The sequence below is a fragment of the Epinephelus lanceolatus genome, chromosome 6 (genome assembly GCF_041903045.1).
Source record: "Epinephelus lanceolatus isolate andai-2023 chromosome 6, ASM4190304v1, whole genome shotgun sequence".
NCBI lineage: Eukaryota > Metazoa > Chordata > Actinopteri > Perciformes > Serranidae > Epinephelus > Epinephelus lanceolatus.
The window spans coordinates 12,501-119,665 of NC_135739.1; the positions used below are offsets into that span (position 1 = coordinate 12,501).

Below are 107,165 nucleotides of genomic sequence, written 5' to 3' on the forward strand. Positions count from 1 at the left end.
CTTCAGTTCTAACCCTGACCTGCTCATGAGCCCTAAACCCAACCCAAGGAGGACCCTGGCCTTTAACTGGAACCCAATTAGACTTTATTCCACTACGACCTGGACGTGACCTCTGACCCTAACCACACCCCTGACTGGCCCTCATCCTAACCAAACCCAACCGTACTCGACTTTTTAATCTGAACCCAAATTGTCTACAGTCTACCACGACCTGGACGGGACCTCTGATCCCCCGAAAAAAACACACACACGCACACACACACACACACACACCCCTGAGGGACCCTATACTGACCCAAAACAATGTCTACTCTTGTACTTAATTTGAACCCAAACTGGCCCCAGTCTACCACCACTTGGACGTGACCTCTGACTCTAAATACACCCCTGACGGACCCTAACCCCTACCAGAACAAGGTGGACTCTAGGTTTTCATTTGAACCCAAATTGGCTCTACACTACTGCCACTGGGACTTGACTTTTGACCCCAAACACGCCTTTGACTATGGGAAGGGACTCTGAGGAGGGATGATGGACTGTGCCTTTTAGTCTCATCGTCTTCGACGATGAGACTCAACTCCTTTCGTCCTAACCAAGCCCGTGCCTCTCCCTCGTCTCTCGGTTTCCCTTCCCGTCTTTATTTTGATATGTTGTGTGTTTATTTACAGAGAACCTATTGGGCTCACACCCTAACACAAGACAGGATGCTATTGGGGTATAATTGCTTATGATTGTATGGGATTATGCTGGTACGGACCCTTCCATGTTTTATTGACCTTTGTTTATGATGAGGTGGGCACTCGCCCGTGATGGTATGATGTTTATGTTTACAGTTACATATTACATGATAATGTTTGCATTTACCCACGCTAGGATGATTTTGCATTTGCATATCATAGGAGAATGTTGGCATCAGCCCAGGATATGATGTCATGTTCAATGTTCTTGTTTATTATTGAAGTTATGCCTGTACTGCTGTAGGATCTACTGTCCATGCCCATAGAAGGAGTGTTCTATATTAATGATTTATGATGCCAGAAAATTCAATTCATAATTTCGATATTAATTACAATTGGATAACATTAAAATACAATTCAAAAAATTCTAAATTAATCCAACAAAGACACAACCACAGAATTTAATTTACAATTTCATAATTTATTACAATTGGACAACACTAAAATATAATTTAAAAATTCAAAAATTAATCCAACAAAGTGACAACCACAGAATTCAATTCATAATTACAATTGGACAATATTAAAAAATATTTTTTTAAAAAAAACATTTAAAAATTAATCCAAAAAAGACACAACCACACAAAGATATGAGTAATTCATTTATTTATTATTTATTTGTTTAAAAATAACATTACCACACAGCGGATTAAGGTGTTTCCCTTTAAGACGGTGACCTATCACCTGTCACGCTACTTCCTCCTCCGCTCCATCCCACTTCCTTCTTTTGGCCTTGGACGCCAGCTCGACACGCACGCTTTAGCATAGCTCGTTAGCTTTAGCATAGCTCGTTAGCTTTAGCAACATTCGCCTGAAGAAGGTTTAATTTTACCGAAACGTAGCTATTTTTTTTGTACTTCAAGTGGGAGCAATAAACTTCAGTGAATCAGAGCCCTACTCTGGAGTCTTTTTTGCTTGATTTTTGTTGCCTCACAAGCCCCGATCTCAACCATGTGGGCCGAGCATGATGACGAGGGCTGGACCACTGTGCGTTATGGCCGCCGACGGAGACAGAACAGGTATCCAGAGCTGCTGTCCTCCAGCAGGTATGACACCGACACCCGTCCTGACACTCGGCCCAGCAACTACAGACCCTCATATGCTTCAGTGACCCGCAGACCACCCTGGCGCGACGCGCCCTCTCCTTCCGCTTCCCGTTCCAGGCCACGGGGCGACCGCCCGCAGCATTACAGGCCTCCGAGACCTTCCTACCACCAGAACCAGCGCTTCCAACGCAACCAGCGCCCTCAACCCACCTTCCAACAGAACCGGCGCTCTCAACCCACCTTCCAACAGAACCGGCGCTCTCAACCCACCTTCCAACAGAACCGGTGCTCTCAACCCACCTTCCAGCAGAACCAGCGCCCTCAACCCAACTTCCAACAGTACCAGCGCCCTCAGCTTAACTCCCGACCCCGCGGGAGAGGAGCCCCCAGCGGGCGTTGGTGGCGATCCGCCACCACGGACCAGCGCGCAGCCACCGCGCCGCGTGGTAGTGACCGCGCTCTTGCCGCTACCCAGGCTGGACCAGCGGCTTCACACTCCACCGACCCTGACTTTACCGCCAAGGTACGCATTATCCACAGACTTATTAAAGGAATGCACCATTTACAAAATGCGTCCCATGACCACCCTCCTGTCACTATTAATAAGATGACACGCACTTTGTCCACACTTATTAAGCCAGCAACACCCACTGATAAAACAATTGACTTGATCTGTGGCAATGCCAAAAATTGGGCTGTGACCACCATGCTAATTTTGAGAGACCATTACTCAGAGCTTATTGAACAGGAGACTGATAAGCTGTTCGCTCTGCCTAGCCTAGACTGGAGACAGCCCTTTGACATAGCAGCTAACTGGGCCAGACGTAACCTTGGCAGACGCCTCCTTCCTGACACAGTAGAGCGTACAGAGGCCCTACTCATAGCCAGACAGGCTGACAGGGGGGCAACAGCCCCATTACATGTTCCAGGTGATCGCACAGGTGCCTCGGCACCTACGGTGGCACAACAGCCAGTGCCTCCGCCTCCTCCACCACCGCCACCTCCCCCCCAGCGGCCACAGCCCCCGCCCCAAAATGTCCCCGAGGACCACATGGAGGCCACAGTACCTGCGGAGGCACAGGTCTGCGCCACACCTCACCACTCACCGTCCCTACTGCCTGAGGACCTGGAGGTAATGCCCCCCACACCTCCTCTTCCCCCTTCTCCTCCTCCTCCATCACCGGTGGATCCTCCTGCCACTCCCAAGGAGCAGAGGCCCAGGCGCACCTTCCGCGCCAAACCAGGTGAGAGTGCTTCCTCATCTGCCCTACAGACGACCTCACTTCCACCTGACACAGAGCGCCCGTCGCAGACGACGGGCCACCGCCCTCGACCGCCTGCATCCGCACCTCGGGCACCGGCTCTCCACAGATCCACTATCCCGCGGACAACCTCTGGGGCCTCGCAGCCGCCCGCAGCCCCCGCCTCGGACGCGGTGGCACTCATGGACCTGACCGTCGAGCAAATCGACGAGCTCCTGGGAGATTCCCCTGAGGAGACCAACCTTATGCCACGTACTTCCATGACTCCTCTGCGTAAAAACATTTTCCAGTCTCAGATTGACTTTGGCAGACCCAGTACAGGTGCCACACACACCACACTTGGACCTACAGGAACACCACTCACACCTACACGCAGGCCCACCAGACACATTAACACCACTTACAAAATCAAAAACTGGAGCCTAGCAGTGAGGGAAAAATGGCTCATTCTGGGAGACTCTAACGTCGCCAGATTCCCACCCTTTAAAGTAACGGACCTGCAGGTAGACAGCTTCCCTGGGGCCTCTTTCAGACACATACAGGGGGTCCTATCTAAAATTGACCCAGTCCCTATGGTAGAGACACTGATTCTTTCGCTGGGTCTAAACAGTAGAACCCAAAGCACACAGACATCTATAAAAGACCTGCAGAGGCTCATCAGGGTGGCTAAAGCCAAATTCCCACAAGCAGAGATCTGGCTACCTCTCATTAATTTTTCTAGAGGCCTACCCCAGCGAGAGCAAATGCATCTACATGCACTTAACAAATACATAAGGTCTAACCTCTTGTTTATTCCCGAACTCCTCAGGAGCCAATTCTCCACTGAAAGGGACGGGATCCACTGGACTCATGCTACAGCGACTAGGCTGCTTCAGCACTGGTCCCAGCAGGTAAACTGAGAATCCCCATGAACCTGCCACCTCAGGAGGGGGACAAAACTGTTATCAATTTGAGTAAAAAATTCATACTGTCCCCAGCACAGTTCTCCTTATTGAGCAAAGGCCTCACGTTTATCCCCACCAAGGGCAGCAACAAAAACCTCATACAGAACACCAGATTTGACCTCCAACAGTACCACAGGAAATTAAAGATTGCAGCCTATTTTCATGGGAGAGGAGACTCCGACCCCCCACCGTTTACCCCAAAATCTGACTGGACCCCTCCATTAGCAAAACTGCCTGATAATATTAGGAAAATTATTCAACAAGATATACAACATTTTGACACCAAATTTAAAATAATCAGAAATAAACCCAATCTTACCAAACCCGAAACAGAGGCTTTAAAGTCGTTACAAAACAATCAATTTGTAGTCATCAAACCAGCCGACAAGGGAAACGCAGTTGTGGTAATGGACCGGGACCAGTATGTGTGGGAGGGACACAGACAATTGGCCAATAAAAATTATTATACTCACATCAAAACACCCATTTATTTACAAACTATCCCCATGGTGGAAAAGACCATACAGAAATTGTATGACAAAAAATTTATTAATGCTAAGCAAAAAACATATTTAATTGGCAATGGAGAACCCAGACCTAGACGCTTCTATATGCTGCCTAAAATCCATAAGGAGCCTGAGAAATGGAGCAAACCCCATGAAATCCCTCCTGGCAGACCCATCGTATCAGACTGCAACAGTGAAACCTATTTTACAGCAGAGTATCTTGATTTTTACCTCAATCCTCTCTCTGTTAAACACCCAAGTTACATTAGAGACACTTATGATTTTATTGAAAAAATAAAACAAATTTCTGTTCCTCCAGACTCTTTTCTTTTTACCATGGACATTGACAGCCTATATACAAATATTGATATCTCACAGGGCATTCAAGCCATAAAAAACATTTTCATTAAATATCCTGATTCCAAAAGACCAGACAAGGAACTAATAGAATTATTACAAATAAACCTAACCCGGAACGATTTTGAATTCAATGGTAAATATTTCCTGCAAATCAAAGGCACAGCAATGGGCAAGAAATTCGCACCAGCCTATGCTAATATTTTTATGGCTGAATGGGAACAGGCAGCATTACAAGCCTCTCCTAAAAAACCCCTCTATTATTACAGATATCTAGATGATATCTGGGGAATCTGGAACCACCACAGAGATGATTTTGAAGTATTTTTAACTCTGCTTAATGACCACAATCCCTCCATTAAATTAAAAGCCACTATTAATTTGACCTCTGTTGATTTCCTGGACACCACCACATACAAAGGACCTAATTTCCCACAAACACACAAATTGGACACCAAGATATTTTTTTAAAAACACAGGCACACATTCCCTACTTCACAAGACTAGTTATCACCCAAAACACACTTACTCAGGGATTGTCAAATCCCAGCTCCTCAGATTTTACAGGGTCTGCACCAGAGAGGAAGATTTCAGAGCAGCCACTAAGGTGTTATTCTCCACTTTGGCCACTAGAGGGTACTCTCGCTCCTTCTTAAGAAAATCATTCAGGACTTTCAACCAGACCAAGCCTATTTGGGCCTCCTCTCCCCTCCCAATTATCACCAACTATTCCACATCTGCTGTTAGACTAATTCGGAAGGTGAAGAGTAATTTTTACCAGGGGATTGGGGATTCTCAGCTGCTCCAGAATCATAGACTTATTTCTGCATACAGAAAGAACAGAAATTTACAAGATTATTTAGTGAGAGCTAAATTAAAACCACTGGGGGACCCTAAGTCCACGAGACACGGGGAATTTTTTCAGCACCGCCTCTGGGTATGCAACACAATTAATAATAATGTTTTCAAGACACAAGGGGGAACCACCATTGGCTCCAGAAACTGTGTATATTTAATTTTTTGCACTAATTGTCACATGCAGTATGTTGGAGAGACAGGAAACACAATCAGAGTGAGATTTTACCAATATAAATACAACATCTGCAAACAACACAACACACAAATACCAGTCATACAGCATTTCATACAACATGGCTGGACTGCTTTGAGGACCACTGTCCTGGAGACCAACCCACGCTGGTCCACGTCGCAACGCAGGAGGGCAGAAAGGAAATGGATCCGCCTCCTTGACACACTCCAACCACAGGGCCTAAATGAAAAATGAACAATGGAACCGAACAATGATGTGTTCTCTCTTGATTTACTGTGTGACCTTATTGTTTCAGACCTGAGCCCAACCACGAGGCCCGCTTATGACCCTTGCCCCTTCACCTAGGCCTGCCTCCAGCCAACAACTTTACAGAGAACATGGATCCGCCTCCTGCACACCCTCCCACCACATGATCGAGATGCAACATGAAACCAAACAATTATGGTGTCTCTTTATTATTTATGTTTTATTATTTATCATGGGACTGTATAATTTCGGCCCTCACCCTAACCACAACTACAGGCCATGACCCTTGTCCCTTAACCTAGGCCTGCCTCCAGCCTTTAAGTTCAGAGGGAACATGCATCCGCCTCCTCCACACTCTCCAATCACATCTTCCACATACAAACGGAAACCGAACAATGATGCGGTTTCCCTCTTATTATGTTTTATTATGATTTGTGATGTGACTGTATGATTTCAGCCCTCACCCTAACCACAATTACGGGTCATGACCCTTGTCCCTTCACCTGGGCTTGCCTCCAGCCTTTAATTTCACAGGGAACACGTATCCGCCTCCTCCACACTTTCCAACCACGTCTTCGGGATAACAAAGGAAACCAAACAATGAGGCAATTTCCCTGTTACTGCTTACATTCTCATATATGTATATATATATATATATATATATGTATATATATTTTTTTATTATTATGATTTGTGATGTGACTGTACAATTTCAGCCCTCACCCTGACCAAAGACCCAGTCATGACCTTTGTCCCTTCATCTTGGTCTGCCTCCAGACCTCAATCACACAGAGGAAATGGAGCCACCTCCTGGACACTTTTGGAACCTAGTGACCAGATCAAGAAGGGAACCAAATAATATGGCAGTCCCTCTACTATTAATGTTTACTGTTTATTAATGTTTATTGTGTATTAAGTGACCTTGCCACTTCAGCCCTCATCCTAACCACACACCTGTTCACGACCTGCCTTACCGCTTCAGTTCTAACCCTGACCTGCTCATGAGCCCTAAACCCAACCCAAGGAGGACCCTGGCCTTTAACTGGAACCCAATTAGACTTTATTCCACTACGACCTGGACGTGACCTCTGACCCTAACCACACCCCTGACTGGCCCTCATCCTAACCAAACCCAACCGTACTCGACTTTTTAATCTGAACCCAAATTGTCTACAGTCTACCACGACCTGGACGGGACCTCTGATCCCCCGAAAAAAACACACACACGCACACACACACACACACACACCCCTGAGGGACCCTATACTGACCCAAAACAATGTCTACTCTTGTACTTAATTTGAACCCAAACTGGCCCCAGTCTACCACCACTTGGACGTGACCTCTGACTCTAAATACACCCCTGACGGACCCTAACCCCTACCAGAACAAGGTGGACTCTAGGTTTTCATTTGAACCCAAATTGGCTCTACACTACTGCCACTGGGACTTGACTTTTGACCCCAAACACGCCTTTGACTATGGGAAGGGACTCTGAGGAGGGATGATGGACTGTGCCTTTTAGTCTCATCGTCTTCGACGATGAGACTCAACTCCTTTCGTCCTAACCAAGCCCGTGCCTCTCCCTCGTCTCTCGGTTTCCCTTCCCGTCTTTATTTTGATATGTTGTGTGTTTATTTACAGAGAACCTATTGGGCTCACACCCTAACACAAGACAGGATGCTATTGGGGTATAATTGCTTATGATTGTATGGGATTATGCTGGTACGGACCCTTCCATGTTTTATTGACCTTTGTTTATGATGAGGTGGGCACTCGCCCGTGATGGTATGATGTTTATGTTTACAGTTACATATTACATGATAATGTTTGCATTTACCCACGCTAGGATGATTTTGCATTTGCATATCATAGGAGAATGTTGGCATCAGCCCAGGATATGATGTCATGTTCAATGTTCTTGTTTATTATTGAAGTTATGCCTGTACTGCTGTAGGATCTACTGTCCATGCCCATAGAAGGAGTGTTCTATATTAATGATTTATGATGCCAGAAAATTCAATTCATAATTTCGATATTAATTACAATTGGATAACATTAAAATACAATTCAAAAAATTCTAAATTAATCCAACAAAGACACAACCACAGAATTTAATTTACAATTTCATAATTTATTACAATTGGACAACACTAAAATATAATTTAAAAATTCAAAAATTAATCCAACAAAGTGACAACCACAGAATTCAATTCATAATTACAATTGGACAATATTAAAAAATATTTTTTTAAAAAAAACATTTAAAAATTAATCCAAAAAAGACACAACCACACAAAGATATGAGTAATTCATTTATTTATTATTTATTTGTTTAAAAATAACATTACCACACAGCGGATTAAGGTGTTTCCCTTTAAGACGGTGACCTATCACCTGTCACGCTACTTCCTCCTCCGCTCCATCCCACTTCCTTCTTTTGGCCTTGGACGCCAGCTCGACACGCACGCTTTAGCATAGCTCGTTAGCTTTAGCATAGCTCGTTAGCTTTAGCAACATTCGCCTGAAGAAGGTTTAATTTTACCGAAACGTAGCTATTTTTTTTGTACTTCAAGTGGGAGCAATAAACTTCAGTGAATCAGAGCCCTACTCTGGAGTCTTTTTTGCTTGATTTTTGTTGCCTCACAAGCCCCGATCTCAACCATGTGGGCCGAGCATGATGACGAGGGCTGGACCACTGTGCGTTATGGCCGCCGACGGAGACAGAACAGGTATCCAGAGCTGCTGTCCTCCAGCAGGTATGACACCGACACCCGTCCTGACACTCGGCCCAGCAACTACAGACCCTCATATGCTTCAGTGACCCGCAGACCACCCTGGCGCGACGCGCCCTCTCCTTCCGCTTCCCGTTCCAGGCCACGGGGCGACCGCCCGCAGCATTACAGGCCTCCGAGACCTTCCTACCACCAGAACCAGCGCTTCCAACGCAACCAGCGCCCTCAACCCACCTTCCAACAGAACCGGCGCTCTCAACCCACCTTCCAACAGAACCGGCGCTCTCAACCCACCTTCCAACAGAACCGGTGCTCTCAACCCACCTTCCAGCAGAACCAGCGCCCTCAACCCAACTTCCAACAGTACCAGCGCCCTCAGCTTAACTCCCGACCCCGCGGGAGAGGAGCCCCCAGCGGGCGTTGGTGGCGATCCGCCACCACGGACCAGCGCGCAGCCACCGCGCCGCGTGGTAGTGACCGCGCTCTTGCCGCTACCCAGGCTGGACCAGCGGCTTCACACTCCACCGACCCTGACTTTACCGCCAAGGTACGCATTATCCACAGACTTATTAAAGGAATGCACCATTTACAAAATGCGTCCCATGACCACCCTCCTGTCACTATTAATAAGATGACACGCACTTTGTCCACACTTATTAAGCCAGCAACACCCACTGATAAAACAATTGACTTGATCTGTGGCAATGCCAAAAATTGGGCTGTGACCACCATGCTAATTTTGAGAGACCATTACTCAGAGCTTATTGAACAGGAGACTGATAAGCTGTTCGCTCTGCCTAGCCTAGACTGGAGACAGCCCTTTGACATAGCAGCTAACTGGGCCAGACGTAACCTTGGCAGACGCCTCCTTCCTGACACAGTAGAGCGTACAGAGGCCCTACTCATAGCCAGACAGGCTGACAGGGGGGCAACAGCCCCATTACATGTTCCAGGTGATCGCACAGGTGCCTCGGCACCTACGGTGGCACAACAGCCAGTGCCTCCGCCTCCTCCACCACCGCCACCTCCCCCCCAGCGGCCACAGCCCCCGCCCCAAAATGTCCCCGAGGACCACATGGAGGCCACAGTACCTGCGGAGGCACAGGTCTGCGCCACACCTCACCACTCACCGTCCCTACTGCCTGAGGACCTGGAGGTAATGCCCCCCACACCTCCTCTTCCCCCTTCTCCTCCTCCTCCATCACCGGTGGATCCTCCTGCCACTCCCAAGGAGCAGAGGCCCAGGCGCACCTTCCGCGCCAAACCAGGTGAGAGTGCTTCCTCATCTGCCCTACAGACGACCTCACTTCCACCTGACACAGAGCGCCCGTCGCAGACGACGGGCCACCGCCCTCGACCGCCTGCATCCGCACCTCGGGCACCGGCTCTCCACAGATCCACTATCCCGCGGACAACCTCTGGGGCCTCGCAGCCGCCCGCAGCCCCCGCCTCGGACGCGGTGGCACTCATGGACCTGACCGTCGAGCAAATCGACGAGCTCCTGGGAGATTCCCCTGAGGAGACCAACCTTATGCCACGTACTTCCATGACTCCTCTGCGTAAAAACATTTTCCAGTCTCAGATTGACTTTGGCAGACCCAGTACAGGTGCCACACACACCACACTTGGACCTACAGGAACACCACTCACACCTACACGCAGGCCCACCAGACACATTAACACCACTTACAAAATCAAAAACTGGAGCCTAGCAGTGAGGGAAAAATGGCTCATTCTGGGAGACTCTAACGTCGCCAGATTCCCACCCTTTAAAGTAACGGACCTGCAGGTAGACAGCTTCCCTGGGGCCTCTTTCAGACACATACAGGGGGTCCTATCTAAAATTGACCCAGTCCCTATGGTAGAGACACTGATTCTTTCGCTGGGTCTAAACAGTAGAACCCAAAGCACACAGACATCTATAAAAGACCTGCAGAGGCTCATCAGGGTGGCTAAAGCCAAATTCCCACAAGCAGAGATCTGGCTACCTCTCATTAATTTTTCTAGAGGCCTACCCCAGCGAGAGCAAATGCATCTACATGCACTTAACAAATACATAAGGTCTAACCTCTTGTTTATTCCCGAACTCCTCAGGAGCCAATTCTCCACTGAAAGGGACGGGATCCACTGGACTCATGCTACAGCGACTAGGCTGCTTCAGCACTGGTCCCAGCAGGTAAACTGAGAATCCCCATGAACCTGCCACCTCAGGAGGGGGACAAAACTGTTATCAATTTGAGTAAAAAATTCATACTGTCCCCAGCACAGTTCTCCTTATTGAGCAAAGGCCTCACGTTTATCCCCACCAAGGGCAGCAACAAAAACCTCATACAGAACACCAGATTTGACCTCCAACAGTACCACAGGAAATTAAAGATTGCAGCCTATTTTCATGGGAGAGGAGACTCCGACCCCCCACCGTTTACCCCAAAATCTGACTGGACCCCTCCATTAGCAAAACTGCCTGATAATATTAGGAAAATTATTCAACAAGATATACAACATTTTGACACCAAATTTAAAATAATCAGAAATAAACCCAATCTTACCAAACCCGAAACAGAGGCTTTAAAGTCGTTACAAAACAATCAATTTGTAGTCATCAAACCAGCCGACAAGGGAAACGCAGTTGTGGTAATGGACCGGGACCAGTATGTGTGGGAGGGACACAGACAATTGGCCAATAAAAATTATTATACTCACATCAAAACACCCATTTATTTACAAACTATCCCCATGGTGGAAAAGACCATACAGAAATTGTATGACAAAAAATTTATTAATGCTAAGCAAAAAACATATTTAATTGGCAATGGAGAACCCAGACCTAGACGCTTCTATATGCTGCCTAAAATCCATAAGGAGCCTGAGAAATGGAGCAAACCCCATGAAATCCCTCCTGGCAGACCCATCGTATCAGACTGCAACAGTGAAACCTATTTTACAGCAGAGTATCTTGATTTTTACCTCAATCCTCTCTCTGTTAAACACCCAAGTTACATTAGAGACACTTATGATTTTATTGAAAAAATAAAACAAATTTCTGTTCCTCCAGACTCTTTTCTTTTTACCATGGACATTGACAGCCTATATACAAATATTGATATCTCACAGGGCATTCAAGCCATAAAAAACATTTTCATTAAATATCCTGATTCCAAAAGACCAGACAAGGAACTAATAGAATTATTACAAATAAACCTAACCCGGAACGATTTTGAATTCAATGGTAAATATTTCCTGCAAATCAAAGGCACAGCAATGGGCAAGAAATTCGCACCAGCCTATGCTAATATTTTTATGGCTGAATGGGAACAGGCAGCATTACAAGCCTCTCCTAAAAAACCCCTCTATTATTACAGATATCTAGATGATATCTGGGGAATCTGGAACCACCACAGAGATGATTTTGAAGTATTTTTAACTCTGCTTAATGACCACAATCCCTCCATTAAATTAAAAGCCACTATTAATTTGACCTCTGTTGATTTCCTGGACACCACCACATACAAAGGACCTAATTTCCCACAAACACACAAATTGGACACCAAGATATTTTTTAAAAACACAGGCACACATTCCCTACTTCACAAGACTAGTTATCACCCAAAACACACTTACTCAGGGATTGTCAAATCCCAGCTCCTCAGATTTTACAGGGTCTGCACCAGAGAGGAAGATTTCAGAGCAGCCACTAAGGTGTTATTCTCCACTTTGGCCACTAGAGGGTACTCTCGCTCCTTCTTAAGAAAATCATTCAGGACTTTCAACCAGACCAAGCCTATTTGGGCCTCCTCTCCCCTCCCAATTATCACCAACTATTCCACATCTGCTGTTAGACTAATTCGGAAGGTGAAGAGTAATTTTTACCAGGGGATTGGGGATTCTCAGCTGCTCCAGAATCATAGACTTATTTCTGCATACAGAAAGAACAGAAATTTACAAGATTATTTAGTGAGAGCTAAATTAAAACCACTGGGGGACCCTAAGTCCACGAGACACGGGGAATTTTTTCAGCACCGCCTCTGGGTATGCAACACAATTAATAATAATGTTTTCAAGACACAAGGGGGAACCACCATTGGCTCCAGAAACTGTGTATATTTAATTTTTTGCACTAATTGTCACATGCAGTATGTTGGAGAGACAGGAAACACAATCAGAGTGAGATTTTACCAATATAAATACAACATCTGCAAACAACACAACACACAAATACCAGTCATACAGCATTTCATACAACATGGCTGGACTGCTTTGAGGACCACTGTCCTGGAGACCAACCCACGCTGGTCCACGTCGCAACGCAGGAGGGCAGAAAGGAAATGGATCCGCCTCCTTGACACACTCCAACCACAGGGCCTAAATGAAAAATGAACAATGGAACCGAACAATGATGTGTTCTCTCTTGATTTACTGTGTGACCTTATTGTTTCAGACCTGAGCCCAACCACGAGGCCCGCTTATGACCCTTGCCCCTTCACCTAGGCCTGCCTCCAGCCAACAACTTTACAGAGAACATGGATCCGCCTCCTGCACACCCTCCCACCACATGATCGAGATGCAACATGAAACCAAACAATTATGGTGTCTCTTTATTATTTATGTTTTATTATTTATCATGGGACTGTATAATTTCGGCCCTCACCCTAACCACAACTACAGGCCATGACCCTTGTCCCTTAACCTAGGCCTGCCTCCAGCCTTTAAGTTCAGAGGGAACATGCATCCGCCTCCTCCACACTCTCCAATCACATCTTCCACATACAAACGGAAACCGAACAATGATGCGGTTTCCCTCTTATTATGTTTTATTATGATTTGTGATGTGACTGTATGATTTCAGCCCTCACCCTAACCACAATTACGGGTCATGACCCTTGTCCCTTCACCTGGGCTTGCCTCCAGCCTTTAATTTCACAGGGAACACGTATCCGCCTCCTCCACACTTTCCAACCACGTCTTCGGGATAACAAAGGAAACCAAACAATGAGGCAATTTCCCTGTTACTGCTTACATTCTCATATATGTATATATATATATATATATATATGTATATATATTTTTTTATTATTATGATTTGTGATGTGACTGTACAATTTCAGCCCTCACCCTGACCAAAGACCCAGTCATGACCTTTGTCCCTTCATCTTGGTCTGCCTCCAGACCTCAATCACACAGAGGAAATGGAGCCACCTCCTGGACACTTTTGGAACCTAGTGACCAGATCAAGAAGGGAACCAAATAATATGGCAGTCCCTCTACTATTAATGTTTACTGTTTATTAATGTTTATTGTGTATTAAGTGACCTTGCCACTTCAGCCCTCATCCTAACCACACACCTGTTCACGACCTGCCTTACCGCTTCAGTTCTAACCCTGACCTGCTCATGAGCCCTAAACCCAACCCAAGGAGGACCCTGGCCTTTAACTGGAACCCAATTAGACTTTATTCCACTACGACCTGGACGTGACCTCTGACCCTAACCACACCCCTGACTGGCCCTCATCCTAACCAAACCCAACCGTACTCGACTTTTTAATCTGAACCCAAATTGTCTACAGTCTACCACGACCTGGACGGGACCTCTGATCCCCCGAAAAAAACACACACACGCACACACACACACACACACACCCCTGAGGGACCCTATACTGACCCAAAACAATGTCTACTCTTGTACTTAATTTGAACCCAAACTGGCCCCAGTCTACCACCACTTGGACGTGACCTCTGACTCTAAATACACCCCTGACGGACCCTAACCCCTACCAGAACAAGGTGGACTCTAGGTTTTCATTTGAACCCAAATTGGCTCTACACTACTGCCACTGGGACTTGACTTTTGACCCCAAACACGCCTTTGACTATGGGAAGGGACTCTGAGGAGGGATGATGGACTGTGCCTTTTAGTCTCATCGTCTTCGACGATGAGACTCAACTCCTTTCGTCCTAACCAAGCCCGTGCCTCTCCCTCGTCTCTCGGTTTCCCTTCCCGTCTTTATTTTGATATGTTGTGTGTTTATTTACAGAGAACCTATTGGGCTCACACCCTAACACAAGACAGGATGCTATTGGGGTATAATTGCTTATGATTGTATGGGATTATGCTGGTACGGACCCTTCCATGTTTTATTGACCTTTGTTTATGATGAGGTGGGCACTCGCCCGTGATGGTATGATGTTTATGTTTACAGTTACATATTACATGATAATGTTTGCATTTACCCACGCTAGGATGATTTTGCATTTGCATATCATAGGAGAATGTTGGCATCAGCCCAGGATATGATGTCATGTTCAATGTTCTTGTTTATTATTGAAGTTATGCCTGTACTGCTGTAGGATCTACTGTCCATGCCCATAGAAGGAGTGTTCTATATTAATGATTTATGATGCCAGAAAATTCAATTCATAATTTCGATATTAATTACAATTGGATAACATTAAAATACAATTCAAAAAATTCTAAATTAATCCAACAAAGACACAACCACAGAATTTAATTTACAATTTCATAATTTATTACAATTGGACAACACTAAAATATAATTTAAAAATTCAAAAATTAATCCAACAAAGTGACAACCACAGAATTCAATTCATAATTACAATTGGACAATATTAAAAAATATTTTTTTAAAAAAAACATTTAAAAATTAATCCAAAAAAGACACAACCACACAAAGATATGAGTAATTCATTTATTTATTATTTATTTGTTTAAAAATAACATTACCACACAGCGGATTAAGGTGTTTCCCTTTAAGACGGTGACCTATCACCTGTCACGCTACTTCCTCCTCCGCTCCATCCCACTTCCTTCTTTTGGCCTTGGACGCCAGCTCGACACGCACGCTTTAGCATAGCTCGTTAGCTTTAGCATAGCTCGTTAGCTTTAGCAACATTCGCCTGAAGAAGGTTTAATTTTACCGAAACGTAGCTATTTTTTTTGTACTTCAAGTGGGAGCAATAAACTTCAGTGAATCAGAGCCCTACTCTGGAGTCTTTTTTGCTTGATTTTTGTTGCCTCACAAGCCCCGATCTCAACCATGTGGGCCGAGCATGATGACGAGGGCTGGACCACTGTGCGTTATGGCCGCCGACGGAGACAGAACAGGTATCCAGAGCTGCTGTCCTCCAGCAGGTATGACACCGACACCCGTCCTGACACTCGGCCCAGCAACTACAGACCCTCATATGCTTCAGTGACCCGCAGACCACCCTGGCGCGACGCGCCCTCTCCTTCCGCTTCCCGTTCCAGGCCACGGGGCGACCGCCCGCAGCATTACAGGCCTCCGAGACCTTCCTACCACCAGAACCAGCGCTTCCAACGCAACCAGCGCCCTCAACCCACCTTCCAACAGAACCGGCGCTCTCAACCCACCTTCCAACAGAACCGGCGCTCTCAACCCACCTTCCAACAGAACCGGTGCTCTCAACCCACCTTCCAGCAGAACCAGCGCCCTCAACCCAACTTCCAACAGTACCAGCGCCCTCAGCTTAACTCCCGACCCCGCGGGAGAGGAGCCCCCAGCGGGCGTTGGTGGCGATCCGCCACCACGGACCAGCGCGCAGCCACCGCGCCGCGTGGTAGTGACCGCGCTCTTGCCGCTACCCAGGCTGGACCAGCGGCTTCACACTCCACCGACCCTGACTTTACCGCCAAGGTACGCATTATCCACAGACTTATTAAAGGAATGCACCATTTACAAAATGCGTCCCATGACCACCCTCCTGTCACTATTAATAAGATGACACGCACTTTGTCCACACTTATTAAGCCAGCAACACCCACTGATAAAACAATTGACTTGATCTGTGGCAATGCCAAAAATTGGGCTGTGACCACCATGCTAATTTTGAGAGACCATTACTCAGAGCTTATTGAACAGGAGACTGATAAGCTGTTCGCTCTGCCTAGCCTAGACTGGAGACAGCCCTTTGACATAGCAGCTAACTGGGCCAGACGTAACCTTGGCAGACGCCTCCTTCCTGACACAGTAGAGCGTACAGAGGCCCTACTCATAGCCAGACAGGCTGACAGGGGGGCAACAGCCCCATTACATGTTCCAGGTGATCGCACAGGTGCCTCGGCACCTACGGTGGCACAACAGCCAGTGCCTCCGCCTCCTCCACCACCGCCACCTCCCCCCCAGCGGCCACAGCCCCCGCCCCAAAATGTCCCCGAGGACCACATGGAGGCCACAGTACCTGCGGAGGCACAGGTCTGCGCCACACCTCACCACTCACCGTCCCTACTGCCTGAGGACCTGGAGGTAATGCCCCCCACACCTCCTCTTCCCCCTTCTCCTCCTCCTCCATCACCGGTGGATCCTCCTGCCACTCCCAAGGAGCAGAGGCCCAGGCGCACCTTCCGCGCCAAACCAGGTGAGAGTGCTTCCTCATCTGCCCTACAGACGACCTCACTTCCACCTGACACAGAGCGCCCGTCGCAGACGACGGGCCACCGCCCTCGACCGCCTGCATCCGCACCTCGGGCACCGGCTCTCCACAGATCCACTATCCCGCGGACAACCTCTGGGGCCTCGCAGCCGCCCGCAGCCCCCGCCTCGGACGCGGTGGCACTCATGGACCTGACCGTCGAGCAAATCGACGAGCTCCTGGGAGATTCCCCTGAGGAGACCAACCTTATGCCACGTACTTCCATGACTCCTCTGCGTAAAAACATTTTCCAGTCTCAGATTGACTTTGGCAGACCCAGTACAGGTGCCACACACACCACACTTGGACCTACAGGAACACCACTCACACCTACACGCAGGCCCACCAGACACATTAACACCACTTACAAAATCAAAAACTGGAGCCTAGCAGTGAGGGAAAAATGGCTCATTCTGGGAGACTCTAACGTCGCCAGATTCCCACCCTTTAAAGTAACGGACCTGCAGGTAGACAGCTTCCCTGGGGCCTCTTTCAGACACATACAGGGGGTCCTATCTAAAATTGACCCAGTCCCTATGGTAGAGACACTGATTCTTTCGCTGGGTCTAAACAGTAGAACCCAAAGCACACAGACATCTATAAAAGACCTGCAGAGGCTCATCAGGGTGGCTAAAGCCAAATTCCCACAAGCAGAGATCTGGCTACCTCTCATTAATTTTTCTAGAGGCCTACCCCAGCGAGAGCAAATGCATCTACATGCACTTAACAAATACATAAGGTCTAACCTCTTGTTTATTCCCGAACTCCTCAGGAGCCAATTCTCCACTGAAAGGGACGGGATCCACTGGACTCATGCTACAGCGACTAGGCTGCTTCAGCACTGGTCCCAGCAGGTAAACTGAGAATCCCCATGAACCTGCCACCTCAGGAGGGGGACAAAACTGTTATCAATTTGAGTAAAAAATTCATACTGTCCCCAGCACAGTTCTCCTTATTGAGCAAAGGCCTCACGTTTATCCCCACCAAGGGCAGCAACAAAAACCTCATACAGAACACCAGATTTGACCTCCAACAGTACCACAGGAAATTAAAGATTGCAGCCTATTTTCATGGGAGAGGAGACTCCGACCCCCCACCGTTTACCCCAAAATCTGACTGGACCCCTCCATTAGCAAAACTGCCTGATAATATTAGGAAAATTATTCAACAAGATATACAACATTTTGACACCAAATTTAAAATAATCAGAAATAAACCCAATCTTACCAAACCCGAAACAGAGGCTTTAAAGTCGTTACAAAACAATCAATTTGTAGTCATCAAACCAGCCGACAAGGGAAACGCAGTTGTGGTAATGGACCGGGACCAGTATGTGTGGGAGGGACACAGACAATTGGCCAATAAAAATTATTATACTCACATCAAAACACCCATTTATTTACAAACTATCCCCATGGTGGAAAAGACCATACAGAAATTGTATGACAAAAAATTTATTAATGCTAAGCAAAAAACATATTTAATTGGCAATGGAGAACCCAGACCTAGACGCTTCTATATGCTGCCTAAAATCCATAAGGAGCCTGAGAAATGGAGCAAACCCCATGAAATCCCTCCTGGCAGACCCATCGTATCAGACTGCAACAGTGAAACCTATTTTACAGCAGAGTATCTTGATTTTTACCTCAATCCTCTCTCTGTTAAACACCCAAGTTACATTAGAGACACTTATGATTTTATTGAAAAAATAAAACAAATTTCTGTTCCTCCAGACTCTTTTCTTTTTACCATGGACATTGACAGCCTATATACAAATATTGATATCTCACAGGGCATTCAAGCCATAAAAAACATTTTCATTAAATATCCTGATTCCAAAAGACCAGACAAGGAACTAATAGAATTATTACAAATAAACCTAACCCGGAACGATTTTGAATTCAATGGTAAATATTTCCTGCAAATCAAAGGCACAGCAATGGGCAAGAAATTCGCACCAGCCTATGCTAATATTTTTATGGCTGAATGGGAACAGGCAGCATTACAAGCCTCTCCTAAAAAACCCCTCTATTATTACAGATATCTAGATGATATCTGGGGAATCTGGAACCACCACAGAGATGATTTTGAAGTATTTTTAACTCTGCTTAATGACCACAATCCCTCCATTAAATTAAAAGCCACTATTAATTTGACCTCTGTTGATTTCCTGGACACCACCACATACAAAGGACCTAATTTCCCACAAACACACAAATTGGACACCAAGATATTTTTTTAAAAACACAGGCACACATTCCCTACTTCACAAGACTAGTTATCACCCAAAACACACTTACTCAGGGATTGTCAAATCCCAGCTCCTCAGATTTTACAGGGTCTGCACCAGAGAGGAAGATTTCAGAGCAGCCACTAAGGTGTTATTCTCCACTTTGGCCACTAGAGGGTACTCTCGCTCCTTCTTAAGAAAATCATTCAGGACTTTCAACCAGACCAAGCCTATTTGGGCCTCCTCTCCCCTCCCAATTATCACCAACTATTCCACATCTGCTGTTAGACTAATTCGGAAGGTGAAGAGTAATTTTTACCAGGGGATTGGGGATTCTCAGCTGCTCCAGAATCATAGACTTATTTCTGCATACAGAAAGAACAGAAATTTACAAGATTATTTAGTGAGAGCTAAATTAAAACCACTGGGGGACCCTAAGTCCACGAGACACGGGGAATTTTTTCAGCACCGCCTCTGGGTATGCAACACAATTAATAATAATGTTTTCAAGACACAAGGGGGAACCACCATTGGCTCCAGAAACTGTGTATATTTAATTTTTTGCACTAATTGTCACATGCAGTATGTTGGAGAGACAGGAAACACAATCAGAGTGAGATTTTACCAATATAAATACAACATCTGCAAACAACACAACACACAAATACCAGTCATACAGCATTTCATACAACATGGCTGGACTGCTTTGAGGACCACTGTCCTGGAGACCAACCCACGCTGGTCCACGTCGCAACGCAGGAGGGCAGAAAGGAAATGGATCCGCCTCCTTGACACACTCCAACCACAGGGCCTAAATGAAAAATGAACAATGGAACCGAACAATGATGTGTTCTCTCTTGATTTACTGTGTGACCTTATTGTTTCAGACCTGAGCCCAACCACGAGGCCCGCTTATGACCCTTGCCCCTTCACCTAGGCCTGCCTCCAGCCAACAACTTTACAGAGAACATGGATCCGCCTCCTGCACACCCTCCCACCACATGATCGAGATGCAACATGAAACCAAACAATTATGGTGTCTCTTTATTATTTATGTTTTATTATTTATCATGGGACTGTATAATTTCGGCCCTCACCCTAACCACAACTACAGGCCATGACCCTTGTCCCTTAACCTAGGCCTGCCTCCAGCCTTTAAGTTCAGAGGGAACATGCATCCGCCTCCTCCACACTCTCCAATCACATCTTCCACATACAAACGGAAACCGAACAATGATGCGGTTTCCCTCTTATTATGTTTTATTATGATTTGTGATGTGACTGTATGATTTCAGCCCTCACCCTAACCACAATTACGGGTCATGACCCTTGTCCCTTCACCTGGGCTTGCCTCCAGCCTTTAATTTCACAGGGAACACGTATCCGCCTCCTCCACACTTTCCAACCACGTCTTCGGGATAACAAAGGAAACCAAACAATGAGGCAATTTCCCTGTTACTGCTTACATTCTCATATATGTATATATATATATATATATATATGTATATATATTTTTTTATTATTATGATTTGTGATGTGACTGTACAATTTCAGCCCTCACCCTGACCAAAGACCCAGTCATGACCTTTGTCCCTTCATCTTGGTCTGCCTCCAGACCTCAATCACACAGAGGAAATGGAGCCACCTCCTGGACACTTTTGGAACCTAGTGACCAGATCAAGAAGGGAACCAAATAATATGGCAGTCCCTCTACTATTAATGTTTACTGTTTATTAATGTTTATTGTGTATTAAGTGACCTTGCCACTTCAGCCCTCATCCTAACCACACACCTGTTCACGACCTGCCTTACCGCTTCAGTTCTAACCCTGACCTGCTCATGAGCCCTAAACCCAACCCAAGGAGGACCCTGGCCTTTAACTGGAACCCAATTAGACTTTATTCCACTACGACCTGGACGTGACCTCTGACCCTAACCACACCCCTGACTGGCCCTCATCCTAACCAAACCCAACCGTACTCGACTTTTTAATCTGAACCCAAATTGTCTACAGTCTACCACGACCTGGACGGGACCTCTGATCCCCCGAAAAAAACACACACACGCACACACACACACACACACACCCCTGAGGGACCCTATACTGACCCAAAACAATGTCTACTCTTGTACTTAATTTGAACCCAAACTGGCCCCAGTCTACCACCACTTGGACGTGACCTCTGACTCTAAATACACCCCTGACGGACCCTAACCCCTACCAGAACAAGGTGGACTCTAGGTTTTCATTTGAACCCAAATTGGCTCTACACTACTGCCACTGGGACTTGACTTTTGACCCCAAACACGCCTTTGACTATGGGAAGGGACTCTGAGGAGGGATGATGGACTGTGCCTTTTAGTCTCATCGTCTTCGACGATGAGACTCAACTCCTTTCGTCCTAACCAAGCCCGTGCCTCTCCCTCGTCTCTCGGTTTCCCTTCCCGTCTTTATTTTGATATGTTGTGTGTTTATTTACAGAGAACCTATTGGGCTCACACCCTAACACAAGACAGGATGCTATTGGGGTATAATTGCTTATGATTGTATGGGATTATGCTGGTACGGACCCTTCCATGTTTTATTGACCTTTGTTTATGATGAGGTGGGCACTCGCCCGTGATGGTATGATGTTTATGTTTACAGTTACATATTACATGATAATGTTTGCATTTACCCACGCTAGGATGATTTTGCATTTGCATATCATAGGAGAATGTTGGCATCAGCCCAGGATATGATGTCATGTTCAATGTTCTTGTTTATTATTGAAGTTATGCCTGTACTGCTGTAGGATCTACTGTCCATGCCCATAGAAGGAGTGTTCTATATTAATGATTTATGATGCCAGAAAATTCAATTCATAATTTCGATATTAATTACAATTGGATAACATTAAAATACAATTCAAAAAATTCTAAATTAATCCAACAAAGACACAACCACAGAATTTAATTTACAATTTCATAATTTATTACAATTGGACAACACTAAAATATAATTTAAAAATTCAAAAATTAATCCAACAAAGTGACAACCACAGAATTCAATTCATAATTACAATTGGACAATATTAAAAAATATTTTTTTAAAAAAAACATTTAAAAATTAATCCAAAAAAGACACAACCACACAAAGATATGAGTAATTCATTTATTTATTATTTATTTGTTTAAAAATAACATTACCACACAGCGGATTAAGGTGTTTCCCTTTAAGACGGTGACCTATCACCTGTCACGCTACTTCCTCCTCCGCTCCATCCCACTTCCTTCTTTTGGCCTTGGACGCCAGCTCGACACGCACGCTTTAGCATAGCTCGTTAGCTTTAGCATAGCTCGTTAGCTTTAGCAACATTCGCCTGAAGAAGGTTTAATTTTACCGAAACGTAGCTATTTTTTTTGTACTTCAAGTGGGAGCAATAAACTTCAGTGAATCAGAGCCCTACTCTGGAGTCTTTTTTGCTTGATTTTTGTTGCCTCACAAGCCCCGATCTCAACCATGTGGGCCGAGCATGATGACGAGGGCTGGACCACTGTGCGTTATGGCCGCCGACGGAGACAGAACAGGTATCCAGAGCTGCTGTCCTCCAGCAGGTATGACACCGACACCCGTCCTGACACTCGGCCCAGCAACTACAGACCCTCATATGCTTCAGTGACCCGCAGACCACCCTGGCGCGACGCGCCCTCTCCTTCCGCTTCCCGTTCCAGGCCACGGGGCGACCGCCCGCAGCATTACAGGCCTCCGAGACCTTCCTACCACCAGAACCAGCGCTTCCAACGCAACCAGCGCCCTCAACCCACCTTCCAACAGAACCGGCGCTCTCAACCCACCTTCCAACAGAACCGGCGCTCTCAACCCACCTTCCAACAGAACCGGTGCTCTCAACCCACCTTCCAGCAGAACCAGCGCCCTCAACCCAACTTCCAACAGTACCAGCGCCCTCAGCTTAACTCCCGACCCCGCGGGAGAGGAGCCCCCAGCGGGCGTTGGTGGCGATCCGCCACCACGGACCAGCGCGCAGCCACCGCGCCGCGTGGTAGTGACCGCGCTCTTGCCGCTACCCAGGCTGGACCAGCGGCTTCACACTCCACCGACCCTGACTTTACCGCCAAGGTACGCATTATCCACAGACTTATTAAAGGAATGCACCATTTACAAAATGCGTCCCATGACCACCCTCCTGTCACTATTAATAAGATGACACGCACTTTGTCCACACTTATTAAGCCAGCAACACCCACTGATAAAACAATTGACTTGATCTGTGGCAATGCCAAAAATTGGGCTGTGACCACCATGCTAATTTTGAGAGACCATTACTCAGAGCTTATTGAACAGGAGACTGATAAGCTGTTCGCTCTGCCTAGCCTAGACTGGAGACAGCCCTTTGACATAGCAGCTAACTGGGCCAGACGTAACCTTGGCAGACGCCTCCTTCCTGACACAGTAGAGCGTACAGAGGCCCTACTCATAGCCAGACAGGCTGACAGGGGGGCAACAGCCCCATTACATGTTCCAGGTGATCGCACAGGTGCCTCGGCACCTACGGTGGCACAACAGCCAGTGCCTCCGCCTCCTCCACCACCGCCACCTCCCCCCCAGCGGCCACAGCCCCCGCCCCAAAATGTCCCCGAGGACCACATGGAGGCCACAGTACCTGCGGAGGCACAGGTCTGCGCCACACCTCACCACTCACCGTCCCTACTGCCTGAGGACCTGGAGGTAATGCCCCCCACACCTCCTCTTCCCCCTTCTCCTCCTCCTCCATCACCGGTGGATCCTCCTGCCACTCCCAAGGAGCAGAGGCCCAGGCGCACCTTCCGCGCCAAACCAGGTGAGAGTGCTTCCTCATCTGCCCTACAGACGACCTCACTTCCACCTGACACAGAGCGCCCGTCGCAGACGACGGGCCACCGCCCTCGACCGCCTGCATCCGCACCTCGGGCACCGGCTCTCCACAGATCCACTATCCCGCGGACAACCTCTGGGGCCTCGCAGCCGCCCGCAGCCCCCGCCTCGGACGCGGTGGCACTCATGGACCTGACCGTCGAGCAAATCGACGAGCTCCTGGGAGATTCCCCTGAGGAGACCAACCTTATGCCACGTACTTCCATGACTCCTCTGCGTAAAAACATTTTCCAGTCTCAGATTGACTTTGGCAGACCCAGTACAGGTGCCACACACACCACACTTGGACCTACAGGAACACCACTCACACCTACACGCAGGCCCACCAGACACATTAACACCACTTACAAAATCAAAAACTGGAGCCTAGCAGTGAGGGAAAAATGGCTCATTCTGGGAGACTCTAACGTCGCCAGATTCCCACCCTTTAAAGTAACGGACCTGCAGGTAGACAGCTTCCCTGGGGCCTCTTTCAGACACATACAGGGGGTCCTATCTAAAATTGACCCAGTCCCTATGGTAGAGACACTGATTCTTTCGCTGGGTCTAAACAGTAGAACCCAAAGCACACAGACATCTATAAAAGACCTGCAGAGGCTCATCAGGGTGGCTAAAGCCAAATTCCCACAAGCAGAGATCTGGCTACCTCTCATTAATTTTTCTAGAGGCCTACCCCAGCGAGAGCAAATGCATCTACATGCACTTAACAAATACATAAGGTCTAACCTCTTGTTTATTCCCGAACTCCTCAGGAGCCAATTCTCCACTGAAAGGGACGGGATCCACTGGACTCATGCTACAGCGACTAGGCTGCTTCAGCACTGGTCCCAGCAGGTAAACTGAGAATCCCCATGAACCTGCCACCTCAGGAGGGGGACAAAACTGTTATCAATTTGAGTAAAAAATTCATACTGTCCCCAGCACAGTTCTCCTTATTGAGCAAAGGCCTCACGTTTATCCCCACCAAGGGCAGCAACAAAAACCTCATACAGAACACCAGATTTGACCTCCAACAGTACCACAGGAAATTAAAGATTGCAGCCTATTTTCATGGGAGAGGAGACTCCGACCCCCCACCGTTTACCCCAAAATCTGACTGGACCCCTCCATTAGCAAAACTGCCTGATAATATTAGGAAAATTATTCAACAAGATATACAACATTTTGACACCAAATTTAAAATAATCAGAAATAAACCCAATCTTACCAAACCCGAAACAGAGGCTTTAAAGTCGTTACAAAACAATCAATTTGTAGTCATCAAACCAGCCGACAAGGGAAACGCAGTTGTGGTAATGGACCGGGACCAGTATGTGTGGGAGGGACACAGACAATTGGCCAATAAAAATTATTATACTCACATCAAAACACCCATTTATTTACAAACTATCCCCATGGTGGAAAAGACCATACAGAAATTGTATGACAAAAAATTTATTAATGCTAAGCAAAAAACATATTTAATTGGCAATGGAGAACCCAGACCTAGACGCTTCTATATGCTGCCTAAAATCCATAAGGAGCCTGAGAAATGGAGCAAACCCCATGAAATCCCTCCTGGCAGACCCATCGTATCAGACTGCAACAGTGAAACCTATTTTACAGCAGAGTATCTTGATTTTTACCTCAATCCTCTCTCTGTTAAACACCCAAGTTACATTAGAGACACTTATGATTTTATTGAAAAAATAAAACAAATTTCTGTTCCTCCAGACTCTTTTCTTTTTACCATGGACATTGACAGCCTATATACAAATATTGATATCTCACAGGGCATTCAAGCCATAAAAAACATTTTCATTAAATATCCTGATTCCAAAAGACCAGACAAGGAACTAATAGAATTATTACAAATAAACCTAACCCGGAACGATTTTGAATTCAATGGTAAATATTTCCTGCAAATCAAAGGCACAGCAATGGGCAAGAAATTCGCACCAGCCTATGCTAATATTTTTATGGCTGAATGGGAACAGGCAGCATTACAAGCCTCTCCTAAAAAACCCCTCTATTATTACAGATATCTAGATGATATCTGGGGAATCTGGAACCACCACAGAGATGATTTTGAAGTATTTTTAACTCTGCTTAATGACCACAATCCCTCCATTAAATTAAAAGCCACTATTAATTTGACCTCTGTTGATTTCCTGGACACCACCACATACAAAGGACCTAATTTCCCACAAACACACAAATTGGACACCAAGATATTTTTTTAAAAACACAGGCACACATTCCCTACTTCACAAGACTAGTTATCACCCAAAACACACTTACTCAGGGATTGTCAAATCCCAGCTCCTCAGATTTTACAGGGTCTGCACCAGAGAGGAAGATTTCAGAGCAGCCACTAAGGTGTTATTCTCCACTTTGGCCACTAGAGGGTACTCTCGCTCCTTCTTAAGAAAATCATTCAGGACTTTCAACCAGACCAAGCCTATTTGGGCCTCCTCTCCCCTCCCAATTATCACCAACTATTCCACATCTGCTGTTAGACTAATTCGGAAGGTGAAGAGTAATTTTTACCAGGGGATTGGGGATTCTCAGCTGCTCCAGAATCATAGACTTATTTCTGCATACAGAAAGAACAGAAATTTACAAGATTATTTAGTGAGAGCTAAATTAAAACCACTGGGGGACCCTAAGTCCACGAGACACGGGGAATTTTTTCAGCACCGCCTCTGGGTATGCAACACAATTAATAATAATGTTTTCAAGACACAAGGGGGAACCACCATTGGCTCCAGAAACTGTGTATATTTAATTTTTTGCACTAATTGTCACATGCAGTATGTTGGAGAGACAGGAAACACAATCAGAGTGAGATTTTACCAATATAAATACAACATCTGCAAACAACACAACACACAAATACCAGTCATACAGCATTTCATACAACATGGCTGGACTGCTTTGAGGACCACTGTCCTGGAGACCAACCCACGCTGGTCCACGTCGCAACGCAGGAGGGCAGAAAGGAAATGGATCCGCCTCCTTGACACACTCCAACCACAGGGCCTAAATGAAAAATGAACAATGGAACCGAACAATGATGTGTTCTCTCTTGATTTACTGTGTGACCTTATTGTTTCAGACCTGAGCCCAACCACGAGGCCCGCTTATGACCCTTGCCCCTTCACCTAGGCCTGCCTCCAGCCAACAACTTTACAGAGAACATGGATCCGCCTCCTGCACACCCTCCCACCACATGATCGAGATGCAACATGAAACCAAACAATTATGGTGTCTCTTTATTATTTATGTTTTATTATTTATCATGGGACTGTATAATTTCGGCCCTCACCCTAACCACAACTACAGGCCATGACCCTTGTCCCTTAACCTAGGCCTGCCTCCAGCCTTTAAGTTCAGAGGGAACATGCATCCGCCTCCTCCACACTCTCCAATCACATCTTCCACATACAAACGGAAACCGAACAATGATGCGGTTTCCCTCTTATTATGTTTTATTATGATTTGTGATGTGACTGTATGATTTCAGCCCTCACCCTAACCACAATTACGGGTCATGACCCTTGTCCCTTCACCTGGGCTTGCCTCCAGCCTTTAATTTCACAGGGAACACGTATCCGCCTCCTCCACACTTTCCAACCACGTCTTCGGGATAACAAAGGAAACCAAACAATGAGGCAATTTCCCTGTTACTGCTTACATTCTCATATATGTATATATATATATATATATATATGTATATATATTTTTTTATTATTATGATTTGTGATGTGACTGTACAATTTCAGCCCTCACCCTGACCAAAGACCCAGTCATGACCTTTGTCCCTTCATCTTGGTCTGCCTCCAGACCTCAATCACACAGAGGAAATGGAGCCACCTCCTGGACACTTTTGGAACCTAGTGACCAGATCAAGAAGGGAACCAAATAATATGGCAGTCCCTCTACTATTAATGTTTACTGTTTATTAATGTTTATTGTGTATTAAGTGACCTTGCCACTTCAGCCCTCATCCTAACCACACACCTGTTCACGACCTGCCTTACCGCTTCAGTTCTAACCCTGACCTGCTCATGAGCCCTAAACCCAACCCAAGGAGGACCCTGGCCTTTAACTGGAACCCAATTAGACTTTATTCCACTACGACCTGGACGTGACCTCTGACCCTAACCACACCCCTGACTGGCCCTCATCCTAACCAAACCCAACCGTACTCGACTTTTTAATCTGAACCCAAATTGTCTACAGTCTACCACGACCTGGACGGGACCTCTGATCCCCCGAAAAAAACACACACACGCACACACACACACACACACACCCCTGAGGGACCCTATACTGACCCAAAACAATGTCTACTCTTGTACTTAATTTGAACCCAAACTGGCCCCAGTCTACCACCACTTGGACGTGACCTCTGACTCTAAATACACCCCTGACGGACCCTAACCCCTACCAGAACAAGGTGGACTCTAGGTTTTCATTTGAACCCAAATTGGCTCTACACTACTGCCACTGGGACTTGACTTTTGACCCCAAACACGCCTTTGACTATGGGAAGGGACTCTGAGGAGGGATGATGGACTGTGCCTTTTAGTCTCATCGTCTTCGACGATGAGACTCAACTCCTTTCGTCCTAACCAAGCCCGTGCCTCTCCCTCGTCTCTCGGTTTCCCTTCCCGTCTTTATTTTGATATGTTGTGTGTTTATTTACAGAGAACCTATTGGGCTCACACCCTAACACAAGACAGGATGCTATTGGGGTATAATTGCTTATGATTGTATGGGATTATGCTGGTACGGACCCTTCCATGTTTTATTGACCTTTGTTTATGATGAGGTGGGCACTCGCCCGTGATGGTATGATGTTTATGTTTACAGTTACATATTACATGATAATGTTTGCATTTACCCACGCTAGGATGATTTTGCATTTGCATATCATAGGAGAATGTTGGCATCAGCCCAGGATATGATGTCATGTTCAATGTTCTTGTTTATTATTGAAGTTATGCCTGTACTGCTGTAGGATCTACTGTCCATGCCCATAGAAGGAGTGTTCTATATTAATGATTTATGATGCCAGAAAATTCAATTCATAATTTCGATATTAATTACAATTGGATAACATTAAAATACAATTCAAAAAATTCTAAATTAATCCAACAAAGACACAACCACAGAATTTAATTTACAATTTCATAATTTATTACAATTGGACAACACTAAAATATAATTTAAAAATTCAAAAATTAATCCAACAAAGTGACAACCACAGAATTCAATTCATAATTACAATTGGACAATATTAAAAAATATTTTTTTAAAAAAAACATTTAAAAATTAATCCAAAAAAGACACAACCACACAAAGATATGAGTAATTCATTTATTTATTATTTATTTGTTTAAAAATAACATTACCACACAGCGGATTAAGGTGTTTCCCTTTAAGACGGTGACCTATCACCTGTCACGCTACTTCCTCCTCCGCTCCATCCCACTTCCTTCTTTTGGCCTTGGACGCCAGCTCGACACGCACGCTTTAGCATAGCTCGTTAGCTTTAGCATAGCTCGTTAGCTTTAGCAACATTCGCCTGAAGAAGGTTTAATTTTACCGAAACGTAGCTATTTTTTTTGTACTTCAAGTGGGAGCAATAAACTTCAGTGAATCAGAGCCCTACTCTGGAGTCTTTTTTGCTTGATTTTTGTTGCCTCACAAGCCCCGATCTCAACCATGTGGGCCGAGCATGATGACGAGGGCTGGACCACTGTGCGTTATGGCCGCCGACGGAGACAGAACAGGTATCCAGAGCTGCTGTCCTCCAGCAGGTATGACACCGACACCCGTCCTGACACTCGGCCCAGCAACTACAGACCCTCATATGCTTCAGTGACCCGCAGACCACCCTGGCGCGACGCGCCCTCTCCTTCCGCTTCCCGTTCCAGGCCACGGGGCGACCGCCCGCAGCATTACAGGCCTCCGAGACCTTCCTACCACCAGAACCAGCGCTTCCAACGCAACCAGCGCCCTCAACCCACCTTCCAACAGAACCGGCGCTCTCAACCCACCTTCCAACAGAACCGGCGCTCTCAACCCACCTTCCAACAGAACCGGTGCTCTCAACCCACCTTCCAGCAGAACCAGCGCCCTCAACCCAACTTCCAACAGTACCAGCGCCCTCAGCTTAACTCCCGACCCCGCGGGAGAGGAGCCCCCAGCGGGCGTTGGTGGCGATCCGCCACCACGGACCAGCGCGCAGCCACCGCGCCGCGTGGTAGTGACCGCGCTCTTGCCGCTACCCAGGCTGGACCAGCGGCTTCACACTCCACCGACCCTGACTTTACCGCCAAGGTACGCATTATCCACAGACTTATTAAAGGAATGCACCATTTACAAAATGCGTCCCATGACCACCCTCCTGTCACTATTAATAAGATGACACGCACTTTGTCCACACTTATTAAGCCAGCAACACCCACTGATAAAACAATTGACTTGATCTGTGGCAATGCCAAAAATTGGGCTGTGACCACCATGCTAATTTTGAGAGACCATTACTCAGAGCTTATTGAACAGGAGACTGATAAGCTGTTCGCTCTGCCTAGCCTAGACTGGAGACAGCCCTTTGACATAGCAGCTAACTGGGCCAGACGTAACCTTGGCAGACGCCTCCTTCCTGACACAGTAGAGCGTACAGAGGCCCTACTCATAGCCAGACAGGCTGACAGGGGGGCAACAGCCCCATTACATGTTCCAGGTGATCGCACAGGTGCCTCGGCACCTACGGTGGCACAACAGCCAGTGCCTCCGCCTCCTCCACCACCGCCACCTCCCCCCCAGCGGCCACAGCCCCCGCCCCAAAATGTCCCCGAGGACCACATGGAGGCCACAGTACCTGCGGAGGCACAGGTCTGCGCCACACCTCACCACTCACCGTCCCTACTGCCTGAGGACCTGGAGGTAATGCCCCCCACACCTCCTCTTCCCCCTTCTCCTCCTCCTCCATCACCGGTGGATCCTCCTGCCACTCCCAAGGAGCAGAGGCCCAGGCGCACCTTCCGCGCCAAACCAGGTGAGAGTGCTTCCTCATCTGCCCTACAGACGACCTCACTTCCACCTGACACAGAGCGCCCGTCGCAGACGACGGGCCACCGCCCTCGACCGCCTGCATCCGCACCTCGGGCACCGGCTCTCCACAGATCCACTATCCCGCGGACAACCTCTGGGGCCTCGCAGCCGCCCGCAGCCCCCGCCTCGGACGCGGTGGCACTCATGGACCTGACCGTCGAGCAAATCGACGAGCTCCTGGGAGATTCCCCTGAGGAGACCAACCTTATGCCACGTACTTCCATGACTCCTCTGCGTAAAAACATTTTCCAGTCTCAGATTGACTTTGGCAGACCCAGTACAGGTGCCACACACACCACACTTGGACCTACAGGAACACCACTCACACCTACACGCAGGCCCACCAGACACATTAACACCACTTACAAAATCAAAAACTGGAGCCTAGCAGTGAGGGAAAAATGGCTCATTCTGGGAGACTCTAACGTCGCCAGATTCCCACCCTTTAAAGTAACGGACCTGCAGGTAGACAGCTTCCCTGGGGCCTCTTTCAGACACATACAGGGGGTCCTATCTAAAATTGACCCAGTCCCTATGGTAGAGACACTGATTCTTTCGCTGGGTCTAAACAGTAGAACCCAAAGCACACAGACATCTATAAAAGACCTGCAGAGGCTCATCAGGGTGGCTAAAGCCAAATTCCCACAAGCAGAGATCTGGCTACCTCTCATTAATTTTTCTAGAGGCCTACCCCAGCGAGAGCAAATGCATCTACATGCACTTAACAAATACATAAGGTCTAACCTCTTGTTTATTCCCGAACTCCTCAGGAGCCAATTCTCCACTGAAAGGGACGGGATCCACTGGACTCATGCTACAGCGACTAGGCTGCTTCAGCACTGGTCCCAGCAGGTAAACTGAGAATCCCCATGAACCTGCCACCTCAGGAGGGGGACAAAACTGTTATCAATTTGAGTAAAAAATTCATACTGTCCCCAGCACAGTTCTCCTTATTGAGCAAAGGCCTCACGTTTATCCCCACCAAGGGCAGCAACAAAAACCTCATACAGAACACCAGATTTGACCTCCAACAGTACCACAGGAAATTAAAGATTGCAGCCTATTTTCATGGGAGAGGAGACTCCGACCCCCCACCGTTTACCCCAAAATCTGACTGGACCCCTCCATTAGCAAAACTGCCTGATAATATTAGGAAAATTATTCAACAAGATATACAACATTTTGACACCAAATTTAAAATAATCAGAAATAAACCCAATCTTACCAAACCCGAAACAGAGGCTTTAAAGTCGTTACAAAACAATCAATTTGTAGTCATCAAACCAGCCGACAAGGGAAACGCAGTTGTGGTAATGGACCGGGACCAGTATGTGTGGGAGGGACACAGACAATTGGCCAATAAAAATTATTATACTCACATCAAAACACCCATTTATTTACAAACTATCCCCATGGTGGAAAAGACCATACAGAAATTGTATGACAAAAAATTTATTAATGCTAAGCAAAAAACATATTTAATTGGCAATGGAGAACCCAGACCTAGACGCTTCTATATGCTGCCTAAAATCCATAAGGAGCCTGAGAAATGGAGCAAACCCCATGAAATCCCTCCTGGCAGACCCATCGTATCAGACTGCAACAGTGAAACCTATTTTACAGCAGAGTATCTTGATTTTTACCTCAATCCTCTCTCTGTTAAACACCCAAGTTACATTAGAGACACTTATGATTTTATTGAAAAAATAAAACAAATTTCTGTTCCTCCAGACTCTTTTCTTTTTACCATGGACATTGACAGCCTATATACAAATATTGATATCTCACAGGGCATTCAAGCCATAAAAAACATTTTCATTAAATATCCTGATTCCAAAAGACCAGACAAGGAACTAATAGAATTATTACAAATAAACCTAACCCGGAACGATTTTGAATTCAATGGTAAATATTTCCTGCAAATCAAAGGCACAGCAATGGGCAAGAAATTCGCACCAGCCTATGCTAATATTTTTATGGCTGAATGGGAACAGGCAGCATTACAAGCCTCTCCTAAAAAACCCCTCTATTATTACAGATATCTAGATGATATCTGGGGAATCTGGAACCACCACAGAGATGATTTTGAAGTATTTTTAACTCTGCTTAATGACCACAATCCCTCCATTAAATTAAAAGCCACTATTAATTTGACCTCTGTTGATTTCCTGGACACCACCACATACAAAGGACCTAATTTCCCACAAACACACAAATTGGACACCAAGATATTTTTTAAAAACACAGGCACACATTCCCTACTTCACAAGACTAGTTATCACCCAAAACACACTTACTCAGGGATTGTCAAATCCCAGCTCCTCAGATTTTACAGGGTCTGCACCAGAGAGGAAGATTTCAGAGCAGCCACTAAGGTGTTATTCTCCACTTTGGCCACTAGAGGGTACTCTCGCTCCTTCTTAAGAAAATCATTCAGGACTTTCAACCAGACCAAGCCTATTTGGGCCTCCTCTCCCCTCCCAATTATCACCAACTATTCCACATCTGCTGTTAGACTAATTCGGAAGGTGAAGAGTAATTTTTACCAGGGGATTGGGGATTCTCAGCTGCTCCAGAATCATAGACTTATTTCTGCATACAGAAAGAACAGAAATTTACAAGATTATTTAGTGAGAGCTAAATTAAAACCACTGGGGGACCCTAAGTCCACGAGACACGGGGAATTTTTTCAGCACCGCCTCTGGGTATGCAACACAATTAATAATAATGTTTTCAAGACACAAGGGGGAACCACCATTGGCTCCAGAAACTGTGTATATTTAATTTTTTGCACTAATTGTCACATGCAGTATGTTGGAGAGACAGGAAACACAATCAGAGTGAGATTTTACCAATATAAATACAACATCTGCAAACAACACAACACACAAATACCAGTCATACAGCATTTCATACAACATGGCTGGACTGCTTTGAGGACCACTGTCCTGGAGACCAACCCACGCTGGTCCACGTCGCAACGCAGGAGGGCAGAAAGGAAATGGATCCGCCTCCTTGACACACTCCAACCACAGGGCCTAAATGAAAAATGAACAATGGAACCGAACAATGATGTGTTCTCTCTTGATTTACTGTGTGACCTTATTGTTTCAGACCTGAGCCCAACCACGAGGCCCGCTTATGACCCTTGCCCCTTCACCTAGGCCTGCCTCCAGCCAACAACTTTACAGAGAACATGGATCCGCCTCCTGCACACCCTCCCACCACATGATCGAGATGCAACATGAAACCAAACAATTATGGTGTCTCTTTATTATTTATGTTTTATTATTTATCATGGGACTGTATAATTTCGGCCCTCACCCTAACCACAACTACAGGCCATGACCCTTGTCCCTTAACCTAGGCCTGCCTCCAGCCTTTAAGTTCAGAGGGAACATGCATCCGCCTCCTCCACACTCTCCAATCACATCTTCCACATACAAACGGAAACCGAACAATGATGCGGTTTCCCTCTTATTATGTTTTATTATGATTTGTGATGTGACTGTATGATTTCAGCCCTCACCCTAACCACAATTACGGGTCATGACCCTTGTCCCTTCACCTGGGCTTGCCTCCAGCCTTTAATTTCACAGGGAACACGTATCCGCCTCCTCCACACTTTCCAACCACGTCTTCGGGATAACAAAGGAAACCAAACAATGAGGCAATTTCCCTGTTACTGCTTACATTCTCATATATGTATATATATATATATATATATATGTATATATATTTTTTTATTATTATGATTTGTGATGTGACTGTACAATTTCAGCCCTCACCCTGACCAAAGACCCAGTCATGACCTTTGTCCCTTCATCTTGGTCTGCCTCCAGACCTCAATCACACAGAGGAAATGGAGCCACCTCCTGGACACTTTTGGAACCTAGTGACCAGATCAAGAAGGGAACCAAATAATATGGCAGTCCCTCTACTATTAATGTTTACTGTTTATTAATGTTTATTGTGTATTAAGTGACCTTGCCACTTCAGCCCTCATCCTAACCACACACCTGTTCACGACCTGCCTTACCGCTTCAGTTCTAACCCTGACCTGCTCATGAGCCCTAAACCCAACCCAAGGAGGACCCTGGCCTTTAACTGGAACCCAATTAGACTTTATTCCACTACGACCTGGACGTGACCTCTGACCCTAACCACACCCCTGACTGGCCCTCATCCTAACCAAACCCAACCGTACTCGACTTTTTAATCTGAACCCAAATTGTCTACAGTCTACCACGACCTGGACGGGACCTCTGATCCCCCGAAAAAAACACACACACGCACACACACACACACACACACCCCTGAGGGACCCTATACTGACCCAAAACAATGTCTACTCTTGTACTTAATTTGAACCCAAACTGGCCCCAGTCTACCACCACTTGGACGTGACCTCTGACTCTAAATACACCCCTGACGGACCCTAACCCCTACCAGAACAAGGTGGACTCTAGGTTTTCATTTGAACCCAAATTGGCTCTACACTACTGCCACTGGGACTTGACTTTTGACCCCAAACACGCCTTTGACTATGGGAAGGGACTCTGAGGAGGGATGATGGACTGTGCCTTTTAGTCTCATCGTCTTCGACGATGAGACTCAACTCCTTTCGTCCTAACCACACCCCTGACTGGCCCTCATCCTAACCAAACCCAACCCTACTCGACTTTTTAATCTGAACCCAAATTGTCTACAGTCTACCACGACCTGGACGGGACCTCTGATCCCCCGAAAAAAACACACACACGCACACACACACACACACACCCCTGAGGGACCCTATACTGACCCAAAACAATGTCTACTCTTGTACTTAATTTGAACCCAAACTGGCCCCAGTCTACCACCACTTGGACGTGACCTCTGACTCTAAATACACCCCTGACGGACCCTAACCCCTACCAGAACAAGGTGGACTCTAGTTTTTCATTTGAACCCAAATTGGCTCTACACTACTGCCACTGGGACTTGACTTTTGACCCCAAACACGCCTTTGACTATGGGAAGGGACTCTGAGGAGGGATGATGGACTGTGCCTTTTAGTCTCATCGTCTTCGACGATGAGACTCAACTCCTTTCGTCCTAGCCCTTAAAATTGACCTTCATTCTTATCACAGACAAATTAAACTAATTGATCACTTTCAACAGAAAGACATGGAACACCTACCTTTCACAGATCCATCTACATGGGAACCGTCCTGGGACGGCCTCACTGCAGCAACCCGGGACCTGATCCGGCAGGACCACCAGGTGCTGGCCCAGTGGGCGGGGGGGACGGACCGCACAGATAATCTCTCGCTCTCTGAAAAACAAGCCATTCTCGAATTAAAATCCAACACACAAATTATCATTAAACTGGCAGACAAGGGATCTAAAATTGTCATCATGGACACACAACAATACAAATTAGAGGCTAACAGACAACTTAATAATTTCAGATATTACAAACCCATACAAAATAGCCTAAAACAACAATCACAATTAGAAATCAAAAAAATAGTACAATCACTATACACAAACGGTTACATCAAAGCAAAACAGAGAGATTACCTGTGCGGTCCTACGGATCCCCGTGACAGACAATTCTATCTCCTCCCCAAAATCCACAAGGAGCCCGGCGCCTGGACGGTCCCCCATCAGGTCCCTCCGGGGAGGCCAATCGTCTCAGATTGCCACAGTTGCACATACAACGTATCAAAATACATAGACACTCACCTGGGACCTCTCTCCAACAGGCACCCTAGTTACCTAAAAGATACCTATGACTTCTTGCATAAAATCAAACAGCTGCAAATACCCTCTCAGGCCCACCTCTTTACAATTGACATAGACAGCCTTTACACCATCATCAACACAGAGATGGGCCTGACAGCGGTACACAATGTTATGAACAGATACCCGGATGGCTCGAGACCCGACAAAGAAATAATTCAACTACTCACTATTTGTTTCAATAATAATGATTTTGTCTTCAATGACAACTTGTATTTACAGGTCCAGGGGACGGCCATGGGCCACCGATACGCACCCGCGTATGCAAATATTTACATGAGGGAGTGGGAGCGGGAGGCACTGGCAAAATGTCGCTTACAACCCACCTTCTATTTACGCTTCCTGGACGACATTATCGGTGTATGGCCACACGGACTAGACACATTCCAAGAATTCATCGATACACTCAATAGTCATCACCCGTCAATTAAAGTTAAAAATGAAACAAGCACAACACACACAAGCTTTCTGGACACAACAATATATTTCAAACACACCGACAGTACAACCACACAGTTACTTTCAAAAGTCTATTTCAAACCGACGGACACACACGCACTTCTGCACAAAACCAGCTATCACCCGAAACACACATACAGAGGTATAATTAAATCACAAATCATACGCTTTCACAGAATTTGTTCAGACAAGATTCACTTACAACAGGCCATAACAACACTTTTTCAGAGCTTAAAACAAAGAGGATACAGCACCCGCTTCCTCAGGTCCGTTAAGAATTCCACGCTGGCTGCCCTCGCTCCCACTCGCTCCAACGCCGTCCCCCTGGACCTAATCAATAACCAATCACAAACAGGTGCGCACCGGGGGGAGAGCAGCCCCGTTGCAGAATCCGAAGGAGACCCCACAGCATCACAGATAACCCCCCGTCTCCTCCCACTTGTGACCACCTTCTCCCAGAAATTCACTTCTTTACAACTCAGCTTGAAAAACAACTTTCTCACTACGCAACAGTCACACACTCCGTTTGCCAATTACAGAACCATTGCAGCACACAGCAAAAATAAGAGTCTTAAAGATCTGCTAATCCGCTCACTTTTTTCCAGCAGGGGAGGAGGGGAACGGGACCACATGCAGTGGGATCACTTCCATCCGTCCATTTCCATCACTAACATTTACTCCGCAGCCACCTACCCGATCAGAGGGCGCTTCACCCTAAACACATCCAACACAATATATTTCATTCAATGTACACAATGTCATAAAATCTACATAGGAGAAACAGGCAACAGCATCCGGACCAGGCTTCACCAACATCTGTACAGCATTAGGAAAGGCGAATCTGAGACCCCCCTGGTACAACACTTTCAAATTCACTCAATTTCACATCTTACCATCTCAGGTGTGGAGAGCAACCCAAACTGGTCCGCTGGGCAGAGGAGAAGAGCAGAGGGGGCCTGGATCAGAAAAATAAACAGCAGACAACCTCTGGGTCTTAATGAACGACTTTTTACCCACAACTAACTATATTCTCTTCCTCCCTCCCCCCCTCCCTTTCACAGCAAACTTCCAGACAGAAATACAACAATAAAGACTCAACAAACGAACATCTAATTTGCATGTTTTTTGTTATACATAAGGTTCATCACACACTGGTTTTACTACATACCTGTACAACTTAGAAATATATCCAGAGCTGCACCCGTTTTCCGCTGGTCACTGCCAATAGTCTTCAAACCTGCAATATTTTAAACCAAGGACATTAATCTCTCAACTTGTGTCATTTTTTGAGGTGTTGTTGAAGGGCATGGTTGTGTATGTTATGTTATTTTATGATTTGTTCTTTTACAATAACTCTTACGGGGTGGTATAGGTTCTTTTAATTATCACTTATTTAAATAGATTAAAATAATGCACCTTTACTAATTTAAAAAAAAAAAAAAAAAAAAAAAAAACAATTTTGGGTATGTATAGTCTATTATCATTAAATAAATTAATAGTATAAATTATATCATAAAAAACAAAAAATATAAAAATAAACAACTATAAAATAAAAACAAAAACAACAAAAAAAAAATCTCTTGTTCTTTTAAAAAAATGTAAATAACCACAGAAAGAGAACAGAAAAACAAATAACTTTATTTATTTCTCGTTTTGGGAAAGCAAGATGAGTAACGGTGGATGATACACCCCCAGGCCAGTGCACCAAAATCCCAGTGAGCCAAACAAATAACAATAACTCATTTTCCTAACCCCCTAACCCTTTACTAAATCAGAAGAAAAAACCTGTTGTCTTTCTGCTGTGCACACATACCAAGACATTCCTATTGAGATTCTTACAAATTTTAAATACCTGGGCATCATTTTACATGATAGCTTGTCTTTTAAACCACACATTGAAAATTTGGTCAAGACACTAAAGGTAAGACTGGGTCTCTATTTTCGAAATAAATCGTGTTTTTCTTTTATCTCTAAAAAGAAGCTTGTTGCTGCAACTTTTCTGCCGTTGCTAGACTATGGTGATGTATTGTATATGGGGAGTGTACCTATGTTCCCCCGGTTCTATGTTCCCCAGGTCCTATGTTCCCCACTTTGTATGGAACCCCAAAAGGGTCCTATGTTCCCCGCGTTGTATGGGACCAGGGAACATAGAACCCTTTCTAATAATAAGGGTTCTATGTTCCCCACTTTTCCCCAAAAGGACCCGGGGAACATAGGCCCTTTTTTTTTAAAAAGGGTCCTATGTTCCCCGATCCCATAGCCTACAAAGCTTTTGCGGTCTCTTATTTTTAAAATTTTATTTATAATATTTATTTATTTATCCATCCTGGAGAAGGGGAGAAACATGACCCACCGATAACTTCTTCACTTCTGTAAAGCTCGCCACCACCTCACAGGCAAGAAAGACCAGCCTGGTCAGCACACTGGGGAAAACGACGCAGGACCTGCCACCGGGTGCAGCCACCCTCCGCTAAAGAGTCAGCGGAGCTGTTCAGCACAAAAGTGCTGAAATCGAGTGACGTCACTCTTACCGTTTACCAGTGTAAGCCCAGCAAGAATGTGTGCAGGCGGCAAATTGATATGAATCTGGTTCAGGACGTCTTTGTCCATTTGTGGATAAATATGGAGTGGAAATTAGTTCGTATATTAACAGAGTTATAAAACAGATTCAAGTGTCACACGGCTTTACAAATATGCTGAAAATAGTGTATACATATTTCTGGCTTTGTGTGTGCCTGACAGTTTTATCATATCAATGACTCTACACAGTTTTCCCACTAGCCTAGAATGGAAAAGAATCATAAAGGGGCCGCTGCCACCTGCCAAATATGCCTGGGGTTGGAGAGCTCAGGGTCGGAAGTAAACACACGTTTTTATAGATATTTTCTGTTGCGCAGTGTTATTGATAAGGCGCGATGAGTCCCACCGTGTGGATATGATGCTGTGTATGCTCATCAGTGGTTGTAGACTGTCACTCACCCCCCTCAGCCTCAGTTTTTCTTGATTATGCTTATGGACATACTGTGCAAGATATCTTCGTGTAGCTTTGTTAGTGTCAGCTATATTTGAATTTTTGATAGTTTGAGACATCATCAGGCTGTGGTCGTTTGAGCCCAGGTCAGGGCAGGCTGTTGATAAGTGTTGATATGGAGCTCCCGTCACTGTCTATGGTGCTGAAAGGCTGGTTTGCAAAGTGAGCATTAAATCAGCGAACACATAGACCTACAGTATGTCGCACAATTCAGCATTTATGGAAATTATGGTGGAAAAAATAAGCCCTAAATGATATTAGGACCCGTTAAGGAAAAGCGGGGAACACAAAACCCTTTTTCTTAAAAAGGATTCTATGTTCCCCGGTCCCATACAAAGCAGGGAACATATTTCCTTTTGGGGAAAGCGGGGAACATAGGACCCTTTTTTTTTTTCAAAGGGTCCTATGTTCCCCGATCAGGGAACATAGAACCCGGGGAATATAGGGATGACCCCACTGTGGGAATCACACACCCGTCACTGTACTCTGTATGCTAAGGTAGGTTGGCTGTCCTTGTCTGCTCGTAGGCTTCTCCACTGGTACATCTTCATCTATAAAGCAATCATTGGACTTCTACCTTCATACCTCTGTACATACCTCACTTTCACACAATCCATCTCACAGCTTGCGATCCCAAGACTGTCTATCTGCCTCAGTTCCCAGAGCTTGCACAGAGTTTGGGAAGAGGGCATTCATGTACTCTGCTCCCTCTGCCTGGAACAGTCTTCAAAAGACTCTGAAGCTTCAGAGCTTCATTTCAATTAATGATTTTAAAACTCAAGTCACAGACTTTTTAATGGCTGAGATGGGAGTATGCAAATGCTTTGCTGCATAATGGCACACCAAGCAAGAAAGAGCAGGAGATGGAGACACTATCGCTAACTATTAAGCTAATGTAGCTACCAAGGCTAATAACGTGCAAACAACAGCTAAGAGATTAGCAAGAAAGTCTTAAAAGGAAGAGAGCTATAAGTGCTTAAACAGAACTAGTGGGAGTTAAGACTTGAAGTAGATGTTAAAGCAACTGAAGTGAGAAAGCAGAAAGCAGGCTAGCAGAATTCACCAGAGCAGCACAGAGACGCTGTCACAGAAACACCGGAAATTACACAACTCGCTTACCGCAGTACGTCAGCATGTCAGCAGATAAATGAATCTGTGCTACATTAATATGAACAGATCTGATCTGATGAGCTGTGCTGCTCTCAAACAGCTGACCACACCGACTGTACATTATACTGCCGGGTAATCCTCTGAAAAAAGTTCACCTCAAAACAAAAGAGTGATGCTTTGACCTGCAGGATATTCTGATGTCTTTACTGTGGCCGCTCTCACCGCCATTCGCCCAAAAATACCCCTATTGAAACAAACTTAGTGAGAGCAGTTATCGTGCGTGTGTGTGTCTGTGTGTGTGTGTGTGTGGACAGCAGTTAAATGAACCTCAGCGTAATATTGACAGAATGAAGTCAGTAGAAACAAAACCTTTACCAGTCTGTTTGATATCTGTGTGTTTGATGTTGAGTTTGTGCCCAGTGTGTTTGGGCTCCATCACTTTACAGCTGAATAAATTATATTCAAATATATGAACACTGTGTAATGTTTCTGTATTTTCTGTATATAGACACATTAACACATCACATTACATAACATCACTTCACATTAATACTAGGGCTCATTTATGCTCAGCGTTAAATACAGATCCGGATACGGACAGAGCCTTCTGTCCGTGCTCTGCGTTCATTTCGTCCATATTTCTGCACGTTTCCATAAAGCTTACGGATATGGGCCAAATGGAGCAGTACCACCGAGAACCGTGGGGGCAGTGTTGCTGTCACTACCCGATACCTAACTCTAGTCAGACACGAAGAAATAACAATTCAGTTTCTCTCATCGGCAGTACTAGAGAAAAGAATTCTCCGTCCTCCAGTCGCGATGTATTTAACGGCCTCACCTACCACCGCCTCCTACAACGCTGCCTCTGTTTTTGTCTTTTATGCAAGAGGTGCATTATCAATATCTCCTCCACAGTCACCATGTTTGTTTTTTAGATATTTTTTGCCTTTAATTGATAGAATGGTGGAGTGTGTGGGGGGGGGGGGGGGGGGAGAGAGAGACAGAGAGACATGCAGCAGGGGGCCACAGGCTGGGGTCGAGCCTGGGCAGCAGCGGCAACAGCCTTGTACATGGGGTGCCTGCTCTACCACTAAGCCACCGACACCCTGCCATGTTTGTTTTTGAGTTTCTTGTTGTCATAAACTTTTGCCGCTGGGCTGCCTCCTGGTGGATATATTGGTTAACATCCATGCCAACGTAAAGGGCACATGGAAGTATGTGGGCAGTGACGATAACATTGTTTGAAACGGACGTGTACATTTTCGTACGTAAAGGGAGCATAAATGAGCCTTAACACACTCTGCAGTCTGATCCCATCACACCTCACGATCTTTAGCTGCAGCTGACGTGTTAGTTGTTGTTTTTTCATTTTGCAGTCATTAAAATCTCCAACTCAGCTGGGATGAAACAAGCGGCTTTTTGCTTTCGGCCCCTTAATATCACGTTATCTGCACTCTACTGATGATGTCTTTTGGTCCTCGCCGTGACTGCGCCTCTCTCAGGCTGAACATACTCAGAGTTGATTGAACTGATTCTGATCAGCTGTTCTGTTTCCCACCTCAGGCTCAGTCAACTCGGACATCAGGAACAGGCTCTGAGTTTGTTGAGCCTGCTTCCTGAAATCAGGCCCTGGTTTGATTATTTGTCATCAGGACGTTTGGTGTCGTGACACAGCAGACTCAATTTATTTATTTATTTAACCCAGGGGTAGGCAACCTGTGGCTCCGAGGCCAAATGTGGCTCTTTAGCCCCTGTCCAGTGGCTCCTTGAGCCTTTGAGAAAAGAAGTCTATGGAAATTCATTCTATGAATCCAAATGTTGCTGAACCTCGATAGCAGTGGCTGGTTAGCTATGGATGCCAAATCCAAAAAAGTAAATTGAATAAAATAGAGAATGTAGTAGTGCGTGGACAGATTTGTTTGCTCTCACTGCCAGCTCTGTAAAATTTAAGTACCAGATAACTATTAATAGTGCCCTGCACAGTGGCCACCTTGTGGTAAAACATATGAATGAATGCTTATTTAGACCATAACTATACGCTAATTTAGACTTAATAGGCTATTTACCTTGATTATAAGGCTCACACATGTTTTGCAGCTCCACAGATTTTTTCAAATTATTCTTTCTCAGAAATTGCTCTTTTAATGGCAAAGGTTGCAGACCCCTGATTTAACCTTTGTTTTACCAGGCAGATTTGCTCAAGATCAAATGATCTCTTTTGCGAGCAAGGCCTGGCCAAAGTGGCAGCATTAAAGAACAAAACATAATAACACACATAAAGAAGAAAGCAGACATGAGAAAAAGTGAAAAAAAAGAGTCCTATGGAGGGGTTATGCACTACAAATACAGTCCGGTGGGGGAAGGAGAGGGCTGGATGGGGGCAGACAAGGTGGCAACAGGGGATTCTGAGGAGGAAAAGTTCATGTTAAACATAAGAGTGCACCACAATACACACTAAAAGAATACTTATGTGATGATGATAAAATACTATGCAGTAAAACATTTACACACTCCAAAATTTCCCATTATAAAGCCTGTAAGCAGAGTTTTAAAATCATTAATGGTGATAAGTTCCTGCAATTTTAGTGATTTTTGAAGACTGTTGCAGGCAGAGGGAGCAGAGTACATGAATGCCCTCTTCCCAAGCTCAGTACGAGTTCTGGGGACAGAGGCAGATAGAACACCCAGAGAGCGTGAAAGTGAAGTAGGTGCAGAGGTATGAGGGGAGTAGTCCAGTAATTGCTTTATAGACAAAGGTGTACCAGTGGAGAAGCCTGCGAGCAGACAAGGACAGCCAGCCTACTCAAGATGTCAACTGATTAAAATGATGCTGGGGTGTCGGTGGCTTAGTGGTAGAGCAGGCGCCCCATGTACAAGGCTGTTGCTGCAGTGGCCTGGGTTCGAATCCAGCTTGTGGCTCTTTAGTGCATGTCATCCCCTCTCTCTCTGCCCCTTTTCATACTTACCTGTCCTGTGCATTAAAGGCAAAAATGCCCCAAAAAAATGCCACTTCTTTAATTTTCTCTGTGGACTTTAAAAGAAATGAAAACAAAATACACAACAAAAAAATTTGACATGAGCAGATTTATTACTGACATCATCATAACAAAGCTGCTGAATACAGAGAAGAGGGATCACTACACGTAAGAACGGGTCAGTCTCAGTACGTTAGGTGGTTCTCACCTGGAAGCCATTTGTAAAAATATAAAAATAAAGAAATAAAATGTTTGTTCAAAAAGAACAAAGTGAATTTGACCTGGAGCAAAAAGTGCCATCGGTCACCTGACACTCAACGAAAACATTAACTTTGTGTTTCTGCATCATCTGAACTTTGAAGAAAAATTAATTATGTATTGAAATTATTTTATGATGAGCAGGTGTTACTTTCTGTCTGCGGGGACGAATTCAGTACGTCAACACATTAAAAAACAAACAAAAGAGCGACTGTTTCACTTTAATGTTAAAAAAAATGCTCTGAATCAACAGATCGACTCGTCTGACTCTCGTCTGTTCAAACTCAAACTACCAGCATCATTTCTACATATTAGGAACTGAGGTTACACCAGTAACCACTCCTCACAACACGTGATGTCATAGAGCCTGAAAGAAACTGAGCATGCTGGGAGAAAAACTATTTCACATTGACACTAAAACTCTACGTACGACTTCTTCTTCTTCTCTAACTCGTCGTCTCTCTACTTGTGTCCCTTGCTGGTCTTGAAGGACACCTGCAGGACTTTGTCTCCCAGTCGGTACCCGTTCAGGCTGTGGATCGCCATGGCAGCCTCCTCGTAGTTGGTCATGGTGACGAAGCCGAAGCCTTTGCACTTGTTGGTGTTGAAGTCTCGGATCACCTTCACATTGACAACGGCACCAAACGGCCCGAACATCTGCCACAGGATGGCCTCGTCTGCGTCCTGACCCAGGTTATAGATGAAGATGCACCAACCAGCGGACGAGTTCCCTGTGACTCCACCCCCTCCGCCCATGTGGTCGACACTCATTGGAGAAAACCTAGGACAACAGAGGCAAACAGATAAGTAATCTGATTACTTTGATTTTAATAGTCATCTGCTTTCTGACGTCGGACAATACCAGCAGGTGAGCGTACCTGAACCTCTGCGCCTGGTGATGGACGGGTCCTCCAAAGCGCCGTGATTGGCCGTGGTACATCTGTGACATCATCTGAGAGTTCCTGGCCTGGTTGGGGTTGGCAGCGAACTTGACTGTGATTGGCTCAGAGCTGCCCGGGGGTGTGTGACCATTCAGGTGTTTAACGGCGTCTTCGGCCTCAGACCTCTTATCAAAGCGGATGAAGGCCACGCCCCGTGATAGACCTGGACAGCCAATAAGATTAAAGGTGAGGTGTCTCAGCAATGAAGGGCTGCAACTGATCACATGATGATTACTGAGCACATGCGTTACCGGATGCCTGGTCCACCAGCACTCTGGAGTTGATGATGTGTCCGAAGCGAGTGAACATGTCCTCCAGGTCTTGCTGACTCAGCGTCCTCGGCAGACCGCTGATGTACAAGTTAGCGTCTTTGATCATGTCTGAACTCGGCCGCGCAAACGAAACCTGCAGGGAGGAGACAGGAAGTGTCTCAGTCTGTCATCTTCACAAACAGGAAGAATTCACATCAATAAAAAACATCAGCAGTGAACAAAATGAAATACAGTTCCATCAAGTCGTTAAAAAAAAAAATCCACAGATATTTTAAATGTTTTAAATATTCAATTAAAAAAAAACACAAAACAAAACAAAACAAGAAACATTTATCCAGATTTGTCCCAAATGAAATATCAACAAAAACACAAAATAAAAGCACCAAAAAGGTTCAGATCATTTGGCATTTTGTCAAAATAAAAGCATAAATCTATTTTAAAAAAAACATTTCGGCACTTTGTCACACTGAGCTGAAGAAACTCACAGATTCAGTGTCAACATGTGTCGATATTAAAAAAAGAATTAAAACAACATGACAGCAGTGTTTGAAAAATACCTTCATGAGGAGAGAGCGCCCTCTACTGTCCAGGGAACATAACACATCTATCAGTTGAGACAGGAAAATCAAAGAGCACCTGTTGCACATTACCTTGATAGTTTTAGACTGTAGCCTCAGGCCATTGAGGGTACTGATAGCCCTCTCTGCATCACTAGGGTTAACAAAGTTAACAAAGCCGTAACCTAAACTGTGGCCTAGAGAAACACAAAGGAAAACAACAACAAAATAAAAGAAGAAAACTGTCTGTTGTTACAGCCGCCACACACTCTGAAGATACACAGCTCAGGAAATACACACAGGAAACAAAAACACTCAACAGGAAGTTCTTCTCAACCAGACCAGAAAAATCAAAACCAACCACAGTGCGACGACGTCATTGAAACTGACCAATCACAGCGCAACGACATCATTTAAACTGACCAATCACAGTGCGACGACGTCATTTAAACTGACCAACCTTAGCGCGGCGATGTCATTTAAACTGACCAACCTTAGCGCGGCGATGTCATTTAAACTGCACAATTACAACGTGACGACGTAATTTAAACTGACCAATCACAGCGTGACGTAATTTAAACTGACCAATCACAGCACGACGACGTCATTTAAACTGACCAATCACATCGCGACGTCATTTAAACTGACCAACCACAGCACGATGACGTCATTTAAACTGACCAACCACAGCACAACGACGTCATTTAAACTGACCAACCACAGCGCGACGGCGTCATTTAAACTGACCAATCACATTGCGACGTCATTTAAACTGACCAACCACAGCGTGACGACGTCATTTAACCTGACCAATCACATTGCGACGTCATTTAAACTGACCAACCACAGCGTGACGACGTCATTTAAACTGACCAATCACATAGCGACAACGTCATCAAAACTGACCAGTCACAGCGCAGTGACGTCGTTCAAAGTGACCAGTCGGAGTACAGCGACGTCGACCAGTCATGGCGCAACGGCATCAACTAGTGACCAGTCACACACACACACAATCATACACTGATAGCCGTACAGGGTGCCGCCTGCAGACGTGTGATTGGCTGGTCTTGTTCGTCCCGAATACCCAAATCAGATTCCCTGATAATCCGCTCGAAGTTTATAACAGCAGAACAAAATCAATGACGCATGACGTCACAGGTTCGATGCTTCAAGAAGAATCACATCCCTGCTTCCAACACACCAACGGTACAGCTGTCATATGTGACGGAGCCGGGAATCGAACCACTGATCTTCTCATCAGTGTACGAGCGGTTCAACCTGCTGAGCCACTGCCGCTCTATGAACCATCAAACAGGAAGTGATCACTGAGTAAAATCTGAGAAGAGAAGCAGTCGACAGTTTTCTGGTCTCGTTCAGAAGAAAACGTTCAGAACATTAATTATTAAAGATTTACAGACATTTTCAAAGCCTGAAAAATAAAAACAAAAACAGGTGAAAAGATTATTAAATTAGCACATTATGAAATTATTAAACATTCTTAGATTCAAACATGAAAAACAAACAGTTGATCGAATCTTAAATATCAGATTTATAGAAATGATATTAATTCACTGGTAAACAGGCACATTTGTTTTTATCATGTCAAAAATAATAATATGAACTGTAAACACAAATATTGATCCATATCTATCAGCACTGATTGAATCAGTTACCATCAGATACCTGTTAAACAGAGTGAGGTCATTAAATCTGGTGTGAAAAATAAAAAATATTACAACAGTGCAGAAAAGAAAATATTTAGATACAGTTCAGATTTAAAAAAAAAAAAAAAAAATCACAGAATCGTCCTTTAAATAAAAAAAAAATCAAAACAAAAAACAGAATAATCAAAAACTCAGATCAGCTGATTCTTAATAAAAAAAAAACACTGAGAAAGGACGAAACACATCAGAGAACACAGGAAGCACTGCAACTGTCCTCCTGAGACCCCCCTTCACCTAACACCCCCCCCCCCCCCCCAAACAACCCTAACTAACCGTAACCCTACTAACTACTGCTGCTACAATAAACTACTGTTTCTACTGCTGCATCAAAGGACTACTACAAACTGAACTTGTGTTTAGTAAAAAAAAAACATTAAAACTGTCACCGTACTTCTACTCACCACTGTAGTACTGAGACCTGCTGCTCTGTAGTACTGTAGTACTCAGACCTGCTGCTCTCTAGTACTGTAGGATATGTATTTGTAGCAGCTCAATTACATGAACAAAATCAGCGTTCACCTGCTGTCTCTCTGTTTTATAATATGAACTCCGAATACCACAGAGTAGTCAGACGTGTAACGTCGTACTTGTGAGTGTACATTTGAAGCAGTCGTAGCTTGGAGCGTTAAGTCCTGCTGTGATGCAGGTTTGGTGTTGCGGTACAGTGTAAGCAGTACGACTGTGGGAGGAGTTACCTGCCACTTTGTCCCTGATGAGTTTTGCGGACTCGACGTCGCCGACGCTGCTGAACAGACTGCGCAGTTCATCCTGACTCATGCTCTGCGGCAGGTAGTTCACAATCAGGTTCGTTCTGGCGTCTTCGTCCTCCATCATCTGCTCGCTGTATCCGTTATCGTACAGCTCCTGAGACACATACACACTCACCTTTATTACATCATCAACACGTCTGCAACACCTGTGAACTCAAACTAACCACACAATCATGACCATCAGCCAATCAGAGCACAGCAGTCACCTTTCCAGCTGCTCCTTTAGAGGCGTGCTGACCGTCTCTCACATCACTCTGAGACGTCTGTACCTCACACACCTGAAACAAAACACAGAGGTGTTACACACAATACCCCTCACACCTACAGGAAGTACATGGTACCTGGGGGGTACTCCATCAACGTAGCTAAGAATATCCAGACTAAGGTGTAATCTTGAAGTTTGACTTAACACCACCTCCCAATCTGGCACCAAACCCCTTCCATCAAGTGAAATCAGCTGGCTCCAACTGACGCTAATTCAAGCCTCCCCTGTTAAGCCTCAACTCGTGCATGCACTCAGGGAAAATAAAAAGGCCACACCAGGGTTTTCCCTGGGTTTTTTCGAGACCAAGGTGGCAAAGGCCTGTGGCGGGGGGCATCTTGACAGCTGTACTTTTAGATCCGGTCCCCCTTCTATTAAATATGAAAGGAGGCCCCCACATGCTTGAGATTTACACTGCTGACTTGTATAATCACAATAGAACAGACATGTCCTGTGATTTTCATCCTTCTATAATTATATTTACCTTTTACAGCAGGCACATCCTGACAGCTGAGAATATTACTGTCAGGTATTGTCTCCCCTTTATTAAATATGAAAGAAGGTTGAAAATCACAGGACATGTCTGTTCTTATGATACAAGTCAGCAGTCCTGAAATGTGTGTTTCTCTTCTATAATACACATTCTACATCTCGGAGGCGACATCTTTCCACATACGGGCATCCTAATCCTTCGCCTTTCTAACGGGGCAGAGCTCCGTGGGAAACAGTAGGAGAGACACAGCCCGAGGGGGAACCAGGATCTGACACAACACCGCAGGGAGAAGCAGGTTCATGAAGCTGTGCACGGGACGAAAAAACAACCTTGTCACACCGAATGCGCGCCGCTACGGCGTCGCTTTGGGTTGTGAGCGCGCATGACGTGTCTACATTGAAAGTAATGGGTTTGTGCGCGCAAAAGACATTACATCTGAACGCCCCCATGAACACACACACACTTCAACCAAGGCGGCGGCCAAAATCACCCAGGGGACCCACCTTTGTCTGAGATAAGCAGGGAAAACCCTGCACACTAGTCGAGTGTCGAAATGTTGCAGAATGTCAAAAAGCAAAGGAAAGGAGCAAGCGGAGGCTTTTTCTGCGGCGGCGCAAACATTCCTTATGGAAGTGTAAGAGGACTATAAGGACACGAGTAGGAACAAAGGCAATAAGGCAGCGATTAATAAAGCAAGGGAGGTGCCATGGCAGAATACTGCCGACAGGCTAAATGCAGGTTTTTTTGGGGGAGTTTTTCCTTATCCATACCAGTCATTTAGAACTGAAGAAGCTTCTTGGATGAGAGGCTAAATGTCTTCAAGAAACGCAAGCAAGTCCAGCGGCCTATGATATTAGCACTTACGAAAGCCTCAGAGGCTTTACATCGTACAACATCCCTCTGTCCTTTGGAAACTCGCAGCGGATAAGGAAAAAACCCCCAAAAAACTCTACTGTGATATTGGGCTTTCGGGCTGGCTCAGGCTTGCCCTGTACCAGCCCCTAGTTAGGCTGACTTAGGCCTAGTCTGCCGGAGGACCTCCTATAATACACCGGTCTCTCTCTCTCTCTCTCTCTCTCTCATTCTGGATGTCACTAACTCGGCTTCTTCTCCGGAGCCTTTGTGCTCCGCTGTCTCTCAGGTTAAGTGGTTGTGCTGCTGCCGTGATCCTGCCAGATGCCTCCTGCTGCTGCTGCCATCATTAGTCATTAGTCATACTTCTACTGTTATTATACACATATGATTATTGTCACACATGTATACTGCCAAATATTAATACATACTTTCAACATATTGTACCACAGTAGCCAGAACTATAATTACAATATTATTACTTTCATTAATGTTGTTGTAAGCTACTGTCATTACCAGCTGTCCTGCATCTCTCTCTCTCTCTCTGTCTCTCTCTCTGTCTCATTGTGTCATACGGATTACTGTTAATTTATCATGTTGATCTGTTCTGTACGACATCTATTGCACATCTGTCCGTCCTGGAAGAGGGATCCCTCCTCAGTTGCTCTTCCTGAGGTTTCTACCGTTTTTTTCCCGTTAAAGGGTTTTTTTGGGGAGTTTTTCCTTATCCGCTGTGAGGGTCATAAGGACAGAGGGATGTTGTATGCTGTAAAGCCCTGTGAGGCAAATTGTGATTTGTGATATTGGGCTTTATACATTGACTGATTGATTGATAAATGATTGGTACGAAGCTGCAGTCTTTAAACTCTGTGTGGGTGGGAACCCTTGCAGAGTCGTAGGGGTCACGTGAGCTCTTAGTTTCAGAGTCGTTAAGGTCACGATGTGAGTCGTTGACCCACCTGGCCACCGTGTGAGTCATTAGGGTCAGGTGGGACCTGGGGTGAATGGGTGTGAAGTCATCTGGGGAGGGATCCCAAGACTTTTTGCCTTAAATTGACAGGACAGTTAAGTGTGAAAGGGGGGGGACCAGGTGGGGCTCCACAGGTGTTGTAATAAGTAATCTGATCAGGAAGTGAGTGATTGACTTACCTTCAGGTACCTGATGTGTCCTCGTCTTAGTGCCATGGAGACGACTCAGGTGTTTCACTGCATCAGTCAGAACAGGTGAGAACAACCAGGTGAGACAACATGAAACAAAACTTCTGTTTGACTATGAGGTGAAAGACGCCATCAAGGTTAGAGTGAGCACATGACATCCAGAACACACCTGCTGACCACTTAACACCACACCTCTACACCACCTACACCTTTATAACACCACCTACTAGGGCTGTAGTCATACAAAGAAAATCTCGGTCGAAATCAAAATTGCATTGTTAAAAATGTGAAAATACAGTATGGCCTACCAACTGAGCTTGTGTGCATGACAGGCTTGAGCACATCCGTCTGAGGCTGTGGATCAATGCCAAGTTTTACCACTTAATCACTATTCCCTCTAACTTGTAGCTGTTTTTCGTTATCTTTTGAATTTAATATGAATTATGGAACCGTTTTTGTCAGCGTTTGTTTCCCCCGTTTTGTACAATAAATTATTGTTTAAAGTTTCAAGAAGTTTCTTTTAGAGTGCGTGACACGAGTGTGTTTTGAAAACGACCGCGTACTGTCACCTGCTCAACGCATCAGTTCAAGTCATCAAAACTTTTACATGGTATACATTAGCCAAGTGACGAGCAAAGACTTCCTCTGCTCATATGAAGCCAGGATAAATCCTGAAGTATAAATCCCTGAAGGATATATCAGACAGAAGACTTAAAATGCTATTTTAGTGGAGGCTTTACTGTCTTCACAATTTATTGTTTCTTATCTGTGAAATACAAGTAAATATAAGCTTAGTTTCCACTGAGGGAAATGGTGTCAGCTTACAGAGACAGACAGGAGGTCTGCGTCACCGCGACGCTGAGCGAGTCCAACTTTCTGTCAACAACAGGGGTGTTTTGAAAACACCCCCACTTTCACAGGTAACTTAGCCTTTATAACTCCACCTACACCTTTACACCTTATAACTCCGACACCTTTATAACGCCACCTACACCTTTATAACGCCACCGACACCTTTATAATGCCACCGACACCTTTATAACTCCACCTACACCTTTATAACGCCGACACCTTTATAACACCACCTACACCTTTATAACTCTACCGACACCTTTATAACTCCACCGACACCTTTATAACACCACCTACACTTTTATAACTCCACCGACACCTTTATAACACCATCTACACCTTTAACTCCACCTACACCTTTATAACACCACCTACACCTTTATTACTCCACCCAGGCCTACACCTTACAGTAATGTTAAACAACAACTTATAACTCCATCTACACTTTCATAACTCCACCTACACCTTTATAACTCCACCTACACTTTTATAACTCCACCTACACCTTTATAACTCCACCGACACCTTTAACTCCACCTACACCTTTATTACTCCACCCAGGCCTACACCTTACAGTAATGTTAAACAACAACATTTCTGGTTAAGTCCATCAGACTGAATTTCAACAAACAGCCTGGTTCAATGTTTAAAACTCACTTGTTCAAGAATGACCCCATTAAAAACAAACATTATCCCTACATGTAAACTCTTAAACTACAGCTAAACAATCAAGAACAGTTAAACAGTTAAACTACAGCAGGTGGATAAAACCAGGAGTTGTCGTCTCTGTTTCAATCTTTGAATCTTCTTCAACACAAACAATAAAAAAAACTCAAAGATTCACGAGGCTTCAGTCTCTGAATAATGTCAAAAATGTGATGATACTGAGCTAACCAACACATAACCAACAGATAATTAACACATAACCAACACATAACCAACAGATAACTAACACATAACCAACAGATAGGGCTGGGCGGTATACCGGTTTGTACCGAAAAACGGTATTTATTTTCGTTAAGATATGAATTTTTCATATACCGCAATACCGGTGAATAGCCCAAACAACGTCCGGAACGTGCACGGCAGGAAAGTGTTTCAGCAGGAACCCATTTCACCGCTGCACACAACAAGCACGCTTGAGCGGGTGAGAGTGAGAGCATAGAAGAGTTTAGAGGCGAGAATGGCTGCTGGAGACAGTCCTGAAAGCAAAGCAAGTGTACACGATGACCCAGAAGAAGTCATACCAAAAAGAGCAGTGTTTCCCGTATATGCAACTAGTAGCGGCACACCACCGTTTACAATTCTCCTCTGCCGTCTGTATCGCGCACGGCGGAGTTTGCGCGCGCACACACACACACACACACACACACACACACACAGACAAAGCGCACACGCACAGACAAAGCGCACACACACAGGTAAGCACACTAGAGCACGGCTCGGGCTGCATTTTCCTGACCGAAGACGACCCGTCCCGAGTCCGAGACAGTTACGGCCGGGCTCCACCGGGCACGTCAGCGGCGCGACACGTCTGCAGCACGGGTCCCATAGCGGCTCGCCCCCCTAATCAGCGGCTTCACCGGCAACGGGAGCGGAGCGACAACCCCTGTCTGTCGCGCAATAACTCTCTATTTTACGCGGCTCTTCTATTTTTGTCACGCTACGCTCCCCTACGCGACCCTCCAGCAGATAAAAACTACATGAAATAGTGTGCTAAACGAGCACAATGTGTTTTTAAATGAATACACCATTATCAGAGATGATATGTGATGATTTTTTTTCATGCATTTACCCATGTTTATCCGTGATATTGTGTAAATGTCTGTGGCGGACATTTGAAAGCGAGTAGATGACAAACAGTACAGTAAACTTGTAGATAACTCAAATATATGTAATAACTTAGGTGGAAAACATTTCATGCAGCTTACATGCAGCCTCTCGGCTTGGCAAACGGTAAACAACCCCGCTGGCTTCTCTACGTGTTGCTTCCGTACGCAGTCAGTGGAGCCCAAATGAATGGAGCGGCGCGTGTGTTGCGTTCAGGCGTTGTCAGGTAAATAACAAATTCCGGCACTTGAATAGGCCATAGCACAACACAGCAGCATGTGAAGTTGGCCGAACCTGAGCAAAATACTATGAAATACCGTGAAACCGATGAGTTTTTCTTAAAACCGTGATATGAAAATTTTGTCATACCGCCCAGCCCTACCAACAGATAACTGACACATAACCAACAGATAACTAACATAGGGTGACCATATTTTGATTTCCAAAAAAGAAGACACTCGGCCGGCCACGACATAGCCTACTTAAATGATACTCGCAGTTTACTCAAAGATGCTTTATAATTTTTATATATATAAAATTTACATGTATGGATAGAAAATTCAGTTACATTACAAAATAATATCTCTCAAAGACAGAAATTCAGATAGGCCCCAATAGGGGACACATACACACACTAGAGTGTGGCTACCCGATCCGAGCCTGACGGTACCCGACGGGTCGGTCCAGGTTTGGTCAAAAATGTAGCTATAAATTGTATTCGGGCTCGGGTCGGATTCGGTCAGCTTTCAGTGAAAATGTAGTGTAAAAATAAATAAAATCCTATTGTCTGTCCTGTTTATTGCTTGGGCTCTGTTATTTACGTGACAACACCTGAACATAACACACACAGACACACAATGGCTGTTTGTTTCTACCTCTCTCCTCTCTGGAAGTCTCGGACCTCCAGCCGCCCGCCTCCGCCTTGATTAAACGCTGAAAATACAATAAAAGACGGAGACAGGTTTTTCCTATCTCATCTTATTTTGTTTTATTTCTCCCTCTCCTCTCGCTAGTAGCGTCGGACCTCCCGCCTCCCGCTCCCGTCTCAAACACGGAGGTCTCCCTCTCCGCAGCTGAGCACCCACGGCGCACGCCCGGCCTGTTAAATAGCCTGTAACCACTGTGTGACACAAACTCAGTGCTTTGGTCATTAAATAATTAAGGGCTCGGTTCGGGTTCGGACAGAAATATGCTGCCCGTGCCGCACTCTAACACACACACAAACACACGGAAAACCGGGCATTATCATCAGTTTATTAAAACCCCCGGACGCCCCGGACGGGACGTGAAAAGTGGACATGTCCGGGCAAAAGACGACGTTTGGTCAGCCTAAACTAACACATAACCAGCACATAACTAACACATAACCAACAGATAACATAACTAGCAGATGACTAGCACTTAGCTAACGTTAGCCACATGCTAGCACCGCGGTCACACAAAGACGCTGGGCAGCTAATGGCGCCGATGGAGGCTAAGAGCAGGAGCTAACGCTGCTAACACGCTTCATATTTTTTACCTGTAACTGTGACGGTCAGGCGATGGACAGAGTGAACGCTCTGTTCTATCGATCCACGGAGGATGTGCTGATGCTAAGCTAAAAAACGGCTTTAAAAGCGAGTGTTTATCTGCTGCGTGTTTGTTAGCTTCTCTCGGCTCCACACGAAGGATCTTCTTCTTCTTTCTTTTTATGGCGGTTGGCAAACAACTTTTAGGTGCATTACCGCCACCTTCTGGACTGGAGTGTGGAACGGAATATACTATGTATTAAATTTTTTTAACAAGCCCTGTTGCTTCCAAAAACCTAAAAATCTCTCCAAATACAACATCCCCCGAGTTTCTCCTCAATATATCTGCTACATTAAACAGTATCTTATTTATCTTAAATGCTGCTTTGAGTGTGTTTCTCTGTGTTTGGTACTTTGGACACTAGCAAAGGATGTTCTTCTCCTTCTTCTTCTTCCTCTTCTCCTCCTCGTTCTTCTCTGGATTAAATGGCGGATCGCAAACCAATGTGTATAGGTGTATACCGCCACCTACTGCACCGGAGTGTGTAACCTCATGGGTTTATGTACTTCAGGTTACATTCTAATTTAAAGTAGGCTAAGTAAGAAGGAAAATGAAAACAAGCATGGAGAAAAAACAACAACTATGATTCAAATAAATGAATACGTAAATAAATAAAATAGAATAAACTGGCCTACACTTTACAGTCTAATCCTGTGTCTTTGAGGAAGACAAGGAGTGCCTGGTAACATTCCCTCATTTTATCACTCCTCCCAAATATTCCCTCCAAGCTCCATCTCCTTCCTAGTTTATCTATCCTATTACGTAGAGTGTTCCTCTCGAAATCATATTACAACACTGAAAAATGACATGTTGTACATTTTCAGAAACGTTACAGCCGTTACATTTATCAGACACACACTTTGCCATTAGATATAGAGCTGTTTTTAATCCAGAATGTCCTAATCGTAATCTAGAAATAATTACGGCTACATCAAACTCGGGTATGTATACTCCAGGGGTGGTATTCCAGAAAGCGGTCTTAGTGAAAACTCTGAGTGTGTTAACCCTGAAATGAGGGAAATTCTGGGTTTTCAGCTCCAGACAGAGAGGTGAGTCAAACTCTGAGTCAATCACCATGGCAACTGACTCTGTGAACCTAACCTGCTCGCTGGCAGGTTTTCTATAAGAAACCCTGAGTTCACCCTGTCTCCTCCCTACTGCTGAGTCTGAAGCAATGGGCAGGAGGGGGGGCATTTTGCCTTAAACTGACAGGACAGTTAAGCGTGAAAGGGGGAGATGCAGCAAGGTGCCACAGGCAGGAGTCGAACCTGGGCCGCTGTGGCAAAAACCAATATATATGGGACATCTACTCTATCCACTGAGCCCACCAACATCCTGTCAAAGAAAATTCTGCTTGCTAAATTTCCCATGCTGCCTCTCTCTCCTTGGCAGCTTTAGTGCTGTTACTTTGTTTATGAATTATATGCTCATATTCACTGTAGGCATTCATGAGCACCTCCAATTCCACAGGTGTAAAATAAGTTGATCACTTTTTCTCTCCGGTTGCCATGGTGACTCAAGGTATTGGGGCTCCACTGATGATGGTTTTTTATTGTGGTTTTGCACGTGCTCAACTCAAGGTGTACCTACTCAGAGTTGACTGAACGAATTCAATATTAGGCTGAGGTTCATTTAACTGCTGTGAAATGACTTCATGTAATCTCCTTTATTCTCACATGGAGCTATTATGGGATATTGAGTCCCATCAGTGAGCCAGTTACACCGCAGAGTCTTTGAATATATGAAAAGTATTCATGAATACTGACGTCTTACTCTCATCAGAGACACCTACTGGGGAAGGCATGACTGTCCCGCCTGATGGAGCCAGTGAACAACAGCCAACAGTGGGAAGACGACTGCGAGAGATGACCAGCCCACCGGTAATGACGACAGCGATGAGGGGCAACAGCACCATTCCTGCCCAGCTGGAGCCAGCTCATGCACCCCTACCCATGGTGACAGCCAGTGACAGAGTCACCCCCTATGACACACTGCCATTGCCGGTAATGCCACCAGAGGGTCTTGTGCGAGCTGCGATGAAGCTACCACGTTATAATGGAGAGGAGCCGCCTGAGACTTACGTCAAAGTGCAGTTACCTGCTCAGTTTAACACCTGGTCAGCAGAAGAGACGGCAGTACAAGTTGCCCTTGCCCCAGAAGGTAAAGCCCTGTAGATCCTCATGGACCTCCAACCACAAGAGTGATCCAACTGGCCTGCTATTGAGAGAGCAATACAACATCGTTTTGGCCGCCGCGGCTATGCTGATGATGCCTGGGACAAGCTATTCAACCGCTTGAGGGGAGACACAGAGAGTTTGGGTGCCTACACTGCAGATCTCCGCCTTTGTGTATGACAGGGGTACCCCACCTTTGACACTGCAGCACAGAAAGAGCTCGCTCTCCAAGCCTTTATTCAAGGGCTCCAGCCTGAACTACTTAAAGAACACATCCGCCTGTGTGCACCGACAACCTTGGCCGAGGTGTTAGAATTAAAAAAGAGTTAAAAAAAACTTTATTAATTCTTGTTTCCAATTTGTATTTTATTTATCATTGTAACAGCCATTTATCTACATGTGTTTATTTATTTTATTTTTGTTGCAAAACATTTTGTACTGTGTGGCACTGTGGCAACTTCCTGTGGAAGTGCATTTATTCAGCCAGGTTAATGAGGCCAGGTGTGCGTGAGTTGAGGCAAACAGTTTTTTGACCGTGGCTGAGGCACGGCTGAGGTGTCTGCAGAGAGAAGCAGTATTAGATAATAGGCTACCTAATTACAACGCAAGGTGCTGTACGGTCCGGGTATCATCGGATAATTCGTAATTCATTCGTAATTCAAAAACCAAAAACAGTAAATCTGTTATTTGATTAAAAAAAAGAGTACCCAAGAAAAACGTTTTTGGTGTCAGAATCAAATAACGAAAAACCAATCAAACCCGGTCTGTTTTTGCCGACTCGTTTTACCATTATTCCTTTTTGGATTGGGTATTGAACAGGCCTGCGGACATTCAGCCAATTTGTTTTTGCGTTTGAAACCAAAAATGGAAGTCATGTGTTTTTTTCCTTTTTTTCCTTTTTTCATTTTAAACCAAAAATGAAAAATGAAATCATGTGATCTATTCCTTTTTTGTTTCCAAACGAAAAACCAGAAAACCAATTATGGTTTTTGCAAATTCCTTTTTTCATTTCTCATTTGGGACAGACAGTAGCACGGTGGGCAGACAGGAAGCGGAAGTGAAGTGTAAAAACGTCAAAATAAAATCCAAGAGGGTAGAATCATACATATATATATATTCATATTTATGGGTAGAATGGCCATTCTATTAAAAATGTAACACCCAAAATTATGCAAGCACAGAATCTAATAAAATAAATAAATAGGCCTACATATGCTATGCATATGAAATATATTTTATCCAAAAAATGTGTGATATATTATTTAGTTGCGTAGTGTGAATTAATAGCCTAATTAATTACATATGTGGAAATAGCCTGTGTCCTGTGTCCGTCCTTTGTTAACCATTTCATATACAGACGTTACTCATTTCAATGCCGCAGCCACAGTGAAGGAAATAATTGATCCAGGAGTAGCTGCAGTGCGCAACAACAACCAGCAGGTGGCACATGTGAGCAGTTGAGATGCAGCGTCCAACTGAAACTGTTTGAGAATTAGCAGTAGGCTACTGTTATATTTTCTGCCGGACCTGTACAGTATACTAACTCGTTACACAGACTTAATTTCATAAAGGACATTTATACTATGATATTTCCACAAGGGTCAGTGTCAGGTCCCCTATTATTTAGCCTAATGATCTCCCTCAGCAGTGTCATGATGTAGAACTGCAAATGTATGTGTGACATATAGGGTATTTATGTGTATCCGCCCGCTAAATTGTGACATTATTTTATGCATATGATATCGAATTTTTATCTCTACAGATACCATACAGATACCCCCCATTCAGTTTAAAGCATAACTGATTTGAGTAAAGGCACGAGAGTTGTAATACTGTACCTGCCATGTCGTCCTGTGCACAATTTGTGGTTGACACGATTTCTCACTTGGACTAAGTCAAGGGGTCCCTAGACATGAAAAATCATGAAGGTGCTTGTCCGAAACAAAAATGGCTGCCATGGTGAATAGGGTAAAAAATTTAACCATCAGATATCACTATGAAATTTACAGAGTTGATTACTCACATTAAGACAAACAAAAAATGTATTGGAAGTTTTTTTGAAACTGTTTGTGTACAAGGGCAAATGGTGCATAATCTAATTAAGTGTGCGCTAATTAGCATAAATTCCACAGATCTAAACATTGGATAGAGACAGGTGAAAATGTCTTTTCTTGACATATAGAGTCAAGACTTTCACTTTGACAGTGCAACAAGCACCCACAGAAGACAACAGAAACCATTCTGAAGGAGCAGGGGATACTTTCATCCTAGGACATGGCCGAGGCACATGGGAACATGGACATTGCTAAGGAGCATGTTATGAACATCAGGCAGATACTTAGTCACGATGTGCTTCCAGTGTCTCCCCTGTTTGAAGGTGACCTTCCAGCTCATGTCAACCAGTCTAAACTGGTTAGTGAGATTGAGCCAAAGTCCAAAGTCTACTCTTACCACTCATGTTGTGGTAGACTTCATGTCGAAGATGCGCCAGATGCAATTGGCACGATTCCCCACTCTAGGTGCTGCCATCAGCACCATCATCAGTTCAACATCATCCCTCTGTGAAGAGCCAGAGTTCATCCATATCATACTGGATTCCTACATTGATATGTCTCTGAAGGAGGGGGAGTGCGTGCGGCGTACAGATTCAACAACTGGCACTGACATCATCAACATAAACAGAGACACACCCATCCCTCAACAACTAGACAAGTTCTGGGCATCTGAGGAGAACAAGCAAAATCTCCAGCTGTTAGTTCGGGACATGGTGTGCAATCGAACCTGTGGCGATGCTACCATCCTTGTCAGCTCTGTTGTCTCCTATGATGAGGTGCTTCCAGCAAAGGCGGCTGGTGGTGAGTTCCCAGACCTGTTGAACTGGATCGAGGAGGCTGACACCAGGCTGGTGGTGCACGTGGAGTGGGCTGTCTGTGTGCAAGAGAGTACTTGTAGTGTCCAATGATACAGACACCTTCGCATTGCTGCTACACTTCACCCCATACTTCCAAGCACTGGGAATGGAGGAAATCTGGCAGCAGTATGGCACTGGTGAGAAATGACGGATGCTTCCGCTGCATCAAGAAGTTTCCAAACTAGGAGTATCACTGGCCAAGACCGTGATCAAGGCACATATACTGACTGGAGATGACTGCATGAGTAAGGTGGGGACCAAATATGCAGCATTGGCCTCTGACCCAGTGCAGTATCTGACCAACTTTGGGGAAGCGGACACCTTGTCAGAGCAGGACACAGAACTAGCTGAGAAGTACTTAGTACAAGTTTGGGCAGGGGCCAGGTCAAGTATGGCTGCTGAGACGTTTGATGATCTCAGGGTAGAGATCATAAACTAGTGACACTGCTGGGATTGATGCCCTCCCTCTTACAACTAGTGTTATCAGAGGCCATATCCAACGAGGTGCCTTTCTTGTGCACAGGGCATGCAAACTGCCTACAACAGCCAAAGGGGAAAGAGAAGAACCTCTGGAACATGGATGGGAGGAGAACCTTGGCACACTCCTGCCATAAAAATGTATGAAGCCCTTACCACCGAGTCTACTCACAACATGCAAATGTGCAGGCAAGTGTGACACCCGACGCTGTGGCTGCTGTGCTACAGGAGTTTGCTGCACTATATTCTGCCACAGAAAAATAGACAGTCCATCTTGTAAAAATGTATCATACTAACTTGTACACAATTACAATATAGTGCGCTTAATTGACACTTTTGTTTGATTTTGTGTCATAATTTAATTTTATATCAGATTTTTCTCGAGATGCTCTTTGCAAAGTTCAACACCTCATTATAATATGACAATAAAAGTAAAAGAGGGGAAGCAAATGGTTATAATTTCTATAATTCCCATGTTCATGTCTCTGAGAAATTGTTATGAAAAATGTGAATAAAAGTGAAAGTACAGAACAAAATCTTAATTGATTTATTGACAGATGACATAGGCATGGGCATGTGATGTGGGTATGTTATTTTTGTCTTTTTCAAAAATAGGGCTGCCATCTATGAGGTTAGAGGGTGGTTGGTATAGCAGAGGGTGGTTGGTATAGCAGAGGGAGGTCCACATTGTAAACGTCTTGACTCTAGTATGTCAAGATAGAAAATACATTTTCTTTTTTTTTCTTTAAAGATATGTTTTTGAGCATTTTGGATAGGATAGCCAAGTGTGAAAGGGGAACAGAGAGAGAGGGGATGACACGCAGCAAAGGGCCACAGGCTGGACTTGAACCTGGGCTTCTGTGGCAACAGCCTTGTACATGGGGCGCCTGCTCTATCCACTAATCCACCGACGCCCCAGAAATACATTTTCACCTGTCTCTATCCAATGTTTAGATATGTGGAATTTATGCTAATTAGCACATACTTAATTAGATTATGCACCATTTGCCCTTGTACACAAACATTTTTAAAAAACTTCCCATACATTTTTTGTTTGTCTTAATGTGAGTAATCAACTCTGTAAATTTCATTGTGATATCTGTTGGTTAAATTTTTTACCTCATTCACCATGGCAGCCATTTTTGTTTTGGCCACGGCGGCCATTTGCCCACTGTGGCGGACAAGCACCTCCGTGATTTTTCATGTCTAGGGACCCCTTGACTTAGTCCAAGTGAGAAATTGTGTCAACCACAAATTGCGCACAGGACGACATGGCAGGTACAGGACTATTGGCAGTTACACCTAGAGTAAAGCTACTGAAGACCAGCAAAATGTTTTCATTTATTCTTTCAGGTGGGTAAATGTCACCTAAGCACCTTCAGATTTTATCAGTAGTGTTCCCTTAATAGATAATTTGTTTTTATGGTTTGTATTGTGCTTCGTGATATTGTTTAAGGGAACTGTAACGTAAGGTTACTGCATACGAGTGGATGCAACTGTCACTAATGCTAGCGTAGTTGCTCAGGGATTTAAGCTGTTACTACTTTCATTTTGACACTCTCACCTGTGACAACACATTAGCTAAGGCTGTAAGGACTGTAACTGTTGGTAGCTGTTGTTGATTTTGTTAAAATATGTTGAATTGTAATTTTATGGGTTATTGTTTGTCGGACGATTGAGCTAGATAGATAGATATTGTTTATTGTCCTTTCGGAAATTTTTCTTGTGTCTGTGGCCGTCAGACAAAACAGAAAAAACAGAAAAAGACATTACAATGAAGACACCACAACACAAACACTTGACACTGCAGACAAAACCCTCAGACAATTCATAACATTGCACATTACAATAAAGACAATTTAAACATCCATCAAACGATACAACAAACACAACCAAAGTGTCCACATAGCATCACCCAGGTTCACCCATTCTATTTAACAAGAGTTATGCTAAAAGGTATAAAGGACCTCTGGGCACGGGAAGTCTTAAGAGGCGGCACTCTGCACCTCTGTCCTGATGGTAATAATTCATACTCGCTAATACATCAGCGATCACATTCACACCTTACAGTTATCAGTTAACCCAATCCCCAATCTGCATGTCTTTGGACTGTGGGAGTAAGCTGGAGTGCCTGGAGAGAACCCACGCTGACTCAGGGAGAACATGCAGGCTCCGCACAGAAGTGCTCCCACACCCGGGATCGATCGCTTGCTGTGAGGCGACAGTACTTATCACCACACCACCCCTTCCCCAAAAAATGTTTGAGTTTATTAAATACCTGCAGAGATGCAACCGCAGTAGAAAAGATACGTGCGTCTCCCCACTGTGCGCATTTATGCACGAGACACAGCAGCCTAACTTCATTAATTAGCCTATCAGGATCTAATGTGAATTAATGTTCTGTGTTCTTCTACACATCCAAAAGGTCACACACAGTTCAGGTTCATACAGTGAAACTGTTTGGAGTAAAGCAGCGTCCTCCTGATAAATCCTGAGCTCCACTTCAGAAGCTAAAAGTTTAACTTCATGTTTCATAATACAGATGATTGGTTTAAATATCATAGTATAAATGTCCTTTATGAAATTAAGACTGTGTACAGGTCTGGCAGAAAATATAACAGTAGCCTACTGCTAATTCTCAAACAGTTTCAGTTGGACGCTGCATCTCAACTGCTCACATGTGCCACCTGCTGGTTGTTGTTGCGCACTGCAGCTACTCCTGGATCAATTATTTCACACTAAAATTTACAAGATTAAAAAAAGAAAAGTGCCGGAGAGGTTAGAAGCCACTAAAAGCTTATCAAAGAAATTCCCCTGTCAAAACATCAATGAAATCACATAATAGAGAAGGAAAAAAAACGGGTAAGGAAAGAAGAAATAGAGGAGGAGAGAGGGAAAAATCAAGACAACACAAGGGAGCAAATAAAATGATGTGTAGGTTAAATGACTCATCACTGGTTCAAGTAGCTACAGTACCTGTACCTGTACATCTGACACTGATCACACCCTTGAATCCCATGAAATCAATGCTGCACAGATGAACTGCGTGTATTACAATTATCATCTAACATCATTGCGTCTGATAAATTGGTCTTCTTTGTCATAACATTATATATGCTACAATAAAGCTTAAAGCTGACGCCACAATTAAATCATATCAACACCAAATTGATAGTCTGAATAAAATCATCCTGATATTGAGCTGTGTTAGAAATTAACAGCTGCACAAAAATATAGCTAGTGTCCCTCTTTAAAAAACAAAAAGGAAAATCCCTCAAACACCATGAAGTGTAGACATGATAGGCTACTTTCCACATTTCCAGCAGCAAAGCTGTCAATTAGGCCCATTATCTTTAACAGGGATCATTTCCTCCAACAAAACAAAATGTTGGCACTAATTAATGGTGCTATTAAGTGTCTGCAAATGATCAGTTTCTTTCTTATGAAGGGGTGGAATGAAAGTTCCACTTCTTTCCACTCCTTTTTGAACAATCTTTTCATTGTCTGTTGTTGTTGCTTTCTTTTCTTTTTTAATGTTCAAAATAAACTTTCAAATCAAAATCAATCAAATGAATTAAACTTCCCGTCATGACTGGGCTGCATTTCTGTCAGCCATCAACAGCTGATTGGCCAGTGGGTGGTGCTTTTTATAGGATCAGATTCAACCCTGAACTTACCCTGCTCCGGAGCAGGATAGCCGTTCAGAGTAAGTTACCATGGTGATCTACCCCGATAAGAACTGAACCGGCTTCGTGAGACCGAAAACCCAGAGTTAACCCTGAAGTTACCTCGCTAAGACATTAATCCTGCTTCCTGATACAGGCCCCAGGTGCATGTCCGACATCAAAGGTGTCAATAAAGTTTATTATTATTATTATTATTGTTGTTGTATTGAAACCGTAGGCTAAATAAACAGAATCGATTGATCAGTTATTGATCCATAGTGTCAGCGGGAGCTTTGTGTCGATGATGATGAGTTGTGTGTGTGTGTGTGTGTAAATAAAAGAAAGGAAACTTGTGACATCACGGGGTGACTTCCGCTGCGGAAGCCGCTGCTGCATGTAAACAAAGCGGAGTTAGCAGCAGCTGCTCTGATGGACACAGACCAACCTTAATCGGATAGCCGGTGACTGAGGTTCAGTTTGTTCGTGTGTGTGATGGAGCTCCGCGGTGACTGAACCGGAACCGGCAACATGTCCATGGAAGACCCGTTCTTCGTCGTCAAAGGGTTAGAACTCTTTACAGCATGCTAACACAGCTAATGCTAACAGGAGCTAACGGCTATAGTGCTAGACTGCGGAGACCTGATAGCTAATCGATAATCAATACAACCTCAGAGACAGAACAAATTTAACTGTGTGTTTTAACAGAAACTCACGAGCTGCTTGTTAACGGTTAACTGTGACGTCAACTCTCAGTTAGCCTGTTAGCATGTTGCTATGATCTTAGCACAGAGTCAGTGATGGTTACAACACATGTAAATCGGTCTGTCTGTCTTTATACATAATCAATAAATTCATATAGGCCTATATATATATATAATGATACATACATACACATAGAAAAATATATAAATTAGTAACTGAACATGTCTGAATGAATATGTGACATGTTGAGTTCAGTAAATTTTGCAGTGAAATGTCAGATTAAAGGATTTATATCTTGTCTGTGAATGATGTTAATGATATTGATATTAATATTGATGTTATTGACAGTAAATATGTTATTATTAATGATGTCATATCAGCAGCAGCTGTGGCGTTTTGTAGAGGAATCTATCAGCTGATCATTTTAAAGGGTTGTAGACTGAATCACTGTGACAACGCACAAACAACAACAGTGATAACTTCCAAGTAGAAAACTGACAGGTGGAGCTACACTTAATAAAATAATCCTCCTGATGCCTGGTTCACACCACACGACATTTCTGTGTCAGATCAGGTAACACACTGCCCGTGACCTGACCGACAGACATGACACACTACAGGATGGTCCACAAGCAATCATCACTGGTTGTCTTTCACTACTCTGTGGTGTCATCAGGTTATTCTCGTTCTATTCTCATTTATATTTCAGTCTCTGTGTCTGTTCATGTTTCAGCTGAACTCTTACTGTAGTAAGTACCGCATGAAAACTATAGCTCTGTCCCAATTCAGGGTCTGCATCCTTCGGAGGACGCGGCCTACGCAGCTATTTTGTTTATTTAATTTACTTTTTGTAAGAGGAAGAGGAGAGGCGGCTCCAGCGACACTGGCAGCTCGTTTATCTCCGGCTGGGAGAGAGCCGTGGGGAGGTAAACCATTTTAACCCACATTAATGTTCATATAGCTAGCTAGCATAGTTCGTGGTAATCAGTATACCTGTTAATAAACGATACCGTTAAGTGACAAACGCTAGCTATATGTGGTTAATGTCATTTAACCAAAAAAATGTATACGAACCCTGTAAATAGCCCTGACTTAATTTCAATATTAAAATGTTTTGTCATTACATCAAAACCATAGTGGGAAGCCAAAGTGGATAGATGGACAGATAAAGCATTATTTATCCAAGCTATAGCTTTAACTAGAATTGTCTTATTAACTAAAATTAAATAGCTATTGTTGCTTTGATCATTTATATACTCCTGTTCTTACCCTCCTTTCCCCATCCAGACCAGGCCCCTGTACTGCAGAATAAACCTGGCTGTTCTGGTGCTGCAAAACGTCTTTAATCATGGTGACACAAGGCAAGATTTCAGGCCGAGCAGATTCCCTGGAGGTGCTGCCGGACACGTTTTACATAATTTTATATTTGTTCTCTATAAATAGTGATTTCTACTGATCTTTTGTAAATAGTTGTACATGTTAAGAATGCCCACTTGTAAACTTGTAAATAATTAGAAATGTTCAGATTGTATCTTTGTAAATACTTGGTTATCAAAGCAAAAAAATAAATTGTGTTGTCACTGAAGAGTAGATCAAAAGTTTACTCTAGTTGTAAATAAGAAATGGAACCAATAATGTATAATCCCTCCTGTCGCTGGCCCTGGATGCCTCTCCTCATCCTCCTCATCCTCCTCCTCATGCTGCTCACCCACTGCAGCACCTGGCCCTGGTGTGTCCTCAGGGATGGAGGCAACAGGACAGGTGGGGCAATGGAAGTCCTCTGTCCTAAAACCTCATCCATGAGGACAAACCAGGGCCAGGTGGCAGCAGTGGGCTTCCTGCTACCCCCTGCCCTGTCCCTGGATCTTTGCATTCCTAAGGCAGAGGAAATCAGTCACAACAGCAGCAATTTTCTACAAAGTATTTATTAAAAAAGTCTTGAAAAAGAAGTGCATCATGGACCCAAACAGAGGTATGTTTGAGGTGCTCTTTGGAATGGGATTCATGTAGTGATAAAGAAATGAAGAAAAAAACTCCAAAGCACTCTCCTAAAGCAGTTAAATGCCTTTATTCTTAAGCCATGGTTATATAAACCTTAAAAACACAGTCCTTCAACACGTTTCGGCATCAAGCCTTCATCAGGAAGTTAAACAGATTCAAGGAATAAAGAATAAGTAAGGGATAATGTATAATGAGCCGGTGAATACTGGGAAAATAACTCCTGGCAGTTACGTCGGGAGTTGTTTTCCCAGTATTCACCGGCTCATTATACATTATCCCGCTTATTACACGGCTAATTATCAGTTAAATAAATAATTTGAGACAGAATATTGATTAATTATACAATTTTTATTGATTTATAAATTAAATCGGGAGGAGAGAAAAAAAAAACTGCCGGCAACGGCTGAATCTGCGCTACAGTAGCTACAGGGAATCAAGAGAAAATGAAAAGAAACTAGCCTCTCTTTTCCATGTGCCTCTGAGCATCCCTCTTCTCCAGCATTCTTCTCATCTTCAGACAGTAACCATGACTCAAGATTTTCATGCTCACCAAATATGTTAAAAGTTATATCATGAAAATACTCCATCTTTGTATCTTGTAAATTATTATTTTGAAGCAGTGACGGCTATGTTAGCCCAATAAAAAAGTAACTGTTGTCAGGGAAGTGTCCCTAGCAACGCTGGGCTACATAGCAACGGTCATTACACAGTAATATCAGACCTCTGAATGCCGCGACTGACCAATTAGAATACAGCATTTAATAGAGCCGTGTAATAAGGCCATTTTAATTATATGGGAGAGTGCCTTGGAGTTTTTTATACGTTTCTTTATCAAAGTATTACCTTGGGTAAAACAAATGTAGTTTCCATATCATTATCCAAACCTGCACGTACTTTATTTTTATTTTTTCAAGTTGTCCCACGTTTTTTCACCTGTTGAGGTTCCAATTTTCCCTCCTGGCCCATTTTTTGAGGGATTGTTCTAAACAAGAGAGAAGCATGACAGAAGGTCAACACACAAGATCACATTATCACAAATATGTAAAGATTCACAAAAAGTGACATCAGGACAGACATAAAACTCCCACCCCCACCCAAAAACAACATTCACTTATTGTGTTCTTAAGATTATATTTGTACTTTGGTTGCTGTACAGGATTTGGTTTAATTTAAGTAACCTTTACATACAAATATGTATAGAGTACAAATGGGCTATTTATTATTGCCTTAACAGGTACCTCCATCCGAGTGTGGCTGTATTCTTGGCCCCTGTGAACAGGTGGTCGTTCTCACCACAGAGTTTTATAAACTCCTCCGTTTCCTCCTTGCTCCCTACAACAAAATGAAATGTAAGACATATTTTCTGTTATGTTAATGGGCAAAATTATATTTATATATATATATATATATATATATATATATGTATATATATATGTATATAATGATGATAACAGTAATGCTCCTTTTATTTTTTTATTTATTTAACCTTTATTTAACCAGGCAGAATCATTAAGAAGGAGTTCTTATTTACAATGATGGCCTGACAAGAGGCACAAGCTTCTTGAGGGGGAGGGGAGAGAGGGCTGTGAAAGAAAAAGGATTGGTTAAAAAGACGGTAGCACAGCACAGAGCACAACTATACAGACATGTAGCAGGACATCAACAGAGACAGCACACAGGCATGGCTATGCGGACAAATAGCAAGAGAGTGACAGGGATAGAAAGGGTTAACAAACATCTATTCAGTCATACAGGCATATAGGCAAAGCAGTGGGGTTAATAGCAAAGATTATTTTCAACATCACAACACAAAAAACATAAAAACAAAGTTAATAACAGGATTATTTGCAACATCATATTACAAAAAAAAGGAGCCTGGGCCAACGGTGGCAGGTATGGGTGCTCAACACAGAGTACAGGCAGACTGAGGGAAAGGTTAGACGGTAGGGAAGCAGTTGCAGGAATCTGTAAAAAGATGTGAGATGGCCTCTTTGAAGGCCGGGATTGAAATTAATTTATCCAGTTTGAGGTGTTTTTGTAATGCGTTCCAGTCAGAAACGGCAGCTGACTGGAATGATGCAAGGCCAAATGTGGATCTGGTTTTGGGGGTTGTTAGCAGAATATGGAGAGAGGACCGAGTGTTGTATGTGACAGGGAGTCGGTGCAGCAAGCGAGACAGGTAGGGGGGTGTCGGTTGAAGGAGGGTCTTGTAAATGAGAGTGAGCCAGTAAATCTGGCGGTGGGTGTGAAGTGATGGCCAACTTACCAGAGAGTAAAGAGTACAGTGGTTGGTATTGTAAGAGGCATTAGTGGCAAAGCGGATGGCAGAGTGATAGAGTGTGTCCAGTTTAGCGAGAGTGCCCTTAGAATGCGGTACCATAGATAGTGTCACTGAAATCGAGTGTGGGGAGAATAGTCAGTTTGATGAGAGTCAGTTTAGCAGAAGAGGTGAAGGCATGACGATGTCTATAAAGGAAACCGAGTTTGGCCCAGACCTTAGCCTGTAACTGAGAGATGTGGTGTGAAAAACATAACGTAGAGTCTAACCAAATGCCAAGGTATTTGTAGGTGGAAACATGCTCTAGGATAGCTCCCTCATAGGTAGAGGTGGTTAGTGGAGATGGAGAGGGAGCACCCTTCCGGTGAAACCACATGGCTTTTGTCTTGGATGTGTTGAGTGACAGTTTCAATAGTGAGAAAGCGTGTTGTACCTGGAAAAAGCTATCCTGGAGTGTGGCTTGGACAAAGGAGGGAGATGGACCAGAGGCATAGAGAATTGTGTCATCAGCATAAAGGTGAATGAGTGAGTTGCCAGCAACTAAGGGAGTATTATTGATATAGATGGAAAACAGTGAAGGACCAAGTATAGAACCTTGAGGGACACCCTTGGTGACTGGGAGGGGGTGAGAGAGTGAGTTGTCAAACCTTATGCGTTGCACCCGATGGGAGAGATAGTCAGAGAACCAGGCCAGTGAGTGATCTGAAACCCCAATGCTGCTCAGCCTACTAATGAGAATAGAATGGTCAGCGGAGTCAAAGGCTTTGGCAAGGTCAGTGAAAATGGCAGCACAGTATTGTTTAGTGTCTAGAGCAGAGGTGATGTCGTTTAACACCTTGAAAGTAGCTGTTGTACACCCATACCCGGCACGGAAACCAGACTGTACATCAGATAGGATACCAGAAACGTCAAGGTAGTCTGTGAGCTGTTTGTTCACAAGCTTCTCAAATACCTTGGACACGCATGGCAGAATAGAGATAGGTCTGTAGTTGTTTGGATCGGACTGCTTGCCACCCTTAAACAGAGGGAGGACAATAGCTTCTTTCCAATCTGAGGGTATTTCAGCCGCGTGGAGTGAAAGGTTAAAGAGTGCAGTTAAGGGTGCAACAATAATGGGAGCCGCGGTTTTAATAAAAAAAATAAAAAAAATGCGGGAAGATCGTCACACCCAGCTGATTTTTGGGGGTCTAAAGTAGACAATTCCTTTAGAACCTCCATCTCTGTAAGAGAACGAAGGGAGAAGTTAGCTCTTTATTCAATCTAAACGTTTACAGTTTTACAGCCTAGAAATACAGTGGGGCTCACAACCTATCCTCTCATTAACTTTATATTTGTTCATTGCGGTGCGTTTATGCACCTGATGTGAGGTATAAACAGCCTACGGTGTCTCCATAGTTACAATAAGATATAAGTCACCCTGCGAGATTGTAACAATTGAAAGTGAAGGGTTTTTAGGCTTTAACGTTACTTTTAAAGGCCAACTGAGCTCCTTGTATCAACAGGTTAGCCTTAAGCTACATCGCATAGCTGGCTAGCATCACTAACGTCACGTATTTAAACAGCCATTTAGAGGTTTTTAGGCCCCTTCAGCTTCTGGCTGAAAGTAAAGTAAAAATCTGTTACTTACATTTTAAGGTGTATTTGGTGCTACTGCTGGTGCCGGTGCTTTTCTGCCGTTGAAAAGAAAAATCCGGGTTGAACAGAGGCGCACAAAGAATCTTGGGATGTGGGAGGCCGCGAAGGATAGTAACGGTGCATCCTCCGAATACAGGGAAAAGGAGGGCGCATTTGGAGGAGCCTTCGAATTTGGACGCATTGGGACAGCCTTCGCGCATCGTTGTGACGTAAGCTGCCTTCAAATTCGCTCTTCGAAGGATGCAGACCCTGAATTGGGACACAGCTTAGGACAGTCACTGAACCCTTCACAGGAAGTTCCTGCAAATGTTTCACAATAAATGCCTTTTTATAAAATGAAGGAATTCTCTCAGTTTTTAATTTGAAACAGAAACAGGAAGTGTTGAGTTTGATCAAACTAAAAACAGAATGCGCGTGTTTGAGATGCAGCTGGTAGCCTCTGCAGCTGTGCTGAGTAAAGGCCCAGACACTTTCAATCAGTCAATCAATTTTATTTATAAAGCCCAATATCACAAATCACAATTTGCCTCACAGGGCTTTACAGCATACAACATCCTTCTGTCCTTATGACCCTCGCAGCGGATAAGGAAAAACTCCCCAAAAAAAACCCTTTAACGGGGAAAAAAAAACGGTAGAAACCTCAGGAAGAGCAACTGAAGAGGGATCCCTCTTCCAGGATGGACAGACATGCAATAGATGTCGTACAGAACAGATCAACATGATAAATTAACAGTAATCCGCATGACACAATGAGACAGAGTGAGAGACAGAGAGAGAGATGCAGGTAATGACAGTAGCTTACAACAACATTATTGAAAGTAATAATATTATAGTTATAGTTCTGGTTACTGTGGTACAATATGTTGAAAGTATGTATTAATATCTGGCAGTATACATGTGTGACAATAGTCATATGTGTATAATAACAGTAGAAGTATGACTAATGACTAATGATGGCAGCAGCAGCAGGAGGCATCTGGCAGGACCACGGCAGCAGCACAACCACACACGTCACACTATCCAGGCACCACTGCGATATGAGTTAATCTGAGAGACAGTGGAGCACAAAGGCTCCGGAGAAGAAGCCGAGTTAGTGACATCCAGAATGGCTGAGTTAGCAAGATGCAGTAATAGAATACGAGAGAGAGAGAGAGAGAGAGAGAGAGAGAGAGAAGGTGCCCGGTGTATTATAGGGGTGTCCTCCGGCAGACTAGGCCTAAGTCAGCCTAACTAGGGGCTGGTACAGGGCAAGCCTGAGCCAGCCCTAACTATAAGCTTTATCAAAGAGGAAAGTCTTAAGTCTAGTCTTAAATGTGGAGACGGTGTCTGCCTCCCGGACCGTAACAGGAAGATGATTCCACAGGAGAGGAGCCTGATAGCTGAAGGCTCTGGCTCCTGATCTACTTTTGGAGACTTTAGGGACCACGAGTAACCCTGCGTTCTCAGAGCGCAGTGTTCTGGTGGGATAATATGGCACTATGAGCTGTCTAAGATATGACGGAGCTTGACCATTTAGAGCTTTATAAGTTAACAGTAGGATTTTAAATTAAATTCTGGATTTTACAGGGAGCCAGTGCAGAGAAGCTAAAACAGGAGAAATATGATCTCGTTTCTTAGTTCCTGTTAGTACACGTGCTGCTGCATTCTGAATTAGCTGGAGAGTTTTTAAGGACTTAGTAGAGCTACCTGATAATAGAGAGTTACAGTAATCCAGCCTAGAGGTAACAAAAGTGTGGACCAATTTTTCTACATCTTTTCGGGTCAGGATAGGCCTAATTTTAGCAATATTACGCAGATGAAAAAATGCAGTCTGTGAGGTTTGTTTTAAACGAGAATTATAAAAGACAAATCTTGATCAAATATTACTCCGAGGTTTCTTATGGTAGTGCTAGAGGCCAGAGCAATGCCATCTAGAGAAACTATGTCATCAGACAAAGAGTCTCTGAGTTGTTTGGGGCCAAGAACAATAACTTCAGTTTTGTCTGAATTTAACATCAGGAAATCTATCTGTGAGTTTGATTCCTTGATATCCTCCATTATGAAGAAAAAACATTCTTTGCTAGCTTGATGCTAATGGCAGTACTCAGTGGGTTGATAAAGGGCCTCTGCTGTTTCCTTTTTACTCTGTGTGCTAACGTCCCTACAGGAAGTATCTAAAAGGCTGTGCTGTTACTGTCCTACAGTTTCCACGGCAACAGATCACTCTGTGTTCCTATTGGTCAAAGTGACGGCTGTGACGGGAGAAGTCGTGGAAGACAAAAACAAAATCAAACATGCTAGACTTTATGTCAGAACGTCATGAGTCGTCTCAGATGTGGCGTCGACTGTTGTCTGCTATGACACACTACACGAGATAAAATGATGCATTATGGTAGACGACACTCATTGTCATTCACGATCTGAGCGACACTATATGAGGCCGGTCGGGCTGTAACCAGGCTGATATCATGTAGTGTGAACCAGGCATTTTAGACTTGCACCGATTAATCAGCAGTGCTCTGAATCGGGCCGGTTTTCACGTGATTGGCCATGACCTGCGACCGGCCGGTCAGTCTGAAATTTGCAGCTCAACTCAACTCAGCTTTATTTATAAAGCGCTTTAAAACAACCACAGCTGAAACAAAGTGCTGTACATAGGTCATAAAACAACAAAACAGTGAGATAATAAAAAGCAGTTAAAAAACAATAAAAACAACAAACAAATAAAAACAGAGCGAGGTCTCATGCTGGGTTAAAGGCCATTGAGTAAAAGTGGGTTTTAAGGTGGGTTTTAAAAACAGACAGTGAGGAGGCCTGTCTGATGTGCAGAGGTAGATTATTCCACATTTTTGGAGCAGCAACTGAGAATGCACAGTCTCCTTTAAGCGTTCGCTTAGACCTCGGTACCTCAAGGAGCAGCTGATCAGCTGGCCTGAGGCACCGGGCAGGGGTGTAGGGGTGAAGAAGCTCAGAGAGGTAGGGCGGGGCGAGGCCATTTAAAGATTTAAAAACAAATAAAAGGATCTTAAAATGAACTCTAAAGTGCACAGGCAGCCAGTGGAGGGAGGCCAGGATGGGTGTAATGTGCTCTCTCATTCATACTCCAGTTAGCAGACGAGCGGCAACATTCTGGATTAACTGGAGACGTGCAAGAGAGGACTGGCTAACTCCAAAATAAAGTGCATTGCAGTAATCCAGCCGAGATGTAATGAAGGCATGGATTACTGCTTCAAAGTGCTGATGTGTAAGAAAAGGCTTCACCTTCGCAAGCTGCCTGAGGTGAAAGAAACTCAACTTTACAACTGCACTAATTTGGCGGTCCAATTTAAAATCACTGTCCATCTTAAAACCCAAGTTAGTAACAGTAGACTTTGCATAAACTGCCAAAGGACCCAGATCAACAGGAGAGGAAACACAGGAGCCGCTGGGGCCAAACACCATCACCTCTGTTTTTTTTCTCATTAAAATTTAAAAAGTTTAGGGCCATCCAGGCTTTGATGTCTTCAAGACATGACAGCAGGGGTTTGAGGGAAAAGGCATCGCTTTTACTCAGAGGGACATATATCTAGCTGTCATCAGCATAGCAATGAAAAGCGACACCATGCTTTCTGAGGATAGACCCTAGGGAAAGCATATACAGGGAGAAAAGCAGGGGTCCTAAAATTGAACCCTGTGGGACCCCATATAAAAGCGGAGTGGAGGAGGATTCACACGCACCAAGACCAACACACACAGTCCTGTCGGCTAAGTAGGACCTGAACCAGTCCAGGGCGCTACCACCAATGCCCACTAGCTGCTGCAGACGTTTTAACAAAATGTTGTGGTCTACAGTGTCAAAGGCAGCGGTCAAGTCGAGCAGGACAAGAATAACATAGTTGCCACTATCATTTGCCGTTAAAATGTCATTAAAAACTTTTAAAAGGGCAGTTTCCGTGCTATGTAAAGTTTTAAAACCAGACTGAAAAATCTCCATAATATTGCAATCATCAAGGAAAGTTTTTAGCTGTGCATAGACAATTTTCTCCAGGATTTTAGAAATAAAAGGCAACTTGGAGATGGGCCTGAAATTTGCTAAAACAGTGCTATCTAAGCCAGGCTTCTTCAGCAAAGGTTGTACTACTGCATGTTTGAAGCTTACTGGGACAACACCAGAGGACAGGCTGCTATTTAAGATGGTCAGAACCGACTGCCCTATAGTAGAGAAAACTTCTTTTAAGAAGTGGGGAGGGACCACATCACGAGGGGAACCTGATGGTTTAATATGGGCCACCACATCCTCTAACGGTGACAGAGTCACAGGTTCAAATCTGTTGAACACAGCTGGGCAAGAAACAGAGACAGAGGGGTCAAAGGTGGGTGGAGAAATGAGAGCTCTTGTGGACACAACCTTATCAATGAAAAAGTGCAGAAAACTATTACACACATCAATGGATGTTTCCAAACATACAGGCTGTGGGACATTCAAAACAGAGTCAATTGTTCTGAACAGTACATGAGGGTTCTTACAGTTTTCTGTGATAATGTTTGACAGATACTCTCTTTTGGACTCTTTGACAATATTTTGATAAGAGCACCAGCGGTCCTTTAAAATTTGAAATGAAACCTGCAGCTTGTCCTTCTTCCACCTGCGTTCAGCTCTGCGACATTCCCATCTGGCTGCACGGGTTCTGTCGTTGAACCAGGGTTCACGTCTAGCCTTAGACTGCCTGGGTTTTAGAGGAGCCACAGAGTCCATTATAGAAAGGCAGGAGGAGTTAAACCAGGAGCAGAGCTCCTCCGTATCAGCAGAGGCTGAATCAGGGCGGACACAGACAGCAGAGAAGGCAGCAGAGAAATTGCTGGCAGTGAAGGGGTTAAAAGCCTGACAAAGCCTGACAGGAGCGCGGTATTCAGCTGCCGCACAGGAGAGATCAACACTAAATAAAACTGGTGCATGGTCAGAAAACACACAATCACCGATCTCGAAGTTGGACACAGTCCACAGAGAAAACCAAAAAAGTCTAATGTATGCCTATGCTCGTGTGTGGGACCAGACAAACACTGCTTCAAACCAAAAGAGTCCACGACGTTTAAAAAGTCCTTCACCATAGGCTTATCAGGACAGCAGACATGGAGATTAAAATCGCCGTCAAGAAGGACACGATTATAGTTGAGCATCACTCCCGCAAGGAAGTTTGAAAAGTCACTGATGAACTCTTTATTATATTTTGGGGGTCGGTAAATGACGGCACAGAGCACCGGGTCTGAGTGACCAACCTCGAAAACAGTCAGCTCAAAACTGGAGGAAGATGCAGGACGCTGTTTGCAATTAAAAGTTCCTTTAAAAACAGTCGCCATTCCTCCATCTCGGCCCAGTGCCCGCGGGGAGTTAAAATAACAGCAATCGGCTGGTAAAAGTTCAACAAGAGGGCTGCACTCACCAGCGTTGATAGACGTCTCCGTTACACAGAGGAAATCCAAATCACGGGAGTTGAATAACTCCCTCAAGATAAAAGTTTTGTTTGCCAGCGATCTGGCGTTAACCAGGCCAATTCTGGTCGGAGCTGGAGCCTGTGGTCCAGCAGATCGCTGCACACGAAGCGGTGTCCTCAGGTTGTGGAGATTAATCCCACGCTGGCGGAGCCGGGCGGGGAGCGGGTAACGCAGCCGGAATAGGCTTACGTCATCCAAGCCGGTGACAGGTACCAGACAGCTGTCAATGGGATCCAGGAAGCGCCGGGGCACTGTGAAGGGATGTGATGATCCCTGTACAGTCCGGGAGTCGTACGAGGAGCGTGCCAGGCAGATCCTTAATTTTACCATCTGACCACTCGGTTTACCGCGGCGACGAGGACGCCTCCGCCGGGAAGGCAGCGCCGAGGCCTGGAGAAGGTGAGTCGGGATTTCCGACAGGAGCGGGGGTAGGAGGATACTTTAATTTTCAATGCAGGAGGTTCACAACAAGTGTGTATGTGTGGTTCTTTGCGTTTTTTTTTCCCCGTTAAAGGGTTTTTTTGGGGGGAGTTTTTCCTTATCCGCTGCGAGGGTCATAAGGACAGAGGGATGTCGTATGCTGTAAAGCCCTGTGAGGCAAATTGTGATTTGTGATATTGGGCTTTATAAATAAAATTGATTGATTGATTGATTAAACAAAAGGAAAAATAGCTTTACACTCAATTCTTACAAATATGGCTTCTCACCTTAATCATTCACGCACACACATCAAAAGAGAAAAGGAGAAAGTTGTTAATTGTCCGTGTTAAACTGAACTGCGGAGCTCTCACTGCTGCACGGTGCTGCTTGAAACTGACAAGGCGCATGTCCGCGTGGCAAAGATGCGCGTGCCTGTGCGCTTACTGGCGGACACATCCTCAGCACTAAGGGCTTTTGTACAGACGACCTACACAATGTCGGCTGTATGGAAATTTGGTCTATGCAAGAAATAACCCACAAATGCTCTACACCAAGACTTAATATTTTATTTATCCATGTTTTTATTTATGTATGTCTTTTTTTACTTATTTATTTTAATACTGTGCCTGAAGTTATATTTGAGCAAAAAGGAAAATGTTTCTTAACCGGTGTCACTGTTTCTGTTTGTTTGAGATAATTATTGAAGAGCTGGTTGTATCTTCGTTAAAATGTTTTAATAAAGGAAAGATAGAAAATATTGAAATATATTGTGTGCTGTAAAGTGGTTTGAAAAAAATGAAATCGGAATCGGCCAAAATCGGAATCGGCCGTCCAAACACTCTGCAAATCAGAAATCGGGATCGGCCCAAAAAATTGTAATCGGTGCAAGTCTGATAATGATTTCTGTTGTTGTGTTAAACTGAAACTTTTAAAGATTTAAACTGAAACATTTAAAGATTTAAACTGAATTATTTAAAGAGTGTAAGTGAAACATTAAAAGATTTAAGCTGAAACATTTAAGGAGTTTAACTGAAACATTGAAAGAGTTGAACTGTAACTTTTAAAGAGTTGAACTGAAACATTTTAAGATTTTAAGTGAAACATTTTAAGATTTACAATTAAACTCTGAGGCCTGACCTGTCTGATGTTTGTGCAGTGATTAATTTATGAGCTGTGTGTCTTCTTTATCATCTTAAATAAATTAAATTTGCCGACACTGAAGATAAACAATGTCGTGCTGTGGGCGGAGCCGCAGTAAAAACTTTGACCACTGACATAATCTCTGTCACCGTCAGTGTTCGTGACATTTGAATATTTGCTGTCAGAGTCAGTACGTTTACATGCATCTTGAGAAAATAGAATTATTGGCTTAGTCCGATTGAAACAGGATTTTTAAATGCATGTAAACAGCTTAGACCGACTGAAATTGGACTATACGTTGCTCGACTAACACACCGAGATAATTCCATTGAAAATCGAACTATTGCTGCATGTATCCACTTAGTCCGACTGGAGCCGGACTCGGCGTTCGGCGCAACACCACTTTTTCTTTAGCGGGCTTTCACCTCGAAGAGGAAGGAGATGACATAGCAGCAGATCAGTATCTCCTGGAAAAACAAACAAACACCATGGTGACCGAGAAGCAGAAGACGCACTTCTGGACGGACAAGGAAACTACAGTCATCTCCGCCATCTTCATTCATCGTTAGCTTCCTCTTCGGGTCAACCAGAACCAGTTCTATATGCACTATGTTAAAAAGGACACAGCACCACCCATCAAAGCGGAGTCAGGCGTACTTGGTCAGAAATTTGATTTTCTCTTCTGCATGTTTACTCAGACAAGACAAGAAGTCCGACTTGACTGATTAGCCTGTAAAAGTACTGAGTGACGGACAGTGGCAGCAGTGAACCTGCAGCTCAGAGTTTTGCTGAGTTGAATGTTTCTGAGTCTGGATTTAATTCAAGATGTCTCTGTCAATAAAGTTAACCGTACGTAAAACAGGAAAATATTCATAAAACCAACCGTACGTAAAACAGGAAAATATTCAGAATAAACACTTTAACTGATGAGTTTTTAGTCTTTTTTTTCTTTTTTAAGTCTTTAAGAGAGCGTTTGCTTCGAGCCTCTGTCACAGATGAGTTATGTTTGTTACAGTGAGGTGCAGAAGGCAGTGAATGCAGCCCAGAACCTCCATCACAGATGGCGTGAGCTGCTGCAGGAGGGGGGCGGAGCCTCCAAGGAGGAAATGGACTGGACGACCAATGAGCTGAGGAATAGTCTGCGCTCCATCGAGTGGGACCTGGAGGACCTCGACGAGACCATCAATATCCTTTAAACAGATCTAACCATCAGCTGATGTCACAGCTACACACCAGGTCTTCTCCTTTCGGTTTGTATCCTTGTAGAAAGGATGCGTGGTGTCATACAAAATACTACGGTTTTCCACTTCAACTATGAGTTTCTCCTCATCCATCTTTCCTTGGACTCTCGCATTGACTGACAACTTGTGCGACAGGATGTGACGAGATTTTTAAAAAATTGAGAGTTTACAATCCGTAATCCGTGCATTATGTTGTATTTTGAAATTTTTTTTCTGTTTCCGGTTTGGTGCGATCTGATCTACGTGGCTTGACGTGATATGGATGTGAGGTCGCTGAAAAATAGACCTGGCGCGTATGTCCAACGAAGTGGAGCACCGTGGCGCTTCTGGGATGCTCCAGAGACGCTGGGTGGCGCGCGCTCTGCAGACGGAGTATGTGAAAATTGGGGGTTACACACATGGGTACACCTGGGATCTGTTCTACTTGAAAACACTCAGACCACATGCCTCCTTGCCTGCTCTTCTCCCCACCTCCTCTCCTCCTCACTGTCTCACCTCCTCACTCTCTCACCTTCTCACCCTCTCACCTCCTCACCCGCTCACCTTCTCTCCTCCTCACCCTCTCACCTCCTCACCTCCTCACCTTCTCACCTACTCACCTTCTCACCTCCTCACTCTCTCACCTCTTCACCCTCTCACCTCCTCACCTTCTCACCTCCTCACCTTCTCACCTCCTCACCTACTCACCCTCTCACCTCCTCACCTCCTCACCCTCTCACCTCCTCACCTGTGTGTCACAGTGATGAGTGTATTTAGTGAGTTCAGGGGTTTGTAGTGTGACGTGTTTCTTAACTGTCAGTGAACGCATCGTTGAGTCCAACCCAAAGAAGTTCAACCTGGATGCAGCCGAGCTGTCGAAGAGGAAAGCCTTCATCACCAGCACCAGACACACTGTTAAGGTAAAAGCAGTTCAGACTCACCTACCCAGGTGAGGAGACACAAAATCAGATCCACATTTATTACCACAGATTTTCACTCACTGAAAATTGCTTTGGTTGTTAGTGCATACATGAAACATACATGAAACATATACGAAACATTCATGAAACGTACATACAACATGATAAGAGGACTGAAATATGGGCAAAGTAGTGCAACAGTCAAGAACATAAATATAGAATAAACTATTAAGATCTAAACATGTAATTAAAAAAATCTGAGATCTGTACAGAGATGTTTTACACGGACACTAAACAAAAAGGTAAGAGGTTCACACCTGTCTGATAAGCTGCGGTGTCTCTGAAGAATTGATTGATCTGATTGGCTGCTGAAAGACTTTGTTTCTCTTGAAGGAAATGAAAGACCAGATGTCGAGTCCAGCTGCTGCCTCAGTAGACATAAAGAACAAACAGGTAACTGAACACACCTGATGTACCTGGTAACCTGCCTGACCACAGGTGTATTGCTCTGTGAGAACTACTCTGCTGATGTGTTCTCTATTTAAAGCACAGTAGTGCTGAGATGACATGCCCCAAAACCCTTAAGAAAACCCTTAAATCCCTTCAGAGAAATCCTCCTCTCAAAACACCATTTTTCTGAGACACACAAAGACCCCCAAAGATGCCTTAATTCGAAACCCATTCATTCATTTGATCATGAACCTCCCTGGTACCTACTAGAATCCACCCCACAATGAATAACTTGAAACTCTTTGAAGTTCTAAAAAACACCTGGAGGTTAAGGTGAGGGTAGAGTAGGTCCCTGGACGAAACAGTAAAGGTATGGTAGGTCCTTAGAGGTTAATTTGAGGGTATGGTAGGTCCCTGGAGGAAACAGTAAGGGTATGGTAGGTCCTTAGAGGTTAACTTGAGAGTATGGTAGGTCCCTGGAGGAAACAGTAAGGGTATGGTAGGTCCTTAGAGGTTAATTTGAGGGTATGGTAGGTCCTTAGAGGTTAATTTGAGGGTATGGTAGGTCCCTGGAGGAAACAGTAAGGGTATGGTAGGTCCTTAGAGGTTAATTTGAGGGTATGGTAGGTCCCTGGAGGAACCAGTAAGGGTATGATAGGTCCTTAGAGGTTAAGGCGAGGGTATGGTAGGTCCCCGGAAAACACAGTAAGGGTAGGCGAGTTCCTGAGTGGGCATAGAAGTGCTGCTGATGTAAAATGTCTGACAGTACATGTCTGTGTTGTTGTGATCTCCAGGCTCTGCTCGGTGAGCGTGGTGCTCAGGGTCCAATCTGGCAGCCTGGTCCTGATAAATACAGCAGACTGGACCGTCAACTGCAGAACGCCAACTCGCAGTTTATAGAGGAGCAGCAGGCCCAGCAGCAGGTTCTCAGAGTTCTGACAGTGTTTCAGATACTGTGATATAAATAATGAACTTGTTGGATTCAAACAAAGTGCATAATGTGTGTGTGTGTGTGTGTGTGTGTGTGTGTGTGTGTGTTTGTATCAGCTGATGGCGGAGCAGCAGGATGAACAGCTGGAGCTTGTGTCAGGAACAATTGGAGTCCTGAAGAACATGTCGGAGAGGATCGGCATGGAGCTGGATGAACAGGCCGTGTAAGAACTTTTATCGTGTAAACTTATCATGTTTTGGCAAAATCACTATTTTGAATCCAAAATAGGCCATATGTGTGATATGTGTGGCAGAATGAAACATGTGACCATTAATAATTGGATCACAATTATTTGATAAACAATAGCTGTCAACTGTCACTATGGTTACGCTTGCTCTATCTAGTTTGCGGCTCAGCTCGAATATCAGTCGCACTGGTCGGATATCATGGAGGAAACTGTCTGCAAGTATGTGGTGGCACATAGCTGAAGTCGATCAGTGCAGTTAAAAGTAAATTTACCAAACAGCTGTGCATCTTCAATCAGAGGGTGAGGACCGACTGACCGAACGAACTGCAGCGTTGACAGGAAGAAAAAAAAACTATGAAAACATTATTGTTCTTAAATTATGAAAACATTATCAGCAGGATGTTCTTAAATGGTGAATACATTATTGTTCTTATACTATGAAAACATCAGCAGAATGTTCTTAAACTATGAAAACATTATCAGCAGATTGTTCTTAAACTATGAAAACATCCCTCTCCAAAACTAAGACGTGCTGGATCCACAGAGAGAGCACTTAACTCACTAACCCGTTTAGCAGATACAATGGCCAATACAAAGGCGGTCTTCAGAGAAACAAGCTGAAGGTCAAGATCAGACAGTAGCTCAAGAGGGGGCAAACAAAGTGCCCTAAGAACCACCTGGAGGTCCCAGGAGGGTAGTAAACGCTTTCAAGATGGGAAACTCCATATCACACCTCTCAAAAATTGCACACCCCGGGGATGTGTCCCCATAGACCTGCCATCACACTTCTTATGAAGTACAGAGATTGCTGCAAGGTAGCCCCTGATGGTTGATTCAACCCGACCAAGGGCAACAAGGTGCTGGAAGAAGCACAGAATGGTAGAGATTTTGCAAGTAAAGGGATCCTCTTCCTTAGCACTGCACCAGTCCCTTAACACCTTCCACTTGCTGCTATACTGCCGCTGAGTGGAGGCAGCCCGTGAAGCCTGCAAGGTGTCCACCACCTCCTTATCTAGGCTAAGTGCACACAAGCGCTGCCGTTCAAGGGCCGCACATGAAGCTTCAGGATCTGGGGTTCTGGGTGCCATATGCTGCTGTGCACGTGGGACAACATGTCTGGTCTCACTGGAAGACGCCATGGGCAACCCTCCAGCACCTCGTAGATCTCTGCCATCCACGGCCTCTGTGGCCAGTAAGGTGCCACCAAGAGCACCTGAGCACACTGCAGCCTCACACTCCTGAGGAATGCTGAAATGAGAGGAAGCGGGGGAAATGCATACAGCCTTACACTGGGCCATGAAAGACTGAGGGCGTCCATCCCCAGTGGTCCTCGCGGACCGTGCATTGAGGACAACAGAGGACGCATCCTTGCATGCAGAGGTAGAGACTTCAGTCAGCCCTGGTGATTGATATAGGACACTACAGCCATGTTGTCTGTCTGTATCATGACCTGCCTCTCCTGTACAGTTGGCAGGAAGTTTCTTAGGGCCAGGTGAACTGCCTCCATTTCGAGGAGGTTCACATGCCATCCCTGTTGTGCAGGACCCCAACAGCCGCGAACAGACCTGCCCTCCTAGACAGCAGCCCAGCCGGATTGGGAGGCGTCAGTTGTAATAGTCACCCTGCAGCCTCCTTGACCCAGGGGGATGCCGTCTAGGACAGCCTGAGAACGCCTCCACCACATGAGGACCTTGAGGGCTCTGTGTGACAAGGTGAGGATTTTCAACCGGTCCCTGGGTGGGAGGAGCTCCTGGCGACCAAACCACAATTGGAGAGGGTGTGGGTGTAACAAGCCCAGCTGACCTGAGCTGCTGCTGCAAAAAAAAAAAAAAAAAACATCCTCTGACACTGCAGCACTGACACCGACTTGCTGGAAATGCAACCTGTGATGCAATCCATGATTGCACTCTACTCCTTCTGAGTCAGGCATGCCTTCATCGTGGTCGAATCCACAAGGAGACCCAAGTACTCGACTGACCTTGAGGCACGAGGCAGCTCTTTTCTGCATTCAAATGCAACCCTAGTGCAACCAGATGTGCTAGCACATCTTTGTGTAACTGCATGGCAGGCGCTCTGATGGAGCACCCACCAGCTAGTCGTCCCCATCGTTTAGTTTAACACTAGAATGCCCTTCTGCTGCAGGGGGATGAGTGCGACATCCATGCATTTGGTGAAAGTGCATGGTGAAAGGGACAGACCGAAGGGGAGAACGTTGTATTCGAAGGCCCTCCCCTGAAAAGAAAACCTGAGGAACGGTCTGTGGTCCGGGCTGATGGGAATATGAAAACAGGCATCACGAAGGTCCACTGTTGTGAACCAGCCACCCGCCCTTACAGCCTGAAACAAGGCCCTCAGTGTCAGCATCCGAAAGGGAAGCACCTTGAGGAACTTGTTCAGGCGCCTCAAATCTAGAATTGGGCGGAACCCGCCGGTCCACTTGGGAACAAGGAAGTAGCTGGAATAAAACCCTCGCCTCTTCTGGAGACAGAGGCCATATTGCACCTTTCCCTAGTAAGGCAGAAATCTCGCCGGCCAGAATGGCAGCACAAAATTTGTCCCTTTATCTTGTTTCCAGGATCCCCCGGAAGCGAGGGGGGTCGGACCTTGAATTGCAGGCGATACCCCAACTCCAGTTCTGAGCACCCACGGACATGCACTGACGCCAAGCACTGAGGTGGGCGCTGGAAAAAGATGGTGTCAGTGGGGCTGCACAGTCAGGGACACTGGCGGGCCCTGCCAGAACCCCGACCAGCGCGCTCTCTGGAGCGTGGGCAAGAACACTCATTGCCCTGTGACTGCTGTGGTGGAACCCCCCCGTCCAGCTCTGTCAGAGCTATGTGAGGGGTCCTGCTTAGCAAAACAAGGCCGCTGGAAACTAACACGCCTCTCTGGAGTTCTCCGAGCCACCAGCCTCGACTGTCCAGGATGGTGAATGGACTGTATGCTGCTGAACCTTCTGAGCCTCATCCAACGCAGCCTCTGCTGCCAGCCCAAACATCTCTCCAGGAGTTATCCCGACATCCATGATCGCAGCCGGGTCTGAATCCGATAAACCCGACTCACTCAGCCAAATATGCCGCCAAGTCATGCTCAGTTGCGCCAGGGAATTACCCAGGACCCTGGCCTGAGTGCTAGCACCCTGGATCACTGTATCCACTACCTCCGCCATTTCTGGCAGAGGTTCAGCTAGGCTCTTGGATTCCAGATCCCGTATCAGCCCCTCCAGGTACACCATTAGGAGAGCATTTGTGTTCGCCAGTCGAGAGGCCATGGCTGTAGACTGAAAAGCCTTTGCCACCAACCCATCCGTGGTGCGGCACTTCTTATTCAGATGCCGAGCAACCCTGCTGCCCGTGGAGGAGGCCCCAGCCAACATTGCAAAGGTTGGCCACACCATCTAGGCCATGCTCTGAAGCCCCACTGAGGACAGTGAGAGCAGAGTGGGGGGCAGGAGCATCCCTTGGTCGTGCCAAAGAGCCCTGCAATTGTTTAATAAAATCAGGATACACAGGCAAAGGTTCCTGCCTCTGGCTCCTTGGGTCCCAGTCCAACGCAGAGGCTCTTGGTGGACATGTTGGACGAGGAACACCAGCAGCCACTGCTGCCCGAGAGAGCAGCGCTCCAACAGAAAAATCAGCAACAGGACCCACCTGGGCCACCTGATATTTAGCTTCAGCCTGGACCTCTCTCTACTCAAAAACACTCAGCTGCTCAGAGGCGCTGCAGCCAGAGCTGTCGGTCTTATCCAAATTTGTCTGAGGCAGTAAGAGAAAGAACATCAGAATGTGGATGCAGAAATGGAGGAGCTTGGTGTGACACATCCAACAGGTGTTGTTGATGTGTAACCATGCAATCAATGGTCTTATGCATCTCCTCCAGCTGCTTTTGCATAAGGTCCAACCTCAGATCACAAAGCTGGCTCTGCTTTGCCCACTTCCGCTTCCTCGTCTTCTTCCTGCCAGCCAAAACATCTGGACTGGTGGGAACCAGACCCTGGCCAGGTGGTAGCGTGACTTCCAGGCCACTGTTAATTGTTTCACTGGCCTGAGACTCCATAGCAGGAAGCACACTGCATCCCTCAGTGAATACATGTAGGGAAACTCAGCAAAACAAAATGTGCTTTTCACGTAGGATTAATGAAGGGAGCAGCCCAACCTAAGGGCAGACAATACTATTGTGCCAGGACAATATAGAGAAGGCAACAATCCCTAGAAATTATTCCTTGATTTTCAGTGTAATACCACTCCAAAGCGATAGGCAGCGATATCGCACTGAGCCGCGGTACACCCACCTATTGCCAAAGAAGATTCAGCTTCCTTTCACAAAAACAAACATAGAAGTTATCGCAGATTGCTAACCCACAGTTAAATGGACTCTCAAGGAAATGTTACTCACTTGCCCAACGGCAGTGAAAACTATAAGCGATCGTTCTCCTGCAATAAACAATAGATCGCCTCACGGCACATCACGGGGATTCCCAGACAGGCAGCTCAGAAGTGACAGCCAAACCGTGAGGCTTATAGGGAGCCAAGCACCCACAGGTGTGATTAATTTGGTATAATGCTCCTGATCCGAGGATGTGGTCACATGGTTACAGGTTCACTGAAATGAAATAAAACATTTTTCTTCTTAAACTGAGAACATTATCAGCAGGATGTTGTTAGACTATGAAAACATTATCAGCATATTGTTTTTAAATGTGAAAACATTATCAGGAGAATGTTCTTAAACTATGAAAACATTATCAGGAGAATGTTCTTAAACTATGAAAACATTGTTCTTAAACTATGAAAACATTATCAGCATATTGTTTTTAAACATGAAAACATTATCAGGAGAATGTTCTTAAACTATGAAAACATTATCAGCACGATGTTCTTTCTTCCTTGTCTCATCAAATTCATTTAACAGTGGGGTTTATGTGTCATTGTGCTGCTGGGTCAAAGGTCAGGGGTTAGGTTTAGGGTTAAAGTAAAAATGAGTGTGACCTAAAACATCTAACATAGATGATTTAGGTCACACACATTTTTACTTTAACCCTAAACCTAATCCCTGACCTTTATATACTGTTGTGTAGTTTAATCTCTAGCAATCCATCATGGTCTATAAGATCATCATGTGTTTGTCCTGTGAGAACCATGTATGTCTAAAAACAGGCTGTTTTCAGCGATGTGACGACGACAGCTGGTCCCAGACAGTTTTTAAATTCTAAGGAGGGGAAGAATTTTCTCAACATGTCATTACAAACATTTAACATGGGCACATTTGCAGATACATGGTTTTTACTGGGCAGGAAGGGGATTAAATTCAAATAAACACAAGAAGGTTGTGCTCTAGAAAAGGATCAGCACTCAGTGAATAACCTCCTAAGCCCTATGATAAGCTATTATGGCAAGGCTTAACTATACAGACCAGTGAGCAGTGATAACTAGCATGTCTTTGGGATCATCGGGTGGGTGTTTCGTCTAGTTGGTCCCACGACACCTCCAGGAGGCTAGACAGTGATCTCTGGTGTCCCAGAGACACTCCCCTAATGCCAGGTCTCACTGCTCCCCGCACCAACCCAACAACCTCCTTTACCTTACGTACACATGGCTTTCTCAGCCCAAACAGCACTGCCACCTTCGACAAACCCAGGCTCCATACATGCGAGCTCCAGGTAGAGACAGTGCTGATACTACCTTTCCTAGCACATTTACCATACTCTATTTCACACGCTACATAGCATAACTACAATATAAGCTATAGTTAAAGCAGATAGAGAAGATAAACTCACAGGCTTTCTCGGCCCAAACAACACTGCCACTTTCAACAAACCCAGGCTCCGTTCATGCGAGCTCCAGGTAGTGACTGTGCCGATACCACCTTTCCTAGCACATTCACCATACTCTATTTCACATGCTACATAGCATAACTCCAATATAAGCTAAAGTTAAAGGAGCTAAATAAACTCACAGGATCAGCAAACACATTCACCTTGCAGCATGGTCTCAAACAAAAGGGATTCAAATAGGCCACTCCCACACTTAAATAACCTTCCTCTTCCTGGATTTCCTCCTGAGAGGAAGTGGAGCTCTCCACCTGATCTCAAGGAGTTATGTACCTTGCTTAGTAGTTCCCCCTGCTGGCCCCCAACTGACATTATTCCTCCTCATCTAAATCCACTGACTAGATCTAGCTGCTTCATCTGACATTTCCTTCACTGTCTTCCTCAAACTCTGTCCCCGCACTCCGAGTTCCCCCAGGAGCGAGACAGCTGATCTTGCTATTAATCCCCTACACCCAACTTCCACTGGACAAATCCAACTTTTCTATCCTCGCTGCTCAGTTTCTGCTCCTAACTCTGCATATCTAAGCTTTTTTCTTTCATAGGCTTCTTCCACTGAGTCTTCCCAAGGAACTGTCAGCTCAATGAAATAAACTATCCGTTGACTCACTGACCACAACACTATGTCAGGCCTCTGTTTGGTACAAAGTAAAGTAAAGTAAAGTAACTAAGCAAATACTAAGCAGTACTTAGTTACATTCCACCATTACAAACATGGTTACTGCTTGGTCTCTGGTTGGTTCCTAGTTGGTATCTGGTTGCTCTCTGCTTGGTCTCCAGTTGCTCCCTGGTTGGTTCCTGGTTGGTATGGTCAGACTTGGTGAGTCTCTGTGTTTGTCCTGCAGGATGCTGGATGACTTCACTCATGAGGTGGACAACACTCAGTCCAGGTTGGACAACGTCATGAAGAAACTGGCCAAAGTGTCTCACATGACCAGCGGTAATCTGCCCAGCAACACATGATGTCACCCTGATTGTTTTTCCTTGATTAGAGACAGAAATAAAACACTAGTTTGTTAGTTTAGGAGTTACTGATTAGTTACTTATAGTTAGTTACTGATTAGTTACCGATAGTAACAGTTACAGTTAGTTACTGATAGGTAAAGTTTGTTACTGGTAGTTACAGTTAGTTACTGATAGTTACAGATAATGACAGTTAGTAATTGATAGTTACTGATTAGAGTTAGTTACTGATAGTTGCTTATAGTGACAGTTACTGATAGTTACAGTTAGTTACTGATAGTTACAGATAGTGACAATTACTGATAGTTCCAGTTAGTTAGATAGTTACTTAGTAGTTACAGTTAGTTATTGGTAGTTAAAATTAGATGCTCATTAGTTACTGATAGTTACAGTTAGTTATCGATAGTCACTGATAGTGATAGTTACTGATAGTTACAGTTCGACATATGACATCTATTGCACGTCTGTCCGTCCTGGAAGAGGGATCCCTCCTCAGTTGCTTTTCCTGAGGTTTCTACCGTTTTTTCCCTGTTAAAGGGTTTTTTTGGGGGAGTTTTTCCTGATCAGCTGTGAGGGTCCTAAGGACAGAGGGATGTCGTATGCTGTAAAGCCCTGTGAGTTAGTAATAGTTAGTTATTGTTAGTCATAGTTATAGTTAGTCGTAGTTAGTCACAGTTAGTTATAGTAAGTTGTAGTTTCTTTGTATTCATAGTTAGTTTAGTTAGTTGTAGTTAGTCTTAGTCACACTTACAGTTGTAGTCAGTGAAAGTATGTTATAGTGTATTTGTAGTTAGTTGTAATTACAAAATGTTACTTATAGTTAGTGGTAGTTACTTGTAGTTAGTCACAGTTGGTTATAGTTACTTGTAGTTAGCTATAGTTAGTCGTAGTTAGTTTAGTTAGTTTTGGTTAGTTATTGTTAGTCATAGGTTGTAGCTAGTCACAGTTAAAGTTTGTTACAGTTAGTCGTAGTTACTTATAAACTAAGTGAAAATGAATAAATTTGTGTTTGTTAGATTATTTCTTTGCTGTAACAATACCTCTTGGCAATAAATCTTAAATATAAATCAAAATAAATAAATCAATAAATCCGTTGGAAAGCCTGTTTATTTCCCTTTTAAATGGTGCCACATTTGTACAGTACAGGCATTTGTGACATGAGCAGCAGAGCTGAGTATGTGGGTTGCGCCCATGAAAAACTTGCCAGATCTCCTCTGCCAATGCCCAACTATTTTGCTTTTGCTATTGACTCTTGTTTTGAGCTTCTGGTACCCCCAGGTGTTGACAGCACCTGTGAGCATGGGCCCTGCTTCAGTGGTCAGTTGGTGTCTGCTCCAAGAATCAACATGCCACGTTTGACTGATCTGGATAGGGCCTGTGCGATAGGGCAACTTCAAGCTGGTGTTCTGCAAAACCAAGTTGCGGCATTATTTTGAGTGAGCCCTAGTACCATCAGCAAACTGAAGTCCAAGTTCTATATAACGGGGGATGTCAGAGACAGGCTGCAAAGTGGGGCGTCCCAAGAAGAAGGTCCCCCAAAAAGACTGTTTCCTCATCCTGTCAGCACTTACTCCGCAACCCACTCCGGTCAGCACCGTAGGCAGTCTTCTAAAGATTTGCAGTCAAGGTTTGCAAGACGATAGGGCTCTGCCCAGACAATGCGGAACAGACTGCACGCAGCCAATCTCTGGTCTCATAGGGCTGCCAGGAGGCCTGCCACCGCTACCCTTCACCGTTAGGCCCATTTGTGCTGGTGTCGGCAACACGTGCACTGGAACCTGAACATGTGGAGGAACGTTATGTTCAGGGATGAATCCAGATTCTGCCTACGGCAGTTGGATCGTAGGGTCAATGTGTGGAGAAGATGCGGAGAATGCTTTGCTGATTCCTGCACCAATCTCTTGGTGGAGGCAGTGTGATAGTGTGGGGCGGCATCTTCCTCACTGGAAAAACGAGGCTATCTCAAATAGAGTTCAGAAGACTGCAATCTCAATGCAGAGAGATATCGAGATGAAATTCTGCAATCAGTGGCAATCCCATATCTCCACAGTCTGGGACCGAACTCTATCCTCCAAGATGACAACGCTCGCCCCCACAGAGCGGAGTTTATCAGAGACTGCCTCCAGACTTTGGGAGTGGAGAGGAGGGACTGGCCTGCCAGCAGTCCTGACCTCAGCCCCATTGAACACTTGTGGGATCAGCTTGGGCGTGCTGTTTGTGCCAGAGTGACCAACACAACCACGTTGGTTGACTTGCGACAAATGCTGGTTGAAGAATGGGTTGCCATCCGACAGCAGTGTGTGACCAGGCTGGTGACCAGCATGAGAAGGAGGTGCCAGGCTGTTGTGGCTGTGTATGGTTCTTCCACACGCTACTGAGGCTCCTGTTTGTTAAATGAATAAATTGTTAAATTGCCAATATGTCTTCAGACTTCAATCATCCAATCCACCAAACAAGAGTCAACAACAAAACAAACAAAAAAAAGCTGTTTGGCATTGGCAGAGAAGATTTGGCAAATTTTTCATGGGCACAACCCACATACTCAGCTTTGCTGCTCATCCCACAAAAATACATGTTCCTTACAAATGTGGCTCCATTTAAAAGGGAAATAAACAGGCTTTCCAACGGTATAAGATTTATTGCCAAGAGGCATTGTTACAACAAAGAATTAATCTACCAAACACACATTTCCTTACTTTTTGTGCTCATTTTAGTCATTAGTTGTACTTAGTTGTAGTTAGATTAGGTAGTCGTAGTTAGTTATAGTTAGTTGTACTCAGTTGAACTTAGTTTTAGTTAGTTATAGTTAATCATAGTTAGTTCTAATTAGTTCTAGTCAGTCGTACTGTGTTGCAGTTAGTATTAGTTAAAGTTAGTCGTACATAGTTGCAGTCTGTTATGATTAGTCGTAGTTTGTTGTACTCAGGTGTACCTAGTTCTAGTAGGGGTGGGTGATATGGCTGAAAAGTATATCACGATATAGCTAGTTCATATTGATCGATAGCGATAATTATCGCTAATTTTTTTATAACCTATTTGAAATAAGGACCAGGAGAAAATGAATAAATTTCAACACATTTATTTCAAACTCAGTAGCTTTCTTCTGATTTCAATCACAGTCATTAGTCAAGGCACACGGCGGAAAATGTAATGTCAACACAACCATTAGAAAACACTCAAATAAATGAACATACACAAGATGGTATAAAAACTAAAATAAAAAATGAACCATTTTCTCTTGACATCAAGTAAAGCTAGTAAATGCTTTCAGGCAGACATATCTGTAAAGACGAGCAGCTGAACTGAAGACTATGTACAGATGAATAAGTGATTCACATAGTGAGGAAAGTGCGTTGTTGAAATTAGTGCAAACCTGAGGTAGGCTACAAGGTAGACTTGTAATGACATAACAGCATTGGACATCCAGTAAAATGGTAAGATCAATTCAAACCAATGTAAATTGAATTAAAATGCTTTAAGACGAGCAGCTATGAAATAAGAAATAACTGTAACAACTGTAACAGTGCTGGTATGCTTGACAAGATCTGAATGATGAGTACATATTTCACACAGTATCTGAATCTGCACACTGCCTTTGAATCGTCCCCCTCTTGAAGTCAAATGTTTTAATCCTCTCTTTCTACAAATCTTTATTGTATTCTTTCCCTATTTCACCCACTTGTTAGTGAACCTCAATTAATCACGCAATTTAAATGTGAAAAGTCTCATTGACTGACCGCCACCTGTGTGTGTGTGGAGAAGGAGAGGGGCAGAGGGAGCGGAGCTGTGGAAACATCCTGCAGTCCGACATACTATAATGCGTTTAAATAACTTATTCAGTTTCAATTTTTTTCAATTTTATTTATAAAGCCCAATGTAAATTTTTGATTTATCAAAAATTGAGCCTACAGTGCATCAAAATGTTTGACTGTAAACAGTACTCAATCAATCAATCAATTTTATTTATAAAGCCCAATATCACAAATCACAATTTGCCTCACAGGGCTTTACAGCATACGACATCCCTCTGTCCTTTGGACCCTCACAGCTGATCAGGAAAAACTCCCCAAAAAACCCTTTAATGGGGAAAAAAACGGTAGAAACCTCAGGAAGAGCAACTGAGGAGGGATCTCTCTTCCAGGACGGACTGACATGCAATAGATGTCGTACAGAACAGATCAGCATAATAAATTAACAGTAAACTGTATGACACAATGAGACAGAGAGAGAGAGAGAGAGAGAGAGAGAGAGAGAGAGAGATGCAGGACAGACGGTAATGACAGTAGCTTACAACAACATTAATGAAAGTAATATTATAATTATAGTTCTGGCTACTGTGGTACAATATGTTGAAAGTATATATTAATATTTGATAGTGTACATATGTGATAATAATCATATGTGTATAATAACAGTAGAAGTATGACTAATGATAACAGCAGCAGCAGGAGGCATCTGGCAGGACCACGGCAGCAGCACAACCACACACGTCACGCTGTCCAGGCACCGCTGTGATATGAGTTAACCTGAGAGACAGTGGAGCACAAAGGCTCCGGAGAAGAAGCCGAGTTAGTGACATCCAGAATGGCTGAGTAAGCAAGATGCAGTAATAGGATACGAGAGAGAGAGAGAGAGAGACGAATATATATAGAGAAAGGCAACGTTTAGAGAGCAAGCCCAAATAAGCAACTCCACCAGTTGCAACTGCAACCCATGACTACCAATATTTGTAAGTGACTTTACAAAAAAACAAGCCCAAAGTCGCAGCTTATAAGCGGACCTGTGTTCACACATGAGAATGGCGCAACCAAACCTGATGTTGTTAGCTGTTTGTGTGGCATTGTTGCTAGGTTACCAGGGAGCAAGTGAGTGTGTTCATGCAACCAACTTTGCACAGCCCGACTCCAAGGGTAACTTGCTTGGCTTTCCTCATGTTTTTTTCCTGACAGAATGCAGTAACATTATCGAACGTTATATCGAACATTTTTTCTATTGACGGCGCATAAGTGTTTATCGCGATACAATATGTTATCGTTTTATCATCCACCATTAAGTACTAGTTAGTTATAGTTAGTTGTAGTTAGTCGTACTTAGTTGTATTTAGTTTTAGTTAGTTGTACTTACTTGTAGCTACTTATAGTTAAATTTTGATATAGTTAGTAGTAGTTTTAGTGAGTTTTAGTGAGTTGTAGTTAGTTGTAGTTAGTTTTGTTATAGTTAGTCGTACTTAGTCATTGTTAGTTCTTGTTAGTGATAGTTATAGTCAGTCGTACTTAATTGTAGTTTGTTGTAAGTTTTACTTAGTCGTATTTAGTTGTAGTTAGTTATAGTTAGTTGTTGTTTGTTCTAGTTAGTTGTAGTAAAGAAAAGTTAGTTGTAGGTAGTTATGCAGTAGTTACTTATAGTTACTTGTAGTTTAGTTAGTCAGAGTTCAATTTCAATTCAATTTTATTTATAAAGCCCAATATCACAAATCACAATTTGCCTCACAGGGCTTTACAGCATACGACATCCCTCTGTCCTTTGGACCCTCACAGCTGATCAGGAAAAACTCCCCAAAAAAACTCTTTAATGGGGAAAAACATGGTAGAAACCTGAGGAGGGATCCCTCTTCGAGGACGGACAGACGTGCAATAGATGTCGTACAGAACAGATCAACATAATAAATTAACAGTAATCCGTATGACACAATGAGACAGAGAGAGAGAGAGAGAGAGAGAGAGAGATGCAGGACAGACGGTAATGACAGTAGCTTACAGCAGCATTAATTAAAGTAATAATATTATAATTATAGTTCTGGCTACTGTGATACAATATGTTGAAAGTATATATTAATATTTGATAGTGTAAATATGTGATAATAATCATATGTGTATAATAACAGTAGAAGTATGACTAATGATAACAGCAGCAGCAGGAGGCATCTGGCAGGACCATGGCAGCAGCACACCCACACAGTCACACTGTCCAGGCACCGCTGTGATATGAGTTAATCTGAGAGACAGTGGAGCACAAAGGCTCCGGAGAAGAAGCCGAGTTAAGCCTGATTTATGGTCCTGCGGCGTACCTACGACATACCTACGTCGTTGCTGTGACGCCATTGTGAACCCTTCGAACTTCTCCGTCACTCCATTTCATCACGGTGCAATTCACTGCCAGAGCGGTAGGAGGCTGCGTTCCTTTCCTGAATGGTTATCGTCATCTCTAGTTGATTCTTTGTTTTGCTTCCGGCTTTTCCGGTCACAGAGAAATGAACGCGGAGCACGGACAGACAGCTCTGTCTGTATCCGTATCCGTATTGAACGTTGAGCATAAATGGGCCTTAATACTGCAACATCTACATCGCAACAGAAGATGTTTATAGATGGCAGGGATGGCGCAATCTGGAAATACGGAACTGGAAATGCATTGCTACCAAGCAAACCAATCACAGCCCTCTCGGTCTGCGTTGGGTCTGCGTCGCCTCGACGTGTAGTTACATTTTTGGGGAGGTGCACGTCAGGATACGCCGGGGGCTACGGCAAGCCTTCTGCGTAGCCACGTACCCTAGGACGTAGCGACGTCGTTGATTTAACGCAGGACCATAAATCAGGCTTTAGTGACATCCAGAATGGCCAAGTTAGCAAGATGCAGTAATAGGACACGAGAGAGAGAAAGAGAGAGAGAGAGAGAGAGAGAGAGAGAGAAGGTCCCAGGCTTGATTATAGGGGGTTCCTCCGGCAGAATAGGCCTAAGTCAGCCTTACTAGGGGCTGGTACAAGGCAAGCCTGAGCCAGCCCTAACTATAAGCTTTATCAAAGAGGAAAGTCTTAAGTCTAGTATTAAATGTGAAGACGGTGTCTGCCTCCCGGACCGCAACAGGAAGATGATTCCACAGGAGAGGAGCCTGATAGCTGAAGGCTCTGGCTCCTGATCTACTTTTGGAGACTTTAGGGACCACGAGTAACCCTGCATTCTCAGAGCGCAGTGTTCTGGTGGGATAATATGACACTATGAGCTCTCTAAGATATGATGGAGCTTGACCATTTAGAGCTTTATAAGTTAACAGTAGGATTTTAAATTCAATTCTGGATTTTACAGGGAGCCAGTGCAGAGAAGCTAAAACAGGAGAAATATGATCTCGTTTCTTAGTTCCTGTTAGTACACGTGCTGCTGCATTCTGAATTAGCTGGAGAGTTTTTAAGGACTTACTAGAGCTACCTGATAATAGAGAGTTACAGTAATCCAGCCAGTCCACAAAAGCGTGGACCAATTTTTCTGCATCTTTTCAGGTCAGGATAGGACAAATTTTTCGCAATATTACAATGCCATCGAGAGAAACTGTGTCATCAGATAAAGAGTCTCTGAGTTGTTTGGGGCCAAGAACAATAACTGCAGTTTTGTCTGAATTTAACATCAGGAAATTGGTGCTCATCCAGGTTTTTATGTCTTTAAGGCAATTATGGAGTTAATTGATTACTTTCTTCTGGCTTCATAGATAAATGCAACTGTGTATCATCCGCATAACAATGGAAATTTACAGATTGATGTCTAATGATGTTACCTAAAGGAAGCATCTATAGAGTAAATATGATTGGTCCGAGCACAGAACCTTGCGGAACTCCAAAACAAACTTTGGTAGGTAAGGATGATTCATTATGAACGTCAACAAACTGAAAACGATCACATAAATAAGATTTAAACCAGCTTAGTGCACAACCTTTTAGGCCAATTAAGTGATCCAGTCTCTGCAGTAGAATTTGATGGTCAATTGTGTCAAACGCCGCACTAAGATCTAATAAAACAAGTACAGAGACGAGTCCTTTGTCTGAAGCAATCAGAAGGTCATTTGTAATTTTAACTAGTGCTGTCTCAGTGCTATGATGCACTCTAAATCCTGACTGAAATTCCTCAAATAAATTATTATCATGGAGAAAATCACACAGCTGGTTTGCGACTACTTTCTCAAGGATCTTTGAAAGAAAGGGAATATTAGATATTGGTCTATAGTTGGCTAACACCTCTGGATCCAGGTTGGGCTTTTTTAGTAGAGGTTTAATTACAGCTACCTTAAAAGACTGTGGTACATAGCCTGTTAATAAGGATATATTGATCATATCTAATATGTGAGTGTCAACTAAAGGAAAGACCTCCTTAAGTAGCCTAGTTGGGATGGGGTCTAAGAGACACGTTGATGATTTAGATGAAGAAATCACTGCGGTTGGTGGTAGTTAGTTGTTCTAGTTAGGTATGCAGTAGTTAATAAGAGTTAGTTGTTAGTCATTGTTAGTTATGGGCGTAGTCCACTCTACGTGCTGACGTATTGCGGTAAGCGAGTTGTGTCATTTCCGGTGTTTCTGTGACAGCGTCTCTGTACTGCTCTGGTGAATTCTACTAGCCTGCTTTCTGCTTTCTCACTTCAGTTGCTTTAATATCTACTCCAAGTCTTAACCCACACTGGTTCTGTTTAAGCACTTATAGCTCTCCTCCTTTCTACGACTTTCTCGCAAATCTCTTAGCTGTTGTTTGCACGTTACTAGCCTTGGTAGCTACATTAGCTTTACAGTTAGTGTTAGCTTCTCCCTCTGCTCTTTCTTGCTCGGTGTGCCAAATGTTCAGTTATGCCTCCTTTAGCGACAGTGGTAATTGTAACAAGTGTAGCTTATTTGCTGCGTTGGAGGCACGGCTCCGCACCATGGAAAACCATTTAGTAGCTGCGGTAGTTAGCCAGCCCCCTGTAGCCGGTGCGGAGCCACATAGCATAGCCTTAGCCTCTGCTAGCTGTCCTCCGGTAACTCCCGTTCAGCCGGGAGATTGGGTAACTGTTCGCCAGAGGCACAGGTACAAGCCAAAGCCCACGGCTCACCACCAGCCTGTTCACGTTTCCAACCGCTTTTCCCCACTCAGTGACACATCCGCTGAGGATAAAACTCTGGTTATTGGCAGCTCTATTCTGAGGAACGTGAAGTTAGCAACACCAGTGGCCATAGTCAAATGTATCCCTGGGGCCAGAGCGGGCGACATTGAATCAAATTTAAAACTGCTGGCTAAAGCTAAACGTAGATTCAGTAAGATTGTTATTCATGTCGGCAGCAATGACACCCGGTTACGCCAATCGGAGGTCATTAAAATTAATATTGCCTCGGTGTGTGAATATGCAAAAACGATGTCGGAATCCATAGTTTTCTCTGGACCCCTCCCAAATCTGACCAGTGATGACATGTTTGGCTGCATGTCATCATTTAATCGCTGGCTGTCCAGGTGGTGTCCAGCAAACGATGTGGGTTTCGTTAATAATTGGCAAACTTTCTAGGGAAAACCTGGTCTTATTAGGAGAGACGGCATTCATCCCACTTTGGATGGAGCTGCTCTCATTTCTAGGAACCTGGAATATTTTATTAGTAATTTAAATCCCTGACAACCCAGAGTTGAGACCAGGACAGAGAGTCACAGTCCAATACGCCTCTCTCAGCTTCTAGTTCAGTTACACAGCCATAGTTTCCATAGTTTTATACAAATGGTGTCTTTCCCCCGACCACCTAAATTATTTAAATCTAAAATTAAACAAAGAAGAGTTGTGCATAACAACCTCATAAAAATTAAAACCTCTTCTGTGACAGAAAGACAAAACAGGAGAATTAAATGCGGACTGTTAAATATCAGGTCTCTTTCGTCTAAAGCAGTGTTAGTAAATGAATTAATATCAGATAATCATATTGATTTACTCAGTCTCACTGAAACCTGGCTGTGTCAAGATGAATATGTTAGTCTAAATGAATCCACTCCTCCCAGTCATAATAATACCCACATTCCTCGAGGCAGCGGCCGAGGAGGGGGAGTTGCAGCCATTTTTAACTCTAGTCTGTTAATCAGCCCTAAACCTAAACTAGATTATAATTCATTTGAAAGCCTCGTTCTTAGTCTTTTACATCCGACTTGGAAAACCTCGCAGCCACTTTTATTTGTTACAGTGTACCATGCTCCTGGCCCGTATTCTGAATTTGTATCTGAATTCTCAGAGTTTTTATCCAGTCTAGTTCTTAAATCAGATAAAGTTATTATTGTAGGCGATTTTAACATTCACGTCGACGTTGATAATGACTCCATGGCTACCGCGTTTATCTCATTATTAGACTCCGTTGGCTTCAGTTAGGGTGTACATGAACTCACTCACTGTTTTAACCATACCCTCGATCTAGTTCTGACGTATGGAATTGAAATTGATAACCTAACAGTCTTTCCACAGAATCCCTCGCTATCGGATCATTATTTGATTACTTTTGATTTCTTTTTACTCGATTACACGCCACTCAGCAACAGTTACTATACTAGATGTTTATCAGATAGTGCTGTCGCAAAATTTAAGGAAATGATTACTCTGTCATTAAATTCAATACCAAGTCCTTCAGTAACAGAGGTTTCCTGTACCGACTTTAACCTCTCCCGAATTGATCATTTTGTTGATATCGCTGTAGTCTCGCTGTGAACAACACTCGACTCTGTAGCTCCTCTTAAAAAGAAGTTAACAAAGCTAAGAAAGTTTGCTCCTTGGTATAAATCTCAAACCCGTAAGTTAAAACAAATATCGCGAAAGTTTGAAAGGAATTGGCGATTAACCAAACAGGAAGAATCTCGTTTAATCTGGACAGACAGTCTCAAAACTTATAAGAGGGTCCTCCACAATGCCAGAGCAAACTATTACTCAGCTTTAATAGAAGAAAACAAAAATAACCCCAGGTTTCTTTTCAGCACTGTAGCCAGGCTGACTGAGAGTCAGAGCTCTATTGAGCCTTGTATTCCTTTAGTCCTTAGCAGTAATGATTTTATGAGCTTTTTTAATGACAAAATTCTAACTATTAGAGGCAAAATTCATGACCTCCTGTCCTCAGATAGTACCTATCTAATCTCAAACACAGCTGTAAGACCTAATATATATTTAGATTGCTTCTCCCCAATTTCTCTTCAAGAATTGACCACAGTGATTTCTTCATCTAAATCATCAACGTGTCTCTTAGACCCCATCCCAACTAGGCTACTTAAGGAGGTCTTACCTTTAGTTAACACTCATATATTAGATATGATCAATATATCCTTATTAACAGGCTATGTACCACAGTTTTTTAAGGTAGCTGTAATTAAACCTCTACTAAAAAAGCCCACCCTGGATCCAGAGGTGTTAGCCAACTATAGACCAATATCTAATCTTCCCTTTATGTCAAAGATCCTTGAGAAAGTAGTCGCAGACCAGCTGTGTGATTTTCTCCATGATAATCATTTATTTGAGGAATTTCAGTCAGGATTTAGAGTGCATCATAGCACTGAGACAGCACTAGTTAAAATTACAAATGACCTTCTGATTGCTTCAGACAAAGGACTTGTCTCTGTACTTGTTTTATTAGATCTTAGTGCGGCGTTTGACACAATTGACCATCAAATTCTACTGCAGAGACTGGATCACTTAATTGGCCTAAAAGGTTCTGCACTAAACTGGTTTAAATCTTATTTATCTGATCGTTTTCAGTTTGTTGACGTTCATAATGAATCAACTTTACGTACTAAAGTTTGGTTTGGAGTTGTGCAAGATTCTGTGCTCGGACCAATCCTATTTATTCTATATATGCTTCCTTTAGGCAACATCATTAGAAATCACACTATAAATTTTCATTGTTATGCGGATGATACACAGTTGTATTTATCGATGAAGCCAGAAGAAAGTAATCAATTAACTAAACTCCATAACTGCCTTAAAGACATAAAAACCTGGATGAGCACCAATTTCCTGATGTTAAATTCAGACAAAACTGCAGTTATTGTTCTTGGCCCCAAACAACTCAGAGACTCTTTATCTGATGACATAGTTTCTCTAGATGGCATTGCTCTGGCCTCTAGCACTACCGTAAGAAACCTCGGAGTAACATTTGGTCAAGATTTGTCTTTTAATTCTCATTTAAAACAACCCTCACGGACTGCATTTTTTCATCTGCGTAATATTGCGAAAATTAGGCCTATCCTGACCCGAAAAGATGCAGAAAAATTGGTCCACGCTTTTGTTACCTCTAGGCTGGATTACTGTAACACTCTATTATCAGGTAGCTCTAGTAAGTCCTTAAAAACTCTCCAGCTAATTCAGAATGCAGCAGCACGTGTACTAACAGGAACTAAGAAACAAGATCATATTTCTCTTGTTTTAGCTTCTCTGCACTGGCTCCCTGTAAAATCCAGAATTGAATTTAAAATCCTACTGTTAACTTATAAAGCTCTAAATGGTCAAGCTCCATCATATCTTAGTGAGCTCATAGTGCCATATTATCCCACCAGAACACTGCGCTCTGAGAATGCAGGGTTACTCGTGGTCCCTAAAGTCTCCAAAAGCAGATCAGGAGCCAGAGCCTTCAGCTATCAGGCTCCTCTCCTGTGGAATCATCTTCCTGTTGCGGTCCGGGAGGCAGACACCGTCTCCACATTTAAGACTAGACTTAAGACTTTCCTCTTTGATAAAGCTTATAGTTAGGGCTGGCTCAGGCTTGCCCTGTACCAGCCCCTAGTTAGGCTGACTTAGGCCTAGTCTGCTGGAGGACCCCCCTATAATACACCGGGCACCTTCTCTCCTTCTCTCTCTCTCTCTCTCTCTCTCTCTCTCGCATTCTATTACTGCATCTTGCTAACTCGGCCATTCTGGATGTCACTAACTCGGCTTCTTCTCCGGAGCCTTTGTGCTCCACTGTCTCTCAGATTAACTCATATCACAGCGGTGCCTGGACAGCGTGACGTGTGTGGTTGTGCTGCTGCCATGGTCCTGCCAGATGCCTCCTGCTGCTGCTGCCATCATTAGTCATTAGTCATACTTCTACTGTTAGTATACACATATGACTATTGTCACACATGTATATTGCCAGATATTAATATATACTTTCAACATATTGTACCACAGTAGCCAGAACTATAACTATAATATTATTACTTTCAATAATGTTGTTGTAAGCTCCTGTTATTACCTGCATCTCTCTCTCTGTCTCTCTCTCTCTGTCTCTCTCTCTCTCTCTCTCTGTCTCATTGTGTCATGCGGATTACTGTTAATTTATTATGCTGATCTGTTCTGTATGACATCTATTGCATGTCTGTCCGTCCTGGAAGAGGGATCCCTCCTCAGTTGCTCTTCCTGAGGTTTCTACCGTTTTTTTTTCCCCGTTAAAGGGTTTTTTTTTGGGGAGTTTTTCCTTATCCGCTGCGAGGGTCATAAGGACAGAGGGATGTCGTATGCTGTAAAGCCCTGTGAGGCAAATTGTGATTTGTGATATTGGGCTTTATAAATAAAATTGATTGATTGATTGATTGATCTGCGTTGTTGTTGTAAGCTACTGTCATTACCGTCTGTCCTGCATCTCTCTCTCTCTCTCTGTCTCTCTTTATATCTCATTGTGTCATACGGATTACTGTTAATTTATTATGCTGATCTGTTCTGTACGACATCTATTGCACGTCTGTCCGTCCTGGAAGAGGGATCCCTCCTCAGTTGCTCTTCCTGAGGTTTCTACCGTTATTTTTCCCCGTTAAAGGGTTTTTTGGGGAGTTTTTCCTTATGCGCTGTGAGGGTCCAAAGGACAGAGGGATGTCGTATTCTGTAAAGCCCTGTGAGGCAAATAGTGATTTGTGATATTGGGCTTTATAAATAAAATTGATTGATTGATTGATTGATTGTCCTAACTAATCACCTGTGGTTTAAGTTACAGTTGTTAATAGTTGAAAGTTGAAGGTTTACTGTATTAACTGTCTGTATTTCAACAGATCGTCGTCAGTGGTGTGCAATCGGAGTGTTGCTCGCAATTCTCTTCGTTGTCATCCTTCTCTTCTTCATTCTGTGATTGATGCCTCCCTTCTGTCAGCACAGAGTACGTCTTAAATCTGCATCTACTGGACCCTACCGGACTCTACTGAACTCTTCTGGACCCTACCGGACTCTACTGTACTCTTCTACATCCTACCGGACTCTACTGAACTCTTCTAGACCCTACTGGACTCTACTGAACTCTTCTGGACCCTACTGGACTCTACTGAACTCTTCTGGACCCTACCCGACTCTACTGACCTCTTCTGGACCCTACTGAACTCTTCTGGACCCTACCAAACTCTACTAAACTCTTCTGAACCCTACCGGACTCTGCTGAACTCTTCTGGACTCTGATGGCTCACTTTGTGTGAAACCATGAAACAAAAGCAGAAACAGTTCAGTCCAGTAAAATCCTGGTCCTGAAGCAGCTGGACTGAAGACACTTTGGACGATACCATTCTGGGATTTAAAGGTTTTAATCAATGACCTATGTCATCCTAAGGGCAGGTAACACACCTGAGGACAGGTAACACACCTGAGGGGCCAATCAGGCTTCTGGAGAAATAGGAGACTGAAGCTTTAATGTAGTTTAACATCAACACAAACTTCAGATTAGTCCCAGTTTAATCCCAGTTTTATTCCAGTTTAATCCCAGTGTAACTCCAGTGTAATCCCAGTTAAAATCCAGTTTGATCCCAGTTTAATGCCAGTTTAAATCCAGTTTAATCCTAGTTAAATCCCAGTTTAATACCAGTTTATACCCAGATTTATCCCAGTTCCCTGTTCAATCCTAGTTCAACTCCAGTTCAAACCCAGTTTAATCCCAGTTTAACTTCATCTTTTCTTTTAATGTGCAAAATAAAATTAAACAAGCAAGTTTCTTGACTTTTTAAATCTGGAAATCAGTCTCTTTGTACCGTTACCACTGGACCCTGCTGGAGTATACTGGACTCTATTCAATTCAATTTTATTTATAAAGCCCAATATCACAAATCACAATTTGCCTCACAGGGCTTTACAGCATACGACATCCCTCTGTCCTTAAGACCCTCACAGCGGATAAGGAAAAACTCCCCAAAAAAAACCCCTTTAACGGGGAAAAAAAAAACGGTAGACTCTACTGAACTGTAAAGGCACTTTGGTTCTTTGAGTGTTAGACTGTTAGAGGTCAAAGGTCAAACCAGTTACAAACATGTTAAATGTGTTTTAATGTTTGTTTTATTTAAAGGGCTGAACATCACCAGTTTAACCACAGTTTAATCCCAGTTTTACTTCAGTTTAGTTCCAGTTTAATCCCAGTTTCACTCTAGTTTAATCCCAGATTGACTTCAGTTTAACTCCAGTTTAATCCCAGTTTAACTCCAGTGTAATCCCAGTTTAACTCCAGTTAATTCCAGTTTAACTCCATTTTAACTCCAGTGTAATCCCAGTTTAACTCCAGTTAACCCCAGTTTAACTCCAGTGTAATCCCAGTTTAAAGTACGGGCGATGTAAAGTCAGAGGCGTCTTTCTGAGCATGTTAATGACGCGTGAACTGGGTGCGACTGCATCAAACTGGTTTTCATGGTTTCTGTGTTTCTGAGTCTGTGGGCAGAGCTAAAATGATCCCACCTACCTGACCCCTCTGTGGGCGGGGTTAATTGTCTCAGTGAATTATTTGAGTCATTATCATAAATCCGCCTCCGCACGATATAATCACTACAGCAGGTAGCATCACTTCTTCAGTCTGAGTTACAGCGCTCATCGTTACATCGTTTTTCTGTCACTTGACAAACTCAGAAAACCTGGATTTTAAATAAACATGAGTCTGGATGTTAATCCCAGTTTAACACCAGTTTAATCCCAGTTTAACTCCAGTTTAACTTTGATGTAATTCATGGTTCTGGTCGGAGTTTGTTTCTTAGGGCGGGGTTTGTTGATTGTGGAAAATAACACTAAACTTTACGTTTTTGTTTACAGTTTGTGTTTGTTTGTTTTACTGACTGAATCTTTTTGTTTTGATTTTGTTTTCCTGAACTGTTTATTTTACTGCTTTTATTTTGAAGTTCTGAATCAGCACATTGATCAGTGGGAACTTCCTGCTGCGGCTGCTTCACAATAAATGCTTTTCACCAGTGAAACTCTGGAAGGCTTTTACTGTGAAGCAGCTGCAGGAAGTGCATCCTGAAGGTTAGCGTCCGTTTGATCAGGTGACAGCAGCCAATCACATCAGAGTTATGGTACGCGTGGCAGTGAAACGTCACGGTGATGACACGTATTTCCTGTTAAAGACACAGTGTTCAGAGCTCATCCAATAAAAATCTATATCAGACGTTATTGGTCATTATCAGTGTTTATTTATAAAATAAATCAACTGTTACTGCTGCAAGACAAAAACATGATGATAAAGATGAAGATGATGATGGTGATGATGTCATTGATAATAATAACCACTACATGATTTTGTTGAAATGAAAGCAGCAGATCAGTAACTGACTTTACTGATGAAGACATTTAGTTTAAAGTAAAATTGTTCTTGATCAGTTTATCGGATATTGATCAGTTTAACAGTTATTGACCGGTTTAACAGTTATTGATCGGTGAATGAAAACATCTGCCTTCATTTTTATTTTATCTGGACGTCAACAGTTTTATGAAGCTGAATTTTATTTCAATAAACTGAATCAGAAAATAAAATCTGATCTTTGAAATATTTTTTGTTTGTTTTTGACAAGTTAAAGAAAATGTTTTTAACTTGTCAGCAGGAAGTCATTTTTTCATCACCTGTCATCAGATTACTTTTTTGATGGTTATAATCACAGATGTTTTAAATCACGTCACAGTGACACAAACATCATGAGCTGATCATAGATTTACAGAAAGGAAACGGTTCAAAGTTTTTATTTTCAATTAAAAACATTTAAAGTTAAAGCTATAGTTGGTAATGTTGGAGGTAATCGAGGAGGGAGGGAGGGACAGAGGGGGGCTCAGGCAGTAAGAGACATAAAGGCATCTGATTGGTTCTTTCCATTTGCACTGAATGGCAGGGGTTGGTCAGAGTTTTTACAGGCCTGCAGCTACCACAGATGTCAGATTTTTTTCATTCCTTTTTCTGAACACATTATGTATTGACTACTCTCAGGATGAAGGACCATTTTACCCAGTATAACAAGAAGTGTTTCTGAACAGGATTACCAACTATAACTTTAAAGCGTTACAGTGGACACGTCCACACATCTTGACTCGAGGACACGTCCACACATCTTGGCACATGGACATGTCCACAGACCTTTGAATTCACACAGAAACATTTGTTCTTGGATATGGACAGAGACGCTGCAGACGGCCACAGATGTATGTCACCTGGACTGAACTTCTTGAAGTGCTGCCAAGCAGGATTTTGGGTTTTAACTTCAGGTGGTTAATTTCTTCCATTACCATGGTAACTTAAACTGAACAGATAACAGATCAGTGTGTTTATAAGC

The 107,165-nt window shown here is 44.1% G+C and overlaps 2 protein-coding genes, 1 long non-coding RNA gene and 1 pseudogene across 5 annotated transcripts; 3 read left to right on the forward strand and 1 right to left on the reverse strand.

The window, feature by feature from the left end:
* Positions 1-45,038: 45,038 nt before the first annotated feature.
* On the reverse strand, positions 45,039-56,591 carry LOC117253954 (ELAV-like protein 1). Of its 2 annotated transcripts, XM_033621873.2 has the most exons (8): positions 56,433-56,591; positions 52,223-52,279; positions 49,673-49,744; positions 49,392-49,560; positions 47,066-47,169; positions 46,395-46,548; positions 46,081-46,306; positions 45,039-45,983 (listed from the first exon to the last, which is right to left on the reverse strand). In XM_033621873.2, exons 2-8 carry the CDS (start codon positions 52,256-52,258, stop codon positions 45,665-45,667), a joined length of 1,080 nt encoding a protein of 359 aa, XP_033477764.1. In that variant the 5' UTR covers positions 52,259-52,279; positions 56,433-56,591; the 3' UTR covers positions 45,039-45,664. The 2 variants fall into 2 exon arrangements, with proteins under 2 accessions (XP_033477764.1, XP_078024525.1); XM_078168399.1 differs by lacking the exon at positions 47,066-47,169 and having other exon boundaries at positions 56,433-56,577.
* A 9,470-nt stretch (positions 56,592-66,061) lies between these two features.
* stx6 (syntaxin 6) lies at positions 66,062-106,012 on the forward strand. 2 transcript variants are annotated; one of them, XM_033621994.2, is made up of 8 exons: positions 66,062-66,272; positions 80,352-80,521; positions 81,382-81,476; positions 81,870-81,929; positions 82,721-82,849; positions 82,974-83,080; positions 89,777-89,871; positions 103,762-106,012. In XM_033621994.2, exons 1-8 carry the CDS (start codon positions 66,238-66,240, stop codon positions 103,806-103,808), a joined length of 738 nt encoding a protein of 245 aa, XP_033477885.2. In that variant the 5' UTR covers positions 66,062-66,237; the 3' UTR covers positions 103,809-106,012. The 2 variants fall into 2 exon arrangements, with proteins under 2 accessions (XP_033477885.2, XP_033477884.2); XM_033621993.2 differs by having other exon boundaries at positions 66,063-66,272; positions 103,659-106,012.
* On the forward strand, positions 66,282-68,001 carry LOC117254321 (uncharacterized). Its single transcript, XR_013491685.1, has 2 exons — positions 66,282-67,087; positions 67,201-68,001. It is a non-coding gene; the product is annotated as an uncharacterized LOC117254321 (long non-coding RNA).
* On the forward strand, positions 98,027-100,601 carry LOC144463639 (uncharacterized; annotated as a pseudogene).
* Positions 106,013-107,165: the final 1,153 nt, after the last annotated feature.

Bases quoted from the DNA above. Each gene is read 5' to 3' on its own strand.
- LOC117253954 (XM_033621873.2), bottom strand. From the start codon at position 52,258: ATGGCACTAAGACGAGGACACATCAGGTACCTGAAG. The intron at 49,745-52,222 runs GTAAGTCAATCA...GTTTTGTTTCAG, and splicing joins GACACATCAGGTACCTGAAG to GTGTGTGAGGTACAGACGTC. The intron at 46,549-47,065 runs GTAATGTGCAAC...TCCTCCCTGCAG, and splicing joins TACAGTCTAAAACTATCAAG to GTTTCGTTTGCGCGGCCGAG.
- stx6 (XM_033621993.2), top strand. From the start codon at position 66,238: ATGTCCATGGAAGACCCGTTCTTCGTCGTCAAAGG. The intron at 80,522-81,381 runs ATATCCTTTAAA...CTGTCAGTGAAC, and splicing joins GGACCTCGACGAGACCATCA to GCATCGTTGAGTCCAACCCA. The intron at 89,872-103,658 runs GTAATCTGCCCA...GTATTTCAACAG, and splicing joins AGTGTCTCACATGACCAGCG to ATCGTCGTCAGTGGTGTGCA.